Raw genomic sequence first — 132,191 nt, forward strand, 5'->3', positions numbered from 1 at the left:
TCCCAGTATTTTTTGTTTTTGTTCCAGGTTAAACTAGAAAGAGTGCAGAAAAGATTTACTAGGATACTACTGGGACTTGATGGTTTGCGTTATTAGGAGAGGCCAGATAGATTGGGACTTTTTCCCCTGGAGCATAGGAGGCTTAGGGTGATCTTATAGAGGTCTATAAAATAAAGAGAGGCGTCGTTAAGGTAGATAGTCAACATCTTTTCCCAAAGGTAGAGGAGTCTAAAACTAGAGGGCATAGGTTTAAAGTGAGAGGAAAGAGATACAAAAGGGTCCAGAGGAGCAATTCTTTCACACAGAGGGTGGTGAGTGTCTGAATGAGCTGTCAGAGGTAGTAGTAGAGGCGGCTACAAATTTGTCTTTTAAAAAGCATTTAGACAGTTACATAGATAAGATTGGTATAGAGGGATATGGGCCAAACGAGGGCAATTGGGACTAGCTTAATGGTAAAAACTGGGTGGCCGTAGGGCTGGTTTCCATGACATAAACCTCTATGACTCCATTGCAGCATCCGCAGTATTTTGCTTTTATATTTGGAAACATACATCGCTGGTGGTTAGGATGTGAAATATTCAAGTTTTACGTTTACTTATTAGTGTCACAAGTAGGCTTACATTAACACTGGAATGAAGTTACTGTGAAAATCCCCCAGTCACCACACTCTGGCACCTGTTTGGGTACACTGAGAGAGAATTTACTATGGCCAATCCACCTAACCAGCACGTCTTCCGGACTCAGCCAAAGAATGTGGTGGAAGCAGATTAAAGGTAAAGGTATTGGATAATTACCCAGAGAGAAAGAATTTGCAAGGCTCACTTCATGGAAAATTCAATGACGAAAGGCAGGCAAGTGGAACTAGTTGAGTTTCTCTTGCAGGGAGCTGGTATGTACATGATAGGGCAGCATGGTGGCACAGGGGTTAGCACTGCTGCCTCACAGCTCCAGGGACCTGGGTTCAATTCCCAGCTTGCGTCACTGTCTGTGTGGAGTTTGCACATTCTCCCCAGGTCTGCGTGGGTTTCCTCTGGGTGCTCTGGTTTCCTCCCACAGTCCAAAGATGTGCAGGTTAGGTTGATTGGCCACACTAAATTGTCCCTTGGAGCCCGGGATGTGTACGTTAGAGGGATTGGCAGGGCAAATATGTGGGGTTTCGGGGGTAGGGCCTGGGTGGGACGGTTGTTGGTACAGACTCGATGAGAGGAATGGCCTCCTTCTGTACTGTAGGGTTTCTATGATGATCGGTCGAATGGCTGCTATCTGTGCTGTCGTCATTCAGTGATTCTGAAATTGGCAATGCTTTTTGAACTATTTTAAGTATTGAACTATTTTAATACAGCACAAGTAATCATGATTGAATATTTATTTATTATGTGTCACAAGTAGGCTTACATTAACACTGCAATGAAGTTACAATGAAAATCCATTTGCCTGAATTAAGATTGCATGTAAATAGAATAGAATCCTACAGTACAGAAGGAGGCCATTCAGCCCATCGAGTCTGCACTGACCACAATCCCACCCAGGCCTTATCCCCATAACCCCATGCATTTCCCCTCGCTAGTTCCCCTGACACTAAGGGGCAATTTAGCATGGCCAATCAACCTAACCCGTTCATCTTTGGACTGTGGGAGGGAACCGGAACACCCGGAGGAAACCCACGCAGACATGGGGAGAATGTGCAAACTCCACACAGACAGTGACCCAAGCTGGGAATTGAACCCAGGTCCCTGGCGCTGTGAGGCAGCAGTGCTAACCACTGTGCCACCGTGCTGCTCATGGCATATTAATTTGTGAAACTGCAAACAAATTCCTCTATTTCAAATCACCCAATAAAGGGAGGTGTTTTTTTTTGCAGAGGGCATTGTTATGCTGCACAGCAGAGACATTCTGTCAATGAGGCCAACAAATGGACATGACTCAACTGTTGTCTGCACTGGGCAGCACTGCGCCTGCGCGGAGGTGTTTCTGACGGGGCGGGCTGGTTGTCAGGAGAAGCTGCTGCAAGATGGCCGCCTGGTTGGTCTGGCAGCTGCAGCAGCAGCACAGGAGCTGTGCGAGAAACCTGCCATCGGTATTGTCCGCTTGCAGCAGAAAGCCTGTGCCGTTCCGGCCCTTCGGCTTGAACGCCGTTTTCCAGCAAGAGGCCCTGGGCCCAGCCTTTACCTGTCGAAGCTGTGACTTGAAAAGGATACGTTTGGGTTTCAGTCGGTCTTACTGTCAGCAAGACAGGGACCCTATATTAAATGTGAGTGAGTGTTGTTTATGTTATTGTTCAAGAGATTGGTACTCTTAAAAAAGAACTTTGATTTTTTTTGATGAAGATGTGAAATGAGTGCTCAAGTTCTGTACTTTCTACGTACTATTTTCAAAGTCAGCATTCATTGCAGGCCAGTTATATAACATTACATAATGGGGTAAAGCAGAATATTACTGAAAATTATTGGACCAAAGAGACAAACTCCAATTATTGAAAAGTAAATTCATAGAATCCTGCAACACAGAAACTGCAGTTTGGTCCATCAACCCAGGAGGAAGGTTAGTAGTGAAGTTCCCCAGGGATCAGTGTTAGGACTTTTGCTTTTCCTAATGTATATTAATGACCTATGTGGAATGCTGTGGGTTCCTTCAGTCACTGGCATCAAGGACTTTAAATCTCTGACATCAAGTACTTTTCACAAAGACAGTTTATTGCTAGGCTCAACAATTACAGTACTTGCGCTTTGCCTGAGATCCTGGGAATAACTCGCATGCTTCAGCCACTTAACCTCTTGTGTAGCTGCATCATTGCATTCTCATGTGACCACGAGGTCTACACCTTCCACGTTTCGTTGGAACAACCGGTGGCATGGGATATAACAGTGTGCGCCATAGGAAACTATGTACAGACCATTGTGTGACATGCAATAAAATAAACTAACAAAGTATAGAGAGAGAGAGACACGGATTAGGCTGTAGCAACTCTAGCATAACACATTGCATCTCCTCCACCCTATTTTCTGTTGGAAAGAAAAAGCTAAATGGTAATTTAGTCATGGAATCTTGTGTTTGGCCTGCTCAGGTGCCCTTACTGTGTGATTATACAGGTATGTGGTGTTGTGGTCTTTTTGTAACCGATATTCTCACATGGTAGCAACGTGGGACGTTTCATCATTATGTTCCTCAAGTGCAGATGTAGCTGCATCAGCTTCTCTAGGAGTCTGCATCTTTGATGCAAGGGGTTGCCGCCATAGGTCTGATGACTGAAGTGGTATGTTATTTGATGGTGCTGGTTCTGCTACTTGCAGAAGGTGATGGCAAATGCGTATATAGTGGGCACCTTCTAAGGCTGCCACGTAGCTGTTTGGTTGCAGGGCATTACTGTGTATCACCGCCAACTGGTCATGGCGACGTGCAATCTGAATCCTGACCATTTGACCTGGTGTTAGAGGGCCGAGTCTACAGACATCTTGATCATAGTGTGTTTTGTTTTTCAATCTGAGCTGCAGAAGGGCCTCATTCATGTTGTTTTCAAGTTTTGGCTACAGCAGAACCTTAACAGTGAAAAGCTTTCCCCCTCTCACCTTGAACCTGTGCCCCCTTGTAATTGGCACTCCCACCCTGGGAAAAAGCCTCTGACTATTCACCCTGTCTATGCCTCCCATCATTTTGTAGATCTCGATCAGGTCTCTCCTCAGCCTCTGTCTTTCCAGTGAAAACAATCCTAGTTTAGTCAACCTCTTCCCATAGTGATGCCCTTGAGACCAGGCAACGTCCCGGTGAACCTTCTTTGCACTCTCTCCAAAGCTTCCACGTCCTTCTGGTAGTGCGGCAACCAAAACTGCACACACTACTCCAAATGCAACCTAACCACCTGAACATGGTTAGTTTCAAGGATTCCTCATCTAGCAGGATCTGTCGAGGATGTTAAACATCTTCACATTTGGCATGTCTGCAATCCCCTGTTCCATTGTCTTTGTAGGGTGACGTGGTCTGAACAGCACTTTGTTCACATGCACTGGGTCAATGCAAATCCTGACCGTGCCATCTTTTGTTTTACTGCAGCTATCATTGTTGAAATCCATTTTGTGGCCTCATCTTTGGAGTTATGACACCGAGTGTCGACGTCTGATGGAGCTCATCAATGACTTTCTGCTTCATGGCTACTGGTACTCAAAACACAGGCCATTGATGGTACCAAACCGTTTGACAATTTACTAGTTGTATACCACATGAGACTAATGATGACACAGTTGAAGAGGTCTCTATCTACTGTCATCTCTGAGTTTGGAGTTGTAGATCATGCACTTTTGGACCAAGCTGAATGAGCCCCAATACAATGCTGTCTCAAAGCCCTACGTTCTGGTCAACTATATGGAACTTGAAATTTCCCTTTGTGCAATAGATCTGCAGCATTTAGTAAAGAAGTTCCATTTCCCTCTATCAGTTCACTTCTCAGCCTTTGCTTCTCCAAGGAAAACAGTCCCATAGAACCCCTGTAGTACAGAACGAGGCCATTCGGCCCATCGAGTCTGCACCGACAACAATCCCACCCAGGCCCTACCCCCATATCCCTACATATTAACCTGCTAATCCCTCTAACCTTCATATTTACCCGCTAATCCCTCTAATCTACGCATCCCGGGACATTAAGGGGCAATTTAGCTTGGCCAATCAACCTAACCCGCACATCTTTGAACTGTGGGAGGAAACCGGTGCACCCGGCGGAAACCCACGCAGATACGGGGAGAATGTGCAAACTCCGCACAGACAGTGACCCGAGCCGGGAATCGAATCCAGTGAAACAGCAGTGCTAACCACTGTGCTACCGTGCCGTCCTAACTTCACTCTATTTTAGTAATGAGGATCCAAGCACAGAATCTGGTGTGGGATTCTGGTCACAGGACATGTGTTGCCAGAGCTGCCCACCACCACTCTTAGTCTCAAAATGGAAGAATTTTGTCCTCTGTGATTCTGTATGTGCTGGTGTTTTTCATCACATGAGCCACCAAGTCTGATACCCTCCTTTGTTTGCAACTTGCTTCATTATGGACAGATATTAAGAAGAATTTCGTGCAGTGTTAAATGTTGGGAACAATCCCAACAGTCCAGTAGTTTACACAGGAAAAAAAGGAGTATTTAAATACAGTTAGACACAAAGCTCTGAAAGTTAGAACATTGGAATATAGTCTTTCCTTGGAATGTTTTATCATGTTATATTCATGAACTTGCATGTAAGTAGTCAAGAATTAAATAAAATCAAATGATTCTGGTCCTCTACCTAATTTCCTTTTAAATATGTCATGGATAAGAGGTTAAACCAAGACTCCCGTTTGCTTGTGGTTGTGCGGCATACCACAGCTCTGATTTAAAGAGCACAGGAGTTCTTGGGTGTTCAGGCAAATGTTTATCCCTTAATCACTATCACTAAACCATATTATCTCATCATTATCACATTGTTTGTGAGTCCTTGCTGTGTGCAAATTGGCTGTTGTGTTTCACACACTGGTGTAAAAATTGGATGCTGAGCTGAAAGAGTTGTTAGGAGGGATGAGTGGAAACTTGGTTGAAAAGATCAGTGGAAAGATAGCTGAAGGCTCTGTGCTTATTATTCATTCAAGGGATGTGGACTTCGCTAGCCAGGCCAGCATTCATTGTCCTTGAGAAGTTGGTATTGAACCACTGCAGGTGTGGAGCTGAAGGTACTCCCACATTGCTGTTAGGGTTCCAGAATTTTGACTTACCAACAGTGAAGGAACAGCGATATATTTCCAAGTCAGGATGGTGAGTGGCATGGAGGGGAACTTGCGGGTGGTGTTCCCATATAGCTACTGCCCTTGTTCTTCCAGATGGTAGTGTTTGTGTGTTTGGAAGGTGCTGTCTAACGAGTCTTGGACTCCACTAATCATGCGGCAAAGGAATTGGAATGCAAAAAAAAACCCAACTTAAATTATTGGAGTGTTTCAGAAGGAATGTAAAGTTGTAGGTGATTGCAAAGGTGTAAATGCTAAGGTGGAACTTAAAGGCAGATATTTTCAATTGGGAGACTTGGCACCAATATACCAGCAAGAATAGGTAATGAGCAAATGTAACAGAACAGAAAATATCACAACTGGCGATTACAAACCATACTTGTACTAATATATAGTGTGGCTGCTTGCCATATTATGGCTGGTGTGTCAAAAAATTTAAGTTAATCTAGAGATCTACAGGTGAATTGAGGGCACCTAACTGCACCGGGTATCTTACATAACTATAGAATAGCATCGGACATCACACAGCTTGAACAAAACAAGTAGATGGCAGATGGAATTTAATCCGGACAAATGTGAGGTAATGCATTTTGGAAGGTCTAATATAGATAGGAAATATACAGTAAATGGCAGAACCCTTAAGAATATTGATATGCAAAGGGATCTGGATGTACAGGTACACAGGTCACTTAAAGTGGCAACGCAGGTGGAGAAGGTTAGTCAAGAAGGCATACGGCATGCTTGCCTTCATCGGCAGGGGCATTGAGTTTAAAAATTGGCAAGTCATGTTGCAGCTTTATAGAACCTTAGTTAGGCCGCACTTGGAATATAGTGTTCAATTCTGGCCGCCACACTACCAGAAAGATGTGGAGGTTTTGGAGAGGGTGCAGAAAAGATTTACCAGGATGTTGCCTGGTATGGAGGGCATCAACTATGAGGAGAGGTTGGAGAAACTTGGTTTGTTCTCACTGGAACGACGGAGGTTGAGGGGCGACCTGATAGAAGTCTACAAGATTATGAGAGGCGTGGATAGTCAGAAGCTTTTTCCCAGGAGAGTCAATTACTAGGGGGCACAGGTTTAAGGTGTGAGGGGCAAGGTTTAAAGGAGATGTATGATGCAGATTTTTTACACAGAGGGTGGTGGGTGCCTGGAACTCGCTGCCAGGGGAGGTAGTGGAAGCGGATACGGCAGAGGCTTTTAAGGGGTGTCTTGACAAATACATGAATGGGATGGGAATAGAGGATATAGTCCCCGGAAGCGTAGGGGGTTTTAGTTAAGTTGGGCAGCATGGTCGGTGCAGGCTTGGAGGGCCGAAGGGTCTATTCCTGTGCTGTAGGTTTCTTTGTTTTTTGTTCTTTGTACTTGCAAAACAATGTTAAATTTGTTTTTAACCTGTTTACTGTTATGGTTAACTGTTTACTGTTGGATTGTTTACTGTTATGGTTAATTCACAGAATCCCTACAGTGCAGAAAGAGGCCATTTGGCCCATCGAGTCTGCACCAGCCACAATCCCACCCAGGCCCTACCCCCATATCCCTACATATTTACCCACTAATCCCTCTAACCTACGCATCTCAGGACACTAAGGGGCAATTTTTAGCATGGCCAATCGACCTAACCCGCACATCTTTGGACTGTGGAGGAAACTGGAGCACCCGGAGGAAACCCACGCAGACACGAGGAGAATGTGCAAACTCCACACAGACAGTGACCCAAGCCGGGAATCGAACCCAGGTCCCTGGAGCTGTGAAGCAGCAGTGCTAACCACTGTGCTACCGTGCCGCCCAAACTGTTTTTTGAGGTTATAACTTGCAGGATAGGCTAAGGGGAACCAGTGGATGTAGTATATTTGGCGGGAGATTGAAAAATGTTGGTACTCTGAGGGATCTGGGAGTCTTTGTATGTGAATCATAGAAGGCTCACATGCAGGTACAGCAAGTAATCTGGCAAGCAAATGGTATGTTAGTCTTTATTGTAATTAAATTTAATTAGAAACAGTGACACTTGGGTACAATTATACAGGGCTTTAAAGGGACCAAACATGGAATACTGTTCAGCTTCCTCTAAGCTCTGCGGGTGCACGACTGCAGCAACCCAGGATGTGGGTGGAAATAACAAGTATGTTGCACACATTTCCTTAGAGAAGAGAATTTTGAGTGGAGTTTGACAGAGGTGCTCAAAATGTGAACTGAGTAAATGGAAAAACTTTTCCAGCCAGTGGAAGAGTCAAGAACTAGAGGACACCAATTTAAGGCGAATGCCAAGAAATCCCAAGGCTACAGGAGGAAATACTTTTTGTACCCTCTGAGTTGTTAGGAACTGGATTGCAGTTCCTGGAGGTATGATGGAAGCAGATTCAATTGTGAGTTTCAAAAGGGAGTTGGATTATTTGAATGAAAGAAATTCCAGGGGCTTCAAGGAGAAGACAAGGGAGTGGAGAAAGCTGAATTGTTTTTCCAGAGAGCCAGCATGGGCTTAGCAATGAAAATGGTCTCCTTCAGTGTTATAACCATTCTGTTGATCTTAAGGTGTGCACACACACTTGGCAATCTTAAAGGAAATAAGCAGTGAAGCATAACTTAGTGATGATATTGGTGCTGTGAACAGTTTTGGTCTTGCCTAAGGAGGGATATATGTGCCTTAGTGGATGTACAATGAAAGTTCACTAAACTTCCTGGAATTTGAGGATTGTTCTCTGAGGAGGGATTGAGCGGAGTAGACCCACATTCCCTAGCGTTTAGAAGAATGAAAAATAATCTAATTGAAACATAAATATTTTTTAGGGGGTTTGTTCGGCTGGATGCCCCTTGGCTGGTGACATGGAGTCTAGGAATAAGGGACCAACAAGGACTGAGATGAGAACTTTCTTCACTTGAAAGTGGTGTGAATTTTTGAAATTGTCTACTCCAGAGAGCTATGGATGCTTAGTGATTGAGTATCTTCAAGACCCAGATCAATTGGTTGTTTGATACGATGGAAATCAAGGGCTATAGGAATCATGCAGGAAGGTAGAGTAAGATAGAAGATGCGTCATGATCTTACCAAATGGCAGAGTATGCTTGACAGGTCTGCAATGTTCCTTTTCCTAAGGGACTTATTATTCTATCACAACCCTTTATAATCTTGAAGATCTGAGGTCACACCTCAAATCTCCAGTGAAAAATATCCAAGGCTCTCTTCAAAATTGTAACTCTTCCTCATTGGTAATATAAGTATCTACACTGCACATTTTTCATTGTTTTTATATTTGAGGTTTAAGCTTACCTCAGTTTTATTTGATGCCTCAAGCCACAAAATTATGGGTTGCATTTGCCTAGTTTATAGTTTGAGACAATTATTTTTACAATCTAAAGCAGACAAAATTGTAAAATTAATATTATCCAGTTAATCATCCACAGCTATCAGCATTCTTGCACTAATTTATTCCCAAGGCAACCTTGCAATAAACTTGTTTTTAACTTTTATGTTTGTTTTATGGGATTTTGGGCCCATTTTCTTTTGCCAATATACATACATACCCTCAGTTCTCTGAAAGTCTGATTTGAAGGTGCAGTAGTTATGAATCTGGATACTTTCAACATGTATCGCCATCCCTGTAAGGGTAGACCCAAGTGACCTTAGACTGCTTTCCTCTTTGAGGACGGAGAGCTGACTGGTGGTGATTTAAGCTGAGGATCGCTACACCTCAGGCAAAGGGCAAGGCTGAGAAGGTGGGTCTTCATGAACCTGCGCTGTTGGCGTCGCTGTGCATCATGAGCCAGCTGTTCAACCAACTGAACTAAACTGACCAAAAATGTCTGCCATTCCCTTATTTTCATTGGCTATCACGGGTTTTTGTAAATTGAATTGTAACATTGTAAATTGTAAAAAGAATTGCTATTTTTGATACTTTTTGGTGCCCTTACTATCTGTGCCTGGCTATCTGTGTCTGGATAGCTGAAAAGTGTCTTCCATTCCAGGACCCGTTCCCGCAAACAGCCAGCATTTCAGGGAAGGACAAAGAAAACACTGCAAAGACGGTGGCACAATGGTTAGCCCAGGGACCCAGGTTCAATTCTGGCCTCGGGAGACTGTCTGTATGAAGTTTGCACATTCTCCCCGTGTCTGCGTGGGTTTCCTCTGGGTGCTCCGGTTTCCTCCCACACTCCAGAGAGGTACAGGTTAAGTTAATTGGCCATGCTAAATTGCCTCTTAGTGTCAGGGGGACTAACAGGGTAAAATACATCAGGTTATGGGGAGAGGGTGAGATTGTTGTTGGTGCAGACTCGATGGGCTGAATGGCCTCCTTCTACTCTGAGGGATTCTATGAAACACTCTGAAGCTCTCCTTGAAGTGCGACAGTATGGACATTAATGAGCTTGCTTCTGATCATTCAAAATCGCACTTTTGAGTCTCAATGTCTTAATGAGCCACAGTGGCAGCAGCGAAGGAAGCAAATCTTGCACCCTGGATCCCACTATTTTGTGGGACATCCTGCTCCATGTGCTCAGAAATCTGTGGGTTGAGAATTGGTCTGTTCAGTCACATGAAAATCTGCCAAAATCTGCACTATGGTTCAAGTTTTTGTACACTTCTTTTAGCGTTAGATCATCTCTTACCTCTTTAGCTCGCCATGACTGAACATAAAAAAGGAACTATGGATAGTTAGCTTGTATATTGAGTCCATTGGATCAAAATCCCGAAACTCCCTCCCTAACAGCACTGTGAGTGTACTTACACCTCATTGACTGCAGCAGTTCAAGAAGGCAGCTTACCACCACCTTTTCCAGGGCATTAGGGATTGGCATGCTGGACAACCAATGACACCCACATCCAACGAATGAAATAAAAACAAAATTATTGATGTCAAAATGCTAGAATCCATTACATTATTAGGAAAGTGGTAACAGGCCATATAACAAATCATATAATTAGGCACAATTTTAAGAAAGGGAAGTCCTGTTTGACAAATCGTTTTGGGTTTCTTGAAGATGCAACTGGTAGGATAGCTACCTGCGACCAAGTGGATGCAGCACATTTGGACTTTCAGAAGGAATTTGGTAAGAGGTTACAGACGAGGTTGTTGCACATAATTGGGGCTTGTGTGCTTGGGGTTGATATATTTGCTTGGAATGAGGTTGGTTAGCCATTAGGATTCAGTCGGGATAAATGATTCACTTTCAGCTTGTCAAGTTATAAAAGTGGGGCGCTGCAAGGATCAGTACTTGGGCCTCATCTGCTTACAATCTGCATCAATGACTTAGATGAAGGGGCTGAGTTGAATGGATCCAAATATACTGCCAGTACAGAGCTAGGCATGTAAGTAAGCTGTGTGAAGGATGGAGAGAAGCAGCAAAAGGATATTGTAAGAATGGATTTAAAAAATATTTTTGTATTTTGTATTCTGGAAAGAAGGTTATGTGCGTATAAATCATTTAATTAAGCTGGGGAAAGATTAATGAAGACCATTTGTCTGGAAGAGTTGAGGAATGCAAGGAGTGAATATGATAAATGCATGCATTTGTAATGAAGTTAGGGTCATGTGGTATTATAAGTAAAAAGTAAAATTTAGAAATTTGCTTTGGGAGATAGAGAGGGATTTAGTTTATTCAGTAGTTAAATTTCAATGGGGAGTAAAAGGCTTTTACAATTTGTAAAATTTCCTTCAGTAAACAAGGCAAGATTATTACATTTTATTTGATCCCAAAAGTGGGAACAATAGGAAATTCATGAAAGATTTTTATATTTTAGAAAAATTAAACTCAAAGAAGTGATGAGAACAATGAAATTGAAGATGCAAGGGAAAAAGGCTATGTGAGGAAGACTTCCCGGCAACAGCTCTGGACTAGGAGACTGAAATTTGAATCAGACATCCACTGCAGCTAGAAAAGTCTTGGGCTGTAAAAAACAGGCTTATTCTGAAGTTTACTTGGATTTCCACAGCAGAGGAAGGTTGTGTGGTATACTGTTATTAAAATGACAGCCATTTTGGCGTGAGTAATATTACTGGATTTTACACTTAAACTCTACAAGGGAGTGTTGCAAAGTGTTTACTTGTGGGTCCGACCAAATAGGGAATCTTTTGAGAGGAATGGTTTGTGAGACTATTTTTAACTGTGTAACTGTAATCTTGTGTGCTTAAGTTTTTTTTTCTTGTGAATAAATCTTTTACTTTTAATTTTTTAAATCCCAAAAATGTTACTGGACTGCTTGCTGCTGAGATCAGTGTGGTAGTTTCTAGTTTTCAGAATACAACAAAAAGGATACGGTCGGTAAGCCACGCTTCCCTCTGGGATTTGGTTTACTCATCAATTAACATCTACTGTAGTCGTAACGAAATATGTGCAGGTTTGTTGAGTGGTCAAAAAGGTGCAGATGGAGTATAATATGGGGAAATGTGACACTATCTACTTCAGTGGGAAGAATCAATAAACAATATTTTTTAGAAGGTAATAGTAAATGTTGATATTCAGAGGAATCTGGGAACCTTATATATGAATCACAGAAAGTTAACATGCAGTTACAACAAGCGATTAGCAAGGCAAGTGGTATGTAGACCTTCATTAAAGGAAATCTTGTTGGAATTATATGGGGCTTTGGTGAGACTACACTTGGAATACAATGTACAATTCTGATCTCCTTACTGAAGGAAGGGTACACTTGCCTTCGAGAGAGTGAAATGTAGGTTCACTGGATTGATTGCTTTGATGAAAATCCTCACAATTCACTATCTCTGTAATCTCCCTTGTTCTCGCCATTCTCTATCTCTGTAATTTCCTTCGACCATACCACTATCTATCTCTCTGCTCTCCTTCGGCCTCACCGTTCTCCACCTCTAATTTCCTTCCGCCCACCAACCCTACAAGATATCTGCACTATAATTCTGACCTCAAGCATAGCTCCACCATTGGTAGTTATGCCTTCTGGCAACTGCCAAAATTCTGTCTTTCCCGAAACCTCTTCGCTTCTCATCTCTCAGATGTTCCTTAAAATCTGCTCCTATGTCCAAGGTCTCTAGATTTGGCAAGGTTCCATAGATTGGAAAATAGTGAATGTAGCTCCTTTTATTAGAAGGGAGACAGAAAGCAGGAAACTACAGGTCAGTTAGCTTATCATCTGTCATAGGGTAAATATTAGAAGGTGTTATTACAGATGGATAGTAAGATGTAAAGGGGACACAAGAAGGCTACAAAGGGATAGAGACAAGTTAGGTGGGTGGGCAAAGACCAGGCAAATGGAGTATAAAATGGAAAAGTGTGAAATTGTCCATTTTGGCAGGAAAAATGAAAAATAAGCATATTATCTAAATGAGAGATTGCAGAATCCTGAGATGCAGAGGGATCTCTTGCATGAATCACAAAAGGTTAGTATGCAGGTACAGTAAGCAATTAGGAAAGATAATAGAATTTTTTTTTTTGCAAGAGGAATTGAATACAAAATTAGGGAAGGGGTGCTTCAGTTTTACAGGGCATTGGAGAGATCACATTTGGAGTATTGTGTACAGTATTAATCTCCTTATTTAAGGACGGATATAAATGTGTTGGAAGCAGTTCAGAGACGGTTTACTAGACTAATACCTGGAATGGGCAGGTAGTCTTCTGAGGAAAGCATGGACAGGCTAAGCTTATATCTGCTGGAGTTTAGAAGAGTAAGGGGTGACTTGATTGAAACATACAAGATCCTCTTGTGGAAGAACCTAGTACTGTGTGCCACTGTTTAAAAATAAAATGTTGCAAATGTAGGTCACAGATGAGGATCATTTTTTTTCTGACGCTTGCGAACCTTTTGAATTCTTCCTTCAAAGGCAGTGGAAGCAGAGTCTTTGAATATTTTTAAGACAGAGGTAGATAAGGTGGCACAGTGGTTAGCACTGATGCCTCACAGCGCCAGAGACCCGGGTTTGATTCCTGGCTTGGGTCACTGTCTATGTGGAGTTTGTACGTTCTCCGGTGTCTGCGTGGGTTTCCTCCGAGTGCTTCGGTTTCCTCCCACAGTCCAAAGATGTGCGGGTTAGGTGGATTGGCCATGCTAAATTACCCCTTAGGGTCAGGGGGATTAGCTAGGGTAAATGCATGAGGTTATGTGGCTAGGGCCTGGGTGGGATTGTATTCATACAGACTCAATAGGCCAAATGGCCTCCTTCTGCACTGTAGGGATTCTATGATAAGGGGTCGAAAGGCTATTGAGGGTAAGCAGGAATATGGAGTTGACATTACAATCCGATGAGCCATGATCTTACTGATTGGAAGAGCAGACTCAAAGGGCTGTGTGGCCTTTTCCTCCGAATCCATGAGTTCATTTGTATATTTTTGGTGATCTGCACTAATATCTCCATATGTATCTGAATGTCAAATTGTGTTTTATTGCACTTCTATGAAGTGCCTGGGGATGTTTTACTGTGTTAAAATACAAGTTGGTGTCATTGACTGACAGTTGATCTACAGGTACAGAGAAACAGACACATGTTAGGTGGATTGGCCATGCTAAATTGTCCCTTAGTGTCAGGGGGACTAACTAGGGTAAATGCATGGAGTTGTGGGGATAAGGCCTGGGTGGGATTGTGGTCGGTGCAGACTTGATGGGCTGAATGGCCTCCTTCTGCACTGTAGGATTCTATGATTCTATAATTGAAACAATAACATTTAGAGAGGACTTTCCTCTTGGTGAAGAGTCCAGAATTAGGGTTCATTCGCAGGATATGTTTCAGCCACTTGGGACTGAGATGAGGAGAAATTTATTTCTTCAGACGTTAGTGAATCTGTGGAATTCTCTATCGAAAAGGGCTGTGGATATTTGGGTGTTGAATGTATTTTTGCCTCCAAAATAATCATATTTAGGAAGTTATTTATTGGCTGTGAAGTGCGTTGGCATCTCCTGAGGAGGTGAAAAGTGCTTTCTTGTGTGTTCAAGATAGGAGGGAGGACTTTATCCTCCCTCAAATCTATTTTGTGAAATACAGAAAGGTGGTAAATTCCTGCTGCAGAAATGGAGCCAAGCTATTTGTGGGATTCAAAAGAAAATACTACAGATACTGGAAATCAAATAAAAACAGAAACCGCTGGAAACTTTCTAGTCGGGCAAAATCAGGAGAGAAACGGAGCTCATGGGTGGAATTTTACCGGCACATCCGCCTGAGTTTTGTATGATCCCGCCCGAGGCCAATGGAGAATGCCGTTCTCCGAGCCTCGTCCACCTCCGGAAACAGGGTGGGCGTGCCAGCAAAATTCAAGACAAATGTTTCCGGTTTACCATGACCTTTCATCAGAATTGGTTCTGTCTTTGAACCCTACTTTAGCTGATACCTGTATTTAATGGTGAAGGATATATTTGACACACCTTTAGTTCAATAAGGTTTTGGCGCAACGTGTGTAGCGCTGTTGCTTCATATCAAATTATTTTGATGAATTTCTGCTTTGTTAACCAATTGACATCTGAGAATTTGTTATAGGAAACATTAATGGCTTTGTGTTCTTATAACTTTCGACCAATTTGGGAGATTTCCATAATCTTCTAAAATCTGCTGTTTATTCTTGCTTCTAGTGATTTTTTATTAATGCACCTGGTTCATAATTTTTAGTCAGAGAGTGAGTTTGTCAATATTATTTGTCCAGCTATTGAAGCAGCAAGGTGCATCATGCTCAGGGTGACATGAAGATCAATTGTTCACCATGGACTTGTTACCTCCCAGACTATTTACTGCATGTGGTCACATGGGCCTGCCTGTAGAATTTATCCTTTGCAATATGAATGCCAAAACCATGAAACATTTACCTGGGGTATGTTTGTACCTGAAATGCAAATACAGACATTTTGGAAATTGTTTTTGAGATACCCATGACTGAGTAAAATGCAAAGTACCTCTTATTTTTTCTTGGAATCATTAAACTGGGTAACAAAGTTGAAACAGGTTCCCTATTACGGAAGAGTTTGAACAACAATCGGGCAGATTTTATGGTCATTTTCTAGTACAGTGCCACAAATTGCCAGATTTCTTTGATTCAGCTTCATAATTTACCATAGTAAGTTTTGAACTCTGAGCCTCTAGGTTGCAAATCCTGTAACATAATTACCACATGACTATTGCAATATACTTGCTAATATTTTAGATTACTTCCGGCCCATTTATCCCAAATGTGCTGCGATATAGTTTTAAAGATTCATGTCATTTTGACCAGCTCTGGAACCTCAGATAAGCTGTTTCATGGAGTGGCAGAGTATTTCCAGCATGAGATGAGGTCACAATCCTGCTTGCAATTGTGTACTTTCATCAAGTTTTAGTTGAAAACTAACTTATTTTGTGCTTTATTGCTTGTTTTCACAGAGCTTGTTATTTCGCCCATTTAGCCATCAGTTCCAGGAATTTAATAGGATACACTTTTTTAGGCAATTGAAACAAGATCCAACCAGGTTCTGCCAGTTATTAGGTGAGTGTGAAAGGTTTTCTGACTTAATTTGGGCATGGGGATTGTTGTTGTTATTAGATTAAAATATTTTGTTTCATAGGTGGTGTTGGTGGGGATTCCAAGGTGACCGGGTATCGCCAAAAGTTCAGACAATACAAGACTCTCAAAGTCAGTGTCTCAGTTTAAAGACGTAACCTTTATTTTGATAAGTTGCCTCTAGGAGAAACCATCAAAAGGGTTGAGGCAGCTCCCAAGATAGAACCGCTAGACCTCTCCAGTGAATTCTGATGTGTACAATTCAAAACAGATCAATGATAGGTTTTCTTATCAATTGCTCCCGCCTTTCATTAGCTTTAAATCAATCATCTTCAATATACGTAAACCAATGAGAATAACTGTCATATACCTTAGACTATCACATCTTGCCCTCTGGCATAATGGCATTTTATTAGTCTGTAGAATCCAGAAGCTAGCTCCTGTCTTGGCTAACCCCACTTCCTGTATACCTTAGTAACCAGAGATGGTAGCCCAAGGTTCAAAGTGAACGTTTCCATAAGTTCTCCCAAAGGTCACTGCCAAACAAGATTAACACATGACTCCACATCTGGGTATGTATCCATTTTATCTGGACAGGGAATAAACCCTATTCATGAAGTCTGATTAAGCGTTCTAAATGTTCTAACCATTAGAAACCTTGCATATTCCCAAGGTTTTAATATTCTCTTAGAATATGGCTTTGTCCTAATGCCCTTTACCATTATGCTTTGCAGCAATCTGCCTTTGGCTAAAGTGAAAAATGATTCTTAAAAATGCATTAATACATTCAAAATATCAGCATATATGTTTCAAAATCATAACCACTTGTTTGAATCTCTTACTGCATTTCACGTTTGTAAACTGCTTTCTTGTTAGCTTATAATTCTGTTTTAAAGTCATTTAACTCAATGCTGGTGGTTCTGTCAGTGCCTTAATGCCAAATGGTTTTAAAAATCTTTACCAACCTATTAGGATTTCTCCCCTTACAGGTGGCATATACCATTTCAGCACGTCAAAATCACATAAAGATCAACATAAAAAACAGAATGAGGGATCCAAAGGGAAAAGCCCTGAGGAAGATGAAGGTAGGTGAATCTTCAGTTTAATTTTATCATAAGGAAGTCTGGGTTGATGGCAACAGCAGCATAAAATAAATTTCTCGCTTGCTTAATGGAAAAGTGGAAGCAAAATTGTTCCCATGAGGTGATGGAGAGGGTGATGAGCAAAATTGGCGTTGAAAATAATTTTAAAGGAGGGGGAAAGAAGTCTTGCTTTCACATAGCGTCTTTCATGACTTCAGGACGTCCCAAAACACTTCATAGCCAATGAAATACTTTTGACATGTAGTCACTGTTTTAATGTTGGATTATAGAGCATAGAATTCTAGGGTGGTAGATCTGGGCAGCTGAAGTTGATGGGATGAAGAGAAAAAGGAAGGCCAGAATCAGGCACTACGGTTTGGGAGATGTAGGAATTGGGGTGGGAGGGTGAATATAGAGCTGGAGAAGATAGCAGAGGTAGAATGTGTAAGGCTGTGGAGAAAGGTAAAAGTCAAAACCAGTATTTTCAGTGTAATGCATTGGTAGGTTCAGAGTCAAAGTCGGTCAACAAGGATAGAAGTGGTACATTTGTGGGATAATGAACATCAAAAAGGCAAATGATATGCTGCTAATGGTGGATAGAGTTTCCTTCCTAATTTGTTTTGTTGGACCTATTGCTTACATGTGTACATATTAATAATAGTTTCCGGATGTAAAAATGATTGGTTAAAATTCCCAATTTGTTTATGGTCTGGAGTAATTCATTCACAGGAATTAATTCAACAGATTATTTTGTACCCTTAAATTACAAAAAATATTCCTAAAGTAAGAGCTTAAACAGCACAAAAGCAAATGAAAACAAGTCACAACATAAATGACTATTTTCTAATCTAATTTCCTTCTGTATCATTTCAAAATTAAGCACAGAATTTAAATAAGAGCACGGCTCATTAAACTTGCTTATGTGAAAGGATGTGCACAATTTATGCTGACATGAATATCATTCAACTCATTTGATTATCCAAGGGAAGTGAATAGCTACAAATAAACTACCCAGAGATGAAACTGATATATTCCCTTCCATGCTCTCTTTTCCTTCCCCTTCCCCAAATAATGAAATTTAGACCAAATTCCTAAAGTTTTAAAGTCTACTATAATACTCAGTTGTGACAGGCTAGATGCTGCATGTTCAGTCATTGTTATTGAGTTAAGAATGGAACGAGTTAGCTATCCAACTCTTCTTGAACAATCAATTGCATTAAATGCTTTGTAAGGCATTCTGACCCGCACATTTGTTCTTTATGTGAAAAGGAAAAGATGAAACCCTTCTAATCTTTTCACTATTTTGGGTGGGTTTCCTCCGGGTGCTCCGGTTTCCTCCCACAGTCCAAAGATGTGCGGGTTAGGTTGATTGGCCAGGTTAAAAATTGCCCCTTAGAGTCCTGAGATGTGTAGGTTAGAGGGATTAGCGGGTAAATATGTGGGGATAGGGCCTGGCTGGGATTGTGGTTGGTGCAGACTCGATGGGCCGAATGGCCTCCTGCACTGTAGGGTTTCTATATTGTATATTCTACTATTTTAATCATGTTCTACAGATCGATAAATACCCTATTTAAGCTACATTATCCATGTTTTCTGGATTTTGAACATTTGGTTTGTGCTGCCTAATGTTTTCTGTATTTGTAGTCTTTCAGAACTGTCCTCAACTCCTTTTGGCTAATGCACCATTTCATTATTATTAATCTGATTCTGTTCTCCAAAGTTTTGAGACCTAGAATCATTCTTATTCCTATCCTTTGATTCTTCTCAATTGAAACTAGGTGCATAAGTTTACTTTTGATATTATAGGTGCTTCATATAAGATAAAATGTTTGTTTTAATTTAAGGAATGAGCTCAATATATTCCAGTACTTAGTCAGTTTTAATACATTCACATTTATCGCATCAAGAAACAACCATTTGTTTTATTTTTGAATTGTACTTCATTTGTTCTTTTAGTTCCTCACATATTTACCTTCCTTCCCAATAGCTTTACCCTCTGTATCCTTTGTGTTCATGTGAAATGACACTTTATTTTAATTTCTTCTACTTTTGCTATGATGCCAATGTATCAATATTTTGCGAGTTATTTTACTGTACAGAAATTGTTGATCATGAACTTGAAGCATGGGAAACATGTCTTTTCTTCTCTTCCATAGCATGATTATTTTGTTTCTCGTTTCCAAACAGAAGAGAAAAGGCGGCGGGAGCGGGAAGATCAAATGTACAGAGAACGGCTGCGAACGCTGTTTATCATAGCTGTTATTATGAGCTTGTTGAATTCCATTAACAGCAGCGGAGGAAATATCTCGTGGAACGATTTTGTTCAGGAGATGTTGGCAAAGGGAGAAGTGGCTAGAGTGCAGGTTGTACCAGAGAGTGATGTCGTAGAAATTTACCTTCACCCAGGAGCTGTAGTATTTGGTAGACCGGTAAGATGCTTGCCTTTTTCAAAAAGAGAACAGTTACAATAAACGTTTGCTGAAGATTGTCAGTATTCAAAATATCTTTTTAAGTTTAAGTTGCTGCCCTGCCAAAATTATTTGAACTACTTTCATATTGAACTTAATAAGCCGCTGTAGCTGCTGGTTTCCAACGTGCAGGTCTTGTATAGCCACGGGATACCACAGGAATGATATGGCACATATATTTTAAAGTTGGCCACCAGTAAGAGCTGGTTTCAAACAATATTGGGTTGTCTTGTTAAGAGGCCTTGATGAATCCAGTGAGTTTGCTCTTGGATTGTTGCTAACTATATGAGACACGTTCATTGGGAATTTGCAGTTTCAGCATTGCACTGTGTGTAATAAAGCTGCCGTTTTATTTGATTTAGTGGAATGGTAGGGCTGTAAACCACAAAATATATTGCTAGATATACACATTGCCATTGAAAATACCCTCTCTTATTTTAAATACATTTGAAAGCAGCTTTATTGTGTTTCTCATGTTTGAATTTAGAATTATCTAAGTTGTGATTGAAATCAAACTAAATGCTTATCTTAAAAGCACTGGCATTACATCTTGAACAACTGGATTTCCAGCAATTGCACCTTATTTTGTATACAAATTTTGCTTGATTGTATAGATGTGTTTGACTAACTGCCAATACATTCTTAAAGATTGCATTATTTAAATTATACATGGAGCTCCTTCCACTCATTGTACTGGTATACATCTTTGCAGATAAGCTTCCAGAGATGTGAAATTGTTTGTTGAAATTATTCAAGTACGACTTTGTACCTCAGTGTAGAATTGCTTGTATTAATTACTGAAGAGGTTAATTGTATTACAGTTAGAACTTCAAACAGGCTTCTTTCACCAAATTCAGTGCGAAATTAATTGTTCATTTTTGGCTACATTTCCAGATTCAGGACCAGTTTGCACCAGTCATTTTCTGGTTATATTTAGTATAGTGCACTGTTAACTGTAAAGGTTGTCATGGTTACCTGCAATTTCATTGGCTTAGAAAGGGAGTGCCATGTTCACAACTTGAGTTTTGCATTCACATCTCTGAAACTCAAGTGTTAAGCTGAGGTACCTATGAGTTCCTCACAGGTGACAGGAGTAAATCAATCTGTTTCTTTCTCTCCTCCCCACAGCCCATTACTTTGCAAATTTATTTTTGTTTGCAGCTTTACAGAAGCTAAAGCAGGAATTGTAACAGTGTAGGCAAAAATCTACTCCGAGATCAATGAACCTGGTGACTATTAGAACAACATTTTAGATTTTCCCACAACTTGCAGTTTCTTCTAGTTGAGGTAATCAAGTAACCCTGCTGCCAGTGTTGTCAGTCAATAGCAGATCCAAGAGAGATTTTGTGAAGTACTACACATAAGGAATTATGAGATGCTCCTCTCTTAAAAGTATTTTGGATATGGTCTCACAGGGAAAAGTTGCCCTCCAGTGCTATGCTCAATTGGTCTTGTTCACATCGATGGTAAATGTTGGCAGGCTCTTAAGGTGTTAAAAGACCTCACAAACAAGGCTGACCTTGTCCTCACCTGACTTCCATTAGCCAGTTGCTGTACAGTGATTGGATAGGAACTTTGAACCTAGTGTTTTATTGCATTTGGTTTTGTGTCTATGTGCTGTGTGACTTGTGCTTTTCCCTCTGGGGGCCTATAACTTGGCTGCAGTCTGTTTTGACAGTTAATACCAAAGGACACCACTAAAGGAAACAATGTTAGAGAGGGGTAGGCTGAAACACATAATTTATTTAGATTTGTTAACAACACTCAATTGTTTTTTTTCCCCCATTTTTTGTAGCGATTAGCCCTGATGTACCGAATGCAGGTAGCAAACATCGATAAGTTTGAAGAGAAGCTACGGGCTGTTGAGAATGAGCTTGGGATTGACGGAAAGGACCGGATCCCAGTATCGTACAAGCGTACTGGTTTCTTTGGAAAGTGAGTTGCTCTTTTATGGTTGCAAAGATTCCATCTGGTTTCATGAGAAAAGGTGCTGATGTCCAGTGTTTCTATTGAACCCTAGGAGCCATAGGCCAAATAGAATGGTTTTATCTGTGTTGAAGTAATGGAACATGTACTTCAGGAACATAAAAAGAAAAATTTCAAATAATTTCCTGAGTTGCAAATGCCTAACTGAAAAATTGCATCCTGAATTGAATGTTGCTGATTGAAGAGTCTGAAAGGTGTGCAGGTTAGGTGGATTGGCCATGTTCAATTGCCCCTTAGTCTCAGGGGGATCAGCAGGGTAAATACATGGGATTGTGGGGATAGGATCTGGGTGTGATTGTTGTCGGTGCAGGCTGATGGGCAGAATGGCCTCCTTCTGCACTGTAGGGATTCAATGATTGAAGAGCAGTTTTCTTTTGTCCTGTAAGATTTGTGCAACAGTGTTAAAATGCAGTCTTTCACTGGAGGGTTTGGATTCAAATGCAGTGCACTGAAATGGGAACTAAAAGTTTGGGTTTGACATCTGATAGTAGGTGGAAGTAGAGCAAAATAAGTTCTAGATATAATCTGTTTCACAAAAGAATTATGCTCATGGTAATGCCCTTGAATTTGACACTAACTTAGAGTCATAGAGGTTTACAGCATGGAAACAGGCCCTTCGGCCCAACTTGTCCATACCGCCCTTTTTTTAAAAAACCCATAAGCTAATCCGAATTGCCCGCATTTAGCCCATATTCCTCTATACCCATCTTACCCATGTAACTATCTAAATGCTTTTTAAAAGACAAAATTGTACCCGCCTCTACTACTACCTCTGGCAGCTTGTTCCAGACACTCACCACCCTCTGTGTGAAGAAATTGCCCCTCTGGACACTTTTGTATCTCTCCCCTCTCACCTTAAACCTATGCCCTCTAGTTTTAGACTCCCCTACCTTTGGGAAAAGATATTGACTATCTAGCTGATCTGTGCCCCTCATTATTTTATAGACCTCTATAAGGTCACCCCTCAGCCTCCTACGCTCCAGAGAAAAAAGTCCTAGTCTACCCAGCCTCTCATAACTCAATCCATCAAGTCCCGGTAGCATCCTAGTAAATCTTTTCTGCACTCTTTCTCGTTTAATAATATCCTTTCTATAATAGGGTGACCAGAATTGCACACAGTATTCCAAGTGTGGCCTTGTACAACTTCAACAAGACATTCCAGCTCCTGTATTCAATGTTCTGACCGATGAAACCAAGCATGCCGAATGCCTTCTTCACCACTCTGTCCACCTGTGACTCCACTTTCAAGGAGCTATGAACATGTACCCCGAGATCTTTTTGTTCTGTAACTCTCCCCAACGCCCTACCATTAACTGAGTAAGTCCTGCCCTGGTTCAGTCTACCAAAATGCATCACCTTGCATTTATCTAAATTAAGCTCCATCTACCATTCGTCAGCCCACTGGCCCAATTGATCAAGATTCCGTTGCAATTGGAGATAACTTGCTTCACTGTCCACTATGCCACCAACCTTAGTGTCATCTGCAAACTTACTAACCATGCCTCCTATATTCTCATCCAAATCATTAATATAAATGACAAAGAACAGTGGACCCAGCACTGATCCCTGAGGCACACCGCTGGTCACAGGCCTCCAGTTTGAAAAACAACTCTTGACAACCACCCTCTGGCTTCTGTCAAGAAGCCAATTTTGTATCCATTTAGATACCTCACCCTGGAACCCGTGAGATTTAACCTTATGCAACAACCTATCATGCGGTACCTTGTCAAAGGCCTTGCCAAAGTCCATGTAGACAACATCAACTGCACTGATCTCATCTACCTTCTTGGTTACCCCTTCAAAAAACTCAATCAAATTTGTGAGACATGATTTTCCACTCACAAATCCATACTGACTGTCCCTAGTCAGTCCTTGCGTCTCTAAATGCCTGTAGATTCTGTCTCTCAAAATACCTTCCAACAATTTACCCACCACAGATGTGAGGCTCACTGGCCTGTAGTTCCCAGGCTTTTCCCTGCAGCCCTTTTTAAACAAAGGCACAACATTTGCCACTCTCCAATCTTTAGGCACCTCACCCATGACTATCGATGATTCAAATATCTCAGCTAGGGGACCCACAATTTCCTCCCTAACCTCCCACAATGTCCTGGGATATGCTTCATCAGGTCCCGGGGATTTATCTATCTTGATGCGCTTTAAGACTTCCAGCACCACCACCTCTGTAATATGTACACTCCTCAAGACATCACTATTTATTTCCCCAAGTTCCCTAACATCCATGCTTTTCTCAACAGTAAATACTGATGAGAGATATTCATTTAGGATCTCACTCATCTCTTGTGGATCCGCACATAGATGACCTTGTTGATCCTTAAGAGGCCCTACTCTCTCCCTTGTTACTCTTTTCCCCTTTTATGTATTTGTAGAAGCTCTTTGGATTCTCCTTTGCCTTATCTGCTAAAACAATCTCGTGTCCCCTTTTTTGCCCTCCTGATTTCTCACTTAACTCTACTCCTACACCCCCTATACTCCAAGGGATTCGCTTGATCCCAGCTGCTTATGTATGTCATGTGCCTCTTCCTCCTTTTTGACCAGGGCCTCTCAATATCCCGAGTCATCCAGGGTTCCCTGCTTCTGCCAGCCTTGCCCTTCACTCTAAGAGGAATGTGTTTACCCTGAACAACACACTTTTGAAAGTGTGCCACTTACCAGACGTCCCTTTGCCTTCCCACAGACTCCCCCAATTGACTTTTGAAAGTTCCTGCCTGATGCCATCAAAATTGGCCTTGCCCCAATTTAGAATTTTAACTTTTGGGCCAGACCTATCATTCTCCATAGCTATCTTAAAACCAATAGAATTATGGTCACTGGTCCCAAAGTGATCCTTCACTAACACTTCTGTCACCTGCACTTCCTTATTTCCCAAGAGGAGGTCAAGTTTTGCCCCCTTTCTAGTCGGGCCATCCACGTACTGAATGAGAAATTCCTCCTGAATACACTCAACAAATTTCTCTCCATCCAAGCCTCTAATACTATGGCTGTCCCAGTCAATGTTGGGAAAGTTAAAATCTCCGACTATTACCACCCTATTTTTCTTGGAGCTATCTGTAATCTCCTTACATATTTACTCCTCAATTTCCCGCCGACTATTTAACTTACGCTTGTGTAGGCAGATTCATTTGTTATCCATGTAACAAACAGTAACTTAAAACAGTTTGAAATTTTTAGAGGAACTTTTACTTTTTAATTGAAATACTATGTGTAAATAAACAAAGTCATGGTCCTAATGAAATCAGTTTCAAACATGGTTTTAGTTTAAAAACAGAAATGAACTAATTGTTACAATTTTTGTTTTTTTCAGTGCTCTATATGCCCTGGGAATGGCTGCAGTGGGTGTGGCCATTCTCTGGTACATATTTCGGCTTGCAGGGATGGCTGGAAGAGAAGGTGGATTTAGTGCATTTGTAAGTGAGTTTAATAATATAAAGTCAATATTGGTCTCTTTTTGGTTCACGGTCATCCCTATTAAAAACCAGCAAACTGCAACATTTCAATAATTTGGGTGCTCCAAAAAAGGACATTTAGATTTGCAATGTTTCCCCCCTTCGTTTATTTTCCCACGTATTTCTTAAGATGCATTAGTCATTGCAGCCCCACCTAATAATTTAAAAATGAATGTATTGCATGTGTATTATAACTGAAGTTGATTTGGAGCTTTTGATTAGTCAGCTTGGATAAAACATGTTGGGAATTCCTATCGCTCAAAAACAGGGGAAAAATTCCACCACAATATTTATTGATGTTCTGACATGATGGTTGTTTAAATATAAACTTTTTTGGCTGCAAAATGCAGATTTTGGGCTTTATCAAACCTTTTTTGTTTTAGTCTAGCTGTGGAGATGCAATAAATGTTTAAGAAGGGTAGCAAGAATAATCCAGGTAATTACAGACCGGTGAGCCTTACATCAGTGGTAGGGAAATTATTGGAGAGGATTCTTCGAGACAGGATTTATTCCCATTTGGAAATAAGTGGACGTATTAGTGAGAGGCAACATGGTTTTGTCAAGGGGAGGTCGTGTCTCACGAACTTGATCGAGTTTTTCGAGGAAGTGACGAAGATGATTGATGAGGGTAGGGCAGTGGATGTTGTCTACGTGGACTTCTGTAAGGCCTTTGACAAGTTCCTTCATGGCAGACTGGTGCAGAAGGTGAAGTCGCATGGGATCAGAGGTGAGCTGGCAAGGTGGATGCAAAACTGGCTCGGTCAAAGAAGACAGAAGGTAGCAGTGGAAGGGTGCGTTTCTGAATGGAGGGCTGTGACAAGTGGTGTTCCTCAGGGATCAGTGCTGGGACCTTTGCTGTTTGTAATATATATAAATGATTTGGAGGAAAATGTAACTGGATTGATTAGTAAATTTGTGGACGACACAAAGATTGGTGGATTTGCGGATAGTGATGAGGACCATCAGAGGATACAGCAGGATATAGATCAGTTGGAGACTTGGGCGGAGAGATGCAGATGGAGTTTAATCCGGACAAATGTGAGGTAATGCATTTTGGAAGGTCAAATACAGATAGGAAATATACAGTAAATGGCAGAACCCTTGGGAGTATTGATAGGCAGGTACACAGGTCACTGAAAGTGGCAATGCAGGTGGAGAAGGTAGTCAATAAGGCATTCAGCATGCTTGCCTTCACCGGCCAGGGTATTGAGTTTAAAAATTGGCAAGTCATGTTGACGCTTTATAGAACCTTAGTGAGGCCGCACTTGGAATATAGTGTTCAATTCTGGTCGCCACACTACCAGAAGGATGTGGAGGCTTTGGAGAGGGTGCAGAAAAGATTTACCAGGATGTTGCCTGGTATGGAGGGCATTAGCTATGAGGAGAGATTGGAGAAACTTAGTTTGTTCTCACTGGAGTGACGGAGGTTGAGGGGAGACCTGATAGAAGTCTCCAAGATTATGAGAGACATGGACAGAGTGGATAGTCAGAAGCCCTTTCCCAGGGTGGAAGAGTCAATTACTAGGGGGCACAGGTTTAAGGTGCGAGGGGCAAGTTTTAAAAAAGATGTACGAGGCAGATGTTTTTTACACAAAGAGTGGTGGGTGCCTGGAACTCGTTGCCGGGGGAGGTAGTGGAAGCGGATACGGTAGTGATTTTTAAGGGGCATCTTGACAAGTACGTGAATGAGATGGGAATAGAGGGATATGGTCCCCGGAAGCGTAGGGGGTTTTCGTTAAGCCAGGCAGCATGGTCGGTGCAGGCTTGGAGGGCCGAAGGGCCTGTTCCTGTGCTGTAATTTTCTTTGTTCTTTGTATTATGGAATTACGTACCAACTTCTGTGAGCATTAATCAGTTCACATTCTGGTGCAGGGAAAGGCTATATGCTTTGTTCAGTCTTTAATACTTAAGGAGTTAATGAATTAATTCAATGCAACATGATCTTCTACCCGCCTTTGCCTAAACACTGACATCCCCCCCCCCCCCCGCCCCATCTCAATTTGCCAGCCTATAATCTTTTCCTGCTCTATTATTTGCAAGGTTTTCGGTAATCAGTCACAGAAAATTCAAGAATAGATTGATACAATTTTCTAATGTTACTTTATTTATAAGATTTTGGTTAAGAAAGCTGATGCTGATAGTGGGTGTGCATTTTTATTCATGCCTGATTGTATCTATACTGATAGCTTCTCTTTTGTGCATTACAAAGAAGCTGAACATCGCAGTCAGTTTATAAAAAAAATAAAAAGAACCAAAACTGATGGAGGCAAAAAGGAAAGGTATCCACTAAAAGTTAATCTTTTACAGGATAGATCTATACTGTTTCTCTCCCTATTAATGCTTTTTTACTCTTTGATCAAATCCATAGAATCAGCTGAAAATGGCTCGTTTTACTGTTGTGGATGGAAAGTCTGGAAAAGGTGTTACATTTAAGGATGTAGCAGGGCTGCATGAGGCCAAACTGGAAGTTAAAGAGTTTGTTGATTACCTGAAGGTAATTGGATTTTAGTATAAGATACAAGCTTTTTTTTTCAACATGAAGAATGCAGTTCTGTTCATGCTAATCGGTCATCATTGGCAAGTTTCTGAAATAAGTAAATCAAATTGAGCTGGGAGGATGCATTGTTGGCACAATTCTGTGATGGTGTATCTGAAATTGCACTTGCATCTGCAGTTCCCTGTGCAAGTACCAATTACAGCTGTGTGAATGGATGTACCGTTGAGTGGAGTTTGGGAGCTGGCCTTTAAACTATCATTACTGTGCTTTTTTATTTGTAATTGGTTGAAAGGTGCCATTAGCAGATTGCAAGTAGTTCATCTGCCCCTACTTCAAAGCCAGAAGATTACGTAGAGCTGAAGAATATTGGAGACAAAGATAATATAATTGAAGGGGTTTCAGTTGGTGGAGAACAGATTGAGCTAAATTGACCACATTTCTGATCAATGGCAGTTAAAGCAACTTGATAGTAAATCTAAATTGTGGTGGTGGAGGGGTTTCAAAAAGTTATTCACCTGTTGAAATGTTTCTTATTGGAGATGTGTTGCCCAATTATGTTTTATCATGAGCCAACTGGTGGAATATATTTATATATTTGCACTCACACTCTGACCTCTATCATATTCAGTTCTTCCAACCATGTACATAAAGGAAGCTGAAAAAGACAATTCTATCGGGAAATTATTGCAGTGTGGGTTTAAAATCTTGTGGTAAGGTGCTGATAGTGAAAAGCACACGTCAAGCTCCGATATAGCACAAACCACATGCAGTTCAGCCTCACTTTTCAAAATGGAAAGAACGTGATTCAAATCTTTGTGGCAGGTGGCACAAGCCTTTAAATAGGCATGCGGTGACTCAAACTAGAACAACTTGTTTGCAGTCCATTCGATTACCAGATAGGAAATTAAGATTGTGCATGGGCTGAACTGATGAGCTGAAAATGCAAGCCTTGCATCTACATATTCTGGATATTTAAAAGCAAAGTTTTGGAATGCATATCAGAACATAATATCTTGGACTTTGGGATGTCTTTGGCATTTTTTACATGCTGTGTAGTAAGTTTGAGAGAAAAATGCTTGCATGTCTTCTCATCTGTTTGTAAAAGTGAATGTTTTGAATATAGAAATTAATATTTTATACTTAAATGGTATATTTAAGTTGATTATGGGTAATTTACCTTTGTCCAGTATACCACCTGGCAGAAAAGATGGAAGTGCATCAAGTTACCTGTTAAGTATAGAAAAGGCAACATTCTCCTTTTTCGTATGTAATTATTCCTGTATTTTTGGGGTAAAGTTTCCCCTCTCTATGAAATATGCTTGTTTGCAGAATACTGACTATTCCTCTAGCCTCAAATGACCTGAGTAAAGATGTATCTTCATTTGCTACTGGTTAATTTGAGTTGATTTTGCTGTCAGTTTCTGCAGAAAGTACTTTTTTAACAAGTTCTCTCTTTGCAGTGTTTCAGTGAGTGACTTGCGTATCTATTTAAAATGCTGTTACCTTCCTGCTTCAGACTGCATTCTGTTTGGGAATGTAACATCTACATGCTCCTGCTTTTGCTGTTGAATTGAGGGTGCTATTTGCTTTGAATTGAAGCCCCATAGAGAGCAAATATTGGGCTAAGGGGCAACGGTCACTCCAGTAATATGAAATTCATTAGTCCTTGGTTTGAAGTCATGTTTATGATTTATTTGAACCAAATTGTAGTTACTTTCTTGCCAGGTTTTACTTTTGGAAAGACACGTTTTGAGCAGAAACCAGTGAAACAAATATAACACTGGCAAAGTGGGAAAAATCAATTTTTATTCTCTTTTTTTTAGAGTCCAGAACGTTACTTACAGCTTGGTGCAAAAGTTCCAAAGGGAGCTTTATTGCTTGGACCACCAGGGTGTGGAAAAACACTACTGGCAAAAGCTGTTGCTTCGGAAGCTCAAGTTCCTTTCTTAGCCATGGCTGGATCAGAGTTTGTGGAGGTGATCGGAGGTGAGGAGTAAAGGTTAATGTCCAAAACATAATATTGTACAGTGTTGAATATTCTTCCTTAGAATTCTAGGGGGTGATGGTGGCATATTGGTAATGTCACTGGATTTAGTAATCCAGAAGCACAGGCTAATGCTCCGCGGACATTGATTCAAATCCCACCATGGCAGCTGATGGAATTTAAATTCATTTAATACATCTAAAATATAAAACCAGAATCACAGAATCCCTACAGTATAGAAGGAGGCTATTCGGCCCATTAAACCTGCACCAACAACAATCCCAACTCAGCCCTATCCCTGTAACCGCATATATTTACCATACTAATCCTCCTGACAGTAAGGGGAAATTTAGCATGGCCAATCCACCAAACCTGCACATTTTTGAGCACTAAGGGGCAATTTAGCATTGCTAATCCCCCTAACCTACACCTCTTTGGACACTAAGGGGCAATTTAGCATGGCCAATCCACTATACCCACACATCTTTGGGCTAGTCTCGCTATCATAAATTGTTCTAAAAACCCAATTGGTTCACGAATGTCCTTTAGGGAAGGAAATCTTCTATCCTTACCTGGTCTGGCCCATATATGACTTCGGATCTACAGTTCTGTGGTTAACTCTTAACTGCTGTCTAAAATGTTTTGCAGGTTACACAGTTCAATGGGAATTAAGATGGGCAGCACCTACATCCCATCAAAGAATTAAAAAAAATAGGTGCATGGAAGAGTTAGGGAGTGTGTTGGTACATGAAACCGTAGATATGACTGGTTTTAATTTACTATCCCGCATTTATTTCTGTATATACTATATTAAATGCTGGTTTTGTTTCTTTCTAGGATTAGGATAGGTGGGTGGGTCTTGTAAGAGGTATCAACACATTAGGGTGTGTGTTTTAACTTTTGCAGAAACTGATTTCATTACACCAGTTTGTTAGAAGTGGTGGAAGAAATCTGGTGTTCTGAGTAATCGCAGAGACTGCACGTGCTATTGTGAAGAAAATGTTATTTTTAAAATTAAACTGGAGACTGAATGTCCTTGGAATTGAGACCATCAAAGGGGACAGGTGTGAAAAGCAGACATATGAGGTGAATGGGATAGAATGTTTCAGAAGTAAGGACAGCATGGTTAGAAATTTGTGTTAGGAGATAAGTGAGGATTTGGATATGTAGCTGTTGAATTTCAAAGGGAAATAAGAAGTTTAGAACTTAACAAAAGTCATAATAAATAAGGCAAAGTTATTAAATTTTATTTGACCCGAAAGTAGTGGCCATACAGAGAACAATAGGTTTTGTATTCCAGGGAAGGTAAATTTCAAAGAAGGATAAGCACAATTTGGAAAAGATGAAAGAGGAAAAAATATATTTAAAGAGAGGTTGGAAGCTATGCTAGAGGGTGTGGCCATGTGAGATCCTGAAGAGAGTGCTGTACTGAGATACTGTGGAGAGGTGAAGTGAGCAGCTGTCAGCCACCTCAGAGAAGTGCCTGTTTGCTCCAGTAAGAAGGGTTTCAATTAAAGTCATGGATTGCCACAGTTGAATGAGGGAGGGAGAAAGAAGCTCTGTAACATACCTTCCCTACGGCAACAGCGGGTTGTGCCTTGTGGTAAAATTACTGGAATTTGTTTTATAGATGAAGTTTCTGTAAGGACTGTTGCCTAAAGAGGTGGTTATTTTTGAGTCTAACCAAAGCAGAATTGGTTGGGGAAATGTTCTGTCAGACTAATTTTAATTCTGCAAAGTCTTGTGTGGTTAGATTTTCTTTTATTTTGTTATTAAATGTTTTAATTTACTATTTAAAATCTCCAAAAGCGTTATTGGAATTTGTGACTCCTGACTTGAGTACATGTATTTTCTCATAGTAAAATACAAATTGAAAATCATTGTGATGGCTTGCCAAGTTTCCCTTTGGGATTTGGTTAGCCTGGCAATTACCACCTGCCTAATCATAGCACTGTTGGTCAACTTTAAACAACCATAAATCATTTTATGATATAAAAACACTTGTTTGTTAACTTTGCATCATATAAGCAGCATGTATAGAGTGGCAGCAGCATGCGTAGAATGGCAAAAGCATCTCCTCCAAGTCTTTCACCATTCTGACTTGGACGTATATTATTACTGCTTCTTTATCATCGCTGGGTCAAAGTCCTGACCATTCCTACTTTAAACTGCATTGCTGGAATAACTTCATTGTATGGGCTACAGCAGTTCAAGAGGAAGCTCACCTCCACCTTCAAAAGAAAAACTGGGAATGGATAATGAATGCCAGGCTCACTAATGGCCCACGTGTCTTGAGAATGTAAGATAAAGTTAACTGGCTGACAGTAACTCACTAAATGCTGTTACATTTTTCTTTATGCCACTCTGATTCTGTTGGCTACATAAACTGACATTGCAGTTTGTGGCTGAATCATTGTTTGTATGAAAAGCAGTAATCTCTTCTCGCCCATCATTATTTGCTCCTCAGAATAATTTCATCTGATGTTCTAAGTACGTATAGTAAGTTATTAACTATAATAATGGAATATGATTTCTAACCAGTTTCCACCTCTTTAAGTAAATATAATAAGAGTTGGTTCTATGGAAAGTGAGTCTGGAGAATTGGTAATGGAAAACCAGGAGATGGCAGATGAATTGAACAAATATTTTGCATTAGTCTTCACTATTGAGGATATAAGTAACATCTCAGAAACATCTTTAAACCAGGAAATGGGAGGGAGGGAGGAACTCCGAGAAATTATAATCATCCGAGAAGTGGTACTGAGTAAATTGTTGGAGCTACGGGCTGATAGGATTCTAGGGTCATGAAATAAGTGCCTGGTAAGATAGTTGACACATTGATTTTAATTTTTCAAAACCCTCTAGATTCAGGGAAGGTTCCATCAGATTGCAGGATGTAGCTCCAGATTCAGAAAGGAGGGAGACAGAAAGTGGGAACTACAGGCTTGTTAGCTTAACATCTGTCGTAGGGAAAATATTAGAAGTTATTATTATATAAGTTATAGCAGGGCATTTGGATAAGTTCAAGGTAATTAGGCAATCAGCATGGTTTTGTGAAAGGAAAGTCATGTTTAAACAACATGTTGGAGTTCTGAGAAAGTAACCTCTGCTATGGATAAAGGAGAACTGGTTTCAAGAAGCATTTGATAAAGTGCCACATCAAAGATTAATGCAAAAAATAAAAGCTCATGTTATGGAGGATAACTATTGGCATGGATAGAAGACTGGTTGGCTAACAGGAAGCAGAGACTAGGCATTAATGGGTCTTTTTCAGGTTGGCAAGATGTAACAAGTGGTGAGCCAAAGGGATCAGTGCTGGGACCTCCACTGTTTACAATTTATATAAATGACTTGGATGAAAGGATGGTTGCCAAATTTACTGATGACACAATAATAGGAAAGTGAGTTGTGAAGGGGACATGAGGAGGCTACAAGATATAGATAGGTTAAGTGCCAGGACAAAGATCTGGCAAATAGAGTAATGTGGGAAAATGTGAAATTATAAATTCTGGTAATTTTGAATAAAAGAGAAACATCTAAATGGTGAGAGATTGCACACCTTTGAGATGCGGAAGGAGCTGGGTGTCTTAGTGCATGAATCACAAGGGCTAGTTTGCAGGTACAGCAAGTAATCGGGAAAGGTAACAACATGTTAACATTTACTGTGAGGGGAATTGAATACCAAATTAGGGAGGTTATACTTCATTTGAACAGGGCACTAGTGAGACCACATTTGAAGTACTGTGTACAGTATTGATCACCTTATTTAAGGAGGGGTGTAAATGCATCAGAAGCAGTTCAGAGACGGTTTACTGGACTAATACTTGGAATGCGTGTGTTGTCATATGAGGAAAGGTTGGACAGGCTAGGCTTATATCCACTAGTTTGGAAGAGTAAGAGATGACTTGATTGAAACATACAAAATTCTGTGTGGTCTTGACAGGGTGAATGTGGAAAGCATATTTCCTCTTGTGGGAGAATCTAGATGTGGAGATGCCAGCGTTGGACTGGGGTGAACACAGTAAGAAGTCTCACAACACCAGGTTAAAGTCCAACAGGTTTATTTGGTAGCAAATGCCAGAAGCTTTCAGATGACGAAGGAGCAGCGCTCCGAAAGCTTATGGTATTTGCTACCAAATAAACCTGTTGGACTTTAACCTGGTGTTGTGAGACTTCTTACGGAGAATCTAGAACCAGAGGTCACTAAGGGGTTGCCCATTTAAAATGAAGATGCGGCAAAATTCCTTCACTCGGAGGATCGTGACTCTTTGGAACTCTCTTCCTCAAAAGGCGGTGGAAGCAGAGTCTTTGAATATTTTTAAGGTGGAGGTGGATAGATTCTTGGTAAACAGGATAGGCAGGATGTAGATTTGAGGTTACTATCAGATCAGCCATAAGTTTTTTCAATGGTAGAGCAGGCTCAAGGTGCTGAATGACCTGGTCCTGCTCCTTGTTTGGATATACTTTCAATTCTGAGGTTGGTTAGAAATAACAAAAGAACATCAGCCTCAATTTTATTTAATGTTAAATCTGTGTGTCCTCCACTGGAAGGAAATTTCAAACATACTTAGAATAATGATTACTAATAATCTATAGATGCTCCAGAATAGGCAATGTATTTGATAGCTCTGGTAAATCAGGCTGAAAGATTCATACTGATTTTCAGGAAGTTCTACTGCATCCTGTAAGAGCCTCCTGTACACAATGATGGATTTGTTGGTTAAATCTAAGTCCACTGTTAGCTTTTGCTAGAAGAGTGATCAAAGCCTTTGTATTGACCTTTTGGCCTGTGTAAAGCAGAAAGTGTGTTCCTTTTCCAGGCAACTATTTAACTGCAAGTTTGTTTTTAACCAATTGTTTTTTAATAATTTTAAATTGAAAAGAAAATGACCGCTTTGATTGAATGACTGTATTTGTTCTTCAGCTTAAAAAGATCAGAGATCCGCAGGAAAAATGGTTTTGGGTAGTGTAATATTAAGATAATATTCAGAAATTCATGTTTTTAAAGAGCTATAACCACATATTAAAGTAAATTTACATTTCAGCTGCTAGGGTTTCTCCAAAGCAATTCAGCCAATGAATTGTTTTTGTAGTAACGTCACTGTTGTACGCAAATACAGCATGCTCCCACAAACAGCAATGAGAAATCTGGGTAATCTATTTTTGTGATAACTGGTTGTGGGATACATATGACCGGAACTCTGATTCGGTCCAAGGACATTTTGTGCCTACCCAAGCAGGCAGAGGATGCCTTGGAACTAATGACTCATCTGAAAGTAGTCCCACATTACTATATTAAAGTGTCAGCCTAGACTATGTGCGGAAGCCTTGAAGTGAGTCTGAACATATTCTTCCCTCATCTGAGGAAGAAGTATTAACACTGCGTCAAGCTAACATTATTCTAACTGTCTAGAAAACTAGGACAATGCAGTAAGCACAAGGGAAGCAATATATCTGAACTAGCTGAAGCAGTTGGTCTCCTGGCTGGCACGTTCCTATTTTCATGGTAATGTGCTTTCCAACAGAGGTAATGGTGGGATTCTCCAATTCGTTTGCCCCGCCCCCGCTGCCAGTGGGAACGGGGAATTTGGCGTTCATCGGCACTGGAGAATCCCAGCTGTGGACGACGTTGGAGGTTTCCGGCGAATATTTTTCAGTGCATGATTGGAATTTTGTGATCAGTTCACTAAATTTTCTTATCCGAGAGGGATATTTTGTTGACTGCTCAGGGCACTGGTAACAGTATTCCACAGAAAACATCAAAAACTTTATTTTTGCATTTGGTATATTTATTTGTGACACTTTTAGGATGACTATCAGTCTTTTATATTGGCTTGTTACATTTGTTATTTTTAAAGAAGTTTCTACTTTAATTTTTCCTTACAGGTCTAGGTGCTGCAAGGGTACGAAGTTTATTTAAGGAGGCCCGGACTCGTGCGCCCTGCATTGTTTACATTGATGAAATTGATGCAGTGGGTAAAAAACGTTCTACCAGCATGTCTGGATTTGCTAATACAGAGGAAGAGCAGACACTGAATCAATTGTTAGTGGAAATGGATGGTGGGTATTCTATTGTGGTACAATTGAGGCACAAACCTGTGTTTCTCAATATCATGAATTATTTTGTAAACTAATAAGTTTTGTTGTATTTTTAGAAATGTATTGAACACTTTTGATCCTTCAGAGCAGTACACCTTGTGATAACCTCCTCTGGTTAATAACTCTGGTATGTTTAAGCTTTTTAGGTGCAGAACATGCCTTATGAATTGAAATTAAATGAACTAGTGATTTGGGTTGAGTGGTTACACTGTGCATCAGATCCTTCAGTGTCCATATGGCAGTATTAGGATTCGAGAACAATGGTCTTTCAGTTCTTAATATGAAATGCAGGACCTCATTAATATTGAAAGTACAGCTGAAATTGAGATTATTCATTCAAGCTGAAAGGACCAGCAAATTTTCAATGGGGACTTCAAAAACATTTCAGAGGGTGTCTTGACAACCAGTCTAGATAACAACTTCCTTTGAAATTTGTTGCTGTCAGTTTTTGTTGCTTGCCATGTGGTGGAAATTAGGCTGTGAAGTGTGTATTTCTATAGCTTGTTCATTATCTGATAAGTGTATAAAATTCCATAGGCGAGTGATATCAGAAATTCAAACCTGGTTTCACCCTTTTCAAATCAACAACCTTCAACCCTCTCTGTTCTTGCAGTCACCCAATTCCCATGGTCTTTTACTGTATATTTTTTTAAAACGTGAAAGCACCATCTATTCTTACTGGAACATTGTAAATTGCCTTAATGTTCCTTATCTTACTATTTTGAACAGGAATGGGCACAACAGATCACGTAATAGTTCTGGCATCAACCAACCGTGCTGATATTTTGGACAGCGCTTTAATGAGACCTGGCCGGCTGGATCGACATATATTTATTGACTTTCCTACTTTGCAGGTACTGATGGATAAGGGCAGAAAGCAATCATTGTGCATCTTTGGTTTGCTATCAGGTGAAAGATTGGAAATATTCCACTAAATATGAGGTGTATTTTAACGCTATGGCACATAGACATGTTTGTGGAAATGTCAGTCTCTCCAGGTCAGGGTTTTACAGACAGATTCTTTTTACCACTGTTTACTATTATGTCTTTTTCCTTCCTTCTCCCTTACTCATATCTTCTTCTTAAAATTCCATGTTCAGTTTTTCGTTTTCTAGCATTTCTTACAATCTTTCACCATTTATTTTAAAGGGAGAAATAACTTTTTAAAAAGCTACAAGTTAAATTTTAACCCAATCACAAAGCAAAGATGAGAAATCTTGCATGGTCACTATACGGCTGGAGCCCCGTTGACCCTAAAATTGTTGTTAGTGTGTAACAGGAAAGGGCTATCAATAGGAGAGTGAATTCATTTACAGTGGCAGTAATAAATCAGATCTGTTCTTAGTGCGCTAATGGTTAAGGATACAAGTTTTAAGAGGAGTAATGCTGTGTAGATTATTATGGCTCATAACTTCCCATCTCCAGAAGTTCCTACCCAGGGGGAGCAGCCCAAAGATGCGATTGCACCCCCCTCCCCACCCCCAGATGTCTGCATGTGGGATAGCAATGTGGGCCGGCATCTCCACATCATGGGATAGCAAGGCAGTTGTCTGGGAAATTCAAACCTCTGATTGGAAATTACCCTGCACTGGGAACCATCCGATACTTCGATTTAGATCACAGTCTTCGGGTGATTCTATCTGTCTTATGGTAATAGTTACCCTGGAAAAGTTAGAAGAACTAAAACCACTTCTAACTATTGGGTAGGTATAACATTGAGCTGACCACCCCGACTACACCTCCAGAGATCCCTTGACTATGCCCCCACGTCCCAACTAGGTCCCTCCCCCAACTAATCCTCATACCTGGAAGCCAACATCGGTGAGTGATATCAGAAATTCAAACCTGGTTTCACCCTTTTCTTCAAATAAACAACCTTCAACCTCCTCTGTTCTTGCAGTCACCCAATTCCCAACCTCATCCCTTGACTCGTCCTCCAAAGGCTGGACCCCTTTTTAAATTTAGATGCTTTACAGCAGCTTGTGCTGTCTGACTCTGCACTTGACAGAGGATTCCTGGACAGTTGCACTGAACTTTTTGCACCAGGCCTAAGTCAAAAGGTCGAGCGAGAGAGATGCAGTACATTTAGTGTAAGTAAATAGAGGTGGAGTGGCAGTCCTACTGTGATTGTCACTTCACTGAAGTTAAGGCTCAATAATTTGTTCTAAATTTCATTTTCCCATATAAAAAAATTGTGTCTGTGTGAATTTTCTTCTATGAAATATTAACATTACTGGCAAGGCCAGCATTTATTTGCCACCTGTAATTGTCCTAGAAAAGATGGTGATGGGTTGCCTTCTTGAGCTGCTACAGTCTAAGTGGTGAAGGTTTTTCACAACAGGAGTTCCAGAGTTTTAATCCAGTGATGATGAAGGAATAGTGATATATTTTCAATTAGAGTGACGTGTCTCTTGGAAAACAACTGGGAGATATTCCTATGAAAGGAAAAGGTGTTACATTGTTGGACTGGAGGAAACTGCAGAGATGCTAAGAGATGAGGCCATGGAGGGATTTGAATATGAGGATTTTAAAATTGAGGCATTGTCAGACATTGAGCCAGTGAAGTCAGGAAGTACACTGGTGAGGGTGAATGAGCGAGCTAAGATACAGACAAAACAGTTTTGGATGAGTACAACTTTATGTAAGGTGTAAGATGGGAAGCTGGCCAGGGGAGTATTGACTAGTCAATCCTGGAGATAACAAAGGCATGGATGATGATTCAGCAGCAGGCGAACCGAGGCAGGGGGAAACAAGCAGTCACGACGATGATATGGATATGTGGTTGGAAATTAACCTTGGTCAAGCACAACACCAAGTGGTCAGGGAATGGAGTTTGTGGCAGAAGCCAAAGACAATGGCTTAATTCTTCACAAGATTTATTCAGAAGAAATTCTTGTTCATCCACTAGCGGATTTTGGACAAGCAGTGTCCCAAATTAGTGACAGTGGACCGGATCAAAGAAGAAGTGGTGAAATTGAGCTGAGTGTCGTCATCGTTCTTGTATGTCATTTGTGATTTTGACAAGACTGTTTCAGTACTGTGACTGGGTCAAAAATCTAACATGAGAGATTTAAATGCAGAGCTCTAGGCAAGATGGGGACTGATTTAGGAAGTTACAGTACCTTCGAGCACTTGGGGAAGTAAGAGAGGTTGGGAATTGGGTGACTGCAAGAACAGGGGGTTGGAAGGTTGTTTATTTGAAGAAAAGGCTTTGAATTTCTGATATCACTCACCGATGTTGGCTTCCAGTCTAGCATAAAATTCTTATTGTTGTTTTAAAATCCCTTCATGGTCACGCCCCTTCCCACCTCTGACCGAGTCCTGCCCTACAACCCGCAAAAGATCAGTGCACTCCACCAATTTTGGCCCCTTGCGCATCCCTTATTTTAATTGCTTTGCCATTGACAGGTGTGAATTGCCCATGCCCTAAGGTCCGCAATGCCCTTCTGAATGTCTCTACCTCTCTCCTATTAGATACTTGGTAAAATCAACATCTTTGACTAAGCTTTTCATCATGTCCTTGCATTTCCAAACGTGGCTCAGTGTCTATATTGTTGGATTTTTGGATTTCCAAAAGGCGTTTGATAAGGTGCCCCATAAAAGGCTGCTGAAGAAGATTAGGGCACACGGAGTTGGGGGTAGTGTGTTAAAGTGGATTGGGGACTGGCTATCCGACAGGAAGCAAAGAGTCGGAATAAATGGGTGTTTTTCCGGTTGGAGGAAGGTAACTAGTGGCGTGCCGCAGGGATCGGTACTCGGGCCGCAACTGTTTACCATTTATATAGATGATCTGGAGGAGGGGACGGAGTGTAGGGTAACGAAGTTTGCAGACGACACAAAGATAAGTGGAAAAGTGAATCGTGTGGAGGACGGAGAAGATCTGCAGAGAGATTTGGACAGGCTGAGTGAGTGGGCGAGGATATGGCAAATGGAGTATAACGTTGAGAAATGCGAGGTTATACACTTTGGAGGAAATAATAACAAATGGGATTACTATCTCAATGGAAACAAATTAAAACATGCTACCGTGCAAAGGGACCTGGGGGTCCTTGTGCATGAGACGCAAAAGCCCAGTCTGCAGGTACAACAGGTGATCAAGAAGGCAAATGGGATGTTGGCCTATATTGCGAGGGGGATAGAATATAAAAGCAGGGATGTCTTGATGCACCTGTACAGGGCATTGGTGAGGCCGCAGCTGGAATACTGTGTGCAGTATTGGTCCCCTTATATGAGGAAGGATATATTGGCATTGGAGGGAGTGCAGAGAAGGTTCACCAGGTTGATACCGGAGATGAGGGGTTTGGATTATGAGGAGAGGCTGAGGAGATTGGGTTTGTACTCGTTGGAGTTTAGAAGGATGAGGGGGGATCTTATGGAGACTTATAAGATAATGCGGGGGCTGGATAGGGTGGAGGCGGAGAGATTCTTTCCACTTAGTAAGGAAGTTAAAACTAGAGGACACAGCCTCAAAATAAAGGGGGGTCGGTTTAAGACAGAGTTGAGGAGGAACTTCTTCTCCCAGAGGGTGGTGAATCTCTGGAATTCTCTGCCCGCTGAGGTGGTGGAGGCTACCTCGCTGAATATGTTTAAAGCGCGGATGGATGGATTCCTGATCGGTAAGGGAATTAAGGGTTATGGGGATCAGGCGGGTAAGTGGTACTGATCCACGTCAGATCAGCCATGATCTTATTGAATGGCGGGGCAGGCTCGAGGGGCTAGATGGCCTACTCCTGCTCCTATTTCTTATGTTCTTATGTTCTTATGTTTGCTGCCTTGGGATGTTTTACTATGTTGAAGGTGCTATATAAATGCAAGTAGTTATTGTTATGAAACATATTGGCTGGTCAACTGAAGACCCCAGAATAATGCAGATCTACCTGATTCCAGTGAAGTCTGAAGTTAATAATCTTCAATTGCTGTCACCATCAACTATACCAATCCCAGAGACTCTACTTCCCATTCCTCAGTTGCTTTCCTATTCCAAAGAAGGATAATTGCTAGTTGATCACAGTTTTGTTTATTTTTATTGCTTAAGCAGGCTTAACTCTCTCACAAGGAAGCTGTTTCAATTTGTTATGCTGATACCAAGGTGTACACACTGACAGAACAACAAGAATATCATTTTCTGTGGGGGGTTTTTGGTGCATTTAGTATTTTATGAAGCTTTCTGCAGTTTACATTGAAAGTGCAGTTTCTGGACTGTGGGATATGTGGCTTGATTACTAAACTGTGAAAGGGGAGAATGCTTTTAAAACACAAGTTAGAACTGATTTTACTAAGGCATAGTTGCTACAATTCTAATCCCTCAATTCGAATCCCACACAACCTAACTTTGTGATCACTTTGGATGGAACACCTCATTGACCATCGAGCTTGTTTTGTTTAGTCAAACAAATTAGAGAATTAAAACTAGTTAGGAACTTGCAACACCCTCAAAATACGCTGAAAAGTTGAATCATGATATAACTTCACAATTATTATTGTCCTGAGTGGATTGATATACAGTTATTTCTTTGACATTTGTAGGAAAGGAAGGAAATTTTTGAACAACATTTGAAGAGTCTGAAGTTAACTCGTCCAGCCAGTTTTTATTCCCAACGATTGGCTGAGCTAGCTCCAGGATTCAGTGGTAAGAATTCAGCATTTAAAAGTACTGTGCAAGACTTTATTGTAATTTTTTTTTGTCGGCTGAGTTTGCTCTGCGTTTCTATAGAAGTTGCTGTGCACGTTGGTGTGAAGTTTCTGAGCTTGCATATTCCAGTAGAAATTTGAGGATGTAATTAGAAATCTGTAATGCCATTCAGAAGCGCTAATTTTAATCTGTGCTACTTTAGTCACACAACAAATTTTGTACTTTAGAATCTTTAGGGTGTGCATTAATTTGGCTTCATCCTAGGAGCTGACATCGCAAACATCTGTAATGAAGCAGCATTGCATGCAGCCAGAGAAGGGGAGAAATCAGTTGACACCTTCAGTTTTGAATACGCAGTAGAACGGGTCATAGCAGGTATACCTATTCTCTGTTTTCATTCATTTTATGAAGTTTTACTAATAAGTAAATTATGTATCATCACATAATGAAGGGGAAAGAAGTATAGATCAGGATAATTCTAACATTGATCTTTATTTTGTATTGCATTATTGTAGCATGTTTATGAACTTGCTCCTTAAGCACATTGAAGCTGACCTAAAGGACAGTAATTTTTATTTTATCTGTTGTGAGCCCATCTTAAATAAAGTGAATCCATCGTCCATTTTTAAACCAAGCAGTTATTGGTAGTTATTTCCCAATAAAGTTGCACCACTGGCACGGTGGCTCAGTGGTTAGCACTGCTGCCTCACAGCGCCAGGGACCCGGGTTCAATTCCCGGCTTGGGTCACTGTCTGTGTGGAGTCTGCACATTCTCCCTGTGTCTGCGCGGGTTTCTCCCGGGTGTTCTGGTTTCCTCCCACAGTCCAAACGACGTGTTGGTTAGGTGCATTGGCCATGCTAAATTCTCTCTCAGTGTATCCGAACAGGCGCCAGAGTGTGGCAACTAAGGGATTTTCACAGTAACTTTGTTGCAGTGTTAATGTAAGCCTACTTGTGACACTAATAAATAAACTTTAAAATTTTAAACAGTGATTTATTAATTTTCTTTTGGTTCAAGGATATAGATTATACTGGTAATTGAGCTGAACTTTAAAAGCTGGATGAAACACTGAGATTTTAGACAACGGGTGTTAGTAATATTTGTGATACCAGAATTTTAATCTGATCTTGAGATCCAGATATTCATCAACTACTAACTTTTAGTTTTGTTTTCTGTTACCTTTCTGAAGTTTTTAAATTAATGTCTTACAATTTTGAAGTTTCCGTAGTGCAAAACTACAGTATTGCATTTCAAAAACCAACCCAGCTACTGGGAGATATTTCAGTGGCATTCATAAATGTTGAACCAGCTGTTTGGTTGCTATCTTCATTCGAGTGGTGTGAGACACACTGGGGGCGGGGAGGAAAAATGCTTCAGATACCATTTCTTTTGGAAGAAGGAATGTATTGCTGGGAAGACTGAAATCTGAACTTTTTTGTCTTGTTACACAGTACAATCATCTTAAAGGAAAGGTTTTTGGGGTTACGGCAAAGCAGAAGGAAATTGAATTAATTGGACAGCTGTTTTATAGAGCCTGCATAGGCACAGTGGGCTGAATGGGTTCCCTATGTGATGTATGATAGTTCTATGATTCTGTGTTCCCGATATTCAAATGTTCAAATACCTCAGGTTACAGTTCTCAAAGTAGAATACAAAATCTCTTTTTTAGATTGAACAAAATCACTGTACGCTGATTTTTAAATAAATTCCCAAAATGTCAGTATTGTTCAACCTCATGACAATATTTGCTTGTTGGGAAAATTTTTCTTTGTTTTGTTAACAATTTCCTTTATCCCCTCAGGCACTGCCAAGAAAAGTAAAATTCTCTCCAAGGAAGAACAGAGAATAGTAGCTTTCCATGAGTCTGGACATGTTCTTGTGGGTTGGCTTCTGGAGCACACAGAAGCTGTCTTAAAGGTCTAGTATTTTTATATAACTATGTATCTTGTCACGCTCCTTATATATACTATCATACAAATAATACAGTTGGAATCTTAAGTGACTGCTGCTGCTTTTTACAAATATTAAATAGCTTAGACTTATTTTATGCTTCGACTCATTTGAATCAGTTGTGTAATGATTGAGTTATCTATTGTGTAAAATTACTCAGTTTCCTCTGGCCCTTTGATAAGCTGGTTGTTGGGAAGTTCATCAAAGCATCTTATGAACTGTACAACTGTGTGCCTAAAGAGGGGTTGGGGGTGGCTGGGTACGTGTATGCTAAAGCTCCACTATCAAAAAAAAAGTAAGTTAGGGAGCAACCTCATTGAAGTCAACTAACTTACAGATAAGGAAAACTGTTATTTCAAATGTAAGACAATAATATCGGATAGGAGGATTTAAGTATAGAAAATTTTAAACAAAAAACAGGCTAGGGCAGGCAAAAACATTAAGACAGCGAGAATAGCTGGATATTATGATGGAGAAGAGAGGGATGTGCTTTGGTTAAAAAAAAATGAGCTGCTTTCAATATTCAGCTCGTGTTAGCAGGCAGCTGAACTGTGGAAAGTCACTGCATCCAAGTCCAGTCTTGTTTTCACCCGCGTTGGTGTGCAGTTTCCAAGAGAAGCCACAATATTTTCTTCAGGGGCAGGTTTAATTTCCCTTCTTAACCGAGCGATGCTGATGCCTTTCTGGAGACCAGAAATTGAAACTGGGACAAGCAGCCTCAAATTATTTAGGCCTATTAATCCACCAGATGTTTAATGGAGCCAAAAAGCCTTTTGAAAAGCAAATATTTGTTGTGTTTTGAAACAAATGATAAAATAAAGTATGGATCCCCACAATTATTGTGTATTTATGTTTAGAAAATTTTACTGAACCACTAATAGGATTTCATTTGTTTTACATCGATGATTCTCAACCATCGATTTTAACTTTCTAAAATCACTGGGGTGAACTGTAAATATTTTTTGATCGTTTTACCTTGCAGGTCTCCATAGCACCACGAACAAATGCAGCACTAGGATTTGCACAGATCCTACCACGAGAGCAGCATCTCTTTACCAAAGAACAGCTTTTTGAACGCATGTGTATGGCTCTAGGAGGCCGTGTTGCAGAAGCTATCACCTTTAATAAAGTCACAACAGGTATAATTTGAACAATTCCAAATGTAAGAATACTTGTATGCTTTCTCCTCATCTATTAGGGCTGACTTCGGTTCGATTCCCGACTTGGGTCACTGTCTGTGTGGAGTTTGCACAATCTCCTCGTGTCTGCGTGGGTTTCCACCGGGTGCTCCGGTTTCCTCCCACAGTCCAAAGATGTGCGGGTTAGGTTGATTGGCCATGCTAAAAATTGCCCCTTGGTGTCCTGAGATGCGTAGATTAGAGGGATTAGCGGGTAAAATAGGGATATGGGGGTAGGGCCTGGGTGGGATTGTGGTCAGTGCAGACTCGATGGGCCAAATGGCCTCCTCCTGCACTGTAGGGTTTCTATGATTCTGTGACATTTTGTATGGCATTTATTCAACATCAGCCTGCTCCACCTCACTTGGAGGGCTGGGGGGCAAATGGGGGCAGGAAAGGTGTACATCTCTTTAGGTACCTTTATAGTTTTTTTCTATACACACATTTGGCTGAGAGGATGCAAGACTTCTTTCCAGCCCTCTACTGAAGTCAATTAAACTGGCTGCTGGAAGGCAGGAAACCAAGATGACTTTCCTCCCTACCCTATCAGTCATTGCAACATCCAACTCTCCTATAATATGCTTAATTTGTGATCCTGCATTCCACTGCTGCAGATATGATTTGATGCTTCATTCTGCTGCACTGCCATTTGGTGGTTTCTTAAGGTCAGTAAATTTAATAAATATGTATTTAGTTTTAAATCTTGCCAATTTTGTCCCCATCTCTTGGAGAACATCATAACCAAAGTTTACGCCTAGCCTCATCGTGTGCACTTATAGCTGGATAATGTTCAGGAGCAAGAGCCCTGGCCATATTTTCACACTATTAATGAAGGGCTCTGAGGTCTATTGCAGCACCTCTACCATCATCCTGATTGAGATCTGCAGGTTCAACATGAGGGATCTGTATTCTTATAATTCATTTCATGTCCTCAGGATAGAGCAAATCAAATAGTGTTGCAATGTTAGCTCCTGTTATTATGTAGGTTGCTGGTTTGCATATAGCAAGGTGCACAAACAGCAAGTAAGATGAATGAATAATCTGTTTCTGGTTGTGATAGTTGAAAGATAAATGTGGGGAAATACACCAGGAGAAAACCACTGCTCTTCAAATAATACCAGGGGATCTTTTACATTCATCTGAAAAGGGAAGATTCACATCTGTCTCAAAGATGGCACTGTCAACAAAGCAGCCCTCCCTCAGTTTAGCACTAAACTTTTAATTTAAGTTATTTTTACATTCTGGTTGCCACGTTGCAGTAAAGACATAATTGTTCTGGAGAGAGTACAGAGAAGATTTACAAGAATGCCGCCAGGGCTTGAAAATTGCAGCTGTGAGGAAAGATTTCATAAGCTAGCGTTGTTTTCCTTTGAACAGAGCAGGTTGAGGGATGACTCAATTGAAGTGTACAAGATTACGAGGGGCTTAGCTAGAGTAGATTGGAAAACCCTGTTTCCCTTAGCAGAGAGGTAAATTTCCAGCGTGTAGATTTAAGGTGATTTGTAGAAGGATTAGAGGAGACATGAGAAAAAACTTCTTCACTTGAAGGGTGGTGGATATCTGGAATTCACTGCCTGGTTTTGCGGTGGAGGCAGAAACCCTCAACTCGTACCAAGACCTGCATCTGAAGTGCTGTGACCTTCAAAACTAGAGACCAGGTGCTGGAAGGTGGAATTAAAATGGGCGGCTAGCTTATCTCTTTTTTGGCTGCTGCAGATGGGCTGAATGGCCTCTTTCTGTGAGGTAACTTTTCTATGATTCTGTGTGCTCTAGTTCTTAATCAGAGGTGAGTGTGGTACCACTGAGCCAAGGTGATATCCCCAAATGCATCTTGAAGACCTCTGATCTTCCTCAGACTTTGCTACTCCCTGAATGAGCTCCGAGTCTTCAGCAGAATCATCAATTGAAATATTTAAACATGTATATTTTTATACCTATTTAAAAATTGCTTTGGTTATCTTTTTAAAAGAGCAGCTTGAATATGAGGGGGATAGGGCAATGGGTTACAGCAATGGAATTTCTGCCCCAGCGGGCTGTGGAGGCTCAGTCATTGAGTATGTTTAAGACTGAGATCAATATATTTCTAAACATTAAAAACCTTTTTGAGGGGTCATAGTTTTAGGGTGAGAGACAGGAGATTCAGAGGGGATTTAAGGAAAAAGGTTTTCATTGAGTGGTGAGAATCTGGAATGCGCTGCCTGGGAAGGTAGTGGAAGCCAGAAACATTACGACCATTAAATAGTATTTGGATGAGCACTTGAAACAATATAACATTCAGGGATATGGAACAAGTGCTGGAAAATGGGATTAGTGCGACTTTAGTGGTAGTTATTGTCAGTGCAGACTCAATGGACTGAAGGGCCTTTTCTGTGCTATACAACTCTATGACTGACTCGAGGGATATGGGGATAGTGCACAAAAATGGTGTTGTAGTAGAAGGTCAGCCATGATCTTATTGAATGACAATGGGCTTGAAGGGCTGAATGACCTACTCCTATTTCTTATTTTCTTAGAAGGATGTGTCATACAATGCCACTAGTGTTATAATGTTTTGTTTGGGAGAGTTTTTTGTGCTCAGCAAGTGTGGAAATGTTTTGGTAATTGTTCATTGGAGAAGCTCTTTACATTTCTGGAGATGACATGATTTACCTCTATTTGTATCCTGAAAAATTCGCTGAATATCTTTGGAAGCCAAATTCAGAGCATGTATCAGAGTACATATTCCTGGATTGAAGTGGAACAATTTTTAATACTCAGGTGCTCAGGATGACTTGCGAAAGGTTACGAGAGTGGCTTATTCCATGGTGAAATCCTATGGAATGGTTGAAACAATTGGACACATTTCATTCCCTGATGCAGAGGAAACGGGGGTAATTGGTCGACGACCCTTCAGCCAAGGACTCCAGGAGCACATGGATCATGTATGTTTTACAGTGATGTACGATCACCAAAGTTTATCTTTACCACATCTCTATGGATGAATGTATGACAGTGGCAAGAAGAGGTGAAATGAGAGAAAATAAGTAACTGCAGTGAAGTATTGCAAATGTTTTGCTAGAAATGTACATAAGGAAAGGCGTGGTTATCTCCTCATGTAGCTTATTTTTTGAAAGCCAAAAGTTCTTTGTAGTAGGGTTATTTTTATATTTAACACCATATTTGTATGAATAATTGTGGTTCAGATTAACTTTCCCTTGCAAATTAACTCTGGTTCAGGTTCATTTTCCTACTGTCCCTTCTCCAACCTCCATTTCTTCTCCAAAGTCTTTGAACGTGATGTTGCCTCCCAAATCCTTTCCCATCTTCCTGGACCTCCATGCTTGACACCCTCGAATCAGGTTTCCTTCCCTGCCATAGTACCAAAATGGCGAGGCATCCGATGTTACTATGACAAAGTTAAACTTCCCCATCTCATCCTTTCAACCTGTTTACAGCCTTTGACATGGTTGACCACCCCATCCTCATCCAACATCTCTCCACTTTCATTGAGTTGGGTGGGTCCGCTCGCCTATGGTTCCATTTTTGTCTATCTAATCATAGTCAGAAAATCACTTCTTTTGACTTCTCTTCCTGCTCCTGTGCTTTTACCCCATGTGTCTCCCAAGAATCTATCCTATGTCCTGTCTATTTCTCATCCACTTGCTGTTGCTGAGTGACATGATCCAACGGCAAAGCATTAATTTTTACATGTATGCTGATGACATTCAGCTCTACCTCACCACCATCTCACTCTACTCCTCCACTATTGCTATATTATCAGCCTGCTCATTCAACATCCAGTACTGGATGAGCATGAATTTCCTTCAATTACATATTAGGAAGACTGAAGCCAATATTTTTGGTCCCCACACCAAACTCTGTTGTCCAGCTACCAATCCATTTCTCTCCCTGGCAACAGTCTGAGATTAAGTCTGTTCTTGATGTCATATTTGACCCCAAGAGGAGCTTTCAATCTCATACTTGTGCCATTATTAAGGCTGCCTATTTTTAGCACTCTAGCATTGCCTGTCGTTGCCCCGTCTAAGTTCATCTGCTGCTTAAACTTTCACTGCTACCTTTGTTACCTGTAGACTCGATTATTACAATGCACACCTGGCTGAACTCCTACGTTTGACCCACTGTAAACTTTCTGTCATCCAAAAATACTGCTGCCTGAATCTTGACTCTTAAGAAATCCCATTTCCTTCTGTGCTCACTGGCCATAATTGGTTCCAGGTCAAGTAATGTCTTGACTTGAAAATTCTCATTCTTGATTTCAGAACACCCCATAGCCTCACACCTCCCTATCTCTGTAATCTCCTTCAATCCCACAATCCTCCCAAGATACCTGTGCTCCTCTAATTCTGGTTAATAGTGCATGTCAAATTTTAATTACTCCACCATTGGTGACCCATATATTTTGTTGACTAGGCCCCAAGCTCTGGAATTAACTCCCTGTACACCTCTGTCTCCTCTTTGTCTCTACCTTGTTTTCCTCCCTTTAAGTCACTTCTACTTTGAACAAGCTTTTGGTAATCTGACCTAATATCATAGAATCATAGAAACCCTACAGTGCAGAAAGAGACCATTCGGCCCATCGAGTCTGCACCGACCACAATCCCACCCAGGCCCTACCCCCACATCCCTACATATTTACCCACTAATCCCTCTAACCTATGCATCTCAGGACACTAAGGGCAATTTTTAGCATGGCCAATCAACCTAACCCGCACATCTTTGGACTGTGGGAGGAAACCGGAGCACCCGGAGGAAACCCACGCAGACACGAGGAGAATGTGCAAACTCCACACAGACAGTGACCCAAGCCGGGAATCGAACCCAGGTCCCTGGAGCTGTGAAGCAGCAGTGCTAACCACTGTGCTACCGTGCCGCCCCAATATCTCCTTATGTGGCTTGGTGTCATACTTTTTCACCTCTGCCACTGAAGGTGAAGGTAAGGTTTTTTGCTCCTGTTTATTAGTCTGATTGTTTGCAAAAGAATACATCTCAAAAACAATTGGATGGATTTCAATAAAACTTGGCACACAGATAGAAATGGCCCAAGAAATTATTAGTTTCTGGCAAAGATCTGGATCCTGAAATTTTTTTAAAGGATCTGTTGACATTGGAAGATGGGGCAAATTGACTTACTTTTAGAATCTTGTGGGTTCTTTAATTTAGGATGTTGTGGATTGTCTCAGCTGCTGTGGTGGAATTTATAACAGCTGCTAAAAGGTGAGCAGAGTTTTCAAAGCAGGTTGTTGGTCTAAATATGGCCTGCAGTCTCCTTATTAAGATAGAAACTCTTAACAACGACATTTATTTTTTCAGTTCTGTAGATATAGAGCATGGGAACCAGGCAGGGAAAATAACATAAGAAAAGTATGATCATGACTGATCTTGGGCTTCAACTCCAAGTCCCTGCTTGATCTCTATATCCTTTGATTTCCTGGGACACCAAAAATCTGTCTGCCCCTCCTTGAAATATATTCAATTATGGTGCATCCTTAACCCTCTTGGGTTGGGAATTCTAGAGAGTCACAAGCCTTTGTGAAGAAATTTATTTTCATCATAGTCTAAATTGATTGGACCTTTATTCTAAACCTGTGCCTCTTTTTCTAGATACTCCATTCAGGGGAAAATAAATCTCAGTAACCACCCTGTCAAGCCCCTTCATAATCTTGTATATTTGAATGAGATCGCTGCTCAATCTTCTAAACTCCAGAGAAAATAAACCCAATTTATCAGCCTCTCAGCATGGGACAACTCTCATTCTAGGGACCAATCTAGTAATACCTCACCAGATCTCCTCCAATGCAAATATCCTTTCTTAGATATGGAGACCGATATTATACACAATAGTCCAGGCATAATCTCATCAAAAGATTCCTTTATTCCTGCACATCCTTCCCCTGGCAATAAAGGCCAGCCTGCCAATTTCTTTCCTAATTGCTTGCTGTACCTGCATGCTAATTTTTTGTGTTCATTGTAAGAGTATACCCAAGTGTGTCTGAACATCACCCCCACCCCCGAGCCACCACTAGTCCAGTATGGTCAAAGCCAGGAGGAGTCTCAGCCAGGAAAATCTTTGCCAGTAAAAAGATGGGAAACGAGACTTGGGTCTGAGCTGCCATTTAATCTTGTGCCAGTCCAGCAATCCAGATTCTGCTGCTAGACACATGATGGCTTCACGAGGTTTGGAAACTATCTGTTTTCAAATCTCTCCCTGACCTGCTCTCTCCACTCGCCACCCCCCCACTGGCATCTGTGAGAGACAGTGGGAATTTACCCTTGGAGCTTTAGGTGAGGTCAGTTGAAATCTCCTACGTTTCTTTTGATAGCAGATTCTGGAAAGGCAAAGTCTGCCACAATTCCTGTCCACAGCTGTTTTTACTATTTGCATCAATCATCACCTTTCTTGTCATGATTGATGTTGAGGGCTTTCATGTCTCTTTTGACAGCATTCTTGAAACAGCTTTGGGCATCTTGCTGATCTCTTGGCACAGGCTACCTCCCTGTGCCACCATATCCTCGGGGATGCGGCCATTTTCCGTCCCGTGCATATGCCAAGCCAGCGAAGCCTCCTTTGCTTTATTAGTGTTAACATGCTTGGCATGTTTGCCCTAGAAAGGACTTTGTCTTTCCATGTATGGTCAAAGCTGCATCGCAGACACGAAGATGGAACCTCTCTTCATGGCAGGTGGAAGTTGTCCAACACTTCACTGCCATGCAGCGCTGCGCTGAGGATAGAGGCCTTGTAGATGTGCATCTTGAAACTGCGGCTCAGTTTGTTGTTTCTCCATGCATGTTTTTTTTTAGTCAGCTACAGTAGGTGGCTGTTTTTCCAATGCATGTGCTCAATTCTTCATCAAGAGGCAGGTTATCTGTCAGCATGGATCCAAGTTAGCAGAATTTGCCTACTGCTTCCAGTGGTGTGTTGAGTCTGATAACAGGCAGAGGCACAACAACCTGTCCCATAACTACAGTTTTCTTAACAGACTTGATGAGAGAGAAAATGACACAAGCATTGGACAGATGATCCACGAGGCTTTGGAGCTGGTCTTATGCCTGGGCAATGAGGGCAACATACAGAAGTTCTCCAGTCAGGACATGCCACATTTTTGTTTTGGTTTTCAGTCTTAATAGGTTGGGGAGTTTCCCATCTGATCGTTGGTCGAGGTACAGTCCTTCATATTAGAAGCAGTTCAGAGAATGTTCACTTGACTGCTTCCTGGGATGAACGAGTTATCTTGTGAGGAAAGGTTGAGCCTATATCCATTGGAGTTTAGAAGAACAAGAGGCAATCTTATTGAAACATTCATGATGCTGAGGGGAATTGACAGGGTGAATGCTGAGAAGAGGTTTCCCCTTGTGGAGGAGTCTAAAACTAGGGAAGATTGTCTAAAAATTAAGGCTCTCCCCTTTAAGACTGAGATCTTTTTGTCTGAGTGTCACTCATCTATGGAATTCTCTTCTCCAGAAAGAAGTGGGGGCAGGGTCACTGAGTATGTTCAAGGCTGAGCTAGATAGATTTTTGATCAGTAAGAGAGTCAAAGATAATGGGAGCAGACAGGAACTGGAGTTAAGGCCATAATCTAATCAGACATGATCTTATTGAATGGCGGAGCAGGTTCAAGGGGCCGAATAGCCTACTCCAGCTCCTAACTCTCTTGTGTTGGTTCAGGGAAAGCACAGGTCAGAGAAAAAGATACAAAACTGAGTAGAGGCTAAGGTGCAACCTTGTTTCACCTCATTCTTGATCTGACACCTGCCATAGGTAAAACCTCCAAATGGAATGGTGCTCATGTAAAGACCATGTGACATTGTGAAGCTTGGGAGGACAGCCAATTTTCTCTAATATTCAGTAGAGCCCTGTCCTGCTTATCATGTTAAAGAGCCCCACCACTAACATCTCTGTAATCTCCCCCAGTCCCATAATCCTCTGAAGATATCTTTGCCTATCTAATCTGGTCTCTTGAGCATCTCCATTTTTAGTTGCTGCACCATTGGTTTCTCTGCCTTCAGCTGTGTAAGTCCCAAGCTATAGAATTCCCTTCCAAAATCTCTATACCTCTCTTTTGTCATTTAAGATGCTCCTTGAAGTCTACCTCTTTAACCAAGCAGTTGGCCATCTGCCCTAATGTCACCTGAGAGGTTGGGTGTCACATTTTGCTAGAAATGCCTCGATTAAGTGGGAAAGAGGTGTGTGTGTGATGCAATTTACAAATTTCTGTGTTGATAATATTTGGTTGATACTCCTATTTTAGATTTTTAAGTCGATCTTACCAGTAACATTGTGGTGGTAAACTGACGAGATGAGCGGAGTAGGTGTTTCATTGTGAAATTAGTTTGCATCACTATCATAACTTCAGTTAATAAATGTGCCTATTGATTGTCTTTTAATAATGCATGCAGTCTTTCACTGATTTTCTTCTATAGGAAGTCAAATTGTTGGTGGCTAACGCTTACAGACAGACAGAGAAGCTCCTACTGGATAACCGGGACAAACTCCTTGCAGTAAGTTACTTCTGTCTGAACAAAGAAGAAGGAATATTCTTCTCTCTCTCTCTCACTAGCGTGCACCTGCCTCTTGCACCTGTTCTTGCTCTTTCACACACCCGCTCTCACTCTCACACACATGCGCTCTTTCTCTTTCACATGGATGCATTCTCTCTCTGGCACATGCTCTCTCACATGGATTTGCACACTCGCTTGCACACTCGCATACACACTCATACGAGGAACAGAAGATTTTCATTTGTACATGTCAGCAAAATTAACCTGATGGCAACACAACATTTTGAGTTTCCTGATCTGAAAATGACAAATTAGATTCATGTATTCAGGTTATTCATCACTTTTTGTATTTGTTCAGGGAATATGGGTGTCACTTGGTGGCGTTTCAAGTTAATTGTAGTAGTAGCTGGCATGCGGGATGCTTAAGCTCAATATTTGGTTGAACTACAAATTACATTGAATTGTTAAATGTTTTTAGGCCATGATTGTCAATCCATATATTTAATATTACCCAGCTAAAGATGTACTTGGGGAACATCTTTTTAGTCGTACTCTTTGGTACGAGAACAGAAATTGCAAATCCCAGCAAGTTACTCTTATTAAGATAAATCTGAAGACTTAAAAACAAAAAGTGATAATTCTAAATTCCACTTACTGTTCCTGTGGGGTATTGCTTAGACTAAAAAGTTTGTTCTCACGCACATCTGGCCATCACAGAGAATAGTACTTTTTAAAAAAATACCTGGAATTAAATTTCTTAAAGCATTATGTATAGAAAACGCAATCAGGTGTAATCTGGGTGTAATGCTATGTTGTAAACTTGTTCAGATAAAATAAGATCTCAGATAAATGCTACGGGGAGTGGAGAAGTGAAATCAATCGGATCCTTTCTGCAAAGCATCTTCTTAATTATCTGTTTTAATCATCCAGGTGCAGTTTTTGAAGTCCTTTTAGATCTCAGAAAAAAGAGAACACCTGGGTCTAAAATGCAGCTTCAAAAGCTACACCTGAAAGGAAAACTTGGCCCATTTTCAATATTGGAAAAAGAATGTTGAATTTTATTTATTTTTCCTCAAATGTATACTGGGTTGGCGGTGCCTGGGTTATCCCACACAACCACCTACATCGGATTGCTGGAAATGTCAATTAAAAAAGCAGATCCTAAAGTGTACTAACGCACTAACTATTTTGGGTAGTGCAAGCAGCTGCTCACACCAAGTGTAATTACCTGTCTTTAAGTCCTTCCAGGCAGACCCAAGTGACAAGCAAGTGATAAAGCTTACTGAAACTCGAGCTGCGTCTACAGTATCTGCTGCAGTGGTGAAACTGAGCAGACAGCTGCATTGTTCAGCCCCTTTCAACTCTCCATGGCTGAATAAGGCAAAAATCCTCCAGCTCGTATGGAGCTATCCATCTTGCATAGCTTGCCTGCAGCCAGGAATATTTTTCACAATGGGAAATAGTCACAATATAGAAGCTCAGAATTCGTCTCCTGATTGACAACAGCAAATTCTATTTGGGAAGAGACTGCCTCCAAATAGCTGCTTCGTGACTGTTTGGAGGAGAATCACAACTGAGAAAGAATGTGTGGCGAGAGATTTGAACTCGAGTCCAGAGTTGACAGTATTTAAGCAAGAACGTGAAGTTTGAATTTCTGAAGCTGTCAAAATTCAAACCAGATACATCAGCCATTGAATATATAGCAGGAAAATCATATTTGCATGAATGCGCACACTTTAGTTGAGGGACGGTATTGAGAGGAGATAATTCTTCTAGTCCTCCCATAAACTTGAGTTCATCATAACTCTGCTCGTATGTCATTGTTTGTGGCAAGTCCCATTTATCCAATGTTCTCTGACCTATATTGGCAACAGGTCAACCAATGCCTCAATTTTAAAATTCTCGTTCTTGTTTTCAAACCGCCCCATAACTTCAACCTTCCCTATCTCTGTAATCTCTTCAATCCCCACAGCCCTCCAAGGTTTATAAGTTTGTTTATTTATTTATTAGTCACAAGTAAGGCTTACATCAACACTGCAATTAAATTACTGTAAAATTCCCCTAGTCACTATACTCCGGCGCCTGTTTGGGTCAGTGCACCTAACCAGCATGTCTTCCAGACTGTGGGAGGAAACCGGAGCACCCGGAGGAAACCCACACAGACAGTGACCCAAGCCAGGAATCGAACCGGGTCCTTGGGGCTGTGAGGCAACAGTGCTAACCACTGAGTCACCGTGCCGCCATCTAATTTGAATCTCTTGAATATCCTGGTTTTAATTGTTGCATCTTTGGTGGCCTTGCCTTCAGTTGCCTCAATCCAAAGTGCTGGAATTCCCTCCTTTAAGTATCAATGGGTCAATTGGCAGCTCTGTGATATTTTCACTCACTTAATGCCCTTGCATGAGAATGGTGAATCAAGGTCAGTTTTAACTGTTTAGAAGAAACTTATCTAATTCAAACTTTTATTCTGGTGTGTTGTTTGAAATCCTACCAGTAAAATTGCATATCATGTGTCATTTAATCTTAGCTTTTGAACCTAGGCATGGAATTTGAATTGTGACTTTTCTAAAGAAAAATGATAATCTTCCAGCTTGAATTCTCTAATTTTAAATTTTAGCTTGCAAATGCACTCGTGGAGAAAGAAGTTCTAAATTACGATGACATTGAAGTGCTTATCGGTGCTCCACCTTTTGGCCCAAAGAAAATGATACCACCCCAGAGCTGGATTGAAGCTGAGAAAGACAAACAGGATACAGGGGAGAATGGACCTCCATCAAGGCATGTACAAGATGATGAACGAAACCTGAATCCAGTTTAAAATGGCAAATGCTGTTGTCTTGTAAAATGAAGGAGGGACATTTAGGAATTTTGATAGAGCTGGGATTGCAAGAACCAAGACACAATTGATTAAATTATAATTTGATTGGCATTAACTACCGATGGACATCTCGGTTTAATCTAATGAAATAGAAAATGCTGCTGTGTACCATTTTGGATAGGCACGTTAATAGGTAATTAATGCTGATTTACAGAAAATAATTTCCATGTTCTTCAATGCAACAGATTGTGCTTTTATTAAAATAGCGTTTTTGTTTATCAAAGTATTTTAATATGCAGCAACAAAATTTGCCCAGCTAAAAATAATACTGTGGCACAATATTGAGGATTCTAGTCTAGTTTTGCACAATATTTTATCATATGATGTTTAGAGTTAAAGCTTAGGGATTGAAGGTTGATTACATAAGAATTTTTTGGTCTTATGCTTTGAATATAACCTTAAAAGCAAAAGTCTAAAGCTTTTGTTTCCTCTCCCAATTTTCTTCCCATCTTTGAAGTGCTGACTCATGCTGGGGTATCATTCCACAAATATCTGCAGTTCATTTTATAGCTCCACCAAATTGCCTTTCTTCTCCTTTAGTAATTACCAACAAGGATCACTAGATAACAAGCCAAATTGGGGAAACCTGTCCAGTTTCCTTTCCAAGTCGGATGCACAGATGCCAATTCAATACTTCACATGCTATCCTGATTTAAATTGCCCAATTCTGCATGAGATTGGGGATCAAGTTTGGGAACTCTCAGATCCCTACAGCTTATTAACTCCGATCAATGGACTTATGAACCAGACCAACTGGGGACCTGAGAATGTTATATTAAAAGATTCAGATGATGCTGAATCTGTAATTTCCTGGAAAGCACTTTTAGAGAGGCTGTTTCCAGTAGTGTAACTATATCAATGATTTATCCTTTTGTAAATAAATGGGATCTGCAAACTTATTTAAACAAAAATATGATTTTCACACAATTCGAGTGAAACAACTTGAAGTATTGCTGTGTCAGTTTTCTTTTTGATAGTGGACCTTGCCTTATCCAAAATCTTTATGTTCACTTTTCAGCATTAATAGAAATTAGGATTGAAACTGGGTAGAAGTTAGGAAAAGGGAATCTTGGTTGTTCTCATCTGACTTTTTGTTTTCCACTCTTTTTTGTGTCATGGGCCGCTTAGCCCAAAGTTGTAATCTCTCTGCTGTCCTGTATCAGCAGCTAGCTCAATACATGAAATATTGAAGACATAAAACCCTGTTCTGTATGTTTCACTGCCATGTCACATTGTGCAAACAGGGGAATCAGTATTGAGGGGATAAACAGTGATGTAGTTTAATTACATGAGCTTTTCATTATTTAAAATTTGAAGTTCTTTGCAATTCATGGAAGAGTCAATTATAGCAGATGTTGCAAATGTATTTAAAGCGGCTTTTCAGTAATGCTTTTGTTTTCTTTCATTCAGGAACAAGTTTCCATGTTTTTCTGGACTAGGATATGGATTTGTATGTTAGTTACTCCCTCAGTAAAAGAATGATGAATAAAGTTACATTGAAAACCATCTGTTATGATTTAAAAAAAAGTCAGTGCTTAGTCTTCAAATACATTTATCTGGAAATGTATTCAGATGTATTAGTGTGAATATTTGTACAGTATGATAAACAATTTAAACGTTGTCATGTAAAATATGTGCTTCCATTCTGACTGTGCACTGAAGATTGTTAAATTATCTGAGACTGGGTTTCCACATTTACCAAAATACTGTTCAAAACACATGATTCATATATTGGATAACCTTAATGCCCTTAAATTATTTTTTCAACAGAGTACTGCAAATGACTTAAATCATTAAATTGTTTAAAACCATCTAAGATATATTGAATTACTGCTGCATTGTGCTTTTTGTTTAAATAACACCTTTCACCTGTGTGATAGCCCTAGATTAACGCCACAAGAATAAACAAACAGGCATGAAATTATCAAAAAGTGACAAGAAAGCACTTTCTTCAGATGGCGTTAAACTGAGATCCTGTCTGTGCCCTAAGATGGACTTAAAAATCCCCAAAGTACTATTTGAAAAAGAGTAAAGCAGTTCCCTGTAGTCTGGCTAATATTTATCCCTCAATGAACATTACAACAGCAAATTACGTGGATGTTTATCTCGTCATTTTTAGGACCCTGCTGAGCCAAAGCAAACTACTGTGTTTCCCTATAACTGCAACAATACTCAAAAATACTCCATTGACTCTAAATTACTTAGGGATGCCCCGACGTTGTGAAACCTTTTAATACAAATCATTGTCCGTCATTTTATGTTTATTCACTACCTCATGCTTGCAAAATATGTTGGGAGTTACACACTGTCATCTGGGTAAAATATCTTGTCCTGGGTAGGAATTCACTTTACATACCAGGTTCCTAAGTTCATTCATGGCCTGCACTAAGTCCACTCTCAGATCAACAGATCAAGCAGTATTTGCGCAGAAAGGAAAGCAGAATTAATATTTTCAGTCTTCGAAAGGTTATAGACTTGAAATGTTAACCCTGTATTCCTCTCTGCAAAAAAACTCCCTGATCTACTTTCAGAATATAATTTTTAGTTCAGATTTCCAGTATGATTATATTTTGCTTTTTGCCGAACTTACCTCCCTAGGGTATGAAAGGAAAATAATCTTCAACTCCTATTTGCTCTTCAGTGACTGAAAATAAAATGATGTGTGGTTGAGGAACAGGTAGCAGAGTTGTGGTTGACCTCCAGTTTCTGGAGGGTTGCATAGGAACATAGGAGTAGACTGTTTGAGCCTGCTCTGCCTTTCGATAAGATCATGGCAGATCTAGTTGTGTTCTCAATTCCACTTTTCTGTCTGCCATCTCCCCCCCCCCCCCCCACCCCCCCACCCCCCCACCCCCCCACCCCCCCATTAACTCTTGACTGCCTTATCAAAACTCTCAGCCTTGAATAAATTCAATGGTCCAGCCTCCACTGCATTTCTGGGGAAGAGAATGCTACAGATTAATGGATGTTTGAGAGAAAATATTTCTTATCTCCAACTTAAAAGTGAGACCTCACAAGATACAAAAGTCTGAGGTCACGTAACAAACAAATCAAGAACAGCTTCTTCCCTGCTGCCATCTAACCTTTGAATGGACCTACCTCGCATTAAGTTGATCTTTCTCTATGCCCTAGCTATGACTGCAACACTACATTCTGCTTTCCTTCTCTATGAATGGTATGCTTTGTATAGCATGCAAATAACAATACTTTTCATTGTATACTAATACATGTGACAAATCAAATCAAAAATTCTTCAACTAAACTGTCCCCAATTCTATTCTCCCCCATAAGAGGAAACATTCTCTCGACTCTATATAGTCCCATCAGGACCTTACACGTTTCAATAAGATCACCCTTCATTCTCTAAACTCCAATGGAAATGTGGAAAGCCAGCCAAGAGTGAAATGGAATATTCAAGACTGGAGGTAACAAAGGAATGAATGAGGGTTTTAGCAGCAGAAGAACTGAGGGAGGGACAGAGTCGAGCACTGTTATTGAGGTAGAAATATCCAATCTTAGCGATGATGTGGGCATGTGGTTTGCATTAAGGGCAGAAACCTAAGGCAATAGTGGCCTTGATCTTCCCAATATTTAGTTGGATAAAATTTTTGTTCATCCAATGGTGGATGTTGGACGAACAGTCTGAAGTGTTGGCAAGAAATGGTGAGATTTAGAATTGGATGTCATCAACTAGTCTGTTATAAACTACCACTGGATAGACCTAGGCTTTCTACCTTAAAGTAATTGGCTGTAAAGGAAGGGGCTATATAAATAAAAATGTGTTCATCCTTTGTAAAACACTGAAATTACTCGTCATGGTGGGTCGCTGTAGGCTATGTCCTTGTCTCACTTGCCACAACTAGAGAATTCATTGAATAAATAATTTCAGTTTAACCCCAGGAAGATCATCAATTATTTTAAGGTGTTATTTCTATTCTACCTGTTTCCAATCTTGAGGCCTTGAGCGATACTTTCAATTGTTGTCACATTGGGTAGTTTTGTGCAATGAAGTTGTACATTGTTTTGATCTTAACTATAAAAACCCAATCTAGATGGTCACTCATGCTCCAAATGTGAAAGGGATGTACCTTCTGGAATTAGAGTTTCTTAATTGCTAACCATTATTTTCTGTGGGCTTATAACCAACTTCACACTTCCAAGTGCAATAATTGGAATGCTATCAATCTATCTTTCCAATATGAACACGTACGAGTTCCTTCAGCTGAAAAAAAGAACGTTTATATTTACCCTAACTATTTAGCTACAGATTTTGATATTGTTCACTTATGTACTGTCCATATTTCTATCATCTATATAAAAAAATCACTTGGCACCACCAAGTGGTCACTTAATGAAATAGAATGTTTGTACAAGATGAACCAACCAGCCAATGAATGTCACATGGGCATATGCCACAATTGTGTTGTTTCATTTGTATTTGCTATTCATATATGAAAGACAGCCACAAACAAAAATGTAGCAGTAAGCCAATACCTTCAGACACAGAAAATTGAAAGCATATAGTATAAACTTCTAGATTTAATGAACTAGCACAACAAATTAATATACAATACAGCAATTTCTTAAGCTGTAGTTGTGTTCCTGAAAAGTGCAACTTTAAATGAAATCATGTTCAGCGAATCAGATTTTCCCATCACAGCAAACTAAAAGCTTTAGTGAGTTATTTTGAGTGTGGATATAGTAATTTATCAATGCACAGTATTTAACTTTCCAGGGCACAATGTTTTGTACTGATGGGAGGATGTTTCCCGTTAGTACAAAACATTGTGCCCTGGAAAGTTAAATACTATGCATTGATAAATTACTATATCCACAATCAAAATAACTTTTAAAATAAAGTTCAAAATATTAATATCTCCTCACCATCTCTTCGGCTCACTACCTTTCCCACTCCCCAGCCCTGTCGCTAGCTGCTTTCTTTTCCCAAACCCTCACTGTGAGTGTTCGGGAGATGAGTATTAGGAAGCAATCTTTGGAGTGAGAGCAGCTTTGGGTTTCAGGGTAATGAAGGTACACTCACTGCAAGCTGGAGAGGAAAGCAGGAGGATCTGTGGCATGCCACAGAGTGGGTGAGTAGGAGAGGCTATTTCAAATGGCTAATCCACAGGATAATTGGTGGTCCCATTAAAAACTCAACATTAAATCAAAACAACTTAAGCTAGGGCAACTTGCAGACTTACTGTACGCTTTATTTGCTGTGGATGAGGCAAGGCATTGAACACTCGTGGTTGACCATTTTTCTAACAATCACAACATTATTCAGATAAAATATGGATGCAAAATGGCACAAGGCTAAATGTCCTGAAATTAGATGCCATGTTTTAACAAATGAATGGCTTTGCATTATAGGTTTCAAGTATATATGACAAGTGATATAAAACACATTTGCTTTCGAGTTCATCTGAATAAATTTCAAGTGGGGTGATGTCACTGAACTGTCATTTGGTAATTTAAATTTCATATAGAACACCTTTGTATGGGAAATAAGAGGTTGCTTTTTTCTTGCCCTCTTTTTAGGTCAAACCAAATAACCAAACTCAGATTAAGTCAGGACAAAGTAAAAGGGGCAGCTCCCCAAAAAGGAGGGGGAACAGCCCGAACCGAAATCAAAGTACAAAGGAAACTTAAAAACATCAAATTAAAATGTGATTTTTTTCTTAGAAAGTAAATGTGTAGAAGAGTGTAGGCGTAGAAAGAGCAAAGACATTTGTGAACACGCACAGTTAAACATGTAAAAATTGAAACTCAAGTTGATAGGGCCAGAAAGCAAACAAAAATACAGGGGTCCGTTTTTAAAAGAAAACAATACAAAAGCAAAGAGGTGATTTTAAATTTACATTCAACCCGTAAGAAACATTTTGAACTTGTGACTAGCAACCTAAAAGGAAAATATTGCGGATGCTGGAAGTTTAAGTTAAAATAGAAAGTGCATGAACTGCTGACAAAGGGCTGCCCATCGACCTGAAATGTTACAAAAAGAGGAAATGCTGGAAAATCTCAGCAAGCCTAACAGAATAGCCAACATTTTGAGCCAGGATGACCCTTTGTCAGAGCTGCTTTATATTCTTATTTTTCCACTTCTAAAATCTCACTTTCCATCTTGTTTTCCCCAGCCAACTACCCCATCCCTCAGGTTTTCCTGACACTCTGCACCTTTGTTCTGCCATTTACACATTCTGATCTTTTAACGGACGCCCTTAGCACCATTCTCAGCCTTTATCATCACCATTTACATTCCCTTTGTCCTATCAAAACAACACTCTGAGGAAGGGTCATCCTGACTCGAAACATTGGCTCTATTCCCTCTCTGCAAGATGCCATCAGACCTGTTGGGAGATTTTCCAGCATTTTGGTTCAGACTCCAGCCATGCCAGACCTGCTGACCATTTCCAGCATTTTTCTGGTTTGATGTCACGACGGAACATATCCCGCAGAATTTAGAAAGCCGGTGATTGCATCAAATTTGCTGCTTCTTTACAAAATGCGTTAAAAATGTTAGTGATTGTTTTCCACGTGTACAACAGATTGCCCCGCAGACCAAGTGAGCCGCAAACGCCATCTTGGTGCGGGGCAGGAACACAGGCCAGTGTCGGCTGCTCTGATTGGTTAGTCAGCTTGCCTGGGTACATATCCCGGCATTCCTTCGGGACGCCTGTCCTTTTGCTTCGGCCATTTCCCTTCTGAAGGTAGGTGCGGGTTTAGATGCGGGATAGAATCACAATCCATCCGCCCGCTTCTGCACGGCAACTCGCCGTGAATTATTGCCCGATTGCACGAGAGAGAAATGGACTCTCGATATCAGTGACTATTTCGAAGGGATGATATCGCTGAGGATGGCTGGCCCCTTGTTTTCGGTGTCGGGACGATCGAGGCCTAAAATCGAGGCGGCCGTTCCTGTGTATCGGCGCGGTTTCAGAGTGAATGGGCCGCTTCCAGTCTGAAGCTGAATGGGCGGCCCGTGGCGGGCTGCGAGGCTGTAGGTTTTGGAGAGGAATTTTAAATTTAGCCCTTGTGGCAATTTGAGTGCTTTTCGAAAGCCTGAGTTGGTCTCTGTGTTTGCCCTTGTTTCCATTGTGGGTATGTGTTGCCTATCGAGCTTTGACAAGAAAGGCATGTATTTGCACAGGACCTTTCACCATCTCCATACGTCCCAAAGAGCTTCAGGAATGTAGTCACTGTTGGTAATCCAGTATATGTGGCAGTTCAACCAGAGCAAAACACTGCAGTGTGACTCGATATTAGGAAGGGAATAGAGGGATACGGACCACATGGAGACAAGAAACTATTAGATCAGGGAGGCATCTGTGTGGGCACAGACTTGGTGGGCCGAAGGGCCTGTTCCTGTACTGGACTGTTCTTCGCTCTTAACATTGAGTTGAGCGCATGTAGTCTTGGTTTGGATTTTGCACTGATTGTCGGGAGTTTCAAGTTTAATTTTCATGAAATGCTATGGTAAGATGTCAGTAGTACAATGTTAGAAAATTCATCTGAGTCAAGTCTCCCCTTTTTCGGAGTGCTAAATAATTTGCAAGAAAATTACTCCATTGTGTTGCTTATAATTCAAATGATTATTTTTGGAATTAAATCGTTTGTAATCTTTAATTGTTTGTTGCATTTTATTGATGTTTACTTAATATTGCAGGGTTTCAGCCCTTCAATAAGCAGCCATGGCCCCAAGTCGGAATGGAATGATTCTGAACCCTCATTTCCACAAGGACTGGCAGAAGAGAGTCCGCACTTGGTTCAACCAACCAGCCAGAAAAAACCGCAGGTATGCAATCCAATGATGAGAACTTCAACTCTGCTCTAATTTCTTGCAGGAATCAGTAGTTAAGTAGGTTATGGTTTTTGGGTGGAAAATTGAACTACAATTATGGTTATTCATTAGCTTTCCACAGTCAGATGATGACAATTTCTCCGGAATCTCTGTACTTCCTTGATGAATACTTGAACCCTTTTTGCTGATGACTGTGGACTACTCTAAATTCTTGTTTTCAAATGTCCGTTGTAGAAAGAAATTGACCAGAAATTTCTAATGCTACCTCTTCTATTATTATGTTGCTACTGCAATGATTTTAAACTAGTTTCAGTTCTTAAAATAATTTCCCTACATCAGTACTTATACGCACACTGACAGAGTGCTGCCTCACAATGCCAGTGACCCAGGTTCGTTTCCAGCCTTGGATGACTGTGTGGAGTTTGCACGTTCTCCTCGTGTCTTGTGTGGGTTTCCTCTGGGTGCTCCGGTTTCTTCCCACAGTCCAAAGATGTGAGTTAGGTGAATTGGCCATGCTAAATTGCACCCTAGTGTGCGAGGAATTAGCAGGGTAAATATGTGGGCTTTTGGAGGTAGGGTCTGGGTGGGATTGTTGTCAGTGCAGTCTCGATGGGCCCAATGGCCTCCTTCTGCACTGTGGGGATTCTATAATTGATGCTCCAACTGGTTGTGAAGAGTAAGCTTCTGATTGCTTTTCTTTCCACCCTGCTCCAACCTGGAACCAGTTGGGCAAAAATTTGAACTCTTCGTTAGCCCTTTAAATTGAAATTGGCACTGTAACTAAAGACGCATTAGGTAGCAAACCAATTGCTTTCGCTAATTGGAGTGTACTGGCTACAGTTTCTACCCAGTAACGTAAGAATTGTGCATTGGATATCTTGGTTTACTGTTGATTAAAATAGTTATATTGCATTATTTGCTGGTGTTATGATATCAAAGTTCGAAAACAACTTTATAATATTGGTTGACAGACGCAAGGCACGGTTGACTAAAGCACGCCGCATCGCTCCACGTCCAGTTGCTGGTCCCCTTCGACCAGTTGTTAGGTGTCCCACTGTCAGATATCACACTAAAGTACGTGCTGGACGAGGCTTCAGTCTGGAAGAGCTAAAGGTAACTTGTTGTTTTTGTAGAAATGTTACTATATAGGCATGAGACTTTTAAAGTAGTCCATTGGATATAAAACTCAAGCAAAAAGTTTGATTTCCCATTCAGTTCTTTGGCAGGATGCCAGAGGTTACAAGAGTAGATCTGGAAAGAGAAGCCTTTGCTAGAGAGGCTGTAATCGATCAAGAATATAACTGAGCAAAGCTAGATCTATGGATTGGAATAGGAAATTATGGTATGTGCCTACATATTTACTGTTTGTATGTAAAAAGCCAAAATCCTGTGGATGCTGGAATCCGAAATAAGATGCTGGAAAATCTCGTCAGGTCTGAGTGCATCTGTGCAGAGAGAATAAAGCCAATGTTTCCAGTCTGGATGACCCTTTGTCAGAGCTCTGACATAGGGTCATCTGGATTCGATACATTGCTTCTATTCTCTCTCCTCAGATGCGTTCAGACCTGACGAGATTTTCCAGCATTTTGTTACTGTTTGTATATATGTGTATACGCCCCACATATTGCATATATATCCGTTAATGTGGTAAACAAAATGTGGTTAGAAAATCCCAAATGCTTCAAAGGTGTGTTACCAAACAAATTTGACATTGGGCCACATAATGATTAGGGCAGACCATCAAAACCTTAGTCAAAGAGGTAGGTTTTAGGAGCAGTTTTGAGGGGGACAAAAGAGGTGGAAAGGTTTTGGGGTGAAATTCCAAGGCTTAGGGCCTTGGTAATCAAAGGCACAGTCACCAGTGGTGGAGCAATCAAAATTGGGGATGCTCAAGCCAGAGTTGAACTATAGATATCTGGAGAGTTGTAGTGCTGGAGGACTTTGGTGATGGTGAGGGATAAGGCTATGGAAGAATTTGAAATCTAGAGTTTGCGCACACATGGTGAATGAAAGGGGTTTGGTGCAAGTTAAGATAAAGATAGCAGTTTTGGATGAACTGCAGTTTGCAGAGGATAGAATGTGGGAAGCTGGCCAGGAATGAGTTGGAATAATCAAGTCTAGAAGTGATAAAGGCATGGATGAGGGTTTCCGCAGTCAGTGAGCTGATGTGTGGATAGAGTCGGGCAAGGTGGGAGTGGGTAGTCTTTGAGGCGGATATGTGGTTAGAAGTTCATCTCTGGTCAAACATAGTGAACAACCTCGACAGTTGCTAAGGAGAGGGATGGAGTTTGGTAGGGACTGAAGATTGCTTCGATTTGTAGTGGGATTTTGATTTGAACTGTTTTAGCTGTGGTAATGGCACAGGAAATCGAGCTATCTTGAGACCTGTTCTGGGTGGGAAGGTGCATTTGAAATGTTGGGTAATTGGTACAATTGTTTGGAACAATTGCCTAATTACGAGATACGTAAATTTTGGGAAAGTTGTATATCCACTTGGTTTAAAAGTATTGATGAAGGAAATGTATTAAGCTTAGACATGTTGGAAAGGGCCTAAATCCATTGGGCTGAAATGTTAACTTGTGGTGTGCCTGTGCATGTTCCACCAATATCAATGCGATATTTAGAAATTGAACTGAAAATTGTGTCCTAATTATTTACCACAGTCATTTTCCATTTGATGGCATCAACCTTCCTTTGCTTCTATGTTTGCTTTTCTTTCCCCTTCATTAAAATAATTTTTCTTTTGTCACCAACATAATAGGCGGCAAATATTAACAGGAGGGTGGCACGTACTATTGGCATTGCTGTTGATCACAGACGCCGCAACAAGTCAACTGAATCTATTCAGTGTAATGTTCAACGTTTGAAGGAATATCGCTCCAAGCTGATCATCTTCCCAAGAAAGGCTTCAGTGCCGAAGAAGGGAGATTCTTCTGTATGTATCCAAATAGTGTTATGCATTTAGCATTTGGAAATAAAATTACTACTGATATTCCAAAGGTTAATTAAGCCTGAGGGCCACTGGCTCTTTAATGGCCTTTAAAATGAGCATTGTTCTGGGATTTTAAGTCAGAATCAAGAGGAAGTAGCCAACTTTTATTTAAAAATAAATCCTTGACAGTTGTTTGCATTTTGAAGAAATTACCTTGGGTGCAGAGTTCCATGCATTTGTGTACTTTCCTCAGGCGGCTATCGGAAGTTTATATGCTGACTACATCTAGTCTGGTCCTATGCATGTTCCTGATATGTGCCATGTAATAAACAAAGCACAGACTGAGGATTCATTTTATGACTCTTGGGTTAAACTTGCTAGAGTCTCGGGATCTTGTTTGTACATATGTTCATGTGGATCTAATTTTTAAGCTCTTTTTTTTTACTAGCGTAGAACATTTTTATCATTTTTCTGTCATACGAATAGCAGGAATTTTAATACAGCATTTAAACAACCAAGTTGCTGGGCTTGGAAGGTTTGTGCATGAAAGTCAGATCCCAGCTTGGAGATAATGTTGATGGGTAGCATCTGCATGATTGGGAGGCAGTGAATCCTGGGCCATATGGGCATGGTGTAAAACATGACCGCACTAACAGGGAGCTGGATATGCATTGGTTACATTTGTGGAGGACATGGAATGTTCCGACACTGTCAACTTAATTTGCGACTTGATCGAGCCGTTTTGGTCTTGAAGGCTGATAGGACTCAATTGGTGAGGATACCTGGACAGATGAGTTGCAAAAGCTGTGTGGGTAGTTTGATATTGCACTTGAGGTTTTTGAACAGAAGGGGCTATGGTTTCATTGTTGTCATTACCTTTTCTCCAGGCAATCAAAATAATATTTCAAGTGTAATTGAGCAGATGGCCATGACACTTTGAAATAAATCTTTTGCTTTTAAAGTTATAGATGACGGCTAACCATCAAAATCTGACCCACATATGTAAGGAGTTTTTAAATAATCCTTGGTCTCGTAACAAGTGCTTTCTTTCGTCACAGGGATCTCTAATGTAATTCAGTGATATATTAATGTTCTTTCACCACAGTCAAATGATGACACTTTCTCCGGAATCTCTGTACATCTATGATGATTAATTTTGAACCCTTTTCCATCTGATGACTGTGGGGGTGTCATATAATTAAAATTCTGTGGGTTTGTTTAATCCAGTATTGTTAATGGTGATCTCTTTCCCACAGGCTGAAGAAATTAAGGTGGCAACCCAGCTAACTGGACCTATCATGCCAATCAAGAATGTGAGTAACTTTAAAACTGTTTTCTGAAGTTTTAAACATGGTCAGCTATGACTCAGTGGTCCCTCCTAAGTCAAAAGGTGATGCGTTCCAGCCCACCTAGAGAGTTGAGCATCTAATTCAGTGGCTAACACTGCTGCTTCACAGAGTCAGGGATCTGGGTTCAATTCCGGCCTCGGGTCAGTGTGTGTGTGTGTGGAATTTGCACGTTCTCCCTGTGTCTGCGTGGGTTTCCTAGGGGTGCCCTGGTTTCCTACCACAGTCCAAAGATGTGCAAGTTAGGTTGATTGGCCATGTTAAATTGACCCTAGTATCGGATTAGCAGGGTAAATATGTAGAGTTACGGGGATAGGGCCTGGGTGGGATTGTGGTCGGTGCAGACTCAATGGGCTGAATGGCCTCCTTCTGCACTGTAGGGATTCAATTCTATTCTAATTATGTTGAGACTGAGGAGTGCTGTATCTTTCGGATGGCTATTAGAGGTGGGCAAGGGGGCTCTCCTTGATTTTCTATCTGATGTATATCACCAAACCAGCATCAAAGCATATGGCCATTTATCTCATTGTTGTACCTAACTGGTTGCCATGTTTCCCTACTGGTTCACTGGCTGTCTTGTCTGGAGACAATACACATCTTTTTAGCCTGTCTTGATGCTCTCTCCACTCACATTGTTTCATCTCTTAAAGACTTGATTAGTTGTAAGTATTTGCATTCCAACCATTATTCATGTAAATTGAGTCTGTGCCTTTATAAGCTCTGTGAACAGAATTCCCACTCACCTGAAGAAGGGGCTAAGAGCTCCGAAAGCTTGTGTGGCTTTTGCTACCAAATAAACCTGTTGGACTTTAACCTGGTGTTGTTAAACTTCTTACTGTCCCTACACAAACACAGTAATTATTTGGATGAGCACTTGGAATGTCATAACATTCAAGAATATGGGGCAAGTACAAGAAAATAATCTTAAAAATAAGATGAGCCTTTAGTGATAGGTATTGTCAGTGCAGATGCAGTTGGTGGCATGGTGATTAGCACTACTGCCTCGCAGCGCCATGCACTCGAGTTCAATTTTGGCCTCTGGTGACTGTGTGCGCGGTTTGCACATTTTCCCTGCGTCTGCTGGGGTTTTCCCCCGGTGCTCCAGTTTCCACCCACAGTCCATAGATGTGCGGGTTAGGTGGATTGGCCATGCTAAATTGCCCCTTTAGTGACAGGGGGATCAGCCGGGTAAATGCATGGAGTTATGGGGATAGAGCCTGGGTGGGATTGTTGTTGATGTGGACTCGATGGGCCGAATGGCCATCTGCACTATAGGGATTCTTTGGTTCGAAGGACCTTTTCTGTGCTGTGTGACTACTTAGTTCCATGCAACCTACATTCAAGTCTGCCCCTTTAAATGACTGCAAAAAAAAATTAAACTTGCACAGTGAAACTAATCACTTTTATGCATGCAAAACTAAATCCGAGGGCATATTTTCCCCAGTATTCTTTTTATAGGTTGTAAAGTGTTTTGGAACATTCTCCAAGCATGTGAAAGGCATAATATATGCAAGTTGTTCCTCTTAATTGGTATAGTCCAGATTGGCAACGTTTACTTAAATGTGTATTAAGTATTTATTAAAAGTACAAATTGCATACATGGTTACATTATATGCTTATTGTTTGTGAAAGTGCTGAGGCATGGAATATTCTTTAGATTCTCATCTGGACATCAGCCTATTTTCCATAGAGGGAAATCGGAGAAATTTTCTGCCTGGGCTCCCTTAGCTGACCTGGGAATGGAATAGGGAATCTCTAGTAGACAACATAAAACTGGAATTTATGTATGATATTACAATATTCTCATCTTGGATTGTATGGGCATGTGATAATTCTGCTGGATTACTTGATGCATTTTAGTCCTGTTGCCCTTAAATATGAGTGCTCCCATTCTGCCCATATAGTTCTGACTTCATTGTTTTTTTTGAGTTGTGTAAACAATACATTTATGGACAATTTTCCTTTCAGACATACAAAAGAGAGAAGGCCCGGGTGATCTCTGAAGATGAGAAGAATTTCAAGGCCTTTGCAAGTCTCCGTATGGCCCGTGCAAATGCACGGTTGTTTGGAATCCGTGCTAAGAGAGCAAAGGAAGCAGCAGAGCAGGACGTTGAGAAGAAGAAATAAAATATTTGGAACTATTCAATAAATAACAAACTTTTTAAAAAGAAAAAAACACATGGTTCACTTCATTGCAAAATTACATTTTACTCATTCATCCGTATTCCTTTTTTCCAGGAATATTTAATTTACACCAAGCTGGTTATTGCTTTGTCTTAAGTTGTGCCAAATTTAATTTTAAACTGTTTCAAGATCCAAGCATGACCTAATATTCAAAGTTGGTTACTGATGACAGTGCTAGTCATGTTATGGGAATGGGGGGAGAGATTACTAAGTTCATATATTCAATGTATCTTGAAGATTGTTTAACCAATAAGGTGTAAATTGGTGGCAGGTCTGGCTGGTGCTTTGGTGGTCCTGCTAGAACCTGAGCACAAATACTAGACTGACACTTCAGCCATGCAGAGTTAGAGATGCCATCTTTCAGAAGACATTAGATATAAAGGGGCCTTCTATGGATACTGAACAATGCAGATGTAGGAAAGGTCCTGGTTGGATAGAACCACACCCCCCCCCCCCAATCTCCTAACATGCAATTTCAAAGTTTAAAGTGCAGTAACCAGATTGGTCATGAAAAACCAAGCATGCTGATAATGGGCAAATGACCATAGAAATTACTATCCAAAGACAACTTTCACTTGCATATCCTTCGTTTTGAGCTTTTTAACAAAGTGGGATGGCAGTTGATAGTCCTGATACATCTTTGGATTGCACAAAGTTTTCTCTTGCATACACAGCCCTTAAAAGCAGTACTTAGAATCAATCATCCCACTCACCTGATGAAGGAGCAGTGCTCCAAAAGCTCGTGATTCCAAATAAGCCTGTTGGACTTTAACTTGCTGTTGTGAGACTACTTATTGTGCCCACCTCAGTCCAACACTGGCATCACCACGTCAATTGTACAAGAGCAACGAACAGTGTTGGAAATCTGCAATGAGGAGGTCTGATACAGATAAATCTAAATCCCTATCCATAAAGTCCATGTAATATGCACCTGTGAGAAATCACATGAATTAAGGGAAATTGGGCAGCTTGGTGGCACAGTGATTAGCACTGTTGCCTCACTGCACCAGGGACCTGGGTTCAATTCCTAGCTTGGGTCACTGGAGTTTGCAGATTCTTCCCATGTCTGTGCGGGTTTCCTCCGGGTGCTCCGGTTTCCTCCCACAATCCAAAGATGTGCAGGTTAGGTGAATTGGCCATGCTAAATTTTCCCTCTACCTGAACAGGTGCAGGAGTGTGGCAACTAGGGGATTTTCACACTACATTGCTTTGTGACTGATAAAGATTCATGTCCTTGTGTTTAGCAAATGGCTGATTCAGATGGAAAGCAAAGGTCATGATACCACTAAGGTGTTTTCTTCTGGATAGAATAGTTTGCTATCAGTCATGTTTTTGAAGCACCTTCCTAGGTATTGGTTTTGGGGCACCTGCATTTGCTGGGTTGGATTATGATGTGGAGATGCCGGTGTTGGACTGGGGTAAACACAGTAAGAAGTCTCATAACACCAGGTTAAAGTCCAACAGGTTTATTTGGTAGCAGTGCTCTGAAAGCTAGTGGCGTTTGCTACCAAATAAACCTGTTGGACTTTAACCTGGTGTTGTGAGACTTCATACTGGGTTAGATTATTGCCATGCTTGTTTGCTACCTGTGTCCATGCCCATCCCTTGGCTTGAACTGGAAAATGGGCAGAAACTGAATTGTAGCTGTGCTGGCCATCAGCCTTGGGGGGTTATCTACTTGATGTGGGAGCATTGCTGCAGCCTTCTTCAAACTGAACAGGTCCTGGGCAGAATGCCTGATTCAGACAAGTGGGCACCCCTCATGCAACAGAAGAGGAGAGTAAGGCAACAGGGCCTGAAACCCCACTTCTTGCCTCATTACCATGGTGGTCTGACTACACCTGATATTGCTGCAGGCCCAGGGAAGCTTGGTGAAATGCCGTCACAGACTCATTTTCTCTGTAGTACTTGGAAAGTGAGTTCTCCCCTGAGCTACAGACAGCACTACCAGGGTCCACCACGTAGTACAACATTTACTATTTTTGTTAAGGCATTTAATCGCCAATTTAGAACATTGCTTTGTATTAGAGTGCTTTCATTTTAAGTTTTTTCAATCTGTTATCAAGAAGATATACCCGTAAGGGGAGGCGATGCCTTGTGGTATTATCACTAGACTGTTCATCCAGCTAATGTTCCGGGGATCTGAGTTTGAATCCCTCCATGTCAGATGGTGGAATTTGAATTTGATTTTAAAAAAACACTGGAATTAAGAATGTACTGATGACCATGAAACCATTGTCGATTGTTGGAACAACCCACCAATGTCCTTTAGGGGAGGAAATCTATCCTTACCTAGTCTGGCCTACATGTGACTCCAGAGCCACAGCAATATGGTTGACTCTCAACTACCCTCAGGCAGCTATGGATGGGCAATGTGAACACTGGCCATGTTCCATGATTGAATAAAAAAGGGTAAACTGGCCCAGATTCTTAATTTTATTTTAATTGAATTTATGCTTGCTCAACTTGACCATTTATTTTATTTTAAAGGCTTTTTTTTTACAAACATGCTGCAACTAACTCGGTCAAGTCAACATTTTGTACAAATGTGATCAGAAAAGCCATGTTTTTGGTTGGATTTGATTTGAGTTATCATTGACACATGTATTAGCATACAGTGAAAAGTATTATTTCTTGCGTGCTATACAGACAGAGCATCCCATTCATAGAGAAGGAAATTAGGGTGCAGAATGCGGTGTTACAGTCATAGCTAGGGTGTAGAGAAAGATTCAAAAGTTTGATGGCAGCAGGGAAGAAGCTGTCCTTGAGTCGGTTGGTACGTGACCTCGGACTTTTGTATCTTCTTCCTAACGGAAGAAGGTGGAAGAGAGAATGTCCGGGGTGCGTGGGGTCCTTAATTATGCTGGCTGCTTTGCCGAGGCAGCGGGAAGTGTAGACAGAGTCAATGGATGGGAGGCTGGTTTGCATGATAGATTGGGCTACATTCACCATCTTTTGTAGTTCCTTGCAGTCTTGGGCAGAGCAGGAGCTATACAAAGCTGTGATACAACCAGAAAGAATGCTTTCTATGGTGCATCTGTAAACGTTACGGTGGCACAGTAGCACAGTGGTTAGCACTGCTGCTTCACAGCTCCAGGGACCTGAGTTCGATTCCCGGCTTGGGTCACTGTATGTGTGGTGTCTGCGTGGGTTTCCTCCTGGCTGCTCCAGTTTCCTCCCACAGTCCAAAGATGTGCGGGTTAGGTTGATTGGCCATGCTAAAATTGCCCCTTAGTGTCCTGAGATGCATAGGTTAGAGGGATTAGCGGGTAAATATGTAGGGATAAGGGGGCAGGGGCGGGGTGGGATTGTAGTTGGCGCAGACTCAATGGGCCAAATGGCCTCTTTCTGCACTGTAGGGCTTCTATGATTCTATGATTCTAAACGTTGGTGAGGGTCGTAGCTGACATGCCAAACTTCCGTAGTCTTCTGAGAACGTAGAGGCGTTGGTGGAATGTGGCAACTCTGTGGTCAACAAAATAACTCATGGACCGCACTCAGAACCCAGATCCAGATGGCCCCACACTGCATGTTGCCCCATCACTGTACTAGAGGGCTTCGAGAACAATTTTGTACGCACACCAAATGAAGGGAAACCAGTTTGACAGATATTCAGGGGCAGAAGAAGTTCCTGACAGCACACAGATCAGTAATGAAGCACTGGGCCCCAGGCGAGTAGCAGAATTCCTCTCAGCCCTCCTTCAGAGGGAAACGCCTCCTGGCATGAAGGGGTTGGGATTGTTTTCTTCTGGAATGGCCATCCATTTGAAGGCTGAAGCGTTTGGATTATAAGTATGCTTATCTTTTGTATTCTTTATTAATTCGTTGAAAAGTCTTTAGTTCATAGATAAAGTTAATTGTGAAGTCTTTAGTTAATTGATAAGTGCATTGTTGTTTTATTTTGCTTATGTTTGATGAAGTTTTGTATTCCTAATTCAGTGTCTGAGTCTTTGCCTGAGAGCAAGATCTCAATTGAGGTCAAACAGCTTTACAGGTTAATTTGAGATTCCAGTAATTAGGCCATTTAAACACCCCTTTTAAATGTACAATAGTTATGGAGAATATATGATATTATTAAATTCACTATTCTCATGGCAAGGAGCACCAGTTGGAGCATTTCAACTGTTCTTGCTGATGAAACCACAGCATCGAGGGACGTGTACCCCAAATGTGTCTGTCTGCTAAATTCAGCTGACTGAGGTTTATTTAGAAGCTAACAAAATGGGTGGGATTTTCTGGTCCTTTCTGCCAGCGGGATCTTCCAGTCCCACCGAAGGCCACCCCTTTGCAGTGGGTTCACCAGCGGTGGGATGGGCCAGCCACACAAAACACCAGGGTTTTTGGTTGGATCAGAAGATCCCGCCAGCAGCCATTGGCAAACCGGCTTCACCGCTGGCAAAACACGCTGTGCGGGGGGGGGGGGGGGGGGGGTGTGGGGGAGGGAGGGGTGCGGGGGAGGGGGGGGGGGTGGGTGGAGAGGTGGAAAATCCCACCCAATGTCTTTCTGAAAAGGTGGTGCAAGTAGTTTCAATATTAACTTCCAAAGGGAGTTGAATGAAATATTTGAAAATAAAAATGAATGCAGGGAAGTATCAAATTCAATAGCTCTTTAGAAGAATTGGTAGAAACATGCTGGGCCAAGTGGCCTCTTTCTGTGCTGTATCATTCTATGATTCTAACCACATCATAGTCAAAGAATATTGCAAAATGTGCCCAGACTCCCACATTTACAAACAGGCCTGTAGAATATTGCATAGAGTGCCACCAGCCTATTGACTGGAAAATTTGTTGAAGTTTATTTCTCGCATTTGTTATTTTGCTTACTATATACTAATGAGAAAATCTGCTGAAATAATGGTATTGGTTTCCTTCAGGTAGTTGGTAACTTCAGAAGTTGGGTGAGATAGATCAATATTTGCAAAGATCCTACAGAAAGGTGGTGAAAAATTATATTGAAGCTATATTTTGGCACCACTAGATGGCAGTCTTGTTATTGGAATACAGGAAATATTTCCCAATAGGAATAAAAGTTATATTTGAATCCTTTCCAAGGACCAACGCACCAACTTTAACTTCTCCTTTCAGATGCTGACACATCTGTTGTGTACCTTTTCAGTCACTATCGATTCCATACCTTTAATTTAAGTAAAAGTTTAACTTTTTTTTGTAGCTCATTTGTGGAAATCTCATTAGTATAGGCTACTGTCGTAGCGAGAACATACATTGGTTTTATTTTTCTTTTAACATCGCTTCCTCATTCTCCCTCAGCACTTTTTGTAAGCAGTTCTCTCCCAATTTCTTGCATTTTGTCAGCTTGGCTCAGTGACAATAATTTTGCCACAGAATTAGAAGATCATGGTTAGCACTGCTGCCTCACAGCTCCAGGGTACACGGGTTCAATTCTGGCCTTGGGTGACTGTATGGAATTTGTACATTCTCCGCGTGACTGCGTGGGTTTCCTCCGGGTGCTCCGGTTTCCTCCCACAGTCAAAAGATGTGCAGGTTAGGTGGATTGGGCATGGTAAATAACCCCTTAGTGTCCCAAGATGTGTAGGTTAGGTGGACCATCCATGGGAAATGTGTCGGGTTAAGGGGACAGGGTGGAGGAGAGGGCTTGGGTAAGATGCTCTGTTGGAGAGTCAGTATAGACTTGATGGGCCAAATGGCCTCTTCTGCACTGTAGGGATTCTATAATTCTATGATTATGGGTATGAGTCTCAGACCAGAAATCCAGCTGATGCTGCAACACTGTACTGAAGGAGTTGCCATCTTTTGAATGAGACATTAATCTGAGATCTCATGCATATTTTGAGGTGAGTAAAAGGTCTGCTTGTGGGACCTGGCTACGGACAAATTGATTCTTACACTTACCTTCAAAAGCACTATGATTACACTTGATAAGTAAATCATTGACCTGCAAATGTTTTGGGCATCCTAATATGAAAATGCAGGAATGGCTATTTGAGAATTAACAAGACTGGAGTCATGTATATATTTTTTATTCATTTGTGGGACATGGGTGTTGCTGGCTGGCCAGCATTTATTGCTCATCCCTAGTTGCCCGAGGGCAGTTGAGAGTCTACTACATTGCTATAGCTCTGGAGTCACATGTAGGCCAGACCAGCTAAGGACAGCAGATTTTTTTCCCTAAAGGACACTAGTGAACCAGATGGGTTTTCCTGACAATTGACAATGGTTTCATGGTCATCAGTAGATTCTTCATTCCTTGAATTCTGAATTCTTATCAAATTCAAATTCCACCATCTGCCGTGGCAGAATTTGAACCCGGATCCCCAGAGCATTAGCTGAGTTTCTGGATTAATAGTCTAGCGGTAACACCACTAGGTCATTGTCTCTCCTGGTCGAATAAAGACAGCAGTTTGTGTCTCTAAAGACGGTTGCTACAACATTCATTTCCTGTCCTTGTTTCTTTTTACGGAGACCAGTTTTTTTAGACTCTTTTGTAAATTTATATTCAAATTCTTGAATGCTCAAACACTGGATTATTAATCTAGGCAGTTCAATTACCCGTCCAGTTACAAATAGTAGCCTTAGGAGGAAATTGGTGGTTGAGATTTCTGCTGTTGGTAATATTTACTCTGGATGTATAACCAAGCATGCATACATGTAAATAAGTGACACATTGCTTAATACAGAACACTTCAATAAATACAACATCCATCATAAATGTCTATATCATATACTATTTAAAACAAAGCTGATAATGGGTTTGTTATATATTCCCAGCAAGCATGGCTGGCAAATCAGACTAACTTTATATAGAACACACAATGCCTTTTAATATTCTTTCTTGCTGGGATTGTGGGAATGATGTGTTGTTATATTTGAGGTGGCTCTTATTCCCAAACAGCCCCGCATGCACTGTGCTGAGTTAAAGAATGGGGAGATGAAGGATTGCCACAATATTAAAGCGTAATGATAGCTTCCCGGAAAGTAGGCACAGAGGTGCAGTATGGGCTGCTGGTGATCACACACCAGGTTTGCATTAAGACAACCCTTGAGGTTCATGGAAACAGTGGGCTTCTTCACAGGAGACTATAGCAATGCGTGCGCAGTAAATGAAGCTATCGACTTGGGAAGCTAGAAAGCTATGTGACATCTTGACCTCTTTCTGCTGTTTCCAGTTGTCAGTGAATAATTTGTTGAATTTTTTTGCTTCAGCATGGCATCAATTGACTCTGAACTGCTCTCTGAAATGGCCAAACAAGCCACGGAGTTATACCAAACCGCTACAAAAAAGGTCAAGGAAGAATAAGGTATCAGACTCCTCCATCACTAGTCCTGGGTGCGTCCCGATCTTTTGATAGGACAGACCCAGCAAAGATGGCGGGCGGCACAGCAGGAGGGAATGACCCTGAGAGTCTTCAAAGTTGACGCTGGACTCCATGAAGTTTCATGGCATCATGTCAAGCATTAGAAAGGAAACCTTCTGCTAGTTACCACCTACCACTCTCCCTCAGCTGATGAATCGGTCCTCCTCCATGTTGAACACCACTTGGAAGAAACACTGACGATAACATTGGCACAGCATGTATTCTGGATGGAGGACCTAAATGTCCATTACCAAAAGTAGCTTAGCAGCAGCAGTATTGACCAAGCTGGCTCAATCCCAGACTGGGCCTCCGGAAGGTGAAAGAACCAATTGGAAGGAAAAACCTATTTGTCCCTGTCCTCACCAATCTTGCTACAGATGTATCTGCCTGTGACAGGTTTGGTAGGAGTGACCTCCGCATTGTCCAGTGGAGACAAAGTCTTGTCTTCACACAAAGGACACCCTCCATTGTGCTGTATGGCATTACCATTATGCAAAATGGGATAGATTCAGAACAGATCTCGCAATTCAGACTGGGTAGCCATGAGGTGCTATGGGCCATCAGCAGCAGCAGAGTTGTATCCAGTCACAAGCTGAACATAAGAACTAGGAGCAGGAGTAGGCCATCTGGCCTCTCGAGCCTGCTCCGCCATTCAATGAGATCATGGCTTATTTTTTTGTGGACTCACCTCCACCTACTCACCCATTCACCATAACCCTTAATTCCTTTACTGTTCAAAAATGTATCTATCCTTGCCTTAAAAACATTCAATGAGGTAGCCTCAACTGCTTCACTGGGCAGGGAATTCCACAGATTCACAACCCTTTGTGTGAAGAAGTTCCTCCTCAACTCAGACCTAAATCTGCTCCTCCTTATTTTGAGGCCATGCCCCCTAGTTCTCATTTCACCTGCCCGTGGAAACAACTTCCCTGCTTCTATCTTATCTATTCCTTCATAATCTTATATGTTTCTATAAGATCTCCCCTCATTCTTCTGAACTCCAATGAGTATAGCTACTCAGTCTCTCCTCATAAACCAATCCTCTCAACTCCGGAATCAACTTAGGCTGTAATCTCATGGCTCGGGCACTTCTCCCATTAACACCAAGCCAGGGCATCAACCCTGCTTTAATGAGGAGTGCAGGAAGGCACGCCAGAAGCAATACCAGGCATACCTAAAGAAATGAAACTCAAACAGAAACTGCTGGAAAATCCCAGCAGGTCTGACAGCATCTGTGGGGAGAGATTGGAGTCAACATTTCGATTCTGGATTTAGACTTGAAATGTTAGCTCTATTCTCTCTCCAATGCTGTCAGAACTCCCGAGATTTTCCAGCATTTTCTGTTTCTGTTTCAGATTCCAGCATCCACAGTATTTTGCTTTTATCTAAAAAATGAGGTGTCAGCTTGGTGAGGCTACAACACAGGACAATATACAAGCTAAATAGCAGATGCAGCATGCGATAAACAAAGGAAAGCGATCCCACAGCCATTGAATCAGGTCGAAGCTCGGCAGATCTACATCCTGTTGTGAAAAGTGGTGAACAAACAAACAACAAACTGGAGAGGAAGCTTCAAAAAACAACCCATCCTGAATGAGGGGGAACTCGGCTCATCAGAACAAAAGACAAGGTTAAAGTATTTGAACCATCTTTAGTTAGAAGTGCTGAGTAATGAGCAATCTTGCCTTCCTCTGATGGTCCCCACCATCACAGATGTCAAATTTGAGCCAGTTTGATTCACTCCATGTGATATTAAGAAACAGCTGAAGGCAATGACTACGGCAAAGGCTATGGGACCAGACAGCATCCTGTCTCTCGTGCTGAAGATTGGTGCTCCAGAGCTTGCCCCGTCCCTAGCCAAGATGTTCCACTCCAGCTATAACATTGGCATCTGCCCGAGAATGTGGAAAATTGCCCAGGTATGTCCTGTCAATAAAAAGCAGGACAAATCCAATCCCCCCATCAATCTACTCTCAATCATCAGCAAAGTGATTGAAGGGGTTGTTGACAGTGCTATGAAGTGGTATTTACTCAGCAACAACCAGTGACGTTCACTTTGGGTTCTGCCAGGACCACTGAGCTAGCTGCAGCCCTCACTATGGTTCAGACATGGACAATAGAGCTGAATTCAAGAGGCAGGGTAAGAATGACTGCTTATGATATCAAGGCAGCATTTAGCAAGTGTGGCATCAAGGAGCCCGAGCAAAATTAGAAGGCAGTGGGAGAGAGGGGAAACTCTACTGGCTGGAGTCACTGCACAAAGGAAGGCAGTTGTTGGAGGCCAATCAAGTCAGTTCCAAGATATTGTTGCAGGAGTTCCTCAGAGTCCTATAGGCTGAACTATCTTCAGCTGTTTCATCAATGACCTTTTCTCCATTATAAGTGGGGATGTTAACTGATGATTGCACAATGTTCAGCACCATTTGCGACTCCTCAGCAACTGAAGCAGTCTGTATCTGTATGCAGCAGAACTCGGACAGTACGTGTGGGCTGATAAGTGGGAAGTGCCAGGCAATGATCAGTCCCAACAAGAGAGAATCTAACCATCTCCCCAAGGCATTCAATTGCATTACCATTGCTGAATCCCTCATCATTAACATCTAGGGTGTTACAATTGACCGGAAATTTAACTGGACTGACATATAAGTAACTTGGCGACAAGAACAGAGCTAGGAATTTTGCAGCAGTAACTTACCTCCTGACTCCCCAAAGCCTGTCCACCATCTATAAAGCACACGTCAGGAGTGTGATGGAATACTCTCCACTTGCCTGGGTGGATGCAGCTCCAACAGCACTAAAGAAGCTCAACATCATCTAAAATAAAGCTGCATGATCAGCATCCCATTCAACACCTCACTCCTCCAGAACTGTTGCACAATAGCAACAATGCATTCCATCTACAAGATGCACTGCAGCAACTCATGAACCCTGCTTCAACAGCACCTTCCAAACCCATGCCCTCTGTCACCTAGAATAACAAGAGCTGTGTACACACAACACCACCACTTGCGAATTCCTCTCCGAGCCTCACACCATCCTGACTTGAAACAATATGGGTGGCACGGTGGCACAGTGGTTAGCACTGCTGCCTCACAGCGCCAGGGACCTGGGTTCAATTCTGGCCTCGGGTCACTGTCTGTGTGGAGTTTGCACATTCACCCCGTGTCTGCGTGGGTTTCCTCCGAGTGCCCCGGTTTCCTCCCACAGTCCAAAGATGTGTGGGTTAGGTGGATTAACCATGATAAATTGACCCTAGTGTTAGGGGGATTAACAGGGTAAATATGTGGGGTTACGGGGATAGGGCCTGGGTGGGATTGTGGTTGGTGCAGACTCAATGGGCTGAATGGCCTCCTTCTGCACTGTAGGGTTTCTATGATTTCTATGAATATTGCTGTTCCATCATTGTAATTGGGTCAAAATCCTGGAACTCCTTCCCTAACAGCACTATGGGTGCACCTACACTACAGAGCCTGCAGAGGTTCAAGAAGGTGGCTCAACAGCCCCTTTCGAAGGGCAATTAGGGCTGGATAATAAATGCTGATTGTGTCAGCAATGCTCCCATCCCATGGATGATAACAAATGCTGTCTCCAGAATGTTCCTCTTTAATAAGTCTGACATTATTCATGGCCTGGACGATATATTGTATATGGGATTCAGAAAGTCCAGATTATTACAGATATCTCCTTGGGGTCTCATTAAAGCACAGTATAGAATGTTTTACCATGCATTTCACAGAGAAAAGAAACACCCGTTAATCAATGACACATATGTGGTGGTGACAATTCAAAGCTACACATTTGCTGAACCAAGAACGTAATCCAATATGCCTGCCTGCAAGATGACAGAAGGTGCTAGTCTCTCGAAGGCTGAAGCATCAGTCGGTGGCACTCACGCTATCTATGTGCCCCTGTTCACAGTTTCTCACTGTGGGAGTGGATGCGTTTGCTTCCTTTACAAGCTGTTCCTTCACTGCTAACACTTGAGAGGCATAGACACAGCCAGAGAGCACCTATGGAGAGGGAGATGCAGCTCGGCAGAAACATTAAAAAAAAATGCCATATCATAAACAATATTTGTAGGTAAATAATCACACTAATATTGTTTGCATTGTTTGCATTACTTTGTATATATTGATAGAAACAATTTTACATTGATAGAAAAAATCATTACATCCCAATGACTCATAATGGATACACTGTGCATTAATCTTACACATTCAAATAATTACATTTCTTCTTCAGATGCCATGTTTTATAATGTTGATGATTACGGCTCTCCAACTTCCATGGTCTTTCATATTAGTCAACATCAGGGTATCGTTTTTAAATCTCATTTTTGTTCTGCTTATTAAACAGTCGCTGTACTTTCTCCTGTATCTTCCCCTTCCTCTGCTGCCCTCAATGTTATCAGTCCCTCCCAGATGTTCTATTTCCCTTCCATAAGTATGTGCTCAAAGAACTGTAGTTGTCTCTTGGTGATCATCTGCAAAAACTCTTCTTGTGTGCCTGCTCTCCCCAACATCTTCTTTAGTCATGTGTGTTGTCCAGATAATCCTCATCATATTTCTCAGACTCCACATCTGTTGCCTTTAGTTTATTTTCCGTTGTTTTGCTTTAAACTTCTGCATCCATGTGGGAATGTTGACCAGACATAGTGAATGGGATTTTCCGCCCTCCCTGCTGTGCGTTTCGTGGCGGCAGAGGTGGCCCACCATTGGCCAGCAGCAGGATCTTCCGGTCCCTGAGCTGTCAACAAGTTTTCCCGTTATTGGCAACCTCAGTGACGGGATGGGGGGGTCACAGTCGGCAGGATAGGAAGACCCTGTCAGCAGAGTGGCTGGAAAACTTTGGCTAGTATTTCAGTAATTTTATTCCACATTCCATAGAAAGTAGAATAATTTTCTTACCTGGGTAGCTTAATAACAATTACATATAATTACATAGAGTATACAGTGACAGAAACAGGCCATTCAGCCCAAAATAGTCAGTGCTAATGTTTGTGCTCAATCAGTTTCCTACAATTCATCTACCCCATCTTAGACTTTCAATATATCTTTCTATTGACTTTTCCCTCATATATTGGTCTAGTTTCCTGATTTAAAAAAGTAACCCGTTTGGCTGAACCACTTCCTGTGGTTGCAAGAACCACATTCAAACCATTCTCCAAGTGAAGAAATGTCTCCTCATTTCCCTATTAGATCTGTGAGTAACTACCTTATATTTATTAACACCTTGTATGTTGAATATGTTGGGTTTCAAAATTAAATCACTGTTGGGGGTTTAGTTTTCCTTTAGAATAATTCTCAATGCTGAGGATAACTCTGAACATTATTCCGAGTGTGTTTTAAAAGAAATTGTATTGCTGACAAAGGATCAACAATAGTCTTTTTCATTAATGGAATATTCGTGTCTATATAGTTTTCTATTTTCAAGCAGATATGCTCCCTGATATATTTCTAGTTGCAACTTTGCCTGGAATTACTCTCTCATTGCTGTTGTACTACCCATGTAGTTTGTTATAACTTTGTATGACTGTGCTACAGACTCTTTCCAAGTTACAAAATGGTACTTAAGCCAACTTCAATTTTAACTTGCATTTCGTCAATGGCGTAGTCGTATTTAATATGGAAAATGGAACTCAATTTTTAAGGCAGATTCTTTATCGGTTTGATTAGTTTCTAGTAATCGTGCACTGATGGATTACCAATTAATTCATGGGAAATACATAAGTAAGTGTGGTGTTCAATGGTTTCTGTATTTGATTATGTTAGTCTGTTCATTGTATCTGATTGCTTATGGGTTGATCAATAGAGTAAAATAATTTATACCGTTCAGAAGGAATAATAAAAACAGAAAGTGCTGGAAAAACTTTAATGTTTTGAGTCCCATGTAACTCTCTGACCAGCTGAACTTATGAGAGGTGGTAACTTTTGTATGACCATGCTTAAGCCATCACCACCAATTAACATGAATGTCAGAGCAAAAGCAGATGAAATTGCAAAGCAACAAAGTAAAGGAAAAGCAAATTCTGGTGAATGAACAGGTGCAAGGGTACAATTTGAGATTGGAGATTGAGTTCAATCAAATGGCCAAATCATGACCAATGACCTGAAGTGATTGCTTGCTATCACTGCTTACCTGTTGGATGATAGTGCCAAATGGAGCGTGAGATGCCTGATAGCGAGCAGACCAGGATATTTTGAGGACAGTGCTTATGAGGATACATTTCCTTTTCCTATGAGTGCTGTTGATCATCCGCTTCATCAAGTTAAGTATACAGAACCACAAACCCTAATTCATACATCTAATTGCAGGCCTAAGAGACCTTCATATTTTGAAGAGATTTTGTACTCAGAAAAAACAAACAAGTTCAATTCTAAGAAATTACTTTACTTTTTTAAAGTTTATTTAATAGTGTCACAAGTAGGCTTACATTAACACTGCAATGGAGTTACTGTGAAAATCCCCTAGTCACTGCGCTCTGGCACCTGTTCGGGTATACTGAGGGAGAATTTAGGATGGTTGATGCACCTAACCAGCACGTCTTTCAGATTGTGGGAGGAACCCAGAGTACCTGAAGGAAACCCACACAGACACGGGGAGAATGTGAAAACTCCACACAGACAGTGACCCAAGCCGGGAATTGAACCCAGGTCCCAGTCACTGTGAGGCAACAGTGCTAACCACTGTGCCACCATGCCATCTATGTACATATATTTATTGTACATGTTATTGTACACATTGTGCATATATTTATTGTTTTGTATGATTGAATTTAAAATAGTGTCCTTAGTTAAAAGGGGAAATGATGTGTTTAATAGTTTAATCGATTTGTATTTGAATATGTTAGACTGTTCATTGATTCATGTTCTTTGTACTTGATTGCTTTAGCCTGCAGATGGTGTGATAGAGCAAAATGACTGACATAATTTGGAAGATTACAGAATCTGGGCTTTGACCATGTTTGTAGAAATCCCATAATTGCTGAGATATTTTAAAGTACTGCAAATAAACTTGTCGCTTTAAAACCAGTGTCATTTCTGCATTGTTTGGAGACTAAAGCATTTGGAGGGCAACATGGTCGGTGCAGGCTTGGAGGGCCGAAGGGCCTGTTCCTGTGCTGTAATTTTATTTGTTCTGAATGTGACTAAAGTACTAAGATACTATATCAGAAACTATGGGGAACAGTTCAAATTCTACTTAATGTTTAAAATCCTGAATATATTCTTCAGTTTTAATTATTTACAATATATTTGAGTGGACATTCCACATTATTTTGAGTGAGAAATTATAAAGAAAAGCAAGTTCTTACAAACAGTATCATTATGATGAATGGAAAATCTATTTGTGTGATGTTGATTGAAGAATAAATAATTGGCCAGGACACCAGGAATATTTCCCCTGCTCTTGGGAATAATGCAGTGGGATCTCTGCATTCACCTGAGGGCCTCAGTTTAATGTTTCATCCCAAAAAATGCAGCTTATCTGATAATGCGGCATCTCTTAGTCCAGCCAGTCCTCTGACAACACCTTCCTAACACATAACCAGTATCATAGAAACATAGAAACTAGAAGCAGGAGTAGGCCATTCAGCCCTTCGAGCCTGCTTTGCCATTTATTTTGATCATGGCTGGCCAGCAAATTCAATATCCTGATACCCCTTCCCCCCATTTCCTTTGATCCCTTTAGCCCAAGAGCTATATTTAATTTCTTCTTGAAATCAGACAATATTTTGGCCTCAACTACTTTCTGTGGTAGTGAATTCCACACATTCACCACCCTCTGGTGAAGAAATTTCTACTCACCTCAGTTCTAAAAGGTTTACCCCTTCTCCTCAAACTATGACCCCTAGTTCTGAAACCCCCACCATCGAGAACATTCTTTCTGAATCTGCCCTGTCTAACCCTGTTAGCATTTCATAAGTTTCTATGAGATCCCCTCACACTCTACTAAACTCTAGTGAATAAAATCCTAACTGACTTAGTCTCTCCTCATATGACAGACCTGTCATCCCAGGAATCAGCCTGGTAAACCTTCGCTGTACTCCTTCTATAGCAAGAACATCGTTCCTCAGATAAGGATACCAAAACTGCACACAATACTCCAGGTGTTGCCTCACCAGTGCCCTATACAATTGCAGTAAAACATCCTTATTCCTATACTCAAATCCTCTTGCTATGAAGGCCAACATACCATTTGTCCTCATTACTGCCTGCTCTACCTGTGTGCTTACTTTCAGTGACTGATGCACGAGGACACTAAGATCTCATTGAGTATCCACCTCTCTCAATTTACACCCATTCAAGTAATAATTTGTCTGCCTATTATTGCTACCAAAGTGGATAACCTCACATTTATCCACATTAAACTGCATCTGCCATGCCCATGCCCACACACTCAGCCTGTCAAAATCACACTGAAGCATTTCTGCATCCTCTTCACAGCTCACCCTCCCACCCAACTTTGTATCATCTACAAATTTGGAGATAATTCATTCAGTTCCCTCTTCCAAATCATTAATATATGATGTGAATAGTTGGCGTCCTAGCACAGATCCCTGCATAACCCCACTAGTCACTTACGGTCAATCAGAAAAAGACCTATTTATTCCAACTCTTTGCTTCCTATCTGCTAACCAGCTTTCTATCCATCTCAAGACATTACCTGCAATCTCACATGCTTTAATTTTACGTAGTAATCTGTTATGTGAGACCTTGTTGAAAACCTTCTGTAAGTCTAAATAAACCAGATCCACTGGTTCTCCTTGGGCAACTCCACTAGTTACATCCTTTTTTAAGTTTATTTATTAGTCACAAGTAGCCTTACATTAACACTACAATGAAGTTACTATGAAAATCGAAAATCCTCAAAGAATTCCAATAGATTCATGAAGCATGATTTTCCCTTTGTAAATCCATGCCTTCCAAATGCTGAGTTATCACCTAGAAGGACAAGGGCAGAAGGTACCTGGGAACACCACCACCTGGACGTTCTCCTCCAAGCCACCCACCATCCTGACTTGGAAATATATCACCGTTCCTTCACTGTCGCTGGGTCAAAATTCTGGAATTCCCTCTGTAACAGCACTGTGGGTGTTCCCATACGCCATGGACTACAGAGGTTAAGAAGGCAACTCACCACCACCTTCTCAAGGGCAATTAGGGATGGGAAATAAATGCTGACCCAGCCAGTGAAGCCCACATCCCATGAATAAAAAAAGTCCTCAATGAATGTCATAGTTCCAATCCTGAGAAGTGCAGCTTTAAATGAGACAATCTTCAGCGAATCAGATTTTTCCATTACAACCAATGTAAAAGCTTTAGTTAGACTTTTCTGTCAGGAAAAAAAAGTTAAATTATTATATTCATAAATGAAATAAAATAAAAGTTAGAAAATTTAAAAAATGTGGTAACTCTACTCACCTCCTGCTCACTGCATCTCCCACCATGAGTGAAGGAGATGAGCAATAAGAAGCAGGAAGGAACCTATGGAGTGAGGACCGCTTTGAGTTACAGAGTTGCAGAAGTAGGCCAGAAGAGGGGACGGCCCACAGGAGGACTGCCAGAGGATTGATGAAGGGGAAAGGCTCTACTTCAGACCCAGCGCAAAACAACATTGTTGCAAATCCACAATGCTAAACACAAGCCCCATTAAAAAAAAGTGGCACAAGTAGGCTTACATTAACACTGTAATGAAGCTACTGTGAAAATCCCCCAGTCGCCACACTCTGGCACCTGTTCGGGTACACTCAGGGAGAATTTAACATGGCCAATACACCTAACCAGCACATCTTTTGGACTATGGGAGGAAACCAGAGCACCTGGAGGAAACCCTCGCTGACATGGGGAGAACGTGCAAACTCTGCACAGACAGTGCCCCAAGCCAGGAACCGAACCCGGGTCCCTGGCGCTGTGATAAAATCAGCAGTGCTAAATCAAAACAGAGGGCAGCTAAAAGTGAAGATTTATTGTACTGCATTGAAGTGAAGGCAATATTTTTGTGCTCAAGTCCTGTAATGGGATTTAAAGACCATCTTATGGTTGACTGTCAAAAATGCTACCAACTGCGACACAGCTGACAGCACTGTTGACCAGAATTGAAAGTGAAACAAAATGCTTCGTTTCACTCAGATATCTTTTGTATCTGGTTTCTCCTCACTAAATGCCAAAGTCACAAATAACGTGAGAATTTGATTGAGGTCAACACACCCCAATATTTGCATTTTAATAATTTCCTTCCTGACTGCGACCTTGGAAAATCAGGTTAATTCAATTGGTAAGCAGTGCTTCACATGAACTGAGTGAGATTCAGACTGCAGTTGAACTTGTAGAAAATATCTGGCTCAGCATCTGAATCCTTCAGCTTAGCACAATATATATTGACATTAATGTCATAAATTAACGGGAAATTCAATTAAACTGTCTTACAGTCAGGCTTCTTCAAAACGTGAAATTAACTGTTAGTGATTTTAAGTCCTGGTGATTTACCTTGCAGATTGAGTTCACAATGTGTAGCCCCAGTTGAACACTACAGCATGGGAGACAATCATTCCGCTAACAAATATCTTTAATACAGCATTCTTGAATATTACACACAATGCGGATGGATAAAAATACATTAGCAGGCTTCATTAGTTCTTCTGAAGTTCAACAAAATGTCAAGCTGCAAATTCCCCACGTACTGGAACAATTGAAGAACCACACTTATTGTCATTTACAAAAACAGGAAAAAATAAATGCAACTGACAAACTGCAACCCAAGTCATTGCAGAATGTAATGTTTAATTTTACTTCCATTGAATGGGCCCAATTTTGTATCCACTCATTAATAAACCAGTAGAACACTTTCTGCTGGATTTAAGACAATGAGGGAGCCCAATGATGAATAGCTAATTCATAGTTTTAGATATAATGCTTGGTTCTGGGAAGATCTTTGTGGTGAAGGTAGAGTCACTAAAATGCTGGGTTTTAGAAATGGCTAGGACACCTCAAACACCCAGACCAGGAATATACATTTCTTGTCCAAACCAAGGGGAAGAAGTAGGAGTTATGCAACATGACCCCACCCGCCCCCCCTCCCCAAGCTTCTCGAACCCATAATATTGCCTTGTGAATCTAAGGGAGGCAGTCTTTTAAGTTTAAATTTATTTATTAGTGTCACAAGTAGGCTTACATTAACACTGCAATGGAGTTACTGTGAAAATCCCCTAGTCGCCACACTCCGGCGCCTGTTCGGGTTACACTGAGGGAGAATTTAGCATGGCCGACCAACCTAACAAGCACGTCTTTCGGACTTGGACTTGTGGGAGGAAACTAGAGCACCCGGAGGAAACCCACGCAGACAATGTGCAAACTCCACACAGACAGTGACCCAAGCCGGGAATTGAACCTGTGTCCCTGGTGCTGTGAGGCAGCAATGCTAACCATTGTGCCACCGTGCCACCTGCCAACTTCCATCAGGTTTAATTGCCTGGCCCTCATCTACGCTGTTTCTACTGGAATATCTGAACCTCTGTACCAGTGCCTACTATAAAGCTAATTCATCTCTACACACTTCTCCCATCGTGGAAGTCAGTGCAACTGGAAAAGTGGATTTCCCCGCATTGGCTTCAGCCGGCGAACCTCTCTGAAAGAATACACCATTTGGACATTTCATTCCGGACTCACGCGAAACAATTCTTATTGTGTCGTGGTCTTGCCCTCTTCCTTCTTCTTTCCCTTATCCCTCGTATCGTGCGAATGCAAAAAAAGGATGTTGTGAACCCTCTTACTGTGTTTTGGGGAGTTGGGGACCAAGCGTAGTGTGTCAAAATTCGCAGATGACACTAAGATGGGTGGCAGAGCAAAGTGTGCAGAGGACACTGAAAGTCTGCAAAGGGATATAGATAGTCTAAGTGAGTGGGCAAGGGTCTGGCAGATGGAGTACAATGTTGGTAAATGTGAGGTCATCCATTTTAGTAGGAATAACAGCAAAATGGACTATTATTTAAATGGTAAAAAATTGCAGCATGCTGCTGTGCAGAGAGACCTCGGTGTCCTTGTGCAGGAGTCTCAAGGAGTTGGTTAGTAGGTGCAGCAGGTAATTAAGAAGGCAAATGGAATTTTGTCCTTCATTGCAAGAGGGATGGAGTTTAAAAACAATGAGATTATGTTGCAGCTGTATAAGGTGCTGGTGAGGCCACACCTGGAGTACTGTGTACAGTTTTGGTCTCCTTACTTGAGAAAGGATATACTGGCACTGGAGGGAGTGCAGAGGAGATTCACTAGGTTGATTCCGGAGTTGAGAGGGTTGGCCTATGAGGAGAGACTGAGTAGACTGGGGCTATACTCATTGGAATTCAAAAGAATGAGGGGAGATCTTATAGAAACATATTATGAAGGGAATAGATAAGATAGAAGCAGGGAAGTTGTTTCTACTGGCGGGTGAAACTAGAACTAGGGGGCATAGCCTCAAAATAAGGGGAAGCAGATTTAGGACTGAGTTGAGGAGAACTTCTTCACACAAAGGGTTGTGAATGTGTGGAATTCCCTACCCAGTGAAGCAGTTGAGGCTACCTCATTGAATGTTTTTAAGGCAAGGATAGATGAATTTTTGAACAGTAAAGGAATTAGTAAGTGGAGAGGAATTAAGGTGAGCGGGCGGGTAAGTGGAGCTGAGCCCACAAAAAGATCAGCCATGATCTTATTGAATGGTGGAGCAGGCTGAAGGGGCCAGATTGCCTACTTCTGCTCCTAGTTCTTATGTTCTTATGTTTTCTGTGTGTAAGATATATTACCCTTTGATTTTACCCTACCCGGGGTTTGCTGCATGTTTATTAATAGAGGGCACCTGCTGCCTTTGTCCTTCTAGGTGGTAGAGATCATGTGTTTGGAAGGTGTTGTTGAAGAAGCCTTGGTGGGTGGCTGCAGTGCATTGTGTAGACGGTACACTGCTTCCACTATGCGTCAGTGGTGGAGGGAGTTTTAGGTGATGAACGAAGTGCTGACCAGGTTGCTTTGTCTGGGATGGTGTTAAGCTTCTTGACTGTTGCTGGAGCTGCACTCATCCAGGTAAGTGGAGAGTATTCCATCACACGCTTGGCTTGAGCCTTCTAAATGGTGCACAAGTTGGGAAGTCCGTTCCTCACCTCAAAATTCCCAGCCTCTGACCTGCTCTTGTAGTATTCATGTCGCTAGTTCAATTCAGTTGAACTAGTCACATAAATTGGTCAATAGTAACCCCCAGGGTTTTGATAGAGGGGGATTCAGTGATGGTATTGAACATCAAGGGGAGATGGCTCAATTCTCGCTCATTTGAGATGGTCACTGTCTGCCACTTGTGGGGTGTGTATGTCACTTGACACTTATTAGCCCAAGCCTGAATATTGTTCAGTTATGCTTCAGTCAGCTTCAGTACCTGAGGAGATATGAATGGTGCTGAACATTGTGTAATCATCCGTGAACATCCCTCTTCCGACCTTATGATGGAAGGAAGGTTGTTGCTAAATTAGCTGAAGATGGTTGAGCCTAGGACACTACCCTGAGAAACTCCTGCAGCTGAGATGATTCCAATAACCAAAACATCTTCCTCTGTGGCCAGGTATGACTCGAATCAGTGATTCCCTGATTCCCATTGACTTCAGTTTTGCTAGAGCTCCCTGACGCCACACTCGATCAAATGCTGTCTTGAAATCACTCTCACTTCATCAGTCCAAAGCGGATAGATCCTAAGCACCTGCCACCTCTGGCAAACTCGAAAAATCTTTAGAAAAGATGGTCTTTTAACATTAAATAACCACTTTCTCCCTCTGTGGCCCTTATGGAGGTAACTGACATTGGGAATGGAGGTGGAACATAGACATGCACGCTTTGCTGTCATTTCGTTTGGCTATTCTCTTCCAGCACAATTAGGGCCAGGGAAATCTGGCCCCATGTCTGTCCAAAACTTAGCCGTTTAAGCCTTGGTATCATTCTGATAAGCCTGCAATGCACTCCCTCCAAAGCCAATACATCTTTCCTAAGGTTCAATTCCCAAGATTGAATGTAGTATTCCAGATAGGATTTGATCAAAGCTTTGTATATTTGAAATTCTTTTGAAATTCCCAAGTTATGCTTCTTTTTTTAATGATCTTTTCACACCGATATAGTCCTCAAAACTCAAGATGTTTCATCTTGTGGAGATCTGGTTTAAAATGTGGTGAAGACCAGGGAAATGTTACTTCATTTTGATTACCTCAGCACAGATCCTTAAGTACACGGCATGTTCCCCCCCCACTATTGAGATAAAATGGTAAATCAGGCCCCACCTGGGGCTCCAATTTGCATCTTAAAATAGGTAATCCTGATCCATTCCTGATCCAGGTGGGTGATTCAGTTGCCCACGAGTCGGAAATCATTGCCCATCGTTCCTGGGGAGTGGCTGGTCTACCTCTGCCAGGGGAGTGGTCTCAGAATCTACCCGGATGTTCCCTCAGCCCACATTTTACAGTAAGCCATTAAAAAAATTGCTCTCAGTGTAGTACTTTGTTTCTCATCCTCGTAAGTGGAAAATTAAACTATAAACTACAATGAGAGAAATGGGTATGTTCCTCTCCAGACTGCAGCAACATGACTGGCCACAGAAAATGACAATCCTGGGAAACTAATCAATTATTTGTTTTACACAATGTGACAGGAGTGTGAACTCTGGGTACTGAGCACAACACCAGTCTGGTGCAGGATGCTTTTTCCTTAGATTGCCCTGTTTATTGAACGCTTTGCCGAGGCCCTCAGAAGTGACCCAGGCATCAAAGGGGTTACAATCCCAGGCAGCGGAGGCACGCCGGTCAAAGCCTCCCTGTACATCGATGATGTGGCTGTCTTCTGCTCAGACCCCTCGTCTGTTCGCAGGCTCCTCCACATCTGTGAACAGTCCGAGCTCGCCTCGGGAGCCAAAGTCAACCGGGGCAAGAGCGAGGCCATGTTCTTTGGGAACTGGGCTGACAGATCCTTTGTCCCCTTCACCGTCAGGGCAGACTACCTTAAGGTGCTGGGGATATGGTTTGGAGCGGCAGGGGCATGCGCCAAAAACTGGGAAGAGCGCATCGCCAAAGCGAGGCAAAAATTGGGCTTGTGGGAGCAACGCTCCCTCTCTATCACTGGAAAAAACCTGGTCATTCGGTGCGAGGTCCTGTCCGTGTTGTTGTACGTGGCGCAGGTGTGGCCTCTCCCCAAATCCTGCGCAGCAGCAGTGACCCAGGCCATCTTCAAATTTATCTGGAGATCAAAGATGGATCGTGTCCGGAGGGAAGCGATGCACAAATCTCCAGAGAACGGAGGGAAAAACGTTCCCAACGCCGCCCTCATCCTGATGGCCACCTTTGTGTGCGGCTGCATCAAGCTGTGTGTAGATCCTCGGTTCTCTAACAGCAAGTGCCACTACTTTTTGAGGTTCTACCTGTCCCAAGTGTTGCGGAGGATGGGTCTGGCCACATTGCCGCGGAATGCTCCAAGTAGTTGGACCGTACCGCAGCACCTGTCCTTCGTGGAGAATTTTTTCCGGAAACACACCTTTGACCACGTGGCAATCAAGCAGTGGTCAGCACGTAATGTCCTTGAGGCCCTGAGGGTAAAGGAGATGGCGGATCCTGTCGGATGGTTCCCTGAGCAGACTGTCAGTGTCATCTGGCAGAATGCCTCATCACCAGAACTCACTAACAAGCACCAAGACCTGGCTTGGCTGGTGGTGAGAAGGGCGCTCCCCGTCAGAGCCTTTATGCACGCTCGAGGTCTCAACCTCACCGCACGCTGCCCTCGAAGCGGCTGCGGGGCTGATGAGACGGTCGCACACCTCCTTGTGGAATGTGCCTTTGCAAAGAAGGTCTGGAGTGAGATGCAGTGGTATTTGTCGCGGTTCGTCCCGAGCAGCTCGGTGACGCAGGACTCTGTGCTCTACGGGCTGTTTCCGGGGACGCACACAGAGACAAATATCAACTGCTGCTGGAGGGTCATCAACTCGGTGAAGGACGCACTTTGGTCCGCCCGAAACCTGCTGATCTTCCAGTTGAAAGATTTGTCCTCGACCGAGTGTTGCAGACTGGCACATTCCAAGGTCCAGAACTACATGCTGAGGGACGCGCTCAAGCTTGGGGCAGCCACCGCAAAGGTACAATGGGGAAAGGCCACCATGTAAACCCTTTCAACTGAGGCAGACCGAGGGCCGGGTAACTGTAGAACACCCTCGGCCTGCGGTAACTGTGTGCCAATCTGAAAAATAACAGCACACAGTAAAACCTAATGAATCTATACAGTTTCAAGTACTGAAATGTAATGAATGTAATGTCCTGTAAGTGAGCATCGTATAGTATTGGAAAAATGACTTTTTTTTACACTGTTTGTAATTATTGGATATGTCATTTTGCAATGGATTATTTGAGAGTTTATTTTATGAATAAAGTATATTTTTGAAATTAAAAAAAAATCTGTTGCTTGCTGCTTCTCGGCCTTTTGGCTAAGATCAAGTGTGGTATCGATGTGCTGCACTTGTTTGAAGTCATGAGGTTACACTGAGGCTTCACTTGAAGCAATTTTTTAAAGCGGCATCTCGGCCTTTTGGCTAAGATGCAAATGAGATCAAGCCTTGGAGGAGGTGTAATGCCTGCTCCAATCAGCTTGGATCATGTAGATCAAGCCCAAGACAGGAAGTGAGAGGCCTGTCTTGTCAGCTTGGATCTGGAATGTCTCACTTGCTGAGACTTTGAATTGGGCTTTGATTGGGTTGAATTGGATATATAAACAAAAACATAAACAAAAAAAAAATCTGTTGGTAGCTGAGGCCTTCCAGTTTACCATGCTATTTATCCTGGCTATCGTGATTCATGGGGTTGCCCAGATGTGAATGAAGGTTCCCACCACATCCCGTCCACGTACATAATTCAGGTAGTTCCAGGCATCCCTGTTTTGCTGCTTGAGTTTTACTACTTTCACCACTTGGAATTTAAAAGACTAGCAAATTTTTATCATGATTTTAGGCAGAACATTAATCTCTAAAGCAATATGTAAAATTAGCATTTGTGTAGCAATTCTGTTTCCCTTATTCCACGCTGTGCAAACACAGAGCACGGGATCATGCGATGTAATCTGGTGATAAAAAAATCATGCAAATAATAACAAAAGTGACAAAAACGGTCGATGAAGGAAGGGCCGTGGATGTCGTCTATATGGATTTCAGTAAGGCATTTGACAAAGTCCCACATGGCAGGTTGGTTAAGAAGGTTAAGGCTCATGGGATACAAGGAGAAGTGGCTAGATGGGTGGAGAACTGGCTTGGCCATAGGAGACAGAGGGTAGTGGTCGAAGGGTCTTTTTCCGGCTGGAGGTCTGTGACCAGTGGTGTTCCGCAGGGCTCTGTACTGGGACCGCTGCTATTTGTGATATATATAAATGGTTTGGAAGAAGGTGTAACAGGTGTAATCAGCAAGTTTGCGGATGACACGAAGATGGCTGGACTTGCGGATAGCGAAGAGCATTGTCGGGCAATACAGCAGGATATAAATAGGCTGGAAAATTGGGCGGAGAGGTGGCAGATGGAGTTTAATCCGGATAAATGCGAAGTGATGCATTTTGGAAGAAATAATGTAGGGAGGAGTTATACAATAAATGGCAGAGTCATCAGGAGTATAGAAACACAGAGGGACCTAGGTGTGCAAGTCCGCAAATCCTTGAAGGTGGCAACACAGGTGGAGAAGGTGGTGAAGAAGGCATATGGTATACTTGCCTTTATAGGACGGGGTATAGAGTATAAAAGCTGGAGTCTGATGATGCAGCTGTATAGAACGCAGGTTAGGTCACATTTGGAGTACTGCGTCCAGTTCTGGTCGCCGCACTACCAGAAGGACGTGGAGGCGTTAGAGAGAGTGCAGAGAAGGTTTACCAGGATGTTGCCTGGTATGGAGGGTCTTAGCTATGAGGAGAGATTGGGTAAACTGGGGTTGTTCTCCTTGGAAAGACGGAGAATAAGGGGAGATCTAATAGAGGTGTACAAGATTATGAAGGGTATAGATAGGGTGAACAGTGGGAAGCTTTTTCCCAGGTCGGAGGTGACGATCACGAGGGGTCACGTGCTCAAGGTGAGAGGGGCAAAGTATAACTCAGATATCAGAGGGATGTTTTTTACACAGAGGGTGGTGGGGGCCTGGAATGCGCTGCCAAGTAGGGTGGTGGAGGCAGGCACGCTGACATCGTTTAAGACTTACCTGGATAGTCACATGAGCAGCCTGGGAATGGAGGGATACAAACGATTGGTCTAGTTGGACCAAGGAGCGGCACAGGCTTGGAGGGCCGAAGGGCCTGTTTCCTGTGCTGTACTGTTCTTTGTTCTTTGTTCTTTGTTCTTTGTACGCAGCTGAGGTGACCATGTGTTTGTGTTTAAAAACCTTTCCTTAAAGAGAGTGCACGCTCTGACAAAGCCTTCTGATGTACATTTCCTTGTTACAATGTGCATTGGCACACTCCTTGTGGTCACAATCACTTGAATTATTATAGTCCTGTGTGTTAGTGGCAAATTGGAGGCCATATTTATGCTGTACATTCTCTACTGGAAACAAAATTGTGATCCCCCCACCCAAATTATATTACTTAAACTTCAAAAATATGTAATTTTCTACCAATATTAGTGTAATATCTTGGGAAGCATGATGAACACCAAACACAGTAATTAAAGAACAATTTGTTACAGGAATAACTATATACAGAGAGTGAGAACGATGCCACTAATTACTTCAACTCCAGCCTGGGAGAGCTCGCGCTCAGTCCCAGGATCAGCATGCTTTGGCCCGAATGGCTGAACGGATCATGTGAACCTCTGAAGGGGCCCTTTAAAGGGGCTCCCTACTACAGTTAGTATTTTCAAACATTTTAGCCACACCCTACTTACGACAGATAACTCATCTCCATTAGCATTAAATTTTAGACTTTCAGAAGGCTTTCGACAAGGTCTCACTTCACAGACTATTATGTAAAGTTAAAGCACATGGGATCGCAGGTAATGTCTTGAGATGGATAGAAAGCTGGTTAGCAGATAGGAAGCAAAGAGTTGGCATAAATGGGTCTTTTTCTGACTGGCATTCAGTGACTAGTGGGGTTCCGCAGGGATCTGTGCTAGGACCCCAACTGTTCACATTATATATTAATGATTTGGAAGAGGGAACTGAATGAATTATCTCCAAATTTGCAGATGATACAAAGTTGAGTGGGAGGATGAGCTGTGAGGAGAATGCAGAGATGCTTCATCATGATTTGGACAGGCTGAGTGTGTGGGTATATGCATGGCAGATGCAAATTAATGTGGAACGATGTGAGGTTATCCACTTTGGTAGCAATAATAGGAAGACAGATTATTACTTGAATGGGTGTAAATTGAGAGAGGTGGGTACTCAGCGAGACTGTGGTGCTCTCGTGTATCAGTCGCTGAAAGTAACTGCGCAGGTACAGCAGGCAGTAAAGAAGGCAAATGGAATGTTGGCGTTCATGGCAAGTTGATTTGAGTATCGGGATAGGGATGTTTTGCTGCAATTGTATAGGGCATTGGTGAGGCCACACCTGGAGTACTGTGGGCACTTTTGATGTCCTTATCTGAGGAAGGATGTCCTTGCTGTAAAGGGAGAACTGCAAAGGTTTACCAGGCTGATTCCTAGGATGACAGGTCTGTCATATGCAGAGACTGAGTTGGTTAGGATTATATTCATTGGAGTTTAGAAGAGTGAGAAGGGACCTCATAGAAACTTATAAAATTCTAACAGGGTTAGACAGGGTAGATTCAGAAAGAATGTTCCCAATGGCCCTAAACTAGGGGTCATATTTTGAGGATAACCTTTTACTACTGAGGTAAGGAGGAATTTCTTCACCCAGAGCATGTTGAATATGTGGAATTCAGTATCACAGAAAGTAGTTGAGGCCAAAACGTTGTGTGATTTCAAGAAGAAATTAGATATAGCTCTAGGGGATCAAGGGATGGGGGGAAGGGATGATCAGGATATTGAATTCAGTGATCAACCATGATCAAAATGAATGGCGGAGCAGGCTCAAAGGGCCGAATGGCCTACTCCAGCTTCTAGTTTCTATGTTTCTAGTAAATGTCTTGTTATTTCTTGCATTTAACTAAACCTAAAGTCATAAGGGTTGAATTTCTATCCTCTAGGTGTCCACCGCTCATCAATTACAGGTTTCTGACAAAACCTGTGGAAAATCAGCCCCACAATCTTTGGAATAAAAAAGCAGTATATTATCTATATGGTGAGAGATTGGAGAGCTCTGGGGTGCAGAGGGATCTGGGTGTCCTAGTGCATAAATCACAAAAGTTTACTGTGCAGGTACAGCAAGTAATTAGGAAAACTAATAGAATTTTATCATTTATTATGAGTGGAATTGAATACAAAAGTAGTGAGGTTATGCTTCAGTTGTACACAGCACTGATGAGACCGCATCTGGAGTACTGTGTACACATTGGTCTCCTTATTTAAGGAAGAATGTAAATGCATTAGAAGCAGTTCAGAGAAGGCTCACTAGACTAATACCAGGAATGGGTAGGTTGTCTTATGAGGAAAGGTTGGACAGGACAGACATCTGCTGGAGTTTAGAAGAGTAAGAGGCAACTTGATTAAAACTTTTATGATCCTGAGGGGCCAATGACAGGGTGGATGTGGAGAGGATGTTTCCTCTTGTGGGAGAATATAGAACAAGGAGTCACTGTTTAAAAATAAGAGGTTGCTTATTTAGGACAGGGATGAGAAGAAACCTTTTCTCTCAGGGTATCTTGAGATTTTGGAACTCTCTTCCTCAAAGGTGGTGGAAGCAGAGTCTTTGAATATATTTCAGGCAGAGTTAGATGGAATCTTTATAAAGAAGGGGGTGAAAGCTTATTGGGGAAAGGCAGGAGTGTGAAGTTGAGGCTACAATCAGATCAGCCATAATCTTATTGGATGGCGGAGGAGACTTGAGGGGCCGAATGGCCTGCTCCTGCTCCTAATTCGTCTGTTGATAAACTGGAAAAGGTAATTTGACTTCTGTTAATAGATGACCCTGATCCTCTGCCTTCTCACACTCTCCTCAATTGTTACTCTTCTAATTATAACCTCTCCTGTTCATGATCCAGATAACCCTTTGTACAAATCTATCACACTTTAGGTGCATGAGCTCCCTCCTAACTTTGAAATATTTTTACCGGTATCCCTGGTAGAATTTGCCAGTAAGTTCAGCAGTTCAGCTGAAGTGGTTGATTTTACTCTGGCCTGATGCTCTAAGAGGGGAGGGGAGAAGGGAAAACAGCTATGCATCAATATCATCTCACAGCAAGCACTAATTCTCTCAACAATTATAGAGCTCTACTGACAGGAAAGTGTCCCAGATGAATTACATTTTAAAAAGCCCCTAGAATTCTCTAAGCGTCAAAGATAATTACACATTTAGATATATTCATGTTTTTTATCGCAAATAGCTGTGCTACGAACAGAACAATTTTTTTCGCATGCAACCATTCCAAACTGGTTTTTCATGGTCAATCAATTCGACTAATAGGCCAGAAATAGCTTGGGTCCTGTCGTCCTTTCAGTTAATATACATTGATAATGATTTCATTAGAATCAATCTGGATAATAACAGACTTCTAATTTAACTTTACAACCAAGAAAGAACTCAGTCTATCTTGTTCTTGATACATTGTGAAATGAGTTTGAGCTCACCGTTCAAAGTGGGTCAGACATTACAGAACGAGTTGGACAAAATGTGCAAGTGGGCGAGACAGTGAGTGATAAAATTTAACACTGCCATGTGCGAGGTAGCCATTGGACATAAAAATAGGCACACATGAATGATGCTGAAGTAAGTAAGGTTTACATTTATATTGATTTATATTTATATATTTATATTTACATCTTTCATGACTTCAGGATGTGCCTTTATAGCCAACGAAATTCATTTGCAGTGAAGTTGCTGTTGCAATGTAGGAAACCCAAAGCAAGTTCCCACGAGGAACAAGGAGCTACACTAATAACCAGATTATTTCGTTTTAGTGATGTTCACAGTCATGGAGTTTTACAGCACAAAAATAGGCACTTTAGCCCATGGTGTCTTTGTTGGCCAATAAACTCCTATCTATTATATCTATCTAACGCTGGTTCAATTCCGGCCTTGGGTCACTGTCTGTGTGGAGTTTGCATGTTCTCCCCATGTCTGCGTGGGTTTCCTCCAGGTGCTCCAGTTTCCTCCCACGGTTTAAAGATGTGCGGGTTAGGTGGATTGGTCATGCTAAATTGCCCCTTAGTGTCAGGAAGACTAGCTAGGGTAAATGCATGGATTGTGGGGATGGGGCCTGGGTGGGATTGTGGTTGGTGCAGATTTGATGGGCTGAATGGCCTCCTTCTGCACTATAGGATTTTATGATATTCTAATCCCATTTTCCAGCACTTGGCCCGTAGTCTTGTATGCTATGGCATTTCACGTGCTCATCTAAATGCTTCTTAAATGTTGTGAGGGTTCCCACCTCGACCACTCTTTCAGGCAGTGAGTTCCAGATTCCTGCCAACCTCTGGATGAAAATGGTCTTCCTCAAATCCTGTTTAAATCTCCTGCTTTTTATTTTAAATCTTTGGCCATGGTTATTGACCCCTTAATTCAGGGGAAAGGTTTCTTCCTATCTAACTTATCTATGCCCCTCATAATTTTGTATATTTTGATGAGGTTCTCCCCTCAGCTTTCTCTGCTTTAAGGAGAACAACCCCAGCCTAACCAGCCTCTCTTCATAGCTGAAACGCTCCAGCCCAGGCAACATCCTGGTGAATCTCTTCTGCACCCTTTCAAATCAATTACATCCTTCCTATAGTGTGGCGACCAGAGCTGCACACAGTAATCTAGCTGTGGTCTAACTAGTGTTTTATACAGCTCTTTCATAACCTTTCTACTCTTATATTCTATGCATCAGCTAATAAAGGTAAGTATCCCATATGTCTTCTTAACCACCTTATCTACCTGTTCTGTTGCCTTCAGGGATGTTTGGACATGCAGCCCAAGGTCCCTCCGGTCCTTTGTACTTCTTACCGTTCATTGTATACTCCCGTGCCTTGTTAGTCCTCCCAAAATGCATCACCTCATTTTTGTTGAAGGATAATTAAGCATTGGCCAAGAAAACAGGAGAACTCATGTGATGTTATAGAAATAATACCACGGGACCTTTTATATTCATCTGAGATGGAAGTTGGGGCCTCGGTTTAATGTCATGGCTGAAGTACATCACCTCCAATAGTGGAGCACTCCCTCAGGGTTGCTCTCAAGTATCCACGTAAATTATTTGCTCAGATCATGTGAAACAAGAACACAAAGTCTTCTGTCTCAGAGGTGAGAGAGTTACCACTGAGCCAAGGCCGACACTTACTAGGTCTAACAGTAAATACCTGCAACCAATGTAGAGCAATAATCAGCAAAGGTTATTGATCTATATAGATAAAACAGTAGGGTATAAATCAGGAGGTACTGGACGAACTAGAGTGCTCTGATCAATCTGCATCTTAAATACAGATCTTAGATTCTAAGATTTCTAAGATTAAATACAAATCTTAGAAATAAGAGAGGTTATTCAAGTAGTGAAAGTAATGCAAGGAAGAGCCACAGGGTGGTTCCTCTATGTCAGGGCTCTGAGCTAGGAAAGAGTGGGTGGATTTGGGTATTTTAGCATGGAAATGACATATCTAAGAGGCGGTCTTATAGACCTATATACGATTGCTCAAGGTGTAAAGAATATTAATCTATAAGATTATTTTAGATTACACTGTGGGTGTAGGACTAAGGACAGAGGTTCAAATTAGTAAAAGATGGTTTTAGAATAAATGATCAGGAAATCCTTCATAGGAAGGATGATTAATGTGTGGAATAAACAACAAGCCTGGAATCATTTAGGAAACACTTGTATCCACTGATTAGGAATTTTCTCGACTAATGGGTGAAATGATATTCCTGCACTGTCATTATCCTTGTGCTCCCGTGCAAATGGCTGTGTGGTAACTCAGGTGGCTGCAAAGTTGGGTAAACATTATCCCCAATTCTTTATGTTGAAGGTGAAAATGTATTCACCGGGAAGGGGGGAATGGAACATGAGCCTTTCCAAGTGCTGGGAATCTGCTTTGCACCAAATGCTGTTATGGAAACGGAGTCAGAGGTGCAAACTCTGTACAGCTTTATTGCTATGCTTCAGTAGATCCAATTAATTTACTGATGTCCTATGGCAACTTACTAATTTTATCTCCCGGCACTGGTACAATCAAATAATTTAACAATTTAAAAAATGATTAAAATTCTATTGACTTTTGACTTAAGTAACTTCAACCGTATTTTTAAATTATAAAATCTCATTTGACCATTCTGAAAATAGCTAAATATTTCATGCAAAGGAAACATTACACTCCACAGTGATCTATAGTTACTGGGCATACTGACCCTTGTAACTTTCAAGAACATGTTGCTACTTAAATGCAGCCTAATCTGAGATCTCAGGGTTATCTTGCATATACCCTAACATCCATTACAACGATTTGTTTGGCTGGTAATTATTAACAACAAATTCATTAATTTGTAATCTTTAACAAAATACATCATACCAGGAGAATTGAGAGATGTCCAAGGATGTGGTTTAGATTCTGAGGAGATTTATAAAGAACAGGACATGGAGCAAGAGGGATGTCGAGAGGGAGTTTCAGAGAGAAAGGATGTGGAAATGTCTGACATCTCGGCCACCAATGGTTGAAAGGAGGAGGAATGAGGACAGAGGCAGAGCGCCAGGTAGCCTGAGATGCAACACAAAACTGAAGGATGTTTTAGAGGTAAAATGGGGAGAGATCATTGAGAGGTTAATAGGTCAGGGTGAGGACTTCAAATTTGATGAAGAACCAAATGGGAGCTGGCGAAGACTGAGGAGATGGGTGAGTGTCATTTAATACAAGAAGAAGGGGAGTGGAGATTGGGGTCATTTGGAGTTTGTAGAGGTTGATTCTCAGGAGGCTGCCATGGAGGGTATTGCGGAGGTCAGATCAAGATATAATGAATGCATAGGAAAGAGCTTCAATGGCAGTAGGAGTGGAAGAAGCCATGAGCAGTTTTGTGTTGAACTGGTTCCTCTATTGACTAAATAAGCAAAAGGGATGGATAGATTTACTCTCAAAATATAGGTGGGAGTGGAATAAAATGACTTTTTTCTTCCCGATATTTAGTCTTTATGATAATGATGATGATCTTGAGGAGAAAATGAGCTTTTTGTTATTCAAACTTTCATGACATCTACAGTTGTTGTTAATGTGATGTCAATGATGTAAAACTAGCAGAACCCACAAAATATTTACCCCCAAATTAGTACAATTAATCAATTCCTTCATCTCATCTACCTTTCCTGTGTCAACCCTCACAAGATACCCCTCCCTCCCATGCCATCTCCATCTTGCCACATTTCCATGTTGACGCAGACTCCACCCCCACCACCCTCACCAACCCTGAGCAGTTTCTCAGCTGAGGTCTTTAAAAACCATCCCATTGATAGTCAATAGCCTCAGTCATGCCTGAACTAAACACAAGGTGGCGCTGACTTACAAAATGGAACAAGATATCAGCTGCACCCCTTAACCCAGGTTGGGAGGGGTAACTACCTTGCCTGGTCAGTCCAGTACTGGGCTGTGGACTGAGCAATCTCCTGTTGCTGAGGTGATTCTAGGTAATACTCGCTCATATTCATCTCCCAGTTAGCATAGATTAGCACCACCCGTGAGAGCAACAGGTGAATCTTGATGCTTCTCAGCTGATTGCTGCCCCAGTTTTAAAAAAGAAGCTACTGTCTGGGAGAATTTACGCTGCTTCACACACACAGGTCAGAATGTAACCCAGGTAATAGGGGGGAGTCGGCATGTGCCCTGTGTCACCTCCTCTGAGGGAAGCTCACCCTATTAAGTACCAATCAGATACCCAAGTGGCCAGTGTTGGGCCTTCCCAAGGATCAAGCACCATAGAACCATAGAATTCCCACAATGCAGAAAGAGGCCATTCAGTCCATTGAGACTGCACCAACTCTCTGAAGAGCATCTTACCCAGGCCCCCAACCCTCCCACACTATCCCCATAATCCCGCACATTTACCATGGCTAATCCCCCTATTCTTTGGACACTAAGGGGAAATCTAGCATGGCCAGTCCACCTAACTTGCACATCTTTGGATGCAGGGATCCTCAACCTTGCGAACTGCTGACCAGAGGATAGTAATTCTCCATTCCCATCAGCACCACTGGGGAAATGGTAATAACTTCTATCAATATGACCAGCAGATGCTCTGGATCAGCGAGGGACCTGAGGCAATAGGAGATTGAGAGTGGGATGGGGGTCACAGATGGGGTGGGGGGGGGGGGGGGGGGGAGGTGGGGGGTCACGGGAGAGGTGGGATGGGGGTGTCAGAGGTGTCAGAGACTTGTAGCCCCCACCCCAATCCCATTTCCTGTGCTGGATCCCACTGAGCATCTGACTCATTGTGGTCATTGTCCCTTAGGGTCAACACAGCAGAAGAGGGTCACCTGGCTTGAGGGACCAATTGGGACTGAGATTGGGTAATCACTCCAGGGGGTGGAGTCCTATCTTGGGCAGAAGACAATCTGAAGATATCTAAAAGATATGTAGAGACTGGGGCAGCTGTTGGGCTGCGGCGGTGGGGGGAGCTGGCGGCCTCTATTCAGTATTTCCTTGTTGTAAATGCCCTTTGTGTTCTTCACAAAGTCTTTGAGCGTGCATCATTATATGGACAATCCTGAGAGGTCACATCCCAGGGTGACAGGGTGGGAGGGCCATCCGTGGTTCTTTCCATCCCGGACTTCATCTGGGAAGAGACGGGAAGAAAGCAGGGTCCTCTGCCCACACCCTCTAGCCCAATTAAAACACCCCCTCCCCGCCTCCAAACCGGCTTCATGGGAGGATATTAATTCCTGCATTAGATGGTTCAAAAAATGGTCATACCCAATGAACTCAGTGTTGAGTGTTGCAAGAGTTTAAAAATGTCGAATTAACCAACTGTCATCCCATGGGTGCACCTCTTGCTGCACATGTAGACAGAAATATTCCAGCAGCAACTACCTGTGGATCTGCCTGTGACCACACTGCTGTGAGGCTTTCACAGTCCTTTGCAGAGACTGCAAGCTTGTTCAGATGCAAAATGCTATTATGTTGAAGCAACTCTTCAAAGAACAAGATAGTAATGGAGCTATTTAAAACAACAGATTCCCTCTACAATCTGCCCTCGAGAATGGCCTTCTTCTCTGTTCAATTACTTAATCATGTATAAGTAATACGATGGGTTGCCATTTTTTGCTGTCAGTCTGGTAGCCCACTGTCTATATATAGCACTGAACCCCTCAATGCATTTGAAAGATGAGGATCTGTTTAAACATCACACAACTGCACTCCATTTTGTCCTAAGGTTCAGACTTTCTCTGCTTGTTCCCCATGTGAGAAATCTGACTCTCAAAATCTCTGTGGATGTGCAGTCTAACTGGAGTTAAAAGATATTCTGCTTTTCTATTCTTATTACCAAAGTGAGTAGCCTCACACTTCCCACATTGTACTCCATTTGTTACCATGTTGCCTATTCACATAATCAAACTGTGGCACCAAGAGGAGTAAACACAGTAAGAAGTCTCTCAACACTAGGTTAAAGTCCAACAGGTTTATTTGGTAGCAAAAGCCACTAGCTTTCGGAGCGCTTCCCCTTCATCAGGTGAATGGGAGTTCGGTTCACAAACAGGGCATATAAAGACACAAACTCAATTTACAGAATAATGGTTGGAATTAGCTCCGAAAGCCAGTGGCTTTTGCTACCAAATAAACCTGTTGGACTTTAACCTGGTGTTGTGAGACTTCTTACTGTGTTTACCCCAGTCCAACGCCGGCATCTCCACGTCAGCACTAAGAGTAGGTCAGAGGCTGGATATCCTACATGAGCGTCTCACCTCTTGCCTCCCCAAATCTGTGACTTCGACCATGTGGAAGGACAAGGCAGCAGATGGGTATGAACACCATCATTTGCAAATTCCTACCCAAATCACACACCATTCTGACTTATAATTGTGGCTGGTATTTACAAACTCGCCCGCCCGAGGCTCATAAAATCCAGCCTGAGGCCAACGGAGAATGCCGTTCTGTGGGGCGGTAGAATTCCGGCCTACGTCTCTGTTTTCTCAGTGTTGCTGGCTGCACTGCTGAGGCATTGTCACCACATGGACTGCAGCAGTTCAAGATTATTGCCCACCACCACCTTCTCACAAGCAAATAGTGATGGGCAATAAGTGCTCTCTTGCCTGAAAGACCCACATCCCATAAACAAATAAAATAAAAAGCATCCCTGCTGAACGTCAAGCCTGTATTTAGATCTGGTCTCCATTTGTTAAGTTGATGGAAGTAGGACCTGAATTCAGCCATTTGTGACTGAGGTGTGGGAGAGTTACTGATTTGGTGCTCAATCTGCTCGGATACAAATCAATGCTATCAACTAAGTATTTAAAGACCAGGCTGTAGTCTTCATTTGCTAGGGTTGGAGTGGTACTCAAACATTGCACCTTCTAACTCAGATATAGGAATGCTGTCAAAGGCTTACTTCCCTCTAACAGTATATGTACCCCACGGCCTCATTATACTAAATTTTAGCAAGCGCAACATGAAGAACAGGCACCTGACTTATTTTGAACAATGATCACTTTGGTGATTGAAAAAACATGGAAGACTCTCCGATGTTCAGCTGCTTAGCACCAAGCTCCATGCTGAACACGGATTGCAAGATTATATCTAAAACTGTGGTCAAACAGGATTAGAGCAGGTTCTCCCAAGCATCACTAACAGGGGCAGGTGGGATTATGAAAAGGAAGATGTCCTCTGGCATTCTGACAAAGTGAATCCAGCTGTTCCTGAATACATTTCATGCTCAGCGTGTCACTGCATCAGATTGACTGAGTAGAGATAAAGCCTTGTATTAAGTAGAATGTCCCATTTTATACTGGAGAAACTCAGCACTCAATGAAAATGTAATTGGTGGATCAGAATGCCTTCAATTCAATCATGCTGAAAGGCAATGATTTTATCTACTTTTTATCTTGGAAAGAGGGGCCATTGGCAATTGTAGCCAGGGCAGTTCTGTGCATTAAAACATTTAAGGATTTTTCCACTGGCGGAATTATTCACCCCCGCCGAAGTAAATGGACGTTTGAATGGCTTGTCGCATTTTTCAGCTCCACCCATGCCGTGATGGGCCCATAAAATTCAACCCTTAAAGAGAAGCATTTCTGCTTAAACACTACTTCAGAATCTCTATAGATAGGGAAGATCTAAGATAGTTTTTCTTTTCATTTGTCCATTGGATATGGGTGTCGCTGGCTGACCAGCATTTATTGCTCAACCTTGAGTGGGCAGTTAAGAGTCAACCACATTGCTGTGAGCCTGGAGTCACATGTAGGCTAGACCAGCTAAGGATGGCAGATTTCCTTCTCCAAAGTAAACCAGATGAGTTTTTATGATAATTAACAAGGATTTCATGGTTATCAGTAGACTTTTTAATTCCAGATTTTTATTGAATCCAAATTTCACCATCTGCCGTGGTGGGATTCGAACCAGATCCCCAGAGCATTATCCTGGGTCTCTGGATCAAATGGGAAAGCAATCACAGCAAGGATACAGACTTTTTCTTCTTCAAATAGTGAATGATGTACCTGTATCACTGGATTGTATTGAGCAATTAATGCAAAACTACTCATGGAGGCATGAGCTATGGAGGTTGCCGACTCTGACATTACAAGCCACAACAGGCATAGCGTCATAGAGTAAACAGGTACTTAAGCATATAATACTTCAGCTCACATGTATCTCAACGAAAGGAGGTCCTGAAAATGCACACCTGAAGTGTTGAAACAATCTTTTCTTCTGACTGATCTATGTATTTCCAGCAAATACTCTTTTTATTTTTATCTCTTTCATATTTTGACCAAAGTCTGCGGATATGTTTGTAAAATGTTAGGAGGATCATTGTGTGTGAGGATCATTCAATCCTGTTTCTATTCTCTCTTCAGCAGCTCCATCAAGTTTGTCAGAAGCCCTGACTTCACCATGGTTTCTCTCAGTAGCTTCTTCAACGCAAAAAGGAGAGGACAAATGTAGGTGAGGACGTCAAGAAAACTTTCCTGCTCTTCTATAAATTGGGCATAGGATCTTTTCTCTCCACTTGAACTGGCCAAGAGGGCTTCAGTTTAACATGTTGGGCGGAATTCTCTGGCCGCACTGGTCTAAAAGCTAAACATTCCTGCCTGACTGTCAATGGGGTTTCACATTGTCCACAACCCACCCACTAAAATTCCAGTGGCAGGTGGGATGGGAGAATTCCGGCTCTTATTTAAAGATAGCTGCCGGAGTTCTACCGCCTGACCTGCCATGGAATCAGAGCGGGTGAGGGCTGGACAACAGAAATGTCCGTTGACCTCGAGCAGGAATTTCTGGTCTCGCTTGAGTGAGGCCATAAAATCCCACTCACTGGGCCCGATTTTACCAGAAATTTGCGCCCGTTTTTGGGCGCGAAATTGCGGTAAAGTTGGGTGTCGGGCCTTTCACGCAATCTGCACCCGAATCCGAGCAGATCGCGGCTTTACCGACACCCGACTCGGGCGCGGGTCTGGTCCGCGCCCGGATCGGGCAGCCCGACGATTTAAATGCATTAGCATGCATTTAAATCGACTTAATGAACTGCGCGCCCAACTCTACCGCCAAATCCCACTTTACCGTCTTCTGGTCCATTCCGGATCCGTGCTGTCAGCGACCTGCAGAATAAAAATCCGAAGCGGATTTCTATTCTGCAGGGGAACCTCCGAAGCCCATCCTCCTCGACCATCCTTCGCAGACCCCCCCCCCCCCCCCCCATGGATCAGACCCCCCTGGGAGGCAGGCCCCCCCGGCAGACCGCCCCCCCCCCCGGGATCAGACCCCCCTGGGAGGCAGGCCCCCCTCAGCAGAGCACGCCCCCAACCTACCTCGATCGCTGGTCTCCCCCCAACATCCTTCTGACCTGCAGTCCTTCGAGAGCCAGTAGCACCTTCCTGGCCTTCCGCTGGCAAGCGCCGGAGGAGGGGGGCGGGCTCAGATGGATCTCTGGTTGCGGGGGGGAGGATGGGGGGGAGGATGGACTTGGGAGAATCTTGCAAACTGAAAATAATGTATCATCTTCTTTGTGCTGCCTAATTATCTATGGGAAAGGTAATTCAAGGAGATTACTAAATCTGGGAAATCAACCATAGTGAAAAGAAGTTTGTATTGGCAACTCTTCTCTCACATTCCATGGCAGATGTGCCCCTACTTATGAATGTGATTTGCATGGGCAACATTGGGTGCAGCTAATCTGCCTCTGGAGCAGCCTTGGATCCTTTCTTTCATCTTGTTTTCATCTGAACATTGCACAGAATTAGAGGAATTCCCTTTGGAAGATAATGTCAAAATTATAATCGCAGGAACTAAAAACCTGACAGTCAAAAATTTGGGAAAATATTTCAAAATATGGATGGGGGGATATATATTTTGAAATATTTTTCCAAATTTGTGACTGTCAGGTTCTTAGTTCCTGCAATTATAATTTTGACATTATCTTCCAAAGGGAATTCCTCTAATTCTGTGCAATGTTCAGATGAAAACAAGATGAAAGAAAGGATCCAAGGCTGCTCCAGAGGCAGATTAGCTGCACCCAACGTTGCCCATGCAAATCACATTCATAAGTAGGGGCACATTTGCCATGGAATGTGAGAGAAGAGTTGCCAATACAAACTTCTTTTCACTGTGGTTGATTTTCCAGATTTAGTAATCTCCTTGAATCTTATTTCCAACCAAGTTCCACCACAGGGACAATTCTTCCAAGTTCACCACATGACTCTGAACATTTGAGCTCCTGGCTCATGGCTACAGAGACATCAACAATCCAGTTACAGATCACAAATGTATTATACAGGTCACTAATTGCTCACTAGGACACTGTAGTTTAATTACCCTTCCCATAGATTATTAGGCAGCACAAAGAAGATGCTACATTATTTTCAGTTTGTAAGATTCTCCCAAGTCCATCCTCCCCCCCCATCCTCCCCCCTTCTCTGCTCTCTCTGCTGTTTTTTCTTTCCTGCCCGGGCGCGCTGCTTCAGATTTTTTTTCGAACTGCTCATGCGCAGTTCAGAGCTCCGATCATTCCGGCAACGCTAAGCCCCGCCCACTGTGTGGATCGGACTGGAGCCGGCAAGAAGCACATGGGCGCGCTGCAAAGAGGATTCTGGGCTCTGATCTCTATTATGCCCGGATCCGGCCCCTAGACTCCAAATGGTAAAAATCGGGCCCACTGTCTCTGATAAAGCAGCCTTGCCTTAGTAATGCACTGGTACTAGTTTAAATTAATTGTCTGAATCCTGGACTAAACTCAAAGTCACAGCCTTCCTTATCCAGAAGTAGATTCATTATGAACTGAGCTTCATAAATGTAGAAAGGTAAGCTCATAATTTAATTAAATTCTGCAATAATAGTGTTCCTGTCCTTCCTTCTTTTTTGGATGCATTGGTCTCAAAGCTCTTCTGGCCCTTTTAAATGTGCAAGTAAATAATGGTGTGATATAAAAAAACAGCAAGAAAAAGCCATTTCCCAATGTTTGCGCTCTTGGTCTAGACTGAATTCCCATCCTGCCTGCCACCATGATTTTCCAGTCCCGCCAAATTCACCGGACTTTACGCTGGCCCAACGCGTCCCCCACAGCAACTGCTGCCACGGTAGCTGGAATATCACGGCCTATTTTTGACTCCGCATATCACCTTTGCAACACATTTTGTATAAAGTGATTAATATAAAAGTTACCCCTTTCACTGATTCAGTTTGTCTGCTCTACATGTACAAATCATTGCAAATTGACCACTTTCTTAGAGATTTTCCTGGCAAGACAGTCTGGTTCCTGGTCCATACAGTTTGTTGATTCACAACTACTGTATGCGGAAAGTGACACAAAGTTCAATTCAATTTCAAGCTATCTGGCAACGGGTGATCACGGTGGCGTCTCACAGTGCCAGGAACCTGGGTTCGATTCCCAGCTTGGGTTACTGTCTGTGCGGAGTCTGCATGTTCTCCCTGTGTCTGTGTGGGTTTCCTCCGGGTGCTCCGGTTTCCTCCCACAGTCTGAAAGATGTGCTGGTTAGGTGCATTGGCCATGTTAAATTCTCCCTCAGTGTACCCGAACAGGCGCTGGAGTGTGGTGACTAGGGGATTTTCATCGTAACTTCATTGCAGTGTTAATGTAAGCCTACTTGTGACAATAATAAATAAACCTTAAACCTTTCAAAACACCACATTCAAATAAAAGAATGGAATATAAGTTCATTCTCCATAGTTTTGCTGTGGTCCATGTGGTTCTATAGTTTTTACTTTATTTTTTATTCTAAGGTCTTCACTAAATTCTTCCGTCTTTCGGCATTAAACCGCTTTACCTTGCTATCTTCGTTCAACGATTTATACTATGGAATATTTTGATTGAGCTTTGTTAGTTTACAATCCTGCAGATCAGCCAAACATTAACTGGTGGAGATAATTGTCCCAAAATTCAAGCAGTGAATTGAAGTGGCAATCACTGATGTTCTGCCTCCGAGATTTTGTGGGGAAGCTCATAGGCATAAGCTGATCTGCATATCAATAGAAGGATCTCTGCCCTAAATCCTGTGTAATCTTGGAAATTCAAGCGCTTTGCTTAAGATGCAAAGTCTGACTGAATATTGCAGCAGTAAGTTGTAGAAAGCAGCAGGAGAGTGTTTGGATTGTTGAGCTCACTGTCAGGTAATTGCATAGAATGGTGATAATATTCCATTCTGTCCCGTACTTCAAAAATGTCTTCACAGGAGGATCGAGCATAAGTAGTTTAAAAAGGCAAAGCACGAAGGAACCGAAAAGCTCACAATTTCCACCAAAACCCCATCACCTTAAAACTAGAGGCACAAACCAGGTACAGAAGATTGAGATGCAGCCAGGAGCAGTTCCTCATTGGAGAAAGCTTCTCTGCCAGGAAGTCCACTTCAGTCCTATAAGCCTTTTATAACAGAGGAACAACCAAACATCTCCCATGACACTGGTTGCACTTAAAAGATCCACTGAAATTGGAGAATGAAAGGTACCTTTCACCATGTGGGTGTCAGGAAAGAATAGGTCAACTTGCTTTTTCTTCGAAGTTTGTTATATTTTGGGAGCCTGTGCACTTATGTTGCCCCCTGATACTCAGAATGTTCCGCTCGAGCTCGCCCCAAGACTGGAAAATCCCGCCCGAGGTCAACAGAACTTCGCATGGTCCGCCCCTGCCCGCTACGATTCCCACGGCAGGCGGGACGGGAAAATTCCACCCGTGGGGTTGGAAAATGGGGGTTGGTTTAGCTCAGCTGGCTGGGCAACTGGTTAGTGATGCAGAGCAACGCCAACAGCGCGAGCTCGATTCCCGTACTGGCTGAGGTTATTCATGAAAGCCCACCTTCTCAACCTTGCCCCTTGCCTGAGGTGGGGGAGAGCAGACTATGGTGACTTTACTTTAATATTGGAGTGTGGGGTCCAAGAAATTAATCACCCTTTTCCCAAACTCTGAAATGATTCAAGGTGATAAGCATTATTGGTGACAGTGGTTAAATTTTATTCAGTATAAGTAAGACCTGGCAAATGTTAATATCTGAGCAATAGTATTAAAGTGCAACAGTATTACTATTACTCTCTGGGTAGAAAGCCAATCTCCATTGGGAGTATCCCAGTGACTCCTCCTCCAGCCCTGTTGTCCTGTACGGCAATTCTGCCTGAGGGGTGACCCCGAACATCCCCTGGTTAGATAACTCTCATTTCCTTCTGACCTGCCCCCCCCCCCCCCCCCCCCCCCCCTTTGCAGGGAATCCTCTCTTATACCTTTTTTCATAGCAGAGTCAATGGGGACTGATTTTAACTCAAAACAGTGAAAACATGGTGACCTTGACAGCCAGGTGGCTCGTCCAGGATACAAAGGCCCTTTTACTTCCTCTGGGAACTGTATACCTCCCTGTGCCCACATAGCAGGTGGTCTGTTTCAGTGCTGCTAGATTTCTGCTGAAGTCTGCCTTATATCCACTTGGTCACTAAAGGCCAAAAACTCAATTCCTCACCAAGTTACCACTCGATGGTTTTCGCCCAGAGTGTGTTACAGATCAATAGTATAAAAAAAGCATTCAATTTAGCAATAATATTAAAGAAGTGCACAACCAGTCATTGTATTTAAGTTGGTTCTTGTTAATTAACAAGAAAGTCAGAATTAGGGGTCCCCCCAGGATTCCTACAATGGAGATTAAAGCTATGCTGGAAAGAGGTCACTTATTGTGCTAATTTATTTAATAAAGTGATTATCATTGAAACAACCATGTAGGGGCAAACTCCTGTCATAGTTTGGAGACTGAATTGAAAGATGAATCCTTTATTTAAAGGTAGAGGCAAGGGAGTTGGAGTATTGAAGTATTGTGAGCAGAAGTAGATTATTGACTAAAAGGCTTCACTGAGCAGTTTTACTCAGTTGCCTCTCGCAGCTGTTCAATAAGGGGTGTTGTGATGATTATCCTAAAGCTCTCTTCCTTGTATTTCTGACTCCAAAGCAGCTCGGGATACAAGATGGGGTGGCACGGTGGTTAGCACTGCTGCCTCACAGCGCCAGGGACCCAGGTTCGATTCCTGGCTTGGGTCACTATGCGGAGTCTGCACATTCTCCCCGTGTCTGCGTGGGTTTCCTCCAGGTGCTCCGGTTTCCTCCCACAGTCCAAAGATGTGCAGGTTAGATGCATTGGCCATGCTAAATTCTCCTTCAGCGTACCCGAACTGGCACCAGAGTGTGGTGACCAGGGGGTTTTCACAGTAACTTCATTGCGGTGTTAATGTAAGCTTACTAATACTTAAACTTAAAAGACAGGAAGTGACATTTACATGAAAGAAATCCTCCCAATTTATCAAGGGAACAAAAGTGCCGCTTTAAGAAGCCGATGGTTGTTTCAACAAACTCTGTGACATGTTACAACATTCCTCTGCTTTTGCATAGTTAATTGGTAGCAGGAAGTAATTCACATCACCCACAAATCACCAACTGACTTGATTTTCTTCTTGAGGAGCTGATTGATTCTGCAGGATAAATTCTTTGTGACAGGGTCCTGGTGTTGATGAGCACCCTCCCTTGCATGTTATCGCATATGGTGTGTCTGTTCAAGAAGTGAAAGTTCGGGGCGTGACTGTCGGAGCTGGCAAAACAACATGGGTGCCACCAATTGCACCCTGTCTCTCTGAAAGGTCAGCAGCTGTCTGACTTGCTGCTGCCACACTCTGATGCTTAATGTGATGAATTTGCCAGTTTTCCTGCAATGTGTCAATCAATATGTATCGCACTTGGGGGCAGCTCTGTAGCATCAGCCAGTGTCCAAAATAATCCAGTGCTATAAACCAGTCTGCCCAAAACTTGTGTTGGTCTTCCAATGTAAAAAGCTGTTCATGCTTTAGGGCGGCATGGTGGCAAAGCGGTTAGCTCACAGCGCCAGGGACCTGGGTTCGATTCCCAGCTTGGGTCACTGTCTGTGTGGAGTTTGCACATTCTCCCCATGTCTGCGTGGGTTTCCTCCGGATGCTCCGGTTTCCTCCCACCATCCGAAAGATGCATGGGTTAAGTTGATTGGCCATGCTAAATTGATGCTGGTGTCAGAGGAACTAGCTAGGGTAAATGCATGGGGTTATGGAGATAGGGCCTGGGTGGGATTGTGGTCGGTGCAGACTCGATGGGCCGAATGGCCTCCTTCTGCACTGTATGATTCTATGATTCATGATAATTGAATGTTACAGAAGGTCACATACCAAGGTCTCAGACTAAGTACTAAGGCATGCACTAATGCTTTGGGTCTGCCACTGCAAAACTTCAATGGGACAAGACAACAGTCTAAAATGTAAAATCCATTGAGTAGTCTGCAGTAGAGAATGTTTGACATGAAATTAAAACTGTAAATTTAAAAGTAATGAGGTACCTATTGAAAGAACTATTATGTATGATACTTGTACAAATTTTATGAGCAAAATGTAATTTTTCCAGAAAAGGAACTATCTAGTGCAGTTCACCACAGTTGTAGCTGCAAACAATTTGCTATCTGGACACATTGTTGATGCTGAAAGTCCTCGTGTGATAACAGGCAACTCTATCGCCTCTCCTAAGATGGACTCTTCGAATGTATATTTCCCAGTGTCCTCTCAGAACCGGTGTTGAAAGAAAAAGAAAGTTTTGCATTTATATAGTGCCTTTCATGACCTCAGGATGATGCACTCTCTTGCCATTGAAGTACTTTAAGGAATAGTGACATTGTAATAGAAATGTAGGAGTGAGCTGTTCAGCTCCTCCAACCTCGCCAGTCAACTAAATCCTGGTTGATCTTCTGCTTCAATGCCATTTTCCTGCACTAGCCCTATATCCCTTGACATGTCTCATATCGAGAAATAAAGATGTAGGCAACGACGGACAATTTATGCACAGCAAGATCCCACAAACACTGATGACCAGATAATCTGTTTTAGTGTTGTTGGTTCAGTGATAAACACTGTCCATGTCACTGGGAGAACTCTGTTTTCCTTTGAATACCACAATGGGATCTTCTACATAAACCTGAGAGCAAATGAGGCCTCAGTTTAATGTCCCACTGGAAGAGAGCACCAGACAGTGCAGCACTGCCCCAGGAACTACACTCAGGTGTTAGCCGAGATTTTGTTCTGGTGCTAGGTGCTGGTGGGTTTGGGAGTTGGAATGATACCTTATTCTCCACACATTTTTTTGAATGCTGCAATCTCCTTTTGTCTATTCTCTGCTCCTCCTCCACGATGATGGTGTACCTTGTAAGCTATAGAGAATGCTAAACCTCATTCCGTGAGGATGGGTAAAACCTCCCGTTGTTCACAGGCTCCCACATGCAGTCAGGAATAAATCCAAGGCCGTCTCGGCTGAATGCAGAAAGCAAGCTCCTGCCAGTTATTCACAGCTGTAGTAATTGCTATTCAAACTCTCAGCATTTTTGAAGCTCAAAAGCTCATCACTTTCATTGGTTTCAGGAAGTTGGAGATAAAGAGTGAGTGACAGACTGTAGTTTGGCTGCAATGTGTGGGAGGCCATCACAGCCTCCTTCTCTTCAGGAGGCCTTCACACGTTTCAGAGCACTGTGTTCATTTTCATTTGCATCAGAAGAAAAATGTTTTCCTTTTGCTGAAGTGCTTCCCCTTTTTCTTCAGATTGAGTTAGACTGTGTTTTTTCAATAAAATGATAGGGTATAGTTTGTAATGAATGTGAAATGTTTGTCTTCAATGATGCATGTGGCTTCTAAGAGTTACCTGTTCAATGTGCTTCCCTGGTGTGTGTGTCCCAGCACCTGACAGTCATGTATTTTGAGTTTTCTATGGTGCCTGAAAGCAAATGGCTACTTTAAGTTGAACTGTGGGGTGTAACAAGAGAACACAGGCTCCAATAGCTAACTGTAGGATTGACTCAAGAGGTACGTCATCGTGCAAATATCCCCTAACCTGCAACCTCCACCACCGAGGACAAAGACAGCAGATACATGGGAACATCACCACCTCTAAGTTTTCCTCCATACACCATCCTAATCCATGTTGCCAATCCTTCGTGGTCACTGGATTAAACTCCCGGAATGCCCTTGCTAATACAATTGTGAATAACTTCAACACATGGTCAGCAATGGCTCAACAAGGATGTTCATCTATTTGAAGTGCACCAGCTATAGGTTAAGCAAGACTCTGCTGCCAGTTTTAATCCATCTCAATTTCCTTTGCTCCAGCCCAGGTGGTATGCCTCTCCTGAAGGTCCTCCTTAAATGTATTTCACTAGGTCTTATTTGATTGACACGTTTTCTTCTGCCTGGTATTGTCCACTCTATTGCCGCTCTGGTGGAGTGAATACCAAGGACACAAAATCAGTCTCAGTCAACTCTCTGCCAATTCTACACAAAACAACTTCTGTGGATTCTCATTAATTAACCTCCGATGCTTGTCACAGTGAACCAACTAGTCTCACTGGAACTCTGGCTTCCACTTGATGGTTTCAAAACTCTGCTTTTGAAGAACACACCTGGAATCTTCTCCCAAGCAACACTTTCTCTCAGATGTCTTTACCAAGGATCCTAATCCAGGATTTCAATCTCTCCTTTCAGTATTCTTCTGCCCTGAAACAACATGGCTGCAATTCTCCCATCATGTTGCGCTAATATTTTAGCGCCGCAGGCTGGGAGAAATGTGCGGGGGCTGATGCATGGGATTCGCGCAAGACCATACGGCGCTAGCATCTCCCAGTGCCGAATTTCCAGCGTGGTCTGCTCCAATATTTTAAATATCATTTAAATGCTATTAGTGGGCCTGGGACTGAATTCTCCAGCCCGCTAACCTCTCCCAACCCACTAGTATTTCACTCCAGTGGGGTTTAGCGTAGCCCCTCACTTTCGGAGAGCTAGTGGCCAGATCCTACTGGAGTGAAAGGGGTGCAATTGGGGCCTTGCAGAGGATTGGGCGGTTGGGGGGTGGTGCTCTCTGGGCATGGGCACCCTGGCAGTGCTTGCTTGTGCCCCTGGCACACCTCAAGAGGAAAAGTGCCAATGCCCAGGGAGCACCTAGGCACTGCCCTACAGGCATAGGGCAGTGCCAAGAGGCTGGGGCCGAGGGGGGGGGGGGGCCTGGTGGGGACAGCAGCTAGGGGGAAATAGGTGGGGTGGGGTGTCCCGCTGCCACTCTGTCACTGGGATCGGTCAACAAAGGAGGGAGGCCAGCAATCGGGGTGGGTTGGGGGGTGCGGTCAGCTGGGGGGCTCAGCCTGCTGGGGGCGGGGGGGGGGTAATCAGCACTGCTGGAGGGGGTAACTGTTGAAGGGGGGGGGCTGGAAATCGGGGCTGTCTAAGACAGGGGGGAGGGTCGGGGCTGGCCCACGAATGGTCAGGGGCCCGCAATCGGGCCGTGAGGGGGGTCGGAGGGGCAGCATTGTGGTGGTCCCAGAGCTGGCCAGCATTTGGGCGGCTGCCAGTTTGCATGCGCAGAGGCCTGCTGGTTTCAGCCTCCCAGCGGGAATAGGCCCCGTGCCCTAGTTTTTAATGATATTCACGTTGGTGGACTCTGCAGTGCAGAGTGTGGGAAATTCTAGTCTGAACTTCCACTGAAAAAACTAGCGTGAATTTGTGTTCAAACAAATTCAACACTTAGAATTTTTGGGGGAGAATTTGGGGAGAATAATCTCTCAGGTATCCAGCCACACCAACAGAACCCACGGAGTCTATTAAAGAAAGTCATGCAATGTTGGTCTGAGGAATCAGATGATCTCCTTCAGGGCTGCTTGGAGTCAGTGGACTGGTCAATACTTAAAAGCTCTGCGACCAGCCTGAACGAGTACACCACTACAGTAACTGATTTCATTAGTAGTAAGTGTGTAGAAGACTGTGTGCCAAAGAAGGAAATCCGATTGTTCCCCAATCGGAAACCATGGATGAACAGGGATATCCACTGCTTGCTGAAGTCCAGGTCTGAGGCGTTCAAGTCAGGCGACACTGACCTATACAAGAAAGTCAGATATGATCTAAGGAGATCCATCAAAGATGCCAAAAGACAGTACCGGACCAAGCTGGCGTTCCAGACTAGCCACACCGACCCCCGCCGACTATGGCAAGGTCTGCAAAACATAACAGGCTACAAGTTGAAAGCATGTAAAATCGCCGGCTCCAATGCAACCCTCCCTGATGAGCTCAATGCATTCTACGCCCGTTTTGAGCAAGAGGTCAGTGAGAGCATGCACTCCACCCTGGAAGCCCTGGATGAACCTGTATCTGAGGTCACCATTGCAGATGTCAGAGCAGCTTTCTCAAAGGTCAACCCACAGAAAGTGACTGGCCCGGATGGGGTACCTGGACGAGCACTCAGATCCTGAGCGGATCAGCTGGCGAGGGTATTCGCAGACATCTTCAACCTTTCTTTACAACAATCTGAGGTCCCTATCTGCTTCAAGAAGGCGACCATTGTCCTGGTACCTAAGAAAACCAAGCAGCGTGCCTTAATGACTATCGGCTGGTGGCTCTGACATCCATCATTATGAAGTGCTTCGAAAGGTTAGTCATGGCACAAATCAATTCCAGCCTCCCGGACTACCTGGATCCACTACAATTTGCCTACTGCCACAACAGGTCCACAGCAGACGTCATCTCCCTGGCCCTGCACTCAACCCTGGAACACCTAGACAACAAAGACACCTATGTCAGACTCCTATTTATTGATTACAGCGAAGCCTTCAACACTATTATTCCCACGAAACTCATCTCCAAACTCTGTGGCCTGGGCCTCGGCTCCTCCCTCTGCGACTGGATCCTGAACTTCCTAACCCACAGACGACAATCAGTAAGGAGAGGCAACAACACCTCCTCCACGATCATCCTCAACACCAGTGCCCCACAAGACTGTGTTCTCAGCCCCCTACTATACTCCTTATACACCTATGACTGTGTGGCCAAATTCCCCTCCAATTCGATTTTCAAGTTTGCTGACGATACCACCGTAGTGGGTCGGATCTCAAACAATGACGAGACAGAGTACAGGAATGAGATAGAGAACCTGGTGAACTGATGTGGCAACAATAATCTCTCCCTCAACATCAACAGAGGAGATTGTCATTGACTTCAGGATGTATAAAGGAGAACATGCCCCTGTCTACATCAATGGGGACAAAGTAGAAAGCTTCAAATTTTTAGGTGTCCAGATCACCAACAACCTGTCCTGGTCCCCCCATGCCAACACCATGGTTAAGAAAGCCCACCAATGCCTCTACTTCCTCAGAAGACTAAGGAAATTTGGCATGTCAGCTACGACTCTCACCAACCTTTACAGATAACCATAGAAAGCATTATTTCTGGTTGTATTACAGCTTGGTATGGCTCCTGCTCTGCCCAAGACTGCAAAAAACTACAAAAGGTTGTGAATGTAGCCCAACCCATCACACAAACCAGCCTCCCATCCATTGACTTTGTCTACACTTCCCGCTGCCTCGACAAAGCAGCCAGCATAATTAAGGACCTCACGCACCTCGTACATTCTCTCTTCCACCTTCTTCCTTTGGGAAAAAGATACAAAAGTCTGAGGTCACGTACCAACCGATTCAAGAACAGCTTCTTCCCTGCTGCTGTCAGACTTTTGAATGGACCTACCTTGCATTAAGTTGATCTTTCTCTACACCCTAGCTATGACTATAACACCACATTCTGCACTCTCTCATTTCCTTCTCTATGAATGGTATGCTTTGTCTGTATAGCATGCAAAAAACAATACTTTTCACTGTATGCGAATACATGTGACAATAATAAATCAAATCAAATTCACAGGCTTGGAATTACTTCAGATACCTGGCTTCTTGCTAGTTGACTTCTCCAGGTCTACACCTTGCAGCTTTGCCTTTGACTGGGAGTCTCTCTGCCCGTCTCTTTAACTTCGGTGAACTGTACACTCGTTCATACTGAAAACAACTGCTTTTACTTTTCAGTGTGAGTCTCTGGTTGCTAAGCAACCAGAGGCTTAGTTTGTTTTAAAAGCCTGTAATTGCTTTAATGTTATATACCCTTAATTACAATGCAGGCAAAGTTTAAAGTGAAACTAAAACCTATAGACATGCAGGGACTTTTGTTTACCATATCGGTAAACTAATTTTAACTCTAAGTACAAAAAAACAAAGCTTAAACTTAAACCTTGGTGGAATTTTCCAGCTCTTTCTGCTGGTGGGATCTTCTGGTCCCACTGATGGTGAACCCCCACTGTGGGTTTCCAGGTGGTGGGAGGGTGCATACAATGGGAAACCCCATTAACAGCATCAGGGGAATTTCACAGTAACTTCATTGCAGTGTTAATGCATGCCTTACTTGTGACTAATAAATAAACTTTAAAACTTTAGGACTAGAGGACCCCACCATTGGGGGTGGGGGGGGGGGGGGGGGTTTGAAAATCCCACCCCTTATTTCTAATACCCATAACACAAATATCAAGTTACATAAACCAGCTCTATTTGCTAACATTATATAACTTTAAAAAATTATGATGGAATTTTTTTTTCCAGATTAGAAAGTACACAAGCTATGGGTAATCTTTGTAATTTTTGAGCCAGTTATAGACTAAAAAAGCACAAATTTTGAATGTGTTTAACTAATCTCTGCAACTAACTTTCTTCATTATCATTTAGATACTAGAATTACTTGGGAAAATTGGAAGCATTTCTCACATTAACTCCAGCTGCGTGCCTCTTTTGTGACAATAAAATAGCAATGTCTCTTTAGGCATTAGCTTCTTCTAGATGTTCCCTGATAACTTCTAGTGATAAAAAATTCAAGCTGAACTTCAGTTCCAGAGGCAGCTACGCTTTGCCCAGCACCACCCAACACACATTTGGAGTTACTCCTGTTCTACAATTGTGCTGAAATGCTTGTTGATGAAGGTAAATGGTAACTTTAGGTTATGGTGAGGAAACTTACCGCTACCAATGAGATGCTGGGGTACTGAACTACCACATTTTTAAAGAAGATTAACTTAACGGTGTACTGAGACCTTTACAAGCATGTTTCGGTGAGCAGTGACATAGAAGGCCAATTTTTGTACAATGACACCCTACCTAATGTACTCCAAACACCACAGCTCACTGAGAATTCACGTGTACATCCTGTCAGTGCTTTCAGTTCTGCATTCAGAGTGACAGGAAGACTAAAATATGACAGATCTATTATTTAGAGTTGTATTGGACATAAAAAGAATTAAGTTTTATACAGTCTTTCAGTCATGGTACGTGAGGAACATCACGCAATACTTTACAATACGATACATGTTATTGTGGTTTCAAGTATATTTAATGAAAAATGCAAATTAATGTTAAATGCTTCCTCCAGCATCTCATACAATCTAAACAAAGCTAATATGATCAAAGTAAATTGCATTAGCAGAATGTTTTTATTCATTCTGTCTGTAAGATAAATGTTTTAATAATCTAATTCTTCGCTTCATTGCAGCTATTCACAATTTCAGTAGAATTTATCCTGGAAATACTTAATGATCCACCCAACTACTCTCATCCTTTTTGAAATGATACCTCGGTCATGTTTACTGTTCAATGTGACTACATGATTTTAGTCATGTTCTCACATATTCTGTTCCCAATACTACGACTATTTTTTAAAAACTAGTTAGAGGGCTTAAGCTGAGATGATACATCTCTTGTTGCTCTGACCTTCCTTCTAGATGGAATTCCTTTCCCATCTTAAACTACTTGGGTGTAGTGGGACAAAGTTGAGAGCCCTGAGATAGTGCATGTGGTAAGAAGTCTCACAACACCAGGTTAAAATCCAACAGGTTCATTTGGTAGCAAATACCATAAGCTTTCGGAGCACTGCTCCTTCTTCAGATGGAGTGGAAATCTGCTCTCAAACAGTGCAAACAGACAGAATCAAGTTGCAGAATACTGATTAGAATGCGAATCCTACAGCTAGCCAGGTCTTAAATGTACAGACAATGTGGGTGGAGGGAACATTAAACACAGGTTAAAGAGATGTGTATTGTCTCCAGACAGAACAGCTAGTGAAATTCTGCAAGTCCAGGAGGCAAGCTGTGGGGGTTACTGATAATGTGACATAAATCCAACATCCCGGTTTAGGCCGTCCTCATGTGTGCGGAACTTGGCTATCAGTTTCTGCTCAGTGACTCTGCGCTGTCGTGTGTTGTGAAGGCCGCCTTGGAGAACGCTTACCTGAAGATCCAAGACTGAATGCCCGTGACTGCTGAAGTGCACCCCCACAGGAAGAGAACTGTCTTGCCTGGTGATTGTCGAGCGGTGTTCATTCATCCGTTGTCGTAGCGTCTGCATGGTTTCCCCAATGTACCATGCCTCGGGACATCCTTTCCTGCAGCGTATCAGGTAGACAACGTTGGCCGAGTTGCAAGAGTAGGTACCGTGTACCTGGTAGATGGTGTTCTCACGTGAGATGATGGCATCCGTGTCGATGATCCGGCACGTCTTGCAGAGGTTGCTGTGGCAGGGTTGTGTGGTGTCGTGGTCACTGTTCTCCTGAAGGCTGGGTAGTTTGCTGCAGACAATGGTCTGTTTGAGGTTGCATGGTTGTTTGAAGGCAAGAAGTGGGGGTGTGGGGATGGCCTTGGCGAGATGTTCGTCTTCATCAATGACATATTGAAGGCTCCGGAGGAGATGCCGTAGCTTCTCCGCTCCGGGGAAGTACTGGACGACGAAGGGTACTCTGTCCACTGTGTCCCGTGTTTGTCTTCTGAGGAGGTCGGTGCGGTTTTTCGCTGTGGCGCGTCGGAACTGTTGATCGATGAGTCGAGCGCCATATCCTGTTCTTATGAGGGCATCTTTCAGCGTCTGGAGGTGTCTGTTGCGATCCTCCTCATAAGAACATAAGAACATAAGAAATAGGAGCAGGAGTAGGCCATCTGGCCCTTCGAGCCTGCCCCGCCATTCAACAAGATCATGGCTGATCTGAAGCGAATCAGTTCCACTTACCCGCCTGCTCCCCATATCCCCTAATTCCCTTATCGATCAGAAAACTACCTAAGGATATTGTTTTTTTTTCTGTACGTATATATTTTATGACACGGTCAGTATTTAGGTAAAATACTAAACAGCCTACTGAGTTGGATAGATAACTAACAAATTATATATGTTGCAGGGTAAAGGGAACATTGGACTTGGGAGCAGGAATAGGTCATTTGGCCCCTTGAATCTACACTACTATGTTGAAGGTCATGGCTGTTTTGGTTGTGGTCTCAACTCCTTCCTTTCTGCCCTCCATAACCCTTAACTCTCTTGTCTGTCTAACGTAGGACTTGAATAGATTCAATGACCCAATTGCCACTGCTTTCAGGGAAGGAGAATTCCACAGATTGAAGCCATTCTGAGAGAGAATTTCTCTTCATCTCCATCTTAGAAGGGAGACTGCTTATTTTTCACTATGGAGGACACGAGTAACATCCCAGAAATAACTGTGAATCAGGAAATAGAAGGGAGGGAGGAACTCGGGAAGACTACAATTATCAGGAAAACGGTACTAAGGAAATTGTTGGATCTGTGGTCTGACAAATCCACGGGTCTGGATGGACTTTACCCGAAGGCTTTATAAAAAGTGGCTAATGAAATAGCTGATGCATTAGTTTTAATTTTTCATCCAAGCAGACCCTGTGTATTCGGAGGGCTTGTCCGTAGGGGATGGCTTCTTTAACGTGTTTAGGGTGGAAGCTGGAGAAGTGGAGCATCGTGAGGTTATTCGTGGGCTTGCGGTACAGTGAGGTGCTGAGGTGACCGTCCTTAATGGAGATGCGTGTGTCCAAGAATGCAACCGATTCCGGAGAGTAGTCCATGGTTTCGTAGTCAACCGGTTGCATTCTTGACCACGACACCACACAACCCTGCCACAGCAACCTCTGCAAGACGTGCCGGATCATCGACACGGATGCCATCATCTCACGTGAGAACACCATCTACCAGGTACACGATACCTACTCTTGCAATTCGGCCAACGTTGTCTACCTGATACGCTGCAGGAAAGGATGTCCCGAGGCATGGTACATTGGGGAAACCATGCAGACGCTACGACAACGGATGAATGAACACCGCTCGACAATCACCAGGCAAGACAGTTCTCTTCCTGTGGGGGAGCACTTCAGCAGTCACGGGCATTCAGCCTTGGATCTTCAGGTAAGCGTTCTCCAAGGCGGCCTTCACGACACACTACAGCGCAGAGTCGCTGAGCAGAAACTGATAGCCAAGTTCCGCACACATGAGGACGGCCTAAACCGGGATGTTGGATTTATGTCACATTATCAGTAACCCCCACAGCTTGCCTCCTGGACTTGCAGAATTTCACTAGCTGTTCTGTCTGGAGACAATATACATCTCTTTAACCTGTGTTTAATGTTCCCTCCACCCACTTTGTCTGTACATTTAAGACCTGGCTAGCTGTAGGATTCGCATTCTAATCAGTATTCTGCAACTTGATTCTGTCTGTTTGCACTGTTTGAGAGCAGATTTCCACTCCATCTGACAAAGGGGCAGTGCTCCGAAAGCTTATGGTATTTGCTCGCAAATAAACCTGTTGGACTTTAACCTGGTGTTGTGAGACTTCTTAGTGTGTTCACCCCAGTCCAACGCCGGCATCTCCACATAGTGCTTGTGGCCATCCCACAAATGGCACGGTTGCACAGTGGTTAGCACTGCTGCCTCACAGTGCCAAGGGTCCAGGTTTGATTCCCAGTTTGGGTCACTGTCTGTGCAGAATCTGCACGTTTTCCTCGTGTCTGCCTGGATTTCCTCCAGGCGCTCCGGTTTCCTCCCACAGTCCGAAAGACGTACTGGATAGGTGCATCGGCCATGATAAATTCTCTCTCAGTCTACTTGAACAGGTGCTGGAGTGTGGCGATGCGGGGATTTTCATGGTATCTTTATTGCGGTGTTAATGTAAGCCTACTTGTGACACTAATAAATAAACTTCCTGAAGCGTATTTGTGCCAATGAGTATGCAAATTGTTGTTAGAGAGCTTAATTAGTAAGTTTGTTTTTCAATAAATAAGCTACAACATTAGAAGGGTCCTTCAAAAGATGGAAACAGTGCCATAGCTGGATATGAAATCAGAGTGATAGGATGGTTAAAGCACAGAAGGAGGCCATTCACTCCACCTTCCCTATGCTGGCTCTCTGCAAGTACAGCTGCCCTCGTGCCACTCCCCCATCTTTTCCTGCAGTTCTTTTCCTCAGATAATGATCTGATTCCCTTTCGAAAGTGAAGGTTGACCCCCCCCCCCGCTCCACAACACCCTAACCGCTTGCTGCATGGATATTTTTTTCTTCAAGTTGCTGCTGCATCTTTTGCCAATTACTGTAAATCTGTTCTCTCTGACCCTTGAACTTTCCAACAACAAGAACAGTTTCTCTTTATCTGCTCTGCCCAGATCCCTCTCTGATGAGTAAAACAATTTTCCTTAAGAAACATCTACCTAAATGAATGCAGCTAAATACTGGGTTCACCTACTTTTGGCAAAATTGTGTGAGTGGAAGTTCTTGTGCACACAAACGGCCATCTTTTCACCAAGGGCACCTCAATGACCTCATCCCTCTTCTGGTGGAAGGGCCCTTTCATATGACATCACTTCTCTGCACCATACCTTGTAGCATCACTGACAAAGATGGGACCACAAAATTTATTCTAATCTGCCAAGCAACTTAACTAAGACCAAATCATTCAAAAATAACTTTTATACTGATATCAAAAGGTAAGGGTATTGGAAGCAATGTTTCCTCCAAGTTACCTGGGTGTAAACCTGCCTGGAACCTACTGTTCTGGGCACAAACAGGCTGTACACAAGATGTCATCTCTTTGATATAGGCATGTGTGTGGCCACATGATGATATTAAAGTGCAACAATTGGGCTGGGTACTGCGAAGGGAAATTAGAGGGAACATTACCGAGGGATAAGATGCCACGTGGAGACAGATAGATCAATCAGCAGTGGATTGATGTACGGATGGCTGCCAGCTATAGTTTAGGCTGCTGTTTTCTGATTCTTTCCCTCTGTCTGTATCGATCTTTTATCTATTCATGGCCGATGCAGGCTTGGAGGGCCGAAGGGCTTGTTCCTGTGCTGTAATTTTCTTTTTGTTCTTTGTGTACCCATCATTGTCTAATTGTTGTTATTTGAATATCTGAATTTGCCCCATTTGTTGATGACTGCAGTTGATTTTCTCCAGTTAATTTCTATCTGCTTTTGTGAGATTCGATCTTTCTGGCTTCTCCTGGCTAATTCTTCCCCTACGTCAACCTCTGAATCGAGTTCCCCTTTTCCCGTTCCTGTGTTCATACATTTCTGCTGCCCTTGGGTAAATGGTGTTTTCTGATTTCTTCTTTTCCTCACCTTTGTCAAAGTGCTTTCTTGCCAGTCAATTCTTTTTCATTTAACATTCTTCCTTCTCAGTTGTCCTGGAGTGTATCACGGTCGGCACCAATTCCCACAGCTGCTTCTCATTGTCAAACTTCATCAGTCAGAAATTTGCTTCGACACATTTCAAGGGGTTGAGAGCCAGCTCCAAGCACATCACTGCAATCTTCCCCATACAGTTCCTGTCCAACAATCTTTGTGATGTATTACAAAACTTGGCAGCCACAAGAGCCGGACTGGGAGGTCTATAGCTGTCAGAATACCTGAAGCAATGGAAATGGGACAAGCTAGTCATTTGAGTAATGTGCCAAAACTGCTCATGAAAAGTGCACAAAAATATTCAGTTCCAGTTTATATTTTATACATTTCTGAAAATAAATTTCTGAATAATTGTTGAAGGAATAGAATGCCTTTCCAATAGTACAGCTTCCTATGATTTTATTTTATTTATTTGTGGGACATGGGTGTCACTGGCTGGCCAGCACTTATGCCCTTGCCTAGTTTTTTGTTATTCATTTGTGGGACTTGGGCGTCGCTGGCTGGGCCAGCATTTATTGCCCCTCCCTAGTTGCCCAAGGGCAGTTGAGAGTCAACCACATTGTTGTGGCTCAGGAGTCACATGTAGGCCAGACCAGGTAAGGACGGCAGATTTCCTTCCCTAGAGGACATTAGTGAACCAGATGAGTTTTTAAGACAATCGACAATGGTTTCATGGTCATCAGTAGATTCTTAATTCCAGATCTTTTAATTGAATTCAAATTCCACCATCTGTCGTGGCGGGATTCAAACCCGGGTCCCCAGAACATTAGCTGAGTTTCTGGATTAATAGTCCAGTGATAATACAGACTCTCCTGCGAGCTCTAAAATGGCAGGTTGGGCACCGGATCAGTGTTAGATGTTGAGTGATGTGACGATCTGCACGCTCCTGGCCTGCATGCCTCGCTATTGTTCTCGAAGGCCTTGAGTCAGACTGGAAGTGGCCAGAAGCAGATTGTCCACCATTTTTACCCAGTCCTGTGGCTACAACACTTTGGCATGATGGAGCCCAATCTCGTGGTCAACTGGATCACTAACTTGGCATTAGAAAGCCACACACCGCAGCTTTCAATATTATCTATGTTGATAAACCACATGAAATTAAAGCTTGTAAAACAAATTCAACGAAAACTCAATCTTAAGGAAACCAATACAAATAAATGACAAATATATTGCGCATGCGGTGTCTGTCTCCTTAAGACAGTACAGCAGAAGGGGGCTACCTGACTTGAGGGGCCAACGGGAACTGAGAGTGAGTGATTATCCCACAGGGTGAAGTACTTTCTCAGTTAGAATACATCTGGCAGCCATGCAGTAAACACATGGAGCCTGGAGCACTGCGCCAGGCAGCCGAGGGCTGCAACCTCCTGTAAATAGTTTCTCGTTATCAATTCATACCTTTTGTTCCTAACAAAGTCTGCAGGCTCTTGACGACATCTGAAGTGTGCCGCATGATTCCAATAAGAATACGTCATATACACACTGGCAATTTGCATGGCTCCACACGGAACCTCCTCTGGCACCCTGACCATGATCAAGAGCTTTCGGTAAGGAATAAGAGTCCCCACTGACCCTGTGACTTTCTGGTGGGTCTTGTTAGGGGAGGGACCTCCAGTCCAATAATGGCAATAAAACCTATCCTTTCATAGCTTGTTACCCTGCCAATAAACTGCAATTCTAGGCCATGTAAAGTGCTGAAGCCCTGCAGAGAAGGTATAGCAAACTCTAGTAATAAACTGGATCCATATCAAGCCAGGAAGCCAACACATGGGCTGGGATTCTTCCAAAATTTCTAAGTGTTGAATTAGTGTAAAAACTGGAGTAAATCCCGCTCGTTTTTTTAGCGGGATTTTCAAAATGAATCTCCCACACTCTGTGCATTGCAGAGTGCCTCAGGGAGATTCACGCTGTAAATCTGGGATGGGGTTTATTCCCGCTGGAGAGGCCGGCAGCATAGCTCTCAGCGTGTCACTGCGTATGCGCCGATCTGTCATAGCGGAGATTGGCGCTCGTGCAGTAGTCCCGCACTGCCGGTCTCCTGATCGCTGGCCTGCCCCGTGACCCCGCGTTGCTGGCCATGCGACATCCCCAACCCCCTGAACATTGGCTCCCGAACTTCTCCAGGCCAGCCCTGACACCATCCCCAGGCCCACCGCAATCTCCTCCACCCCCTAGCAATCCCGATCTCCCAATCCTCCACCCCCTTCCTTCCCTCCCCCACCAGCTGCTGGACACCCTCCCCCCCACAGTCCCAAACCGCACCCCTCCCGGCAGGCCGACCCCCATCCCCACCCCGATGGCCGGCCCCGAACACTGTCCTCCCTCCCTCTCTCTGCCACTGATCCCAAGTGCAGAGTGGTAGTGGGACTTCCCCACCCCCACCGATCGCCCACCCACAGGCCCTGCCCCAAATTAGCCCCACCCCCAATAGGTCCCACCCCTTGGCAGTGCCTGATGCCCAGTGGGCAGTGCCAAGGTGCCCCTTGGGCATTGTCAGTTTGCCCCTTGGGCAGTGCCAGGGGCCAGGCTGGCAATGTCTAGGGTCTAGGGGGCACACCCCCTTATCCCTGACCTCCTTCATGGCCCCTCTGCACTCCAGTGGAGTCGGGCCACCAGCTCCCCGTTAATGGGGAGCTATTGTAAACCCCGCTGGAGTGAACCACTCCTGGCGGAAGGGGGTACGGGGAGGAGAGGTTAGCGGATCCAGAGACTTCATTCCCGGGTCCGCTAATGAGATTAGAATACTGATTTAAATATTTAAAGCAGTTCCGTGCTGATCTCTGGTGCAGAGCTGACGCTGCCGGAAATCCGGGGTGGTGGTTAGTGATGGACAGTAGATAAATGTGGTCGCGAGTAATGGGGTGGGATGCTTGGGAGGGGGGGGGGGGGGGGGGGAGGGGGCAGGGGGTCTGAGGTTTGTTGAACCAAAAAAATACCAATATTACTGAGGCAATGGAGTCTGAAGGAAAGTTGTGTCTGTGATGCAGAGTCTCTCTGTTTGTCCAGCAGGCTTTTATACCAATACACACCCACTGCACCGTCTGCTGATGGCAGCTTTCACCACTGAAAAACTGGGTTGTTGGATGTGTCTCCTATACCCATACCAGCACTTTAAATTTTAATTCCAATCACATAGCAGATGCTCCTGACATGAGAGTGCCAGAGGTAAGATACTGCCTATGGTGTGGGAACATGGAACATAGAACTGTACAGCACAGGAACAGGCCCTTTGGCCCACGGTGTTGTGCCGAACATGGCGCCAAATTAAACTAATCCCTCCTGCCTGCCCTTGGTCCATATCCCACTATACCTTTCATATTCACGTGCTTATCTAAAAGCGCCTTAAACACCCCGATCGTATCTGCCTCCACTACCACCCCTGGCAGTGCGTTCCAGACACCTACCACTCCCTGTGTAAAAGATTTACCCCTCACATCTCCTTTGAACTTTCCCCCTCTCACTTTAAGTGCATGTCCCCGAGTATTAGACATTTCAACACTGGGAAAAAGAACCCTATCTATAGATACCCTCATAATTTTATAGACTACTATCAGGTCTCTCCATTTCTGAGTGAAATAATGAATCTGTAACATTTGTCAGACATGCTGGAATGGAATAGTGAATGGTTTAGTATATACAGCTCCACACAGCAGACTGGTACAATTCTAATACTGTACTATTCTAACACAATTCTAATACCTGTACTATTCTAGTACAATTCTAATACTGTATTATTCTAATACAATTCTAATACTGTACTATTCTAGTACAATTCTAATACTGTATTATTCTAATACAATTCTAATACCTGTACTATTCTAGTACAATTCTAATACTGTATTATTCTAATACAATTCTAATACTGTACTATTCTAGTACAATTCTAATACTGTATTATTCTAATACAATTCTAATACTGTACTATTCTCGTACAATTCTAATACCTGTACTATTCTAGTACAATTCTAATACCTGTACTATTCTAGTACAATTCTAATACTGTATTATTCTAATACAATTCTAATACTGTACTATTCTAGTACAATTCTAATACTGTATTATTCTAATACAATTCTAATACTGTACTATTCTAGTACAATTCTAATACTGTATTATTCTAATACAATTCTAATACTGTACTATTCTCGTACAATTCTAATACCTGTACTATTCTAGTACAATTCTAATACCTGTACTATTCTAGTACAATTCTAATACTGTATTATTCTAATACAATTCTAATACTGTACTATTCTAGTACAATTCTAATACTGTATTATTCTAATACAATTCTAATACTGTACTATTCTAGTACAATTCTAATACTGTATTATTCTAATACAATTCTAATACTGTACTATTCTAGTACAATTCTAATACTGTATTATTCTAATACAATTCTAATACTGTACTATTCTCGTACAATTCTAATACCTGTACTATTCTAGTACAATTCTAATACCTGTACTATTCTAGTACAATTCTAATACCTGTACTATTCTAGTACAATTCTAATACCTGTACTATTCTAGTACAATTCTAATACCTGTACTATTCTAGTACAATTCTAATACTTGTACTATTCTAATATAATTCTAATACCTGTACTATTTGCCATTTGAACACTCACAGCCTGCTATCTGATATTTTTAATTTTCGAGTCAATTAAAAATACATTCCTAATTTTTTTACAGTTTATATCTAAGGTGCCATTCATAAGGCAGGCTTGAGTTAGTGCATTTACTTAACAAAAAAACACTGCAGATGTTGGAAATCTGAAATAAAAGTGGGAAGTTCTGGAAACTCTTAGCAGGCCAGGTAACCTCACAGGGGGGATTAGTTACCGCTCCTCAGTATCGAATGCACCTTGAAGGGAACTTACCTATGGCTGCAATGCGAGCCAGTCTGGAAGTAGCTGAAAATTATGTATTGGGAGGTCCATGTATAATCCAGAAAAACTGTAGGTTCTATAACTGACCTCTCATTAGCTCTTGGATGGTGGACGAATGGTATTTGCACACAATTCATCTCAAACTTGGTGCATGCTATAAATCATAACTAAACGGTGGCATATGTTTAATGGGTTAAGATTCTAAATGGAGTACAAGGCATTGGTGTTGGGATTTCCTGTCTGTGTCGTAGAAAATGAGATTTTCTTTTCAAGACACGGCTTTGGGTAATTGATTTGAATAATCTGAAGCTCAGTGGAAGAGAAGGTGCATTTTCTCATTATGGTTGTGGGTCATCACGTGACTGAGTTCAGAGTTAATTGTGTTCTTGAATCCCGATTTCAATACAGGTGCCAGTGCATTGCCAATCCATATTTGTTCTAACTTCACTTTTGAAACGAGCCTGTTTTGAATTGCGTGAAGTGTGTTGAAGTGTGACTCAATGAATATAATTACGTTGGAATGATTGGTTGCGTTTAATTTCACTGGAAAGGAGATTTCAAAAATGTCTGTGCAGGATGGGAGAAGCAGGTGTACTATAAATCGTGTGAACAATTGTACGAAAGATCACACCTCACAAAGAAATGCTTATCGAATACCTGGAATTAGTGCAACTAATAGGTTCCCAATAACAGTTAAACTAAAGCTTACTTGACTAAACTTCATCACATACAAGCATTTCTTGCTGGCATTACTTTTTTCTTA

The 132,191-nt window shown here is 42.2% G+C and overlaps 2 protein-coding genes and 2 non-coding genes across 6 annotated transcripts; all 4 read left to right on the plus strand.

Moving 5' to 3' along the window:
* Window positions 1-1,979: 1,979 nt before the first annotated feature.
* On the plus strand, window positions 1,980-57,681 carry spg7 (SPG7 matrix AAA peptidase subunit, paraplegin). 3 transcript variants are annotated; one of them, XM_078210722.1, is made up of 19 exons: window positions 1,983-2,251; window positions 4,048-4,176; window positions 16,038-16,140; window positions 17,145-17,240; window positions 19,425-19,666; window positions 21,501-21,640; window positions 25,014-25,116; window positions 27,524-27,649; window positions 29,476-29,638; window positions 35,523-35,696; window positions 36,465-36,589; window positions 41,262-41,364; window positions 41,632-41,742; window positions 43,170-43,285; window positions 44,301-44,457; window positions 47,254-47,417; window positions 52,915-52,992; window positions 55,610-55,770; window positions 57,281-57,681. In XM_078210722.1, exons 1-19 carry the CDS (start codon window positions 2,012-2,014, stop codon window positions 57,327-57,329), a joined length of 2,580 nt encoding a protein of 859 aa, XP_078066848.1. In that variant the 5' UTR covers window positions 1,983-2,011; the 3' UTR covers window positions 57,330-57,681. The 3 variants fall into 3 exon arrangements, with proteins under 3 accessions (XP_078066849.1, XP_078066850.1, XP_078066848.1); XM_078210723.1 differs by lacking the exon at window positions 4,048-4,176 and having other exon boundaries at window positions 1,980-2,251; XM_078210724.1 differs by lacking the exon at window positions 4,048-4,176 and having other exon boundaries at window positions 1,980-2,251; window positions 55,610-57,681.
* A 4,832-nt stretch (window positions 57,682-62,513) lies between these two features.
* On the plus strand, window positions 62,514-70,122 carry rpl13 (ribosomal protein L13). Its single transcript, XM_078210725.1, has 6 exons — window positions 62,514-62,577; window positions 63,534-63,662; window positions 64,640-64,781; window positions 66,430-66,603; window positions 67,857-67,913; window positions 69,915-70,122. Exons 2-6 carry the CDS (start codon window positions 63,559-63,561, stop codon window positions 70,071-70,073), a joined length of 636 nt encoding a protein of 211 aa, XP_078066851.1. The 5' UTR covers window positions 62,514-62,577; window positions 63,534-63,558; the 3' UTR covers window positions 70,074-70,122.
* On the plus strand, window positions 63,795-63,872 carry LOC144493254 (small nucleolar RNA MBII-202). The gene has a single exon (XR_013497706.1). It is a non-coding gene; the product is annotated as a small nucleolar RNA MBII-202 (small nucleolar RNA).
* Window positions 67,711-67,795, plus strand: LOC144493253 (small nucleolar RNA MBII-202). The gene has a single exon (XR_013497705.1). It is a non-coding gene; the product is annotated as a small nucleolar RNA MBII-202 (small nucleolar RNA).
* Window positions 70,123-132,191: the final 62,069 nt, after the last annotated feature.

The sequence above is a fragment of the Mustelus asterias genome, chromosome 4 (genome assembly GCF_964213995.1).
Source record: "Mustelus asterias chromosome 4, sMusAst1.hap1.1, whole genome shotgun sequence".
Classification (NCBI taxonomy): domain Eukaryota; kingdom Metazoa; phylum Chordata; class Chondrichthyes; order Carcharhiniformes; family Triakidae; genus Mustelus; species Mustelus asterias.

What these genes read in the sequence shown, in the direction of transcription:
- spg7 (XM_078210722.1), top strand. Translation starts at nt 2,012, where the DNA reads ATGGCCGCCTGGTTGGTCTGGCAGCTGCAGCAGCAGCACAGGAGCTGT. An exon ending in AAGGTGGATTTAGTGCATTT is followed by an intron (nt 25,117 to 27,523) that starts GTAAGTGAGTTT and finishes TCAAATCCATAG; the next exon opens with AATCAGCTGAAAATGGCTCG. An exon ending in GAGAATGGACCTCCATCAAG is followed by an intron (nt 55,771 to 57,280) that starts GCATGTACAAGA and finishes TCTTTCATTCAG; the next exon opens with GAACAAGTTTCCATGTTTTT.
- rpl13 (XM_078210725.1), top strand. Translation starts at nt 63,559, where the DNA reads ATGGCCCCAAGTCGGAATGGAATGATTCTGAACCCTCATTTCCACAAG. An exon ending in CCAGCCAGAAAAAACCGCAG is followed by an intron (nt 63,663 to 64,639) that starts GTATGCAATCCA and finishes ATTGGTTGACAG; the next exon opens with ACGCAAGGCACGGTTGACTA. An exon ending in CTATCATGCCAATCAAGAAT is followed by an intron (nt 67,914 to 69,914) that starts GTGAGTAACTTT and finishes TTTTCCTTTCAG; the next exon opens with ACATACAAAAGAGAGAAGGC.